The sequence below is a fragment of the Cydia pomonella genome, chromosome 6 (assembly GCF_033807575.1).
Source record: "Cydia pomonella isolate Wapato2018A chromosome 6, ilCydPomo1, whole genome shotgun sequence".
Taxonomy (NCBI): Eukaryota; Metazoa; Arthropoda; class Insecta; order Lepidoptera; family Tortricidae; genus Cydia; species Cydia pomonella.
In genome coordinates, this window is record NC_084708.1 from 2,575,732 (window position 1) to 2,719,910 (window position 144,179).

The following is a 144,179-nucleotide window of genomic DNA, read 5'->3' on the forward strand; positions in this document are numbered from 1 at the left end:
GGTTTTATTAGTGAGATTTTAAGGCTATCTGGGAATATTCCTGAGGAAAATGACTGATTTATCAGGTCTGTAAGAGGATTTGTTAACTCGGTGGCACATAATTTGACAAGTGAAGGAGGAATTTCATCAATCCCGTAGCTGTTTTTATTCTTTAAATGTTGAATACATTTAAATGTCTCGCAGGGTTGTACCGGCGACAAAAAAAATGTGTTGGTGGTTTGGTTAATGACGGGGCGGCCGCGCGGTGTACTATTTGCAGTAGTTGATCCTACGGAAGCAAAAAAATTATTAAACGTATTCGTCACTAGATGCGGATCGTTTATAATACCACCGTTTATATTTAGACTCATATTTTCGGTTTTCTTTATTTTGGCTTTATTGGTTTGTTCGCCAATAATTTGCCACATTGTTTTTATCTTGTTTTTGGATTTGTTAATTTTATTAATATTGTTAATTTTTTTTATATATATACTGCTCGTTTTAGAATTTTATCATATGTTTTAAAATGCTGTTTTAAAACTGGGTCGCCTCCTTGGTGCATTAATATTTTTAGTTGGCGTTTGTGTTCTGATGAAACTTTCAATCCCCGGGTTAACCATTGCCTTTTTGGTATGAGTTTTGGTTTGAAAGGTTTTTTTGGAATGCATTGATCAAGTAGGTTTTTAATTTCATCATGGAATCGGTCAAAATTTTCGTTTATGAAATATGAAATATTGTAATACCATAATTGAATTCGGCATCCCCGATTTATACGAAAACGATACCAAACTTGGCCTTTTTTTTATACTACGTCGGTGGTAAACAAGCATACGGCCTGCCTGATGGTAAGCAGTCTCCGTAGCCTATGTACGCCTGCAACTCCAGAGGAGTCACATGCGCGTTGCCGACCCTAGCATTCCCCTCCTCGTTGAGCTCTGGCAACCTTACTCACCGGCAGGAACACAACACTATGAGTAGGGTCTAGTGTTATTTGGCTGCGGTTTTCTGTAAGGTGGAGGTACTTCCCCAGTTGGGCTCTGCTCTAGATCTGGAATGATATAAAGATATCAAGATAGAGTGTTTTTAATTTTGTTGCATTGCGTAGAACATAACATACCTACGCATTGACATATAACAAGTCAATTAACATATGCAATCACGGGCGCACGCTTGTTTCATCTATATCTCTTGTATCCCAAATCCACTCCCAAACCCTTTCTCAAGCAACTTAAAGTTTTCAGGAGCTGTGATCTGCTTGTTAACGCCATCTATCGAAAAGTTTTGAATTCATTTTTATACAGATGTCATTAAAGGTCGACATCGACACTGATATAGAAATAAGTTAATAAAAAATATATTATACATAAAAAATTAACTGTAATACGTCTCAATCACTTCAAATAATTTATATTTGATTGTTTATTTCATATTTATGCAGTAAGACATAGATAACCTTACTCAATTCTGCCATAGATTATAGAAAGAAAGCCGTCAATGTCAAAATTGACGTCCAATGAAATCCGACCGCGCAAATTACGGATTTCGTATCGATTTTCACTGCCGTAAATATTAAAACTTGACCTGTTACAGCATTCCAAGTTCCTTTACTACCCTCGTCTCAATGTCAACACAATCGAAAACAAAAGCCATGCCTCTATTAGACTTGAAAATGTACGTGCGAGTAGTGGCGGCAGTGTTCTCTGTAAGTTTAACTGTATTTATTTTTGTATATTTACTGTTTATTTTGTCTGAGTTTGCACAAGGTTGTTGACTTACGAATGAAGAACATAATTAGCTTAAACGGTGGCTGTGATTATGTTCCTCGAAGCGAGAACAAGGGTCGCTTTGATTCGGTATGTTTATTTAATTTATTTGATTGCAGATTTCGTCTTCGACCGCGTTTGTGATGGCTCTGCTTCGTTTATTGAAGCCGGAATTATTCTATTTGGAGCCATTATTCAGTAGCGATTTGGGTTCGTATCCTCCGTTTAAAATAGCTTATAATCCGTATTGAAAGTAGTGTAAAGCCTTATACTGGCGCTATTGTAATGAAAACTCCTCGCTAATTACTTGTTTAGGTCACAAAATGCTTACTTGGTTGGTCTTGGTGTTTTGAGGATGCCTAGCATCTTGGCTTCGGATGAAATATTAACAATCAAGGAAAAAATTGACAAACGGTGTTGCAAAAAGGTGCAAGTTTGAGTCTTGCCCAAAGCGGTGTTTTTTTTCTATTTTTCCTCAACCCTTCTCCAGGCATAATATGATTATCAACCAAATAGGTGCCAATAGAATTTCAACTTAAGCATTTCGATTTAAGGTTCAAATTAGATTTTACTTTCGGGAAATGTAACTTGTCTTCAAATGAATCATCAAAGCTGGGTTTGTTGTAATATATTTGATTTTTTTGGGAAAACCTTGTAGATTGGTGTGGCCTGGAAAATGGTTAAATATAAAAATTTGTAGTGACACTTGCTGACATATCTACTTTCAAAAATTTATTACCTAGCATTAAAAAAAGTATTGAAACTGCAGCGTATAAAGAAATACTCTTAAAGAAAGCTCCTCTTACAAAATATTTCTAACAAATATTATTTTCAGGAGTTCACTATTTCATCTCCGGTCTAATGATCGTGACCAGCGCCATAGGCTTCCTGAACAGCTGTATTGTCATGAACCGGAGCACAGCCCTGAATACCGGTCGGAACATTACAACATGGTTGCTGCTTGATTCACTGTTTGAGACTAGCCGGGTGGTGTATGTTTTTGTGTCCGAGGTGGTGCTGAAAGGGAAGGGCCCGATACAGTTGTATGATTTGCTGATCAGCGCTGCACAATATTGTAAGTACCTATATTTATTAATAAATAGGAAGAAACAGGTTTTTATTGCTTTGAATTTGACACTTTGTTCTCGTAAAAACCGGTTTAAAAATAACGGTTTTTCGAACGAAGCCGAAATGAAAAGGTTTTGCGCCAAGTACATGATAATGGTTTAGAAATGTAACCGATTTTCGAGCCTTGGTTGTGGTGTTAAGTTGAATAGGTTATGGTATTCACTAACATATCTTCTTTTCAGTGTTGGATAGCTTCCTCTACTGCCAAATGATACTCAGACACTAGTACACGTGGAAAACTCGTAGTTTTAAATTATTAAATATATAGCACTATATAGATCCAAGATTTATAGCATTTAGTGAAAATCTTCCAAAGAATATTCTAGGCTATACATAGTTTATTATTTTCTCAAAATTATGATCTTGATAATGTAAAATATGTATTTTTCTAGAAGGAAAGATACTTACTTGATATTTAAGGAAAGTTGTGGTTGAGAAATTTGATTTGTGAGCCATTGAAAAGACATGTCAAAAAAGTTTGTTTATACAGTAAGACCAAACTTTGCATGGCATTTGCAAAAAACAAGTGTGGCAATGTCATCATTGATGTCAGATTTATATTGAAATATGACATTTGTGACACTCTCACACTTTGTTCTGCTGTTCAATTATTTTTTTATACAGGATGCTTTTGTTACCACTGCTGATTAAACTGAGGGGTGAATATGTAGGTCAATCGCGAAAAAAATCAGCTGATAGAAAACATTGATTCTGATTCACCGAAATGTATGAGACGGCAGATTTTTATCCGCCATTTCGGGGTTGTTATAGTAAAAGTTGTTCAGTATGACCAAAGATATATATAAGTCCGTATAAGATAAATAAAGTCTAAGAAAAAAACGTGCCTCGAAAAATCGAGAAAAAAATATGCACGAATAGATAGACCTTTGGCCTATACTCAAGTAGATGGCGACACCGTTTGATATATAACACATATCAGCGAAAGAACATGGGTCAAATATGCCATTCTAAGTGTTTTAGTCCTGAGGCGAAAGATGGCAGTAAAGGGTCTAGCAGGCTAAGCGAACAAGAAGTGCCCCCAACGACGGATTTTGTCGATATTTCTGGTAGTGTACTGTTAGATCCTAAGGACCCTCCATGCTTAACATCAGACCTCGATTCTCTTTTGTTTGCGAGTTATTCAGGATAACGTAAAATAATTAGGGTATCATTAAGTATTAAGTATTAAGGGGTAGTATTAAGTAGTCACTGGCATTATATGTACAGATAGAAGTACATGAACGATGACGTGTCAGCTTTAATAACATCTGACACATAATATTATCTGCATTTGTTTTTTGCATTTTGTAGTGGAAAATGGAAAACATTAAATGCAAGTCTTGTAAAAAAACATTAAAAAATATCCGTGGGAAACAAAAATGCATAGAAACAGAGCAAGAGGCTGATTTATATAGCAAATGCAGTAATATATTAATTTGCATAAATTATTTATTGTGTGGTAAGTGTCGACTTTTAGTGTATAAACATAAAGCAGTAGGTTGCAAACGCAGAGCCAGCATCGCCAATTGTATTTTAAGTGTAAGTCTCTGGACTTTTATAGTGCTACCTGCAGTGTGCTACTATTAATTATTGTAACAAAAAAGTCTTAGTCCAATTAGTTATTATTTTTGTTTGTTTTGTATAACTTGCGATGCTCACTGATTTACTTTTGATTTAGTATATATTCTCATTAAGTGAAATGTAAAATTTCTTTTGAGAAATAAAGTTCTTTAAACAATTGTTGTGCATGTACTCGCAGAAGTTGATGCTACTGCTTTATGTTTATACACTAAAAGCCGACACTTACCACACAATAAATCATTTATGCAAATTAACATATTAGTGCATTTGCTATATAAATCAGCCTCTTGCTCTGTTTCTATGCATTTTTGTTTCCCACGTATATTTTTTAATGTTTTTTTACAAGACTTGCACTTAATGTTTTCCATTTTCCACTACAAAATGCAAAAAACAAATGCAGATAATATTATGTGTCAGATGTTATCAAAGCTGACACGTCATCGTTGATGTACTTCTATCTGTACATATAATGCCAGTGACTACTTATTGGAGAATCGTTTTTTTTTGACATGAAGCACAAACATTTGTGCAAATATTTTTATATGTGTATGTAGTGGGAATTAGTGGCTACTTATGCATTTTTTTTTGGAGGTGTACCTCCGCGAAAAGTAAAAAAAAAATGGAAGGAAAAAAATATTTTTATTTTTTGCAATGAAGTTTAAGGACAGGATGCTGGTAAAAAATATGCATTTTGTAGTTTTTTTTATTGTTATCAAATATAATTTTGTTTGGTTCACGTAACTTGAATCGTTTATAAAATATGACACTTTCAATGATACCCTAATTATTTTACGTTATCCTGAATAACTCGCAAACAAAAGAGAATCGAGGTCTGATGTTAAGCATGGAGGGTCCTTAGGACCTAATAGTACACTACCAGAAATATCGACAAAATCCGTCGTTGGGGGCACTTCTTGTTCGCTTAGCCTGCTAGACCCTTTAGTAGACTACAAAATTTACTTTGACAATACGCCTTTATACTAAATTCCCTTTGGTATGCCTACATATTCACAAAAGCATCCTGTAGATACCAGGATTTGAGAATTTCTGTGTTGTGTACCTGTATAAGGGATTTGCCACACTGGATGCGTTCTGCGGTCTGCGGTCATGTTACATAAATTTCAATTTACTGACCTGACCGCAGACTGCAGAACGTATCCAGTGTGGCAAATCCTTTAGGCTGCTTCTCCAATGAGGCGGAAATGATAGACGTGCGCAAAATCAACCAATAGCATTGATTGTAACCAAGCAGAGCAGAGAATCTTTCTTCTCCGCATCAGTGGAAAGTCAGCCTTATTGTGTCGTAATGATATATAATCAAATTTCCTGTATTGCTTTAATTTTGAGCTTATTATGGTCAATATTGAGATTAATTTAGAGGTGCTGTGATTTTGAACATATTGAAAGCAGGGTTTGAGAGCAAATTTGTGTTTACTATGGCTTCGCGATGCTATTTTAACTAAATACGTGATAAGTAAAACGAAAAAACTTCTAGGTACTAGTATAGGTACAGTCAGCCAAGAAAGTGGTTTACCACTTTTCGACTCTATTACTTGACAAATAGAGTCGAAAAGTGGTAAACCACTCTCTTGGCTGACTGTACCACTCCTTTGCGTCGCGCAGTTGAGTCAGTAACTTACGCCTGTCCACACCGGATGCGTGTGTGTAGACGTGCGCGAGTAATGTCGTATAATCCTTATAAGTTAGAGGCATGGCACACTGCATCCGATTCTCACGTCGCTCCGAAGTTTGAGCGAGACAACGCTATGCGCGTATTAGAGCGACATCCCGCTCGCACGTTGGAGCGACTTGCGAATCGGATGCAGTGTGCCATCCCTCGTAAGGTACACCGCTTGCGTGACGTGTGCGTACACGGCTCCAACATTCTAGCGCACACGCACATGCACTTCTTCGCACACGCAGCCTGTATGTTCTCGCGATTTATTGATTTCTTTCGAATAAAGGCACTGAATGTAAAATTGTCCATATATATCACTCAGCGGGGCAGCCGGCCGCGGCCTAGCCAGACAATCGCTATCGCTTCGACAACGAAACGCTTTGTCTCTCTATCACTCTTCCATATTAGTGCGACAGTGACAGTTGCGTTTCGATCGCTACGGAGCGTAAACGATTTGCACGTTGGCTACGCGGCCAGGAAAGACAATTTAAACAGGACTGATTCTGAGAACATACTGAATCTGATTATAAACGAGGCCTGCGCACACCGGATGTGCGCGCTGTAGTATACAGATATTTATGAGAGATGGCACACTGCTTGCGTGAAGAGTGCGTGCATGGCTCTAACAATTTGGCAACACGCAGCCGTGCTCTGGGCTTTAATCATATTGTATTGGTAACTTTAGTATGTTTTTTATTAATATAATAATGTAAGTATAAATTTTATGAGCTAGGCGCAGAAAAGGAGCGTCCAAATATGATATCTTAGTGTAAGGTCTGAGTGGATGCTCGAGTTGGGCGTGCGGCGTGCATGTTAAAAATGCAAACGTATAGGAGCGGCCTTAGTGCACGCTGCTCACATCACTTTTGTGAGCCCGACGCCACGCTGCACGCCCCGCCGAACGCTCCGCTTCGAGCGTCCACACAGGCCTTACACTCATTATGTTTTATTTTTTAACAAAAATATAGCCAATACTCATAATTGTAAGCCTGAAAAAAAAACAAAACATTCCAAGTGTAGATAAATTCATTTGTAGATTATTTTAGAATTTGATTGCCTGGATATAAGAGTAAATATCACAATTTAAAAAAAACCTTTTATGTAAAATATCTTATAATGCTTAAAACTTTTACGCTATCATCTATTTTTTCATAGAGAACTTAGCAAAAAGATGTATACCTACTATGAGTATTATTGTACTAGTTATATAAGTAACTGATGTAGTGAGAGTGAGATCGACTGTTGAATTTTATCCACTACATAAAGTAAATCTGTGTAATAAGGAATATTACGCAAAACTCTGCGTAGGGGGCGCCACTACCACAATCCATCACAGTCTCGGGGCCAAACAAACCGCCATATTTTATTATCTGTGAAAACTGGTCAAAAAAACAGTTTAAGGCACAGTATAAGTTACTCTATGGTTAGATAGGTGCTAGTGCTGCACTCTGGCGGCAGAACATTGCAGTAATACTCCCTATTGCAACTAAGAGCCCCTAAAGCTACAGTTGTCGAGGGAGTTAGGAGTCCCCGGCATGTTTGGCCGAATTTCACCTTCCTTCAAACGGAGTTTCGTTCTCACTCTAAAACTACGTGTTGGATTGTAATGAAACTTTGCACATACAATGACATGAGGTATATCTAGCAGGGATCGGAACCGGTTTTTAGCAAAAACATCGAAATAACCATATATTTCGGTTTATTTTATACTCTAAATGTAGGACTTAGTTGTGTTTTCAGATAACGACTTCGTATTATTAGACTGCCTAATTAGAAATGAAGTAATTAACAAAGAACGAAAAAATACCGTTTCCGTTCCCATACAAAAAATACCGGTTTCCGATCCCTGATATCTAGTCCTGTGATTAGTTTATATAGCTTCAGTTTATAAAACAAATTTGAACAAAAAAAAGTTTTGTATGAAAAACTTAATTCGCTGTATTTTTTAACTATGGTATCTGAAGCTACATAAACTAATTACAGCCTATACCTTATCCTGTTGTAAGTACAAATTTTCAGAGCAATCTAGCTAGTCGTTCTAAATGAGAGCGTAACTACGTTTGTATGGAGAACGGAGCTAGCTGGGGACCCTTAAGCCTTATTGTTAAGAGTAGCCAATTGCTGTGTAGTGGGCAATAACTATAGCAGTCACCTTATGCCTGGTGGTTAAATGGCGGCAACGCTCTTACAACCGCTCTGTTGCAGGTGTCCAAAGGCGATGGTAACTGCTTAACATTAGGCAATTTGTCTGTTCGTTTGCCTTGGACATCAATAAAATCAGAGGGCTTACCGCGAACCATGTTCGATGTGTTGTCCCGGTCACACTTACGTACGAATTTACAAGTGCGACAGAGAGGCAACACGTCGAACGTGGTTCGCGGGCCCTGTGATGGGTGCAGCGCATCCACAATGGATATAGATCGTGTCATTCACGAAGACGCGTGCCTTAACTCGTAACGTCATGTTATTAAAGGTTAGATTTGACAAATCTGCGCGTCACCGTGGATGACACGAATATGCACCCCACTTTTATATCTAGAAGTAGGCGCATTTGTTCCGTACTTGAAAATGCAATAACTGGGTGTCTAGCCAAGATGCCAATCGTAGCGAACGATACGCTATAATGTTGTTCCGTCGCATTAATATGGAATAGTGATAGAGAGAGATTACCGTTTCGTTCGGTACGGCGCAAACGATTGGCATCTTGGCTAGGCCCTGTGATCTAATACATTCAACAATTTTAAAGGTGCATTTACTTCAAAGTCATAGACAGAGTTGGTTTCATTTTTACTTTAATTTTCCCCAAAGTAGACGACATAGGTGCATCAAAAATTTGGCCGTTATAATCAGGACTAAAGAAGGTATTAATCTCGAGCCCTTTTCATAAACAGATGAGACTTGTTATTTCTTCCCACCGATATCACAAAGTTTAATTATTCGTCATACAATCTTATAAATCTTGTCAAAATTCTAGTCAAAATTGTTTGGTGCTCTAGATTCAGTGTCCATTCGATTGTTAAATTGTTTTAAGCGTGTCCTAATTGCCTGTACATTTGTAACGGCGAAGGCAGGTTGTTACTGAGAAACAATAAACGTTATAGATCTTACTGGTGTTTTTATTTATTTATTTTATTTTATGAATAGGTACTCCATCATAGCAAAACCCGAAAACGTACAAATTATTTGTTTACTTTTATTCAGTGGCGTAGCGTGCCTTGGCGGGGCCCCGTATAAAAATTTGTTTGGGGTAAGGGCCCCCAGGAAGGAAAGATTTCTCACAAGAACGCACGTTGGGGGCCTCCGTGGCCCGAGGGCCCCGTATAATTGATACGGCAGATACGCCCCTGCTTTTATTTAATACCTAAAGATACAGTTATATTTTAAAACGCTGGTTTACTTCCAAATTACAAAAATACAAAAAGTGGCAAAGTGAATAGACGTTGGGGATTCGGATATATGACAACAGTAAATTTATGAAAGCTCTAAGAACCGTCAGTTTTGAATATAAAATTGCCACAGGTAAATTTGAACATAGAGATTTGAATTATGATTAGATTTATACATATCGTTGAATATTTTAATTAAAAATATGTAATTTGAATAGAATTAATAATGCAAATATTTGATTACATGAAATTAAAAATATATAAAAAATTACAAATGATGATTTTTTATTACTGACATTTAATATTGACCTACAGAAAAAAACAAAAATGAATCCATTTTTGAACGTTTCTGAACATCGTCTACCATACAAATCCACTAATCTGGCAGTTCCAACAATCCGGCAAAGGGAAAAAATCATGTGCCGGATTACCGAGCACTGTATTATGAAAAGGCATTTTCATACATTTAGTCTGATTAGGTACATGTAGGGCTTGCAATCCGGATCCGAAATGTATGAAATTATCTGGATCCGGATACCCGGATCTTCCCCTGCATTTCAGATCACCCTAGGTGCATATATGTCAGCTTTAGCCACAATGCACACGACAAGTCGGCAACCATAGGCGTGGTGTATTCCCATTTGTCCTGGGCATAGAATATGTGCATTCATATACTTCCCATCTGTCTCCTCATACGGTGGCGGTCACGAAGGGCTGGAGCAAATGGGAATACACACAGTACACATTGTTTAACACAATCACCGCTGGGCGGTCGTTGTCGATAACATGCGTGTCCCGGTATGTAGCGGAAATGTTTCGTAGAGGTAAAACGACGTGTCACATGATTACCGCAGTACGGCTAAGACGGTCGGCTCTTTATCATTTGTCACCATGCCTGGCACGTTCTAGTAAGTATGTAAGCGCGAAAGTAACGGGCATAGTGACAAGTGATAAAGATGGAACCATGTTGCCACCGAATGAATGGGTTAATGGGTTTTAGTGACGTCACAATAAAACAACAGAAATATCATCATATATTTGTAATCAGTGAATCTGTCCAAAAATATAACGCGTACAGCTAGCGACGCCTAGACAAGTGCACTTCCTAACAACTGTACAGCACCGGGGCTTCGCGTTTGCAACCATCAGACCCGTCTCACCAATGTGACGATATTCTCACCGAGCTAGGTATGTATATAATGGCTCAGTTTCATTGGTCGATAGGGCCCGCGTGCGGGGTTCAGGAAATTTCCATAGAGCCCGCATTCGGGGAACTGGTTTCATTGGTCGATAGGGCCCGTATGCGGGAGAATTTCAGAACGCATGCCATTATGAGTTTCACTAGTCGTTAAACCACCTCACCGCCTGGGGGTAATCACCCGCATGCTGTATATCGACCGAGCTATCGACTTATGAGTTTCACTAATAGTTATACCGCCTGCTGGGAGTCACCCGCATGCTGTATATCGACTTATGAGTTTTACTAGTCGCTATAACGCCTGCGGGTAGTCCCCGCACGCTTTATATCGACTGACTTATCGACTAATGAAACTGAGCTATCATACAACTTTAAAACAATTTAACAACAGATTCATAAAACTAGTGACATCGCTTTATGGTTACACTATTAGAAAAAGGTATAAATTTCACTTCAGATTCCAAAATTGGAAAATTTCATCGGAATTTCTCAATTTCGGAATGTAGCGGAACTTTGCCGTTACAATACATTTGTTTAAATTTTGAATATTTTAATAGTTGCAAACGCGAATCATTATCCCTACCAAAGAGAATTTGAAATAGAAGTAGATTGTCAAATTAAATTTTGTAGCCACAGTAAATTTACTGCTATTTTAATCATGTGTCGAAATATGGCAGTAAATTTACTGTGGCTAAAAAATTCACTTTGACAATCCACCTCTATTTCAAATTCTCTTTGTCCCTACCTATATTAGTTACAGCACCTATCAATGTGTGGTTTTCGTCAAATAGCCATCAGATAATATCAGAGCGGACAAAGCGTGCAAAAATATCTGAACATGGACATTAATGCCTTGATAAGAGAGACTGCTCCGGCCGCGTAGCCAACGTGCCTATCGTTCACGCTCCGTGGCGAACGAAACGCAACTGTCACAGTCGCACTAATTAAGAAGAGTGATAGAGAGGGATGACTACGCCACGCTACGGAGCGTTAACCCTTGTAACGTTGGCTACGCGACCAGATATTTGTGAACACCTTGGATGCCCCGATATATCTGATGGCGACAGTACAAAATAACACATTGACAAATAGGTACCAAATCTCTTATTGTCAGTTGCTCAAACATTTTTCTGGCCTTAAGTTTTAGGTTTTGAAAATGTCGTTATTACTAATAAATGCTTGCACAACTGAATGTAAGCTTAAAGCACATTACAGCGATATTTGTTAATTAATTTTTCGTTTTTCGAAATAAAAATAACTCGGAGCAAAAGTAGTTTACAGTTTTTACAAACCGGCCGTCGATGCCACAGTCAAAGATCCTCAAAAACGTATGGAAACCTATCGACTTTAAAATAATTTTTCATATCAGCTCTGTCGGATTCGGAAAGGAGTTTTTATCCCTGCGAGGAGGGATCAGAGTGGCACTTTTCTTCCCTTCTAGAAGGGATCAAAGTGGCACTTTTCTGTTCTAAGACAATATTTTTTCTTTTTTGCATACAATTTCTTTGGCTTAAATAATGTCATGAAACATGATAATTTTCTCATAGGTGATGTGAAAAGCTGTATGTGTCTCATGGTAGCAAAATTATTTCCACCTTGGCGCCCTTGGGCGTTAACACTTGAATAGAATGCCTCGCTACATTCGGGACTCTATTGTAGAATCCTTCGCTTCGTTCAGGATTCACACTTATATTGATGAATTTTTTTTTTTTTAATCCAGATTGTATTGTAATGTGCTAAAACCTTACTTGAACTTTCATATGCATTCCGTCTCAACAATAAACATTTCATGAACAACGAAACGCCTAAGCTACTTGTTCGACATTAGACCTTACGATCACAATGATAAGATGCATTTTGGTATGAACCCTATGTTCTAGTTACGTTATGTTGGTAATACAAGACTTGGAACTGATATTTCATACATTATCAAGACATATTTACACTGATCCGAATAAGTCTTAAATTATTAAAAAAAAAACTGATAAAAGACTAGTGTAAACCTGCCTTTACATTATATAGTCGTTTCAAGTATTGACAGCTGTAAATGCACTATAACTAGTCCAACATACTGAAAAGGTCTCTTAAATCAAAAATCTTTGAAAACTACTAAATTACATCTGACATTGCAACCATTGCTTCAGCAGAACCACTTACTAGTAGAATTCGTGAGGCTTTGCTAGCGTAACGCACATTGTGTGCTTGGCTCTAGTAGTTCTGCTATAGAATGTGCGTTACTCTAGCAGGTCCTTATTATAAAATGTTTTTTACTGAAAAAGTGGTCTATCACACGTGTTTCTATACTAACCAACAAACCAACTTGTCAAAAGCGGCTCCATTGCTCAAGCAAACGTCAAAACAAAAACATACATATTATATTACTACGCTTACCCTGTATAATTACAAAAAGAAATAGGCCAAATTTCTCAATACAATAAATTGTAGCAAAGATTAAAATATGATTTTAGTTTTAGATGACAATTTCGTTAAAACCTTAAGAAAATATATTTACTGTATTCTTCTGGAGTTCTTTTTTTAATGGCACGAAATAAACTATCTTTGGGCTCGCATCCAACGGTGAAAAAGGAGAAGAAATGACATTTATATAAATATATAAGGTATACAATGAAATATTCAGACCATCTTCACAAAATTCAAGGTTCAAACTTAAAATTTTCTGCAAAAGAAACATTTCAGCAAAGATAATTAATTGATTATTATAGGAAGCGTGCATGAACTGTAGGAGGCAGCACAGGAGCCGTCAGATTTTTGGCGCGAGGCGTAATGTGATGTTTACTGTTCCGATGTAGCCCACAAGATGACAGAACCTACTATGCACAAGAAAACACGTGACATGTAAATGTACATGTTTATGGTTCCGATTCAGGCCACAAGATGGCAGACCCTCCAACGCGCACGGTCCCTATAATGCAGAGGTAAAGTCTAAGAAAAAAATGTGCCCCTTGACATCCAAAACAGATGGCGCTATACTGCGCCATATGTTTCGCGGTCACTGAATTGTCAAACGTCAACTGTTGACAATCGGAGTTACCGCAAAATGTATGGAGCTGTACAGCGCCATCTCGTTTCATTCGAAGAACGAAATTGTCTTAGATGTACCTTTGATTTTAGGAATGGTCCCAAGCCGGAGGTCAAATGTTAACAGAACTCGAGTTGTAGACGTAGGTGCCAAGCTTAAGTGGGACTGGGACATGTCTGCCGCATGCACCCTGAACGGTGGTCCAAAATGGTTACCGAATGGGACCCACGGGACACCATAGATGGTGCAGGCAGATCGAAACCGAGGAACTGCACAACCTTATTCCTCCGTCCCCATTTCACCATCGGACTACCAGACAATCGGCACTCCGGCATCGCTTCATGGTAGGTATTCCACAAATACACACGAAGCGTTTTGCTTCAACATTTCTTATGCGAACTGCCAAGCAGTGGAATGCCCTGCCCGAGTCTGTGTTTCCGCATGAGTACAATCTGGGTCTCTTCAAGGCTAGAGTAAATAGGTATCTCATAGGTAAGCGTGCTCGACCGTAGACCGCATCATCACTTACCATCAGGTGAGATCGTGGTCAAACGCCTGCCTATCGTTATAAAAAAACAAAAAAGATGGCGGGATGACTTGGATGCATTCTCCCCGGATGGCGGGATTGTACATTCCCGGTGCTGTGCATGACAGTGGAAGAAGCGAGGCCTTTGCCCAGCAGTAGAACACTAAATTAGGCTAATAAAAAATAATAAATAGAAAGAAGAAAAATAGTTTTTCTCATCTTCTCTCCTTTTCCAACCGTACTTTCTCTTAAATAACCAAATAGTGTACCTAATATCTTACAACTATTGCCGAAGTACGAAAATACTATGATTATAATATTTGTAATGGCACTTTTAAACTTTTGTAATTCACAAACGAAGGTTTTGAACATTATGAGTGCATCAGATTCGAGAATTTTCAAAACGTGGTATTAATTTCACTTGTAAAATCGATTTGGTCAATCACAGCGCACGCTGTGGCGTAAATTGATTAAATTGGGATGCCCGGTTGACAGATCAACAAAAAAAGTCAAAGGCGCCAGGCAGCGTAATGAGGGCTACCGTTTTTGTGGTCACCAGATGGCGCCACTGTAGATGTAGGTCCAGGAAAACAGATATCAAAATTCGCCTATGCTTACTTTTTTTTAATCAATACGTCCTAATATACACACAGGTATTTTAAGATCTAAATTTGCCGTTTTTTTTTTCAACCTTATAAATTTAGCGTGTATTTTGGTTGGCACTTTTAAAAACCACTAACATTTATTTAACTATATCTAATGTTTACCTTAATTGATCGAAGATTGATAAATATTTACCAAAATTATGAATAAAGAGTGAGAATTCGCGATAAAGAAGCTTGCGACCACCAAAAATTTTATGCATTTGACGTTTTGAAAGACCTCCGTCTACACTAGCGCCCCTAGCGGTAAAATTAAACGCGGTAGCCCTCATTGTCATGAACAGCCGCCGTCAAGCTTTAATACAACAATCGTTGAATAATATCCAACCATAGTCTGGCAAACCCAATTTGTCAGTAAGTAAGAAAAACTATATTCATCCCTTTTCAGTGCTAGTACTAGCGTAAGACAAAGACAGTATGATTCTCTTTATCTATGCTTGAAATGAGACAGTCACTGACTGCTTAAACTATACAGTGTGGAAAAAAATTATGGGTCCTGAAGGGGAAGTGCGTTATAACCTTAAGTTAGCTAATTTTACTTAAAGGAAACATTTTTTTTATGTTTAAAAATACGACCGGTTTGGCCTAGTGGGTAGTGACCCTGCCTACGAAGCTGATGGTCCCGGGTTCAAATCCTGGTAAGGGCATTTATTCGTGTGATGAGCATGGATATTTGTTCCTGAGTCATGGGTGTTTTCTATGTATTTAAGTATTTATAAATATTTATATATTATATATATCGTTGTCTAGGTACCCTCAACACAAGCCTTATTGAGCTTACTGTGGGACTTAGTCAATTTGTGTAATAATGTTCTATAATATTTATTTATTTATTTAAACATAACTGCTACAGGCTGCCGGTTTTTAAGTCTCGCAGTCTCGCCCGGGAATCGAACTGACTAAAAATTCCAAAAAATAAACACTTGCTATTTTATTCCGCTAGTCGATAAAGGTAATGTAAAAAATTCTCCAATATTTAGCACACAAGAATATTTTTAAACAAACAAATTAAAAAAAAAACTTTGTTTGGTTTCTTTAAAATAATAAAAGAGTGTTTCCTTTAAGTAAAATGAGCGAGCTTAAAGTTTAAAGGCACTTTCCCTCCAGGGCCCACATTTTTTTCCACCCTGTATATTTACGTATAACAATACCAAATTATGCCACTAGAATATGCAAGGAAAGAAATATCACGTTTTAAACAAATTATTTAAATAAATTTCGTCACTTGACAAAAGCTACACATTAAAAATGTTTCATTTTGAGGCTTTTACTTCGAGCAACACGGGCTTCCGACACGTCGGAAGGGATATCTTACCGTACAAATCGTTATGCAATTTTTAGCACACAATCGCACTTCTAACTCACTACATACAAAATCCAATCTGTAACATAAATCTAGTATTTAGTATGGATTGGGCATGAGCATAACTGACAGAACGGGATAGTCTTATGTACCTTTCAGTAGTAGTAGCAGAGAAAGCGATATTATTGTTTATCCTTGTCACAGTTTTTTATTCCCCACCGTAAATTGTACGGTTTGTAACAAATAACCCGACCAAATTACGTAGGTTACTTTTGGTATGTTGTCAGGAATGTTAAACCGTGTTTTTTTATTTTGTCGCATTGCATATGTTATGTCCCTCACGGGCGCACATTTGTACAGTCAGCATCAAAAGTAGCGGATGAAACAACGCGCCAAAATTATCTGATATTCCGAATAACTTTTCTAAATGTAGGTAAATCTGTAAAATTCAAATCCATAAGTATATATTTTAGAGTCTAAATCGTTCTAAATATAGAACCATCACTTTTTGTTAAGCTGTTACCGAATGGTAGACACTTTTGAAGCGTTGTTTGATCCGCTACTTTTGATGCTGACTGTACGCTCATACAAATACATAGAAAATGACACACGTAAAAAAAAAAAACAAATCTTGCACACCTCTGAAACACAGCAATATGCCCAGTTGGGCATGTACTTCGGCAGAGGGGAAATAGTGCGAATGCCGACTCCCTTCCCGGTGTTGCTCGAAGGGATTTACGACAAATCTTGACAAGATTAGTTTTAATCCGAGTAATAATAAATTAAATTCTCGAAACTGTTAGTAAATTCATGAAACTCACAACCAACTACTGAAAACTGTACACGTGAATATAATCTAATATTTAATATACAATTGCGAGACAATCATCGTTTGAGATCTAAATTTATAAAGGAACTTAAATAAAGAAAACTTTAAATTATTCTAATTTTTCAATGATACAAACAAATATTTATACTAGTTCTTAAGATATTTTAACATACTTTAATTAAATTAGTAGTTTTAATAATAACAAAATGAAAAATGCAAAAATGCGAGTACATCGTAATGTTTATATTATAAATAATAATAAAAAATAATATAAGTTAGACCGAAAGAAAAAGTTATCAACAGAATTAATGTGACCGCGGCCAGCAAAACGTCCCACTTTGTCGCTTGCCATAAGGACGAGATTTGCTTGTATATTTATACGAATAACCTGACGTGGCGTCCGTATGGCAAGCGACAAAGTGGGACGTTTTTCGGCCGCGGTCACAAATATTGTCATAACTATAGACTATTACAGTGATTCTCACACGCAAGTTGTGAGAAAGCGAGACAGAAATAGTCAATTATTTCATACTTTAGCGCCGTTTCATAATAAATAAGCATAAGATTGTGACATAAAAATCTTCACTGTTTTTAAAGCATTTATGAACTGAAAATATGAAATGTTTCAAAACAGGTTTTTATTTAAGAGCAGTTAAGAGTTCGCAGCAAGTCGGCCGAATTTCACCTTCCCATACAAACGGAGTTTCATTTTAAAACTACGTGTTGGATTGTAATGAAACTTTGCACATACAATGATATGAGGTATATCTATGCCTGTAATTAGTTTATATAGCTACAGCTTGTAAAATAAACGAAATAGTGCAAAAAAAAGTTTTGTATGAAAAACTTAAATTCGCTGTATTTTTTTAAATATGCTATCTGAAGCTACATAAACTAATTACAGGCGTAGATATACCTTATCATATTGTAAGTACAAAGTTTCAGAGCAATCTAGCCAGTCGTGTTAACATGAGATCGTAACTACGTTTGTAAGGAGAACCGAGTTTGGGGGGCGTCCATTAATCGCGTCGTATTGTATGGGGGGGGGATGGGGTCAGCAAAAAATCACCAATGATCACCACAGGGGACGGGGGGGGTATGGACACGTATCACGTGTATTTTTTTTTTCATCTGTGCTATACTGTATTATAGTCAATAAAATAAAAATAATAGTTAGGTTCATTTGTTAGAAAACTGTTCTTTAGTTATCGAAAAAAATACACGTCATATTGGATGGGGGGGGGGTCCTGAAAATATCACCAAAGATCACCATGGGGGAGGGGGGGGGGGGGCTCTAAAACAAGCCAAAAACGTATGACGCGATTAATGGACGCCCCCTTGCTGCAGACTCGAAGTTTTTATTTGTGAAGGCAAAATATTATGCCCATAATACATCGTTAATTCATTGAACTCGTATTTTTATTCATAATTACAACCCAAAAAACACCTGAAACTTGTAAGAACTGTAAAATGTCAAAGATATGTCTCTGTAAATCTGTAAATTTTCTTTTTTATAATACAAGTATTAAGAAAGTCACGTCTAATAATATAGATCTATATTTGTTCGTATCTATACGAACAAATATTACGGTACCTTATAGCCCATATTACGGTAGTGTATACATATTTTTGGTACTTTGTTCGTATCGATATTTTCAGACGAGACCGTACCTACTCCGTTCACTGTGACGAATGGTTAGGTATATAAATAGTAGCGGTTAAATAAAAAAATAATATTTTGCGAAAACTAAACAAATAATTCATTCATTAATTTTTCAACAATCGACCACACAAGTTACTGAATATTTTTACTGCAAATTATTAATTGGAGAAGAGTACAAAACATATTCATTCAAAAATATAACACTAATTGCGATAATTTCAATACGAGTAAGTGTGGCGAGTATGCCAGTAAACTTACCAGTAGGTAAGTGTAGCCAAAGAGAATTTGGAATAGAGGTGGATTGTCAAAGAAAACTTTGTAGCCACGGTAAATTTACTACCATCTTTCGACACACGATTAAAACTTATAGAACTCCATTTGACTTTGATCCTGGTATGTGCTAAATTTAAATATCAAAAAGGACCGCCATCATCTAATAGATCAAAGGCTAAAGTTATGGCGGCATCGGTTCGAGCAATGGCGTCATAACCTTTAGCCGATGTTCGGTAAGATGGCGCCACTTTTTGATATTTAACAAATTTAATACATATCAGTGAAAGAATAAGGATCAAAGTCAAATGGCGTTCTAAAGGTTTTAATCATGTGACGAAAGATGTCAGTAAATTTACCGCGGCTACAAAATTTTCTTTGAAAATCCACCTCTATTTCAAATTCTCTTTGGTGTAGCTGGCCATCAGATTAGGATCTATTACACATTATTAGTGTATATAGCGAGTTCATACATTTTCTTCTCGCGTTTATTGACAAATATATAAACTCGCATCAAGAACCAATCAATGTGTAAACAAACCCCAATGTGAAGCGTAGACACACTTATGCCGCAGCCACACTTACCCGTATTTACCGTCTTGCAGTATTAAAAATAAATAAATGCAAAATAAACAATAGTTAATTTCAGAATCCTGGTATCGGCACCACATTGTAAACAATACATTGGAAACAGATTTCAAAACTGTTTTCAACTGATTATAGGTTATAATTTCAACGAGGCCATGACCACTCTGTGCCTTACGAGAACAAATTGCGATCTAGTCTTTACTCCTTTCAACAAATCAACAATTATACACATTATTTCAACAACACTGCCTCGACACACGTATTGCTGCATAGTCTAGAAGTTGAAGCTTTTCCGCTCAACATTTAAATATGATGAATTTTTAGGTAATGTACTAGTAAGTAAAGCTGGCCGTCACATTGGACCTGTTTACACATTCATTAATGTTTATGTATCGGGTCAGAGGTGTAGGGTTAGAGCTGGCGTAGTTTTATTTGACGTTATAAGCACATTGTAAATATGTGTACTTGGAAAATAAACTATCTTTATTGTTCATAATTTTAATAACAAAAGTCAAAAGTACCGTGATTAAATATGTTAAAACGGGTCACTCACGTATTTTAAGTCAAAAACGCTCGACTTCTTTCTCTTCCGAGTAGTATCGTCAGGAGCTTGCGTTGACGGACTGGCGTTTTCGACTTAAAATACGCGAGTGACCCGTTTTAACATATTTAATATGTTCATGTTTATACATTTGCCATAGCAAGTAAACAAAGTATGAACTCACGATAGACACTGATCAATGTGTAAACAGGCCCCAATGTGAAGGCCAAACTTACCCGTACTGATCTTAACATTTTTTCTCAACACCTCAACACTCAACGATCACTTCAAAAATACCCCCTTCGTATAGGGAGCGTGCATGAACTGTAGGAGGCAGCACAGGAGCCGTCAAATTTTTGGCGCGAGGCGTAAATGTGACGTTTATTGTTCCGATGTAGCCCACAAGATGGCAGAACCTACTATGCACAAGAAAACACGTGACGTGTAAATGTACATGTTTATGGTTCCGATTCAGGCCACAAGATGGCAGACCCTCCAACGCGCACGGTCCCTACTGACTCATATCGCTTACTTGGCAGTCTAGAAGTTCCGGAACCACTTATGCTTCAAGTCGATAGCGTCGAGAATCGGTTGTCCGTTGTTGTTTCTCGGTCTTCACTTACACACATGTTTTAACGAGCCCTCAAGACAAAATGAGTTATAAAGTAGAGTACGTGAGGCGGCTGAGGTATCTGGAACCAAAGGAATTCAAAAGGCTACCCATAAGCTCCATCATCCGACACATGGAAATGGTCAAAAAGGCTCTTGAGTAGCTAATGGGTCTTTCCTTAGGGGGCAACTACACAAAAGATCCCTATGGGTCGAAGTGTATCCGCAAGGGCCCCCGGTAATTAGAAGATAAGATAAGATAAGATAAGACGCTCGGCGGGTCGGAGTACCTAGAAGTTCTGCTGGCGCTTCCGCTTGAGGTCGATGGCGTCGAGGATGGGCTGCCGCTTGTGGTGGTAGCGCGCGCGCAGCTGCTCGATCTCCGCCTCCATCTCCGAGTCCAGCCGCGCCATGCGCGCCTCCAGCTCCGACACCGACAGGAACGTCAGCTGTTCCACGTAATACTACATTACGGTACAAGTGCCAAAAATAGGAAATTCGAATTTACAGTACATATGGCCCTTTTAATCTTCGACACAGTAACGTAATATGCTAATTTTCACACTAGTGCGGTAAAGTAGCACCATATGTACTGTAATAGTTATTTACGATACAAGTGCGAAAAATAGGAAATTCGAATTTACAGTACATTATGGCCCTTTTAATGTTCGACACAGTAACGTAATATGCTAATTTTCACACTAGTGCGGTAAAGTAGCACCATATGTACTGTAATAGTTATTTACGATACAAGTGCGAAAAATAGGAAATTCGTAACGAGTAGCGGTAAATTAAAACACGACCGAAGGGAGTGTTTTAAATCGACACGAGTTGCGAATTACCTATTCGCACGTGTATCGTACAACGTTTTTCAGTACATATGGCCGTTTAAACTTTCGACATAGTTACATAATGTGCTAATTTACGCACTAGTGCGGAAAAGTAGCACCATATGTACTGAAAACGTTTTTATTAGTAACACGACTGGGGTTATATTTGTTGTGAAGAGTTAATAGTCGCGCGTTTATGTCTTTTGTACTAATATTTTGTCTCAGTAAAAACTGACCAATTTTCATTAATTATTTAGGTTTTATAGTGAAAAAAAAAGTATTAAGCGCTAGTAGCCTAGCGGTAAGAGCGTGCGACTTGCAATCCAGAGATCGCAGGTTCAAACCCCGGCTCGTACCAACGAGTTTTTCGGAACTTATGTACGAAATATTATTTGATATTTACCAGTCGCTTTTCAGTGAAGGAAAGCATCGTGAGGAAACCGGTCTAATCCCAATAAGGTAAATATCAAATGATATTTCGTACATAAGTTCCGAATAACTCATTGGTACGATTCGAGGTTTGAACCCGCGACCTTCGGATTGCAAGTCGCACGCTCTTACCGCTAGGCCACCAGCGCTTTATTGGTGCAATAAGCAGTAAAGAAATAAATAATAAAATGATCCGGTAACTATATACCTAGTAACAGAAATACAGGTAACTAAAACCACGAGAGTTAATAGCCATAGCAAAATACAATATGTAAATCATGGTATGTATTAGTTATTATTTATATTAATGTCAGAAATCCATTATTATTAGTTCATAAATGTTATTCACTCAGCAGGGTAATTAATTCTGCTGTTGTCAACTACCAATGATTGGCATATATTCTACTATCAAACGTTTTAGAAATTTTATTAACTAAAATTCTTTAAGATTAATATCAGCATTGCTTATAAGAATACACTACCCAAACACCACCCGATGCGCTACGCAAGCCTGGACTTACGCAACTTGATACCGGTATTGAAACCAGTTACCGGTAATACCGGTCAGTGAGTGGCGTCGAGCGGTAGCAGGTTGGCAACATGAAGTTGACATACGAATTCCATGTTTCTTTTGATTTTTATGTTTTTTTTAATATCAAACAAAAGTAAAAAAAGCATTCTAATAATAGGTTAGTTGACAAGTTTTTATTAATGGTATCAGTCGATCAGGTTTGTTTTGAGGAATAAATATCTACATGGGACCCATAAAACGATACAAAAGTCACAAATGACAGTCAGTCTGACAATAGCACTTTACTGATGAAACGCTCCTAATAAAATGGCAATACACAGTGATGATACCATGTCATAGAAGCCGTTACGATGTATGGAAAATTGCGAAATTGTCGGTGAAGTATTGCGTTTATGTATATAGTAGCTTACAAGATTATTTCTAAATAAAATGTAAGGAATCAAATGGTAGGTGCCATTATTTTTTTCTTTTTAGATGTTTAAGAAAAACTTACATTTTGAAACTTTGAACTGTAGTACTTTTTAAATATTGCACATTATTTATTAAGTTTCCAATTCATTGTGATAATTTGATCATTTTTATATCTAAGAGTATTTATTTAGTTAATTAAACATGCGTCAACAACCCTATTATAGGTAATCGTGAAGAATCACAGTTAGTCATGTTATTCACTCAGTGGGATAGAATATGCTTTTGTTAGCCTTACTAATGATGGTAAAAAAATTACTTTCAATTCTTTTGAAACTTTTTTGTTTAACTGACACTAAAAAGGTCAAAAACAGAGTAGACTACCCAACCACCACTCCATGCGAACGCTACGCAAGCCTGGACTTACGCAACTTGATACCGGTAATTGAAACCGGTACTGGTACCGGTATCACCGGTCAGTGAGTGGTGTCGAGCGGTAGCAGGCTGACGACGTGTAGTTGACTTACGAATTCCATGTTGCCGTCTTCGACCAGCGCGCGTTGGAAGGCTAGAGCGCCGGCATCGCCTGCTATGCCTTCCGCTCTGAAAAAAAAAATATAATGAAATAACTTTAAGAAGCGTAATACTGTTATAGTAGATGTTGAGCTAGGCGCCTCCCTAAGGCGCATATGATGGAAATATTCGCTGACCTCGGGTGAAATCTCGGAAGCTCAGTTGGCAGAGCGATAGTGATCTGTTTCCTACCGAGACAGCCACATTTCTTAAGAAGCGCGTCGATGTTGTTTGATTTAACCAGTATGTGTTGCATAATAAATATTATAGTTCACTATAACGTGGCATAATGAGCATTATAGTTCTCTAAATCCTAGAATCACAGAATTTAAATACCTCACGGTGTCGTCTCCTGGTAACCTTAGAGGGCCGGTGAGCGTGCCATTAGCCGTGCCTATGTTGAGATGGTTCACTTCTTTTTTCTCGAAATGCTCGAGGAACAGCGGACGATATTTCGGTCGGTTGGTGTCCATTGGATCTGTGTCGTGGCCTGTAAGAATAACGGAAAAATATGATAGTGCCTGAACTACGGAAGGTGGAGGTAAGGAAATAAATCTCCATGTACCAAAAAGTGTCATCAAAAAACCTTAAATAGGTGGCGCTACAATACCTAGAATACTTGAACAAAAAAATCAAATCATAGACAGCGCACTTCACTCCGTCAATAGCGCCTAGGTTCTTAGCTACTCTAGCGCTACTCTGGAGAGATTTGGAACTATTATTTATAGCTGCCAGCTGGACACTTTTGCAACAGTTCTACCATAAGAGATGTCACTCCTCTTAATTACACACTCCATAGCCTGAACAATGAATTTTGGCAATAGGGAGTATTACTGCAATGTTCTGCCATCAGAGTGCAGCACTAGCACGTATCTTAAACCATAGAGTTACTTATACATACTGTGCCTTAAACTGTTGACAAGTTTTCACAGATAATAAAATGTGATATATTGATGCATCAAGGCGGTTTGTTTACAAAGGCCCTACCGGGAAACGCAAAAATCGGCATTTATTTATCTACCTCTTTATCGCTACATAAACTACATACATTTCCCATGAGCCGTGGCAATATGCCGGGACAACGCTAGGAAGAAGAAAAAAATAAAAAATACATAAAGTTGATATCATATCGTAATGTAAATGCATTGTTCCATATTGGCAACAATCTTATAAGACAATTTTACATAGATCAGCCTAGCGCCTCAGTGAGCTCATTAAGGCATGTGTTGTTTGCTATAGACGATGATATATTATAGTTATATTATTTTAAAACGTCGGTGGCAAACAAGCATACGGCCCGCCTGATGGTAAGCAGTCTCCGTAGCCTATATACGCCTGCAGCTCCAGAGGATTTACATGCGCGTTGCCGACCCTAACACTCCGCATCCTTGTTGAGCTATAGGTATATAGTTATATACATAGAAAACATCCATAACTCAGGAACATATATATTTGAAAACACATAAATAAATAAAAAACCCGGAAACTCCTGTAGGCAGTGTTACTACCGACTAGGCTAGGCAGCAGTCATTCTTACACGTTCGCCATTAGACACATATCTGAACACGCCTCTGTTGTCAAGGCGTTAGTGCTTGTTCAGATATTTTGAGCACCTTAGTCGCTACGATGTATCTGATCGCGACTGTACCGATTGCTGCCCCTACCTACAAGTTTACGTCGCTCGTTGACCAAAATACCCAGGTGTGGGCACGTGAGGACCCATACACTTGTACCGTTTTATTCTGTGCGTACTTACGTTTCATGGTGGCGAGGTCTGCGTCGGGCTCGTTGATGACCATAGTGCCCAGGTCGTGGGTCAGCTCGGTGCCGTCTCGCGTGGGCACTAGAGTGCCCTCGTCCCGTTTCTTCATTGTTGCGTCATCGTAGCCCTCGCCCTGGTCACAAAAAAGTAAATGAGTTATTTTGCAAGCATGTTTAAAGCAAGATATACACCAACTGAACTATGGTTGTGCGAGATCCACGATGTGACTTTACTTCAGTACCAAAAAGTGGTGGAATGTCTATACTCTGTATCTTTGGGTATTTAAATAAAAGTAAACAAAGTCTACCCTCAAATGCCTTAAGCCAGTTGAGGGTAGATGAAAACATTACATGATCAAATAATGTCGGTTAAAGTCAGGTCGTTCAGAGACAGATCCAGGCGGTTTTGTATTTGGTTGGTTAACCAATAAATGTTATAACTACCCGAAAATGTACAAATTGTTTGTTTACTTTTATTTAAATACCTAAAGATACAGAACCTTAATTATAAAGGTCTAATGTAAGAATACTAAGAATCAAATTAATGATAAAATATTTATTAGCTACACCTTTTACTCTTCAAAAACTGATGAGAAATCTACATTTTATCCACATGAGTGGCAATCATATGTATATTATTTTTAGTTGCTTTCTCATGTTCTATTTTCTCTTATTTAGTTTTAGCAATATAAATATATGTAGCACTATTATAGCAGCTTCATTGTTACGCTGCATAGCTTAAACCTTCTGTAAGGTTTGACACATCGAGTTAAATTAATTGACTTGAAGAATATTCTGGTGAAATACCTAAAAAAAATACATTATATATGACAGTGGTTACATACAGCGCCCGCAATGATCTTGCCGTCCGGGGTGACAGTGGGTTGTTGCCTGAAGGCCTGTGTTTCTCGTATTTCTCTCGCCTCGGCTATCATACTGCTTAGTATTGACGGGTGTTTCGCGTTACCTGCAATCACATTAATATTGTAGTAAAACACACTACGGGTAAGACATACAAGACCACGAGGATAGTGGAGTGCCATGCTGGGATGAATAGTAAAATTATATAACTACACAAGAAGAAGACGACCGGTCTGGCCTCGTGGGTAGTGACCCTGCCTATGAAGCCGATGGTCCCGGGTTCAAATCCTGGTAAAGGCATTTATTCGTGTGATGAGCATGGATATTTGTTCCTGAGTCATGGGTGTTTTCTATGTATTTAAGTATTTATAAATATTTATATATTATATATATCGTTGTCTAAGTACCCTCAACACAAGCCTTATTGAGCTTACTGTGGGACTTAGTCAATTTGTGTAATAATGTCCTATAATATATATTTATTTATTTACACATATAAAACTATATATCATATACGCAACTTTGGGTAAAAATCAAATTATTTTTAACAAATTGGTTTGTGTTTTTTAAGTAGTCACACTAAGTAAAGTCTATTTTTTATCCCGTAGACTAAAATGACATTTCATGTGTTGCTGGTTTTTAACGTCTTATAAATAGTGATGAACTACAACCGGTTCTAACCGAAAATAAACTATTAGGAGTTACTTATATAGGCATGTAACACCATTTTGAGGCATTTAGAAAGTTTGTATCCAGGTCTAAACACGATATTTCTAATATTTAAAAGCGATTTTATTGTAAGATTAACAGTCACCTCGAAGCTCATAATGCAATTTTTAAATGTTTGAGTGGATTAGTAGTGAGTAGATTTTATTTATTATTTACTTCCTATCATGTAGTGAATAGATTTCATTAATTGTTTATTTTGGATCTAAAATTAATTTAATATTTATCGGTTATTCACAAACCGAAATCAAAGATCAGCACTATTTGTTTTAAGCTGGTCACATTATTTCTGCGTTTGACATTTGTGGTTGTCATTTTAGTCTACGGAATAAAAGAACAGACTATACTATAATTTTGTCATATATTCAAGAAAAAGTGACGAAGCCTCTAGTGGCGAAGCAATAGGGAGCGTGCATGAACTCTAGGAGGCAGCACAGGAGCCGTCAGATTATTAGCGCGAGGCGTAAAATCTTATGTTTATTGTTCCGATGTAGCCCACAAGATGGCAGAACCTACTATGCACAAGAAAACACGTGACGTGTAAATGTACATGTTTATGGTTCCGATTCAGGCCACAAGATGGCAGACCCTCCAACGCGCACGGTCCCTATAGGGCCGATATAATCTAATAACTCAATATAAACATTTTTCGGGGAAACAAATAGCAACAAATTAAGTTAATATCTTCCAACAATAAGTTTCAGAGTAAAATGTCTATGCCATATGGACAGACAGACGGAATTTAGCAAATTATAAGGCGTCCGTTTTTGCCATGTTGACTACTGAAGCCTAAACCACAAACAAAAAAATAAAGGAATGATATTATTTACCAATAAACTCGTGTGTTAGCAGGTACTCCGCAGTGGCTCTTTCTTCCGGGTTCTTTATAAGGCACTGCGTGACGAAGTCGATAAATTCTGTCGACCATTGGTCTGGTTCTCTGAAAAGACAACTCCAATCAGCAAATGTTGATCACCACCCTATATAGGTTAGTCCCACTGCTGGACACAGAAATCCTAACATTGGACGGGCTCTAATCCCCACCCTAGCTCAAAACAGAGGACGTCATTCCACTCACACCTTTGAGTTTATTGCCAGATATAGGTTTACATAAAACAGACAAAACAAACCAAAAATAAAAATGTTTTGTACAAAAGCGAACTTATTCACATTATAACTACATAAGTCTATATAATACCGAAAAAAAATGTCATTTAAAATCTAACAGATATCTTTGCATTTTAAACTCTAGACATATTATTCTTCTTCTTCAACCTAGCGTTTTCCCGGCCTAGCGCCAGGGTCCGCTTTCCTACTTAATATTCTCCACTTTGCCCGGTCTTGGGCATCCTCAGATGTGAGATTGTTTTCTTCCATGTCCGCTCTCACGATCTCCAGCCAGCGCTTCTTAGGCCTACCGCGGCCGCGTGATCTAGGGCCTTGAACAGTGAGGTTGAGGCATCTATTTCCGACGTAGTCTACTGGTCTGCGGCTTATATGGCCATACCATCGGAGGCGACTTTCCTGCAGCTTATCCGCTACGTCACGAATTCTGAGGTTGCCACGGATGTGTTCGTTACGTATGCGATCTAATCGCGTAACGCCACACATCCATCGCAACATCTTCGTTTCGGTGACGTGAAGCTGCTGGACATGTCTTCCGAGGACAGGCCAGGTCTCGCTACCATATAGCATTATTATTACAACAAAAAACCTGAGATAGTATTTTATACAAGCCTTATTGAGCTTACTGTGGGACTTAGTCAATTTGTGTAATAATGTCCTATAATATTTATTTTATTTATTTTATACAATCGTAATAAAATAGAGAGCTTTTCAGTCGAGTACCGTGTTCAGGCAACGAAGCTTGCTGAGTTGCCTAAGTAAGGTACGAGATTGAAATACTTTTTTTTTTACTATAAAACCTAAATAATAAATGAAAATTGGTATCTCAGTAGACAAAATTGTAGACATACACAAGCGACTCCCGCCCCGCGCCCGTTTGTTTTTTTCTAGTTGACTACAGCGTCGAAATTAATCTTATAGTGGAGTAGGAGCCCATACATGAAAAGTACGCAATTATAGTTTGGTATACGAAATTTTAATTCAACCATTACGGTCGACGAGTAGAAGAAGACACGCACTTAAAACTACCTACGCGCTGCATGGCGATGGAGACCTGTCGGAGCAGCCCGGACCCGCAGCGGGGCTCGCGCCGCCGGCCCAGCTCCTCGCTGCGCCAGGGTCCTACCGTTTCGTACAACCGTAAGTAACCACATACATAAGCATCTGGTAAATACCATGAAATTTCACATTGGTACAGTCAGCAGCACATAGCTCAACCCCTTGCATAGAATTATTTGTCAGGGGGGGGGCAATCTCCATAGACTATATAAGTCTCATGAACGCATAGAAGCGCCATCTTAAGCGGTTAAGGTGCTAACATATTTCTGATTCGAACACATCCTCAATTTTCTTTTACCAAAAACTATTTGGTCTCGAAAGAGACCTTAAAGGAGAAGAGATTAAATTGTGCAGATGCACTGGTCCATAAATATAAAGTATAATGAATAGTTCTTCAGGATACCTGAAGGAGGGCGGCGGCTTGGTCGGGATCATGAAGATGGCCCGCATGGGGTGTATGTCGCCGTAGGGCGGCTTGCCCTCCGCCATCTCCAGCGCCGTGATGCCGAGCGAGCAGATGTATCACTCCACCCTAGTCGCGCATACAGTGACGAGTGAGACAGATATAGTTGTAGCTATGTTCACCTGAAGGAGGGCGTCGGCTTGGTCGGGATCATGAAGATGGCCCGCATGGGGTGTATGTCTCCGTACGGCGGCTTGCCCTCCGCCATCTCCAGAGCCGTGATGCCGAGCGACTAGATGTATCACACCACCCTAGTCGCGCATACAGTGACGAGTGAGACAGATATAGTTGTAGCTATGTTCACCTGAAGGAGGGCGGCGGTTTGGTCGGGATCATGAAGATGGCCCGCATGGGGTGTATGTCTCCGTACGGCGGCTTGCCCTCCGCCATCTCCAGCGCCGTGATGCCGAGCGACCAGATGTCGGCCACGCAGTCGTAGCCGATCTCCTGGATCACTTCCGGCGCCATCCAGAACGGTGTGCCGATTACTGTGTTGCGTTTGGCCATTGTGTCCTGAAAGAAAATATTGGGGAAATTATCTTGTGTCATTTAATTGACGCAGGAACCCCTTCTCATTGACATCAATTTAAGCCCTTTGGAATGAAATTAAACATGCGGATTTTCAACGGTAGGTGCATACAGATGTATTGCATAATTATTTTCCATCGTATTTTCACGGAAACGTACGAGCGTGTCTTGCTATTTCAGTCAGTTTCGGTACAAAAAGTACTGACGTTGACTGAAGCGGCATGACAAATACGAGCGTTTCCGAGAAAATACGATGAAAAACAATTATGCACTACATCTGTACGTGCGGAAGAGAATGCATGGCTACAATCAAAGCAATATACCTAAGTATATATCTGTCATAAGCTTAAGATAAGTTGTGAAGAATAACGTTGATAACATATGTAAAAATTAAGAAAAAATATTTGTAAACTTGTGTTTCTCAAGGATCATTTACTTGTGTTCATTTACCTTTTTATATCTCAGAAGCTATTATTGAACAATAAATACTGCTGTTATTGTTGTAGCTCTGGCAGTGTACAAGTTTGCCACTTCTAGTGTACCGTATTTTACGTAAAGGTAGATTTTTAGGACAGCTAACTCTGTGTAATACAAAGCTACACTTAAAATGCTACAAACAGATGTTTTTCAGCAAAGGAGCGATGAATAGTTACTACTACATCTTCGAAGATTATTCTTGCTGCGGATTATAATGCTCGTAAAGATATTGGTGCACCAATACTAAACCACAACACTTACTGTAAGTTGTCCAGCGACTCAAAAGTCAGTCAGTTTGGCGTGACCCTCAGTATTGAGCAAGATATTCCCCGCCTTGATGTCGCGGTGGATCCTTCGTCTTGTGAACACCCTTTGATGTTCCTAGAGACATTATTGGACCGATACTAAAGGACTGTACTTACTGTAAGTTGTCCAGCGACTCCAAAGTCAGCCAGTTTGGCGTGACCCTCGGTGTTGAGGAGTATGTTCCCCGCCTTGATGTCGCGGTGGATCTTGCGTCGCCGGTGCAGATACTCCAGGCCCTTGAGCGTGTCACAAAGTATGGTCGCTATTTCATCCTCGGAGAGGGTCTTCTTGCGGAGCCTCATGATGTCGGAGACTGAGCCTGCGCCGCAGTATTCCATTACGATCTGGAAAAAGTTACACATATCTACTTATTATAGGAATGGCTAAATTGTGTTGATTCTTCCCAATTTCAATCAAATATTGTCTTATTTAAGAGAAGAAGCAGATTAGGCCGTTAGGCCTATAACTTAGGATAATTACCCAGAGGTCGGTATTCTTGAAGTAGCTGCCATAGTATTTGACGACGTATGGACTGTCACACTGCTGCATGATGCTGATCTCCTTGATGATCTCCTGCAGGTCCGTGTCCACTGGCACTTGCTTGATGGCGAGGACCTGCCCGCTTTCTTTGTGGAGGGCCTGGAATCATTGCATCATGGAAGTACCTACATCTCTTTTCTTGCTAGCTAAAACCATTACCTGCATCGGAAGGTCTGAGTTCTGCAGGTAACGAATTAGTACCTAGTTTAAAAAACTTACAAATCAAGTAGATATAACGTTCTAGAATAAGTAGCTCACGGAAATACGATTCAATTGACACATTGACTTGTCCTACTGTGTCCTGTCCTTGGCCTACTTCAACTTTCCATCAACATCGGTAGATATACTTGAAATATTATTCCTTTCTGCCCTATCGATGGGCATGTGTACCCATATATCACAAAATTGTGTCACAAGGGAGCAAAATGACATATTTAGGGCGAGGGCGTACATTGAATCCTAAACGAAGCGAATATAAAGATAAAGATAGTTTATTTTCCAAGTAGGCATATATTACAGTGCGCTTATCCCTTGGAGTGATGGTGGGCCGTCGACTCCCGACCGATTATGTCATTCAAATTTCAAATTTGAATAATTGAAATACAATCAAAATTCCAATAACTCAAAAACGACATATGCCACTTGAAAAGTTATGAACGTCAAATAATGCTACGCCGGCTCTAACCCTACACCTCTGACCCGAGAAAATTTATTCCTCCTAAATTGTAGAAGGGTATCCGAATATGGGACCGGCAAAAAACTCAGAAGGATACTATAATAGATTCTAAAATAGAATCCTGAACGTAGTGAGGGATTCAAGTGTGTTACGCCCAAGATGGAAATAATTTTGCTACCATGTGACACGTACTGCTTTTCACGTCACCTCCTATGAACAAATTATGTATAAAAATATTATTTTAGCAAAAAAATTGTATGCAAAAAATATAAAAATAGGGTCCTAGATCAGGAAAGTGTTACTTTGATCCCTCCTAGCAGGGAAGAAAAAGCTCTTTTCCGAGTGATGTGAAAAGGAATATTCAACCTATCGTTACTTAGCAGTACCAAGGTCAGACAGAAATTTCCACTAATTCTTATTAGTTTTCCCTCGTTAGATTTTTTTTTAAATTTTATTTGTGTTAGGAAATTAGAGGCTGGTGCATTTAGTACAAGATGCTAACACTAAGGTACCTTATAAACGCTTCCATAGGACCCCTCTCCAAGCTTGCAGATGATGTCGAACACCTCCTCCGGCTGCCGAGTGAGACTCTCCTCCGAGAGCTTCTTCAACTCACTGCAACAAACAAACACAAGCTTGTACACAAATTGAAAGAAAGAGACAAGATATCGACTATTTTCTCGCGCGAGAAACGTGAAAATATAAATCCTATGGGAATAAAAGAGACAAATATTAATCGTTGGTCGCTGACAGTTAAATCTGCTATTGCTAATAATGTTCTCTCATTGCTATGATTCACAGCGTCAGCGGTTTAGTTGGAAAGGTGCTGACTTCTGAAAAATGTTTCGGGTATAACTTCTGCCTCACAAAGGATGAGATTTCCAAGTAAACATGTTTATATGTAAATGTAATCTTATGGTATACGAAAAGACGAAAGAAAAATTTGTCTGCATGTGAAGCATGGATTCCTAAGTACTTTAACATATAATTTCAACCCTCAATTCCAAACCAACATACTTGTAAAATATTCCATATTTTAGCAAACAGGGATATGTTTTATTGTAAACATTTACTTTATGATAACTTTTTATCAGTAAGACCAACTTATGCAATGCAAGTTTAGAGTTTAAAATAGTGCTATCTATCTGACTTTCAGAAGTCCGAGTTTCGGAGATGATAACAAAGCTTGACCTTAGTTAAGCACTTTAGCATAGCATCTAGTGCGCATTCTGCCTTTGAAGAAGACAGTCATCAACGTCAACAAGAAAAGAAAAGATTTAAGGATCCCGAGTCCAGCGATGAAGTTCTTAATAGGAGTGGCGCTGCTATATGCAGTGTTTACTGCCGCAAATGCCACCGGCTGCACCGTCTGTCTCAACGGCCACTGTCACGCCTCGTCCAGTTTCTACGACGGCATCAACAAGCTCTCCAGCAGTCACATGGCTATCGACTTCAACTCCAACATCCTCTACATCTACAACGAAGGCATCAAAGCCATCAACTTGGACACCAATACAATGACACCTATCCCGATGCAAGGTAAAGGAAACTACTTAGGCGTAGACCAAGACACTGGAGATTTGTATTATTACAAGATCGCTAATTTCAACAACACCATCTACAAATATCATCCTAAAACTGGACAAACTGAAGTTATCAACGTCCCGATTCCAGAAAATAGTCCGCCTCCACTAAACGTTCTAGTACACAATGGTTCTCTGTATTTCAACACGCATCGTGAATCTGGATATGATGTGGCAAGTGGATTGAATATCTTAAGAGGATCTGTGATTGAAAGAATACCCGCTTTAGAAAACTTCACTGTTAACAACATAGTGATTGACAAAAATGGAATTATGTACATCAAGTCCGGTCCAGAGATCTACACACTGAAGCCAAACGCGAATGAAGCTGTTTTGTTAGTACAAGCAAAATACTTGATAAGTGGAGATAGGAATGGTGAAGTATATTTCTTTGACCCGACAAATAGGTACATCTACAAAGTGAATGCAGATGGCGATGACTTGATCAACATCGGAGCATACGACGCTTCCAGGGATGGTCGCAAGCGACCAAATCTAAAGGAGTTCATCTTTGACAAGAACGGAAATCTGATTTTCAAAGACAAATGGTCGACTTTGTACTATAAATCCGATACGGCAAAGTGCACTTTCACCTTTGAGGGAAACACAAGTCGTACTAGAATAACTAAATTGAAAAACGGTGAATAAAATGTATGAAACTTGAAACAGATATCAAAAATATATCTAATACTTAGGTTTAAACATAATTTCAAACTAAGTGTGGCCCGCTCGAACTGGCGGAAGGCCGTCGCTAAACATAAAATCAAAGTAAGGCAACTGTGATTAGGGTGTCCCGGTGTGTTGCCGGTAACTAGGTACAGGATTTCTTTACGAAATCAACCCCGGAATCGGAAATTTCGGTTCTTGCTATACAAATTCAGTACCGGAAGCATTCCCTGGCTGTGATGTTATAAATATGGCGGGCGATTTTTTGTTGCAGATCTTTATTTATCTTTTATGTATAGAGCTATTCTTTAAGGTGCAGTAGGTTTAGAAAACGGATTCTATAAAAGTTAAGGCGCTTTTTTAGATCGGCTGCCATAAATTGAATTAGCAATCTTGGGGCCTTTCACTAGGGACTTCAGCGATTCGAATCCTGAGTTTTTATGTTTCGCTCGATAGAAAAAAATCACGAACATAGGTTTAAAATACACTTCAAAAACTTATACTTAAATCTTGCAATATTATGCTTGAGGAGAACTCAGCGATAACTTATTTATTTTTAAAACACGCAAAAAATTTAAATTATACAACCTTATATCCACGCTCCCGGGCACGCACGTCGATCTCGCCCTCGCTTACACTCAGTGTGTGTGTGTGAGAGAGAGAGAGAGAGAGAGAGAGAGAGAGAGAAAGAGAGAGCAGAACACGAACTTACTTCACCTTAAGGTGGCGCATTTGTATTATAAAGTATAACACAATTCCCGTTCAAGTTGTATGTTTCCTGACGCGTTTCAATTTAAACCAATTATGACGCAAAAAAATTCACAGGTTTCTATAATCTTTTATAATCTATTAAGAGCTTAAGCTGTAGGATGAATAATCCAATCCAATAATACAATAACTTTTTTAACTGCTTACAAAAATATCAAATAGCAAACATACTGTACAGCTACTTGTCGGTTTCTATCATACAACAAATAAATTAGATGATGTATTTTTTGTACTTTTTTTAAATATACTACGTCGGTGGCAAACAAGCATACGGCCCGCCTGATGGTAAGCAGTATCCGTAGCCTATGTACGCCTGCAACTCTAGAGGAGTTACATGCGCGGGGCAGATCCTAACACTCGGCACCCTCTTTGAGCTCTGGCAACCTTACTCTCCAGCAGGAATACGACACTACGAATATGAGTAGGGTCTAGTGTTATTTGGCTGCGGTTTTCTTCTTAAGGTGGAGTACTTCCCCAGTTGGGTTCTGCTCTAGATCTGGATAGTCATCCGCTGTGCTGTGCCCTACCACACAAAGCGAGATGACATTCACAATGCCCATACCTCTCTCTTGGACGATATGGAATTTTATCAGACCCGAGAAAAAATATATAAATCGACCCGCCTACCATAATATTTAACGTTAAAGCTCACATGAATTTGTTTTACCATTTTACTTGTCATTAATTACTTAACAATAACATAATTCCGCAAGCTTTCCTGATTTATAACAAAACAACATTGCGGGTTCATTGGCCAAATCCCAATATCATAACACAGAAAAATAACTAACCCAAACTCTTACCTCACGCAACATAACTAACCTATAAACAACTTTAAATTCTACCCATAAAGTTCAAACTACAAAAACTATGGCACTATTTGTAAGATTTTGTGACGGCTAGCAGCCGGTCGATTCTTTTATCAGCGTCATTTTTAAAATGCACTCTATGTCTAACAAATCAAGGTTCAAACTAGAATTGTGTAAGATACGACGTTCAGAGAATAACTTACGTGTAGGCATAATTTTTCAGTGTCAACGACCAGCTATCACGAAGGGTCGGTCATTTTTCAAACTATTACAGTTTGTGTTACGGGGGTTACGTGATTTCATATTTATGTCGACGGAGATTATTCAGTAGTGCACATAGCACACTATCACCCGTCTCTCACACACTTTGAATCGGAAAAAGAGATGAGTAATTATATCGTCAGTAATTAGGGGTTAACGTTTTGAATTGCGCTAGAAATTTTGCTGGGAGAAATGTGCAGATATTTTTTGTTTGCGTGATGGATCCTCTACACGGCGGGCCATCATACTGGTCCACTAAGATGGGCCAGCTTGTAGAGGGATAGTGGTATCGGATGGCTTATGGTGCGGCGGGATGGCGATGGGATGGCCACGGTGTCGGTTTTTCGTCCGCACATCAAACGTGGGCGGCGATGGTCCGTATATACGCATCTACACGTGGTCCAATTCATAGTGCTTGCTCTCGACCATCACATGGCCATCTCGCTGGCCCAGCGCTGGGCCATCGTGTAGAGGAGCCACTATAAAAGTACTAAGAGTCAGACCAAGATAAATTGGCAGCCTGTGAAGTTGTCAAGTGAACGTTATAATTTCATAGAATTTGACGTTTAAAATAATGCTTGCACTGTCGGGGCTGTCAAAATCACTGCAATCTTATCTTGGTATGACTCTACATCTACAACGTCTTGATAAATGCACCTTGGCAGGCGAGTGCGTGAGAAAGAAGAATGCATCAGAAAATAATACTTTTAACGACGTAATTAAAATTAACGATCTATCAAATCTTGATTTATCCGAAGAATTTATAGCTGAGTACATGGAAATTTATTGGTTTCTTTCCAAAAATAGTAAACTTAATGTCATAACGTAATATTTAAAAGTAAAAGCTCTGTTTCGAGGGTAAGTAATGATTTTTTGAAGAGAGACTTGTCAACAAATGAAGCACGTTCCGTATGGAAACTTTGCCTATTTAAAATCAATTAAATATCATCTGGCTGGCTGGCCACTATTTCGTACAGCGCATAAGTATCGCCATACAGCGAAGAAATACGGCCAGCCTACTAGGCACCTTGCCCATTGACGGCAATTTGGGCCAAATGTTTTACCTTTAGTTTAAGTACTTAGTAAGTTTTATTATGTTTGTTTATTTATTTGTTTTTCTGTTATTAAAAAAAAATATCATGTCTAAATATTTCAACAGTTCCGCTATTTAGAAATGATAAACAGCGTACAGCCTAAATTAACTCCTAAGAGGCAAAGGGTGAAAATGGAGTTAAAGTTTTCAAAGACGCGGAAGTCGCGGGCGAAGCTTGTTATATTCGTAAATATCATTCATTGAAAATATTTGATCATAATTAAACAAAGGCAAGATATCAATTGTTTTAATCTTTTGTTCTATTGTTTGGATTTCCTCATGAGCCCGCCCGAGCGGATAAAAATAGCCAGAATTTCGCACACAATTGTAGCAGTTTTATATTTTTTGGTTTCCTATCATCCTCCTAGAGAACAATTTTTTTAACTATATGTATGCCCGTCTCCTAGGCCATCCTTTCCTCCTTTCATTTTTTCCATCCTTTTTACTATTGAGGGCTGGCGGCATATTTTTTTTATTTTATTAGCCTATATGTGTGTCCCACTGCTGGGCAAAGGCCTCCCCTCTAGCTTTCCAATCCTCCCTGTGCTTAGCAAGATCCCGCCAGTCCCGCTGAAACGCATCCAAGTCGTCCCGCCATCTCTTTCTAGGTCTGCCTCTGCCACGACTACACTGGGGATGACAGCTAGTGGCTATATTAGCCCATCTGTCATCATTCATTCGGCAGACATGTCCAGCCCAGTCCCACTTTAGCCTGGCGGTCTTCATCCCAACATCGACGACACGAGTTTTGGAGCATAATAATAATATTATTGTTGATAATTTTAAGAAACGTTTGGATTTGTTTATCAATTTTAAATGAGAATATTTTGAAGATATACGAGAGAATACGTTTTGTTTTAGTTAAGTGATTGTAAGTAGTTTTGATTTATATTTTAAGTAATTTTAATGACCTTTTGTAAAAGATTTGACTGTAGTTCATTAAAGTGTAACTAAGAAAAATATTCCTGAAATTTTGTCAACGAATTATTGGCCCACCCTAAGTATGTTGTTAAATGAGAAGGTAAAACTAAGTGCATTAATCCAGGTGGAGATGAGACTAAATATAAATAAATAGTTATTGAAGGAAGTACTCCCCTCACTCGTATTTTAATAAATATATCGTATGTATTCTATCCACAGAGCTCTGGAATGCTATACATTGACGAATATAACAGACTTTGAGGAAAACGTTCCAGTTTTATATGATTATGTATCCAATACGAGGAAGCTGATTCACTGTACTACGCGCGTGTTTACGTAAGTATTTAGAAAAATACTGTTTTAATAGTATTTTATGCAACAGTTGTATAAGAAGGGTCAAAAAAGGCGAGTGGCGTGAGTTACAATGTGAGCCGGAGCCGAAGGCGTAGGCGAACATTGTAAAGGAATACGCCACGAGCATTTTTTGACCTACTTATACAACGTTGCATACAATATTTTTCCTACGAGTCAACAAAAATAAATATTAATTTAGGTAATTTAGGTATTTAGGTTTAGGTATATAGCCAAGACGCGCGAGCATACCTTGTTACGCGCCCGGCCCGCCACGGGCCGCGGCCGGCCGGTCCGCGACACCTCGTAACTCATGCGGCCCTGGTACTTGCTACTTGCTAAATTAAATTTTTGGACAGTTTTTTCTCAATTTTGGCCACCGTAGCCTACAGAGACTAAAAAGGAACGCTAAGCGGTCTTCGTAGTCTATGGGTGTTGCTATATTACGGGTGTCACATGCGTGTTTCTGACTTATGAAGTAATTGTTTTTACTATGAAACCAAATGAATATTTTGTAAGTTGGCAGCAATGCACTTAGTTTAAAACTGTATTTGTTTTGGTTTTGTTAGGTTGGTAGCCATTAATCGTAGTAACGTTATAGCGATTAAAAGCACAAGAGCTTTTATGAGGAATAGACAATATAGACTTTTCTTGAAACCTTTTATGTATGTTCTTATATTCGTGTTAATGAATGCATAAATGACAGATAACAGTAGAGGAGTAGGAAAAATAAATAAACAAAACACATATGGCGACCCATGTCGATATTAAAACATTTAGGCCACAGTGGCGTGCATAGAACACGTTAATGTGTACGCAGGCGGAGTCACAGGCTAATGATAATATTAAAACACAAAACAACCACCTTATATTAGCGGCCGATCGTAAGATCAGGCAGATCGTAATGTTCCTGAGTAATGTTTTGACGGTAGTCACGTTAAACCAATAGATAGGTAGGAGAGGTTCGTTAGGTTGCTTCAGATGCCCGAAGGCCAAATACACAAATAGCCCCAGCTCCGTTAACTCAGGGAACTAGACAAAGATTTTCCCGTTTGATATGTCTAGGAATTTCACGATCTGCCTGATCCTACGATCGGCCGCCGACATATAGATAGTATAGATATGATAGACAATGCACATCATAACTGACTATGATATTCGGCGCATATTCCTCAATTGTTGTAGACATTCATATATAAAGGTTTTAACCCCCGACGCAATAATAGCAAAAATAGGGGAGTTACAGTAGACTTTCGTTAATTCAAACAAGGGATATTTCGAACCTCTCTATAATTCGAAGTTATCACGAGTTCCCTAGAACATCTCTTTATATTTCGAAAAAATTCAATACATTTTAAGCACTTTGTAATTCGAACAGAAAAATCATCGCTACGTAACAAAACAACGCGTTAATTTGAACTCATATAGGTGTCAAACACTCGACAATTCAAAGTTGACTGTATAAGTTTGACGCCAATATCTGTCTCACTATTTGTGGCACCGTAGCTCTCAAACGGATGAACCGATTTCGATGGGGCTTTTTTTACGTGAAAGCGAGTTTCCTTGCGGTGGTTTTATGCTATGTTTGATAAAAATCGATCCAGTATTTTGAAGAGTATCAGCTCTTTTCCAAAATTATATTTTTGCAGTCTTCGATAGATATTGCAAGATATTATTAAAATATATTCCTAACCTGAATTCCGGTCCTGAAGTTGAATAGACGATTTGTTAGATGAGTTTCCCAAACGCAGTTATTCCTTGCAGCTAATTTTCTTTTCGCATTTTTTCCCGAAAGCGATTATCCTAAACACTTTTTTTCTCTGCAGCTTATTTTTACAGTCGCTTTGCTTCTGATTCCGATTTTTTTTTGTCTGAATTTTAACCTGCAGTTAATTTTTCCTCTGCAGCTTATTTTTACAGTCGCTTTGCTTCTGTTTCTGATATTTTTTTGTCTGAATTTTAACCTGCAGTTAATTTTTCCTCTGCAGCTTATTTTTACAGTCGCTTTGCTTCTGTTTCTGATATTTTTTTGTCTGAATTTTAACCTGCAGTTAATTTTTCCTCTGCAGCTTATTTTTACAGTCGCTTTGCTTCTGTTTCTGATATTTTTTTTGTCTGACTTTTAACCTGCAGTTAATTTATAAATAATTTTTGTTTCGTTTTGTGTTTTTTTTCTGTTTTTTCACCCGTAGCCATATTTCCTAATAGTTTTCTCACTGTTCCGTTTTTTCGTCTTGTCGTGTTATTTTAATGTCCGCGGCCAGCTACCAGAGGGGTGAAGGGGGGGGGGGGGATATAGGGTAAAGGCACCAGTAGTCAGCCTTATAACGCATTTTTAAAGTTTGTACTCTCGACTTTTCTACAGGATTAGTCGGATAAATAAACGCATAACATGGTTAGATCAATTGTTTATTATAGTTTTAAAACAAAGTATGTCAAAAAATAACAATCCTCTTTATAATATCTATAATTAAGATTAAACAAAAAATGGCACTTTTCTCCAGTAGTCAGCCTCTAAAATCCAGTAAGCAGCCTTTGTGTACCCAGTACTCAGCCTTTATAAACTATTAATAACAATGAAATAAAAAACACTATTATTTGTATAAAGTTAACGATATTATAATATTTATCATTCCTAGGTAGGAAGCTAGAGTATAGGTAGGTACCTATACTCTTATAAGTACAATTCTCATGCCACGAAATTTGTAGGCCATAGGTGCTTAAAATTATTCTTGCAAACTAATAAACACTGTATTTATCTTCTTATTTTTTATTAATGTATCTGTTTATTTAATAGAATTCATTATTTTTAAAATCGGATATTGAATTAATCGGATATGAAATTAGATATTGGAATATTTCTCAACACAAGTATGTATACACTTTTGAACCTTATTTAAATGAGTTAAAGTTCATAATATTTGGCAGCGACGTACCAAGGAAGATAATGGCTGAGTACTGGATCCGTGAAACCCAGTGGTCAGCCGCATTAAAACGTTATTTCAAATGCGGCTGACTACTGGGTTTTACTTTAAATTGACTGAGACATGCCTAACTAAATTTGAAAATGTAAATGTAACGGTCCTAACGGTCGTATTGGATCGAAAATAAAAAAAATAACTAATAACCCAAAGGTCAGCCGCGGGAGGCTGGGCACTGGATTTTTTGTAAAAAAGTGGTATCCAGTGGTCAACCTCCTCAATTTATAAGTTAAATATTGATATTTCTATTTAAATATAACGCAATTTAATAGATAAACTAACCAATAAACCCATCATTAACAAAAAACAGTAACTTTTTATATTAAAACATATTTTTTCTCACGCGTTAAAAGAACACCACGTGCAGTAAAAAATATGGCGGACATGACATTCTAGCTCTCGTCAACAAACATCACCTTTATGAACGAGTATATTTCCTCTCCCCGATACCTCACCGCACCTGCCGCGTTAACGAATAAGGAATCAGAGCTCCTATTTGACTACTCGCGATTTGTTTAATCGAATATACCAGATATTTATGACCAATAAACGACTTAAAAGGCTGACTACTGGTCCCTGGCTGGCCACTGGTGCTGTTACCCTATTATATATAATTTGAAAAAAGTCGAATTTGTATTTATGTAAAAATAATCATAATATTTAAAAAAAATTGTGTAGCACCCATATTAATCTTTTAATGTAAGGTACACTCGGCTAATTCCGAAAATCGGGATATTCCGAAAATTACTAATATCACTAATATTCTACTAAACGCGGCTACATTATTTGCTCAGATTAGTGAGCGAGTGAAAAATTCCCGCTTTTTTGACATATCTTATTTATCTGCAATATACAGGGCGTCCCACGGCGATGCCACATGGAGGGAAAGTACCTTAAATATCATAGATAGCATATTTTGCTGAAAGAAGACTTCATTTTATTTTTAAAACTTAGTTAAATTGCATTCATACTTTTTTAATTTTTTTTGAAAAAAAAATGTATGGAAAAAAAATATCGCGTCATTGGAGGAAAAGTACCTTAATTTTTGTAAATGAACATCTTACTGAAAGAAGACATTATTTCGATTTAAAAAAACAAGTTGAATTGCATTTTAAATAATTTCATGGTTAAACCGGGAATCGAACCCGCTACACGAGAAAAAAAAATACCTTGTAGCTTTGTCATACCGATCGAAAGGCTTCAATGTGAGAATTATTTTTTTGCCAATTAACATAGTGTTGGAAACAAAAGGAAGACCATTATTTTTTTCATTTGATGTGAAATTTTGATTAGAATAATGACATTCCCGTATGGGCATACAACTAATCTTTCATTTTAAAGTACCTATTACTAATGAATCAGGACCCACTTGAGAAGTACGCATCATTTCCTTATTATAATTGTAGTGCATGATAAAATGATAAAGAGATAAGTAATAAGTAGGAACGTACCTGTTTGTATGCAATCAATTGAGTTTGTGTGCATAATGTTCTGCCGTATGCGTAAACGACAACGAGCGTATTTTAATTCTTGCTTAATGTGTTTAAATTCCGTGTTTCGTGTCATTAAATTAAATAAATCTGTTAAAATAAGTGTCAATTATTGTTTAAACATGTTTTAAAATTACTGACTAGGCAGAAAAACAAGTATCTTAAACTATGATCAGGTGTTGAAAGTAAAAAAAAAAAAGTTTAAAAAGTTTGTTGGCGGGAATTGACTATTTTATTTAGTTATTTCGCTTTACGAGGATTTTGTTACGACGGTATTGTATTAAATAACCATGGCGTATCAAAATAATGTTGATTTAATGGAAGCATACTTTTTGAACCACAAAAACATAACATTAGCCTTAAATTGGCACCGTGAAAGATATCCTGATAGAAATACACCATCTCGATTTATTATGAAACGGTTGGTGGATAATTTGACAAATTTGGGACGTTTCGATCATCTATTACCACAACCACGGCACCAAATGTTAAACACTGACGATGAGCTCGACATTTTGATATACTTTGAGGCAAATCCTAAATGTTCAGTGCAGGGCCCCGACAACCCTTTCCGCGATAAAAGCCTTTCAATGGGCGTCCCAAAAACATGGCTAACACATTGAAAGACTGTCCAGTTTGAACTGCAAGCCCATATATTTGACTAGCCCTTACCGAAAAACTTAGCAAAAAATAAAGCTAGCCCTTTGCAATTGCTTACTGCTATCCTATATGCCTTGCAATCCCTTAATAAGGGTTACCCTTATCATTAAGCGCTTTTTATAAAGCTTTCCCTTTAGTAATGTCGTAGTTGAGCGTTGCGTGAAAGAGGCAGAATTAGTATATATCTACGCTAGTGTATGAAAAGGAAAGAAAATACGTTCCTAGGGAAGGGTTTTTTAAATAATTTTGTTCGCTTACCATCTACTATATACTAGTACGAATACAATTACTAGTATAGTAGCCGTTGCCGTGCATCGTATTAGCTGAGTCCGATTGCACTTACGAAACTAGGCGACTTTTTAAACATAATTGTACCTACTGGCTGACAAGTGTGAACTGATTAAAATAAAACAAGGTCTACAAGTCATATATATTTTATTAAATATGACTTTTCTCTAAAGTTTAACAGAATAGTACACAAGTAAGTCCGACTCACGCTTGACTGCATATTTCTAATAGGTAGTAGCAACGGCGTAAACAACAATAATAACAATTAGGGTCACTTCTGTCCGAGTAAGAAAACTCGGAAACGGTTTAAAAGATACCGGTTAAAACCGGTTTATTTCGGTTTTACTCCGAAATTTCAGAAGAACGCGAACATTTTAAGAACTTTATTGTAACCTTAATAAACCGTTTTATTGGGGGAGCGATGAGACGGCCGTGTGCTGCATAGGGCATAGCATTCTCTCGTTTCGTGCCGATTTGGTGTCCGAGCCCGAATCAAGTTAATAACATTACTATTTTATACAAGTGGTTATTTTTTTAAAGTATGATTACGTAAAAATTAAAATTTGATAAACTAAACCATATAACTTAAATAAAAAAACAAGTAAAAATTCATTTTCCTCCTACCTAAAATAGCTTGGCATTGAGTAGGTTATTAAAAAAACTACTATTTGTGAATAAGTGCATTTTTATAAAGAAGTGCATAATTTATATTATATTAGAACACAGCAAGCCCAGTTACAGTAAAATTATCCTAGAGAGAACGCAGATTTTAATTTTATCACATGAACAACTTCATTTTCCGTCTGAAAAATTGTGACTTATACCAAGTCTAAACGCACAATTGTTTAAGAATAGGTATTTTCTTTTTCACCGCCTTAGATCCTCAGCAGTCTCAGCACACGGAGCGTAAGCGTCGCGTAAACGTATCGTAAAAACGTTACGAGTACGAGACGCGTAAGCGTAATCGTTTAATAAGTGGAATCTAGCTGAAATCATGGTGTCGCTGGCGTCAGATGTCTTCGGCGGATGTATCAACGATCTTACTTTCTCGTCAGATGAAGAAGATTTTTTATTGTTTGATAAGGCTGAAGTTTTGTTTTTTGCGCCCATATTACGCTACGTCTGTCATAATGACGACAGAAAAGACTTGTTTGAAGTTGTTCGCGCTCGCAGCGCTCTCGTTCTACGCGCGTATTACGATACGCTTACGCGTTTCTTATGCTTACGCTCCGTATGCTGAGAGCCTAAGTATCTGTAAAACGTCAATGAAGAAGGTTTCGCGCTCATGGTACGGCACGGCAAAATAAATTTTTCTTCATCGGAAATCCACTTTGTCACGGTTAAGTACTCATAGATATATGGTCATAAGAGGGCCATTGCCAGGGCTAAATACGATTTCGTCAACAGAATTGGTGAGAAACTAGCGAGCTACCCCACTGGGAGTCGCGCGTTCTGGTCGCTTGCCAAAGCTGCCGAGGGAAATTTTTGTCAGTCGTCCTTACCACCACTGCGAAAAGCTGATGGTCATCTGGCCCACAGTGCAAAGGAGAAAGCCAATCTTCTTGGTTTGCTACTATTTTTGCCTCAAGCTCGACCCTAACCGACGACGGTTGCGCCGTGCCGCCCACCATCCCACGGTGCGTATATTCCATGCCAGAGATCTCATTCACGCAGAGAGATATTCGGCGGGAGTTGCTATCGCCGACGCTCATTAGTCGAGCGGGCCAGACGGCATACCAGCGATTGTGCTTAAGCAATGTGCTCCTGAGTTGTGTCCCGTGATGGCGCGCCTTTTCACACTCTCTAGCAAGAAACGGCATGTTCCATCTTCGTGGAAGACGGCCCTTGTGCACCCTGTGCTTAAAAAGGGCGACAGATCGGACCCATCGAGATACAGGCCTATCGCTATTACCTTTCTTCTCTCAAAGGTCATGGTGCGTATAATTAACGCAAAGCTGCTGAGATACCTGGAAGAACACGACCTGATCAGCGACCGCCAGTATGGTTTCCGTCACGGTCGCTCGACTGGTGATCTTCTATTGTATCTCACACACCGCTGAGTTTAGGCCATTGAGAGTCAAGGTGAGGTATTGGCAGTTAGCCTAGATATAGCGAATGCGTTCGATAGGGTCTGGCGTAGGGGTCTCCTATCGAAGTTACCATCTTATGGACTGCTGCAGGGACTATGCAAATGGATCGCTAGCTTTTTTTTCCGGCAGACGCATACGAGCCGTAGTAGACGGAAGCTGCTCCGATAGCATGGACATTAACGCTGGCGTTCCGCAAGGTTCTGTGCTATCCCCAACGCTGTTTTTGCTGCACATCAATGGCATATGTTGTCTAACGACGACATTCATTGCTATGCAATGCAGACGACAGTAGGGAATGCCTATTACACAGGCCGTGCCAACATCCCTCGTTCTGTGGTGCTGGAGAGTCGTGAAAAGCTTGTGTCGGACATTGAAAGCACTCTATCCAGTTTCAGTGTAGGGTTGGGACAATCTAGTCCGATTTAACCCCACCAAGACACAAGTTTGCGCGTTTACCGCTAAGAAAACCCCATTTACTGTGGTCCCACAGTTCCAAGGCTCAGCCCTTACCATGTCAGGGAGTATTGGGATCCTCGGTGTCGACATTTCCAGTGATGTCCAATTCCGTAGCCACCTGGCATCCAAAAAACTCGGTGTGCTCAATAAAGCGAGACGATACTTTACAACTGCTGCTATATAAATTGCAGTCCCCATATGGAGTATTGCTGTCACCTTTGGGCAGGAGTACCTGCATGCTAGCTTGGACCATTCGACTCAGTCCAAAGGCGCGCTGAACGTACGAATCGTCGACGATCCCAAACTCAGAGGCGGTACTGAACCTTTAAGTCTAAGGAGAGACTTTGCCTCCTTGTGTGTGTTCTACCAATGGCCGCTTTCTATCACCGCACCGCTCGCTCGCAGGGTGTTCATCCTCACACCCTAGAACCTAATTGGTCGCGTACTGTGCGGTTTAAGAGGAATTTCCTGCCGCGAACGCTTCGGCTGTGAAATGAGCTTCCTGCTGAGGTTTTCCCCAGGGGCTACAGTATGGGGCTCTTCAAAGAGGAGTGTACAGGTTTTTAAAGGGCCGGCAACGCGCATCTAATACCGCTGGTGTTGCATGCGTCCATAGGCTACGGTGACTGCTTACCATCAGGCGGGCCGCATGCTTGTTTGCCACCGTCGTGGTATTAAAAAAAAGGTAGTAATATAGTGATATGATACTATCTAATGCAAATAAATCACATGTAGTATACACCGTGTTTTTATTGAATTGCGTTAACTCCGGGGTTTCGGTAAGTACGTTTAAGGAAACTAAATGGCATAGTTAATTTTCAAAAAAAATATTTTTTTTTGTTTTTTTTTTTTACTATTTTTATTTTTATAAAAAGTAACTAAATGTTGCATATAGCGTTGTTGTAACACGGGCATTACATTTAACTCAACCAAACAATTGAAAACTGTGACATATCAATGTCATTTCTAACATCGATCGTCCGAGATAGTACGTACGTTTAGTAGCAAATGTATGAACTCGCACTAAACACTAACTAATAAGTAAACAGGTCCTAAAGCAAGTGTACACGCTCGTAAGGGCCTTATAATATAAAAAATTATGATTGATTATCTCCGAAATGGAGTTAGTTAGAATATCGGTATCTTTGAGAAAGTTACTTAATTTAAGCTCAGGAATGCACCCTCGAAATTAACGCAAATCAAAAAAAACACGGTGTATATTGGGTAGGTATATCTTTATTCGTTTCACTTGATTGCCTTCTAGCTAGATAGATGGTGGAAAAAAAATCTTTGAAACTTCATTCCATTCCAATCCGTTTCTGCCCATTCCTTCCAATATTTTCAGTTTGAAAGAAAAGATAAATATCTTATTAGAAAATGGGTTTTTATGTAAAATAATAATAATAGATACATAGGTAGTTTAGATCTTAATGGCAAATATTGGACACAAATATATTTTATATTTGAGAGAATAATTGAATAAAGCTTAAATAATAAACGAAAAGTCAGCTACCACTGCCAAAGCCACTAGGTCAAAGGCTGAACTTCAGTGAAGCAATTCTCGGACAAAAATCAATGCCCAAGTATCGTAAAAATCGAGGCCGAAAACCCGGAGCTTCTGATCTGAGAATTAGAACTTGGTCGAACGGATCCCCACTGTTTTTGTTACACCTCGTATTTACAAACGTCGATATACTCCCTTGTTTGTGTCTTGGTTTAATTCAAGTAGTTTATGGTTCCATATTTTAAAATATCATCCCTTTAATTTCTATCCAATAAAGTTCATTTAATCTAATTTCATTCCCTTTCATACATGATTTATTACCTTCCCTCGGTTTTACATTAGGCGGACCGTTTGTGTGTTTGTCGCCGCCATAGTATTAAAAAAAACAATACATATATAATGAATAAACACATATTTATAAGCACATAATGAATAAATACATAAATATCAAAATAAACACAAATAACTTTAGAGGACAAAAAACGTTCTACGAAAAAAAACAATAAATCGGTACGAAACTAGAGATCGGCTCGTAAACAAAGACACCGCGCATGGAATAAACTGGATTTTATTGTTCTTAACCGGTTAATCTGACAATAACTTTATGAAAATGTTCTCTAAATAACCGGTTTAAAAGTAACGGTTTTTCGAACCAAACTGAAATTTTAAGGTTTCGCGCCAAGTAAATGATAATGGTTTGTAAATTTAACCGGTTTCGGAGCCTTGCGAGTAAGTATATTATTTGCAACGGGAGCTAATGATAACACTGGCACGTGTCTAAGACTGAAGAAAATAGCGCCGTGACGATGCGCTCGATCCGCGCAAAGTAACAGATAATCACAACTCTTTGCCATTGAAAATTGAACCGTATTTAATCTACAGCGGCTTCGATCATTCGGAAGCGCGCGAACATCAAAGAACACCGCCGCCAACAACGATCGCTTACTATTGGATTTACAGTAATGTGTGCTTTATGAACAAGGTAGATGATTTAAATTAGCACGCTTATATGCTGAAAGGGAAGCCCTTTATAAGGCTAACCCTTATAAGCGATATGCAAGGTATTGGTGAGCGGATGATAAGGGTTTTGTAAGGGTATTAGGATACCGATACCTCAAAAGGGTTAGCTTTAATATAAGGGCTTTAAAAGCAAAATGAAAGGGTTTCGCCGGGCAAAGGGTATGGTGAGTTAAGCCTTATGCAAAACCCTTACAAAACCCCTTATAAGGGATAGCGGGCCGGTCCCTGGTTCAGTGAGGGAAGGTGAAGCAGAAACCGGATTTTCGAAAAGCAAAATACACCGTGTACTGAAAAAATACAAATTTAAAAGTTACGTTGAAGGGCGATTAGTACAAAAATTGCAACCGGGTGATCCTGGTAGACGATTGATTTTCTGCCGAGAAATCGAGAGGCTCATTCTAGAGAATCAAGATTTTCTTAATAATATTATCTGGTCTGACGAAACAAACTTCAGCAATAATGGTATGTACAACAGACATAATAACCGCATCTGGTGCAGGGAGAATCCCTTACGTATCCGCGAGACTAACAATCAAGTGCGTTTTTCCTTCAACTGTTGGTGTGGTATTGTAAACAACCGGGTCCTCTTAGTACATTTTTACGAAGGGCATCTAAATACGGATAGGTATTTAGAAATACTTGAGATTTTAAGAATTGAGATAAATAATCTTCCGTTGGCAGAACGACAAAACATTATTTTTCAGCAAGATGGGGCTCCGGCTCATAACAGTCACAGAACAAGGGATTATCTCAATGAACACTTTACTTCCTGGATCGGAACAAATGGAGAAACTAGATGGCCGCCGAGATCCCCAGATCTAACCCCGTTAGATTTTTTTTATGGGGTTATGTAAAAAATGTAGTTTACAAGAACCAGTATGAAAATGTCCACGAGCTACAAGCAGAACTTAGACGTATTATTTTAAATATCCACCACACCATAATTAAAAAATCGACAGGGAGTGAAATAATGAAAAGAGTGAGACTTTGTATTGAACAGGATGGAAAACATTTTGAGCATTTGATAAATTGATTTAATTTTGTATTAAAAATATTAAAATGCATGGCATTTTTATTTCGTTATTTAGCAAAAAAGTAATTCTCACATTGAAGCCTTTCGATCGATATGACAAAGCTACAGGGTATTTTTTTTTCTCGTGTAGAGGGTTCGATTCCCGGTTTAACCATGAAATTATTTAAAATGCAATTCAACTTGTTTTTTTAAATCGAAATAATGTCTTCTTTCAGTAAGATGTTCATTTACAAAAATTAAGGTACTTTTCCTCCAATGACGCGATATTTTTTTTCCATACATTTTTTTTTCAAAAAAAATTAAAAAAGTATGAATGCAATTTAACTAAGTTTTAAAAATAAAATGAAGTCTTCTTTCAGCAAAATATGCTATCTATGATATTTAAGGTACTTTCCCTCCATGTGGCATCGCCGTGGGACGCCCTGTATATAATAGATTTATCTTTATTTTTTATGAAATCTGTTTTTTGCTCCTAATTATTACAATAATAAAATAAAACCGGCCAAGAGCATGTCGGGCCATGCTCAGTGTAGGGTTCCGTAGTTACTCTTCCGTCACAATAAGCTAAACTGGAGCTTAAAGTATAGTAAATTGTTAACCAAGGGATGAAACGGTACCTTTCACCCGAGTTAAACAAATAGGCAAATTTGCATAATCAGTACCTAATGAAAGAAAGTCTTTTTACTATGAAGGGGAAACTTTTTGCGATAACTCAAAAACAGCTAAACTGATCATATCCGCTATAGTTTTCATTTAATGTCTTTTTTAAGCTCTACTTCCAAGATTTTTTTCATATTTTTTGGACCTATGGTTCAAATTTAGAGGGGGGGGGACACATTTTTTTTTTCTTTAGGAGCAATTATCTCCGAATATATTCACTTTATCAGGAAATGTTTGTTGAAGACCCCTATTAGTTTTGAAAGACCTTTCCAACGATATCCCACACTGTAGGGTTGAAGCAAAAAAAAAAGTTCATCCCCACCCTAAGTATAGGGGAGGTACCCTAAAAAAAAAAATTTTAGATTTTATTGTACGACTTTGTCGGCTTTATTGATTTATATATCCATGCCAAATTTCAGCTTTCTAGCACTAACGACCACGGAGCAAAGCCTCGGACAGACAGACAGACAGACAGACAGACAGACAGACAGACAGACAGACGGACATGGCGAAACTATGAGGGTTCCTAGTTGACTACGGAACCCTAAAAACGCGTTTGTAAACAAATTCGAGCATGTTAAAAATTGTTTTAGGGAAATATTGCGAGCAACAAATATACTACAGAGTAATAAAACGAATGTAAAAAAACGCGTTTGTAAACAAATTCAAGCATGTAAAAAATTCGTTTTGGAAAATATTGCGAGCAAAAAACTATACTACAGAGTAATAAAACGAAAGTGAAAAAATGCGTTTGTGAACAAATGCGATCATAAAAGTCGCTACCGAGAAATAGTAAGACAGGGAAATTAAAAAGTGGGAAAATTTGCGACTGTGAATAACGGCGAAAAGAAAATTAGCTGCAAGGAATAACTGCGTTTGGGAAACTCATCTAACAAATCGAATAGACGCATATTGACTTCTAAAAGGCTCTTAAACACTTTATTCTTATATTATTATTCAAGTAGGCATATTACAATGCGCTTATGAACATCAAATAAAGCTACGCCAGCTCTAACCCTACACCTCTGACCCGAGAAGATTTAAATCCCCCCTCAATTTGAGGAGTGTATCCCAATATGGGACCGGCAAGAAACTCGGCGGGACAACCTATTCAAAACATTACATCTTATAATTAACATGCATTAAATTTCAATCGATTCAATTCACGATTTCGAAGGTAATTAAGTCATTTGTTAGTTTGAATCCTATCCTCTTCAGTCAGAGAATCCGGCCGCTTGAAGGATGCAAGTTTTATAAGATATTATTGCGACTGTATTATAACATATAACCTGAATTCCGGTCCTGAAGTTCAATAGACGCAAGGATATTGACTGCTGTAAGGCTCTTAGACACCGCTATTCATACGAGACACCGGACACCATTGTTAGATACTTTATAGTCGGAGAGCTAGTCCCAAGAAAATGGTTCACGATTTCGAAGGCAATTAAGTCATTTGTTACTTTGAATCCTATCCTTATTGATGTTACCAGACGTATGGAAGATGTTCATCGGTGGAGGTCAGAGATTCAGGCCACTTGAAGAATGCAAGTTTTGCGAGATATTATTGTAAATGACAGTATTATAACATATAACCTGAATTCCGGTCCTGAAGTTCAATAGACGCAAGGATATTGACTGCTGTAAGGCTCTTAGACACCGCTATTCATACGAGACACCTGACACTATTGTTAGATACTTTATAGACGGAGAGCAAGTCCCCAAAAATGGTTCACGTTAAGAAGAGCATTTAAAAAATCATTGAAAATGGAGAAGTGGAAGTCCACTATCCTCTTAACTAACTGTTGTTTGCTATATTGCCAGAGCTTCTACACGTGCAGCCTGTGGGTAAGATACACGCAGAGTACAATAATGCGTTTAGGGTACTCTTGGGACTGCCGCGCTACTGCAGTGCATCAGGTATGTTCGCGGAGGCTCGAACCGATGGCTTTCCGGCCATAATGCGTAAGCGCAGTGCCTCACTGATGCGGCGGTTGCGCGGGAGCTCCAACAGTCTACTACGTGTGCTAGCCGAGAGGTTGGACTGCCCATTCCAGCACCATTGGATGCTATTGCACGTGCAGCGGTAGTCTTATTCGAATTATGAAAAAAAAATGTATTTTTATTTGAATCTGTTTTTTACTAATATTAGCATATTAAGATTAATTTTATTGTATTACTAACAAATGATATGGTCTTATTATGACTAAAATAAATGATTGAATTGAATATACTATAACCAAAGATAAACATAACTCCGTATTAATATAAAGTCTAAGAAAAAACGTGCGACGAAAAAATGTATACTCGAATAGATGGCGATATACCTTTGCCTATACTTGAATAGATGACGACAACGTTTGACATTTAACACATATACAAGTGAAAGAACACGAATTCAATAGCCATATGTCATTTGAAGAGTTTTAGTCCTGTGTCGAAAGATGGCAGTAAATTTAGTTGACTACCAAAATTTACTTTGACAATACGCCTCTATACTCAATTTTCTTTGCTAGAACAGACGTCACGTGGCGTTCGTTTTCCCCCACCAGGAACCCCTTAACACTAAGTAAGTACCAGAACTCTAAAACTTTCATTCATCAAGTGGCCTGCATTCTCTGACCTCAGCCAATGAGCAGTTGCCAAACGCCCGGATTTAGTAATAAGGGTAGCGTAGCAAAAATACTAGTTGCTCGTTGCTTTTCGTCAATCATGTACCGATTTTTCGGGGCTAGCTCTTTATATTAGAGGATTCTTCACTTATTAACTCATTGTTATGCTATTGTGTAGTAAAACGCGAGCCAGTTCAAACAACGTAAACATGTACAGTGAGCTGCGAAATTGCATGGAGAAATTATGAATGAATGAATACGGGACCGTCAAAAAACTCGGCGGGACACATTTTTTCAAAACATCACATCTTATAACTCACATGCATTACATTAAAAAATACAATTTAAATTAATATGGAATAAAAAAAACATTTTAAGAAATGTTTTGAAAAGATGTGTCCTGCCGAGTTTCTTGCCGGTCCCATATTGGGATACCCTCCTACAATTTAGGAGGGATTTAAATCTTCTCGGGTCAGAGGTGTAGGGTTAAAGCCGGTGTAGCTTTATTTGATGATGTAGCTTTTTAAAGTCGCCATGCACTTTTAAAGCTGATGGTGCCTTACACAGAGTGTATTAGCGGCTGATATAAGGCCTCAGTAAGGAGAATAAATCCACGGCCTAGCCTAGTAGGTAGTGCCCTGCTTACGAAGCTGGAGGTTCCGGGTTTGAATTCCGGTAAGGGCATTTATTTGTGTGTTCACAGTTATTTCTTCCTGTGTTATGGATGTTTCTAACAATTAGGCTACAGAGGCCAGAGGGCCTACCGCGAACCACGTTCGACGTGTTGCCTCTCTGTGTCGCACTTGTATATTCGTACGTAAGTGCGACAGGGAGGCAACACGTCGAACGTGGTACGCGGTAGGCCCTCTGATTAGATCGTTCAAAAGCAGGATGGTTTCTGAGGGCCTACCGCGAACCACGTTCGACGTGTTACCTCCCAATCACGCTTACGTACGAATTTACAAGTGCGACAGAGAGGCAACACGTCGAACGTGGTTCGCGGTAGGCCTCCCGATTAGCACGTCGGGATGTCGCTATAATACGCGTATAGCGTTGTCTCACTCAAACTTCGGAGCGACATGCGAACCGGCCAAAGTGTTGACGATTGATCAGTATGTTTATACAAAACAAACGTTGTTGGTGTTGAGAAATGAACTCTATTTCTACGTACACTAAGTGTTTATTGGAAGTTCACTGATGTGTGAAGTTAATCTAGGTAAGAAGGCTGGGTAGTGGGTACCTATACCTGGCACTGGAAATAGTGATATCATACGATCAATATCTCAATATCAACTAATAGCTCAGCTACTCTCTCCTCGTATCAGGTTCACATATTAGCAAAATATCAGTGGAAACATGAAAGCATTACCAAAAGGACATTATGACCGTCCAGAACGAGGAGAGAAAAAAAATAGTCAAGTAAAAAAGGCAGTGAAATATTTTGTTTAAGTTTGTCAGTTGCAAAAAATGGAGCCTTCTCCAGAAAGAACTCCTAATTTCTAAAATAAGTATAAAATAATTACTACAACGAGTGACTCTGAGTTGTAGACCTCGCGATAAGCTTAAAAAAATGTACTTCGTTGAGTATCACAGCAAACTCACAAAACTTCAGCACCATAGACCATACTGGCGCTTAAGACCTTTATGCCAATTTCCGCCATTTTGAACATTATTCAAAAAACTAAACGAAAGAAAATTTTTATCTAACAATCGAACCTGCTCACAAAATTTCTTTAGAATCGGTTGAGAAATGCGACCTGCAGAGGAGAACATACACACACACGAAAGCATTTTTGCCCAAGCTGAAACGTAGACCTTCGCTAACACTCTGTTAATAATAAAACCGGCCAAGAGCATGTCGGGCCACGCTCAGTGTAGGGTTCCGTAGTTACTCTTCCGTCACAATAAGCTAAACTGGAGCTTAAAGTATAGTAAATTGTTAACCAAGGGATGAAACGGTACCTTTCACGCGAGTTAAACAAATAGGCAAATTTTCATAATCAGTACCTAATTAAAGTAAGTCTTTTTACTATGGGAGAAACTTTTTGCGATAACTCAAAAACAGCTAAACTGATCAAGTCCGCTATAGTTTTCATTTAATGTCTTTCTTAAGCTCTAATTCCACGATTTTTTTCATATTTTTTGGACCTATGGTTCAAAAGTTAGAGGGGGGGGACACATTTTTTTTCTCTTTCGGAGCGATTATATCCGAATATATTCACTTTATCAAAAAATGTTATTTGAAAACCCCTATTAGTTTTGAAAGACCTTTCCAATGATACCCCACACTCTAGGGTTGAAGCGAAAAAAAAATTTCACCCCCACTTTACGTGTAGGGGAGGTACCCTAAAAAAAAAAAATTTTTAGATTTTATTGTACGACTTTCTCGGCTTTATTGATTTATATATCCATGCCAAATTTCAGCTTTCTAGCACTAACGACCACGGAGCAAAGCCTCGGACAGACAGACAGACAGACAGACAGACAGACAGACGGACATGGCGAAACTATAAGGGTTCCGTTTTATGCCATTTGGCTACGGAACCCTAAAAAAGAGAGTCGAGTTCTAAATATGAGGATAATTAGTGGCTCTGTGGGCTGTAGACCTCGCGATAAGCTTAGAAAATGTAAAGTATATACTTAGTTCGTCGAGTTCATTATCACAGAGAACTCACAATGCTCTTAAGCGCCATAGACACTATTGACGCTTAAGTCCTTTATGCCAATTTCCGCATTTTGAAAAACATCCAAAAACTGGATCGACAAAAAATCTACAATTCAATTTCACGAGAATCTGTTAAGAATTGTGACCTATAGAGAATAACATCTGGACATACCAAAGCAAAATGCCCGAATTAAAACAGGGACCTTTCGCTAACGATACGGTCAGTAAACTATTAGATTTACCAAGAGAACGTTTGTCACGGATTAAAGTTCAGACTATTTTAAGCAAATGCTTACCCCGGAGGCCGCTCATTAGCGCTCATTCTATCAGCTCTTCGTTTCTTGCAGGTGTTGCAGTTCAACGTGGGAGCTCCCCCCTCCCACACCCCTCCCTTCCAGAACACGAGGCGGCCGTCACTGTCCATGGGTGCCCATAGCTGCCCATGAGGCAAAGGTTGAGGTAGTAGGTCGTACTTTTGAGGGAAGACTTTTCAAATCATGAGAGTCTTTTGAAAGAGCGAGAACTTTTGTAGGTATACAGGGGTCGATAAATTGCGGCTCGAGAGCCACATACGGCTCAGTTACGGGTCTTTAAGTCACCGAAAAAAATAATACTTCTGGAAAACAACCGCAATTCTTAAATCTAGTTTGGTCTTAAAAGTTTTCCGATCTCTGGTATAGTATATTAGAATTCACAATTTCACTTCCACACATCCGTAAAACGTACACAATATTGGCAAGTTCATTGAAACCCAGAAATAAACTGTATCCGTTCGAAGAAGGATAATGTGAACTTTAAACAAAAACTTTTCACTACATTCACTGAACACTATTTTATTCAGGTCACATTGCATTAAAAATAAACGTTCATAAACTTATGACACATGTGGCGCATTTATGTAACCAAGGCATCCAAAAGCGATTAACAAAACTTCACTCCCGAAATATCCTTTAAGAGTTTACATAACGGGCATGGACGTCCGCTCTCTTCCCGCGTTGGATACAGACTGCCTTTGATGTTAAAATACATTCAAACTTGGAACTGGCCATCTAGATCTGGACCGTTCAGAAATCCCATTCCATTCTCGTTCTAAATTTAAAATGTCCCAGGAGATTCCACCTTGTTTATGAGACGAGAGAAATATATTGACAGACCGTGGGTGGTATTTACGTATATCCATGACGAATATGGGAACGTTAGGTTCTTTATCGGTGTGAGAATTGATATATTTCCAGTAAAAGCTTTTTGCTATATCTGATAACGACGATAACCCAATTCTGGATTACAAGCCACTTCCATCTACCTAGCTTTTGCATACTTTGAGTAAACTTGTTTGATTTTACATCGACCTTTTTTGTTAACGTTTTTAAGCACAAGAAAGTTACATACAAGAGTGTTACGTTTAAAATACATAAAATAAATAGACGTTTTTAGCATAAATTACCGTCACCCATATCACGGCTATGGGGAAGCTCATTTTCCTTCCTTAATCGCGCATGAAGTTGCGTTTAGCGTTTCTTTCAACTATGAATTCTTTAATTATTTATATTAATTTACCGTGTCGAGCAGTTGCATCACATCACAAGTAAATATAAACATAACATTTCAGAATATAACTTTGTGTCGCCTGCCAAAGTACGCCGGCTTCAAGGCATTTAAAATATGTGCAATAATTTTTCATAATATTTTATCGTTGCCCGTTAATTCTAGATAAAAAGAGCTAATTCCACATTTAAACTCAAGGACAATTCCATTTAAACTCAAAAGTTGTTGATGTCATACAGGGTTAGAAAGGATAATTATCAATGATAGTTATCGTGATGTTTATGTCTGATAATTATCGATATGATAATAACCTAAAATGTATAAAATGCGGTATACAATATGCGGTAAATAAATATACTCGAAGCACCATCCATACCTAGGATATTAATCAGATAATTATCATTTTATTTATTTGCATTAAACATGATACAATGGTTCTTACACTATTGTTATTGGGTAACACATGATTAACTACATAGTAGCAAATTTACACCTTAAACTCTAGGAGATACAAAACAAAATAGACTGATATATAATTCAAATGTCAATACTAAAATATATCTCGATAAATATCGCGATAATTATCAAAGACTATAATTATCTGGATAATTTCGAACCCTTTTGTGATATTATTTTAAGTGTGTAATAAATTATGCTTTCTTTCAATTCTGAATAGGTATGCCAGTACGTATAGGTATCATAAACTTCAGTACCCCTAGTGTAAATTTTATCGACATCATAACGTGACGAACGCGTTTGCGTTAAGTCTCATTTTGTATAGGATTTTGAGTTTCCAAAACGTCCCGCTTGGCGCGCTCTTTCTAAATCCAATACAAAATGAGACTAAACGCAAACGCGTACGTCACGTTTCAAAATCGAATTTATTTACACTAGGGGTACTGAATTGCTACAAAATTTTAATTACTATACTACTATACTATACTCTTTTGTTTCTCGTCAACGAAAAGTTAAAATCCAACGATGCTTTCTATTCTCGACTTTCGATACACAATTGCTAAATAGTTTGTATTTATTATGATTTGCTACACTTAAATCACAGGCGTATTCTAATTTTAATTATAGGATATGAATTCGATTATTTATGGCTCGGATCTGTCAGTGTCAAAAGTGAAATTTCGTCAACTTTAAACGTCAGTTAACATTGACAGATCCGATCAGTATCTAATCCAGATCGAATTCATATCCTATAATTAATATAAGAATACGCCTGTCAGTCAATGTGTACGCTTGGCACCAGCCCGGCTGCCGGGAGTTGTTCTCTATAAATATATACAGAGATCCTTCTTTTATTTATTTAGATGCCGTTAGGTCATTAGCGGTCTTAGAAATCCCCGTAGTATTTTGTGGTTTGGAGAGTCTAGGGGGGTCTGGGTGATTAATATGGTCTGTGGAGCTATTTACGTCAGTTGTGTTAATACTGAAGTTAGATTCAATATTATATACCGAGTGAGTAGAAATGGTAGTAAATGTTCGTACATAGTACTATAAAGTTATGATATTGATACAGAAATATATGCGTATTACGCGTAGGTAAAATGGTGTACTTAGCAAAAGAAAACCTTTGTCTACCTAGAAAAATTGTGACAGCATACTCTTAGTGAGTACCGATAATGATAACATTAGATTAGGTATTCCTAGGTTTTTTATGATTTATACTTAACTACGAAACCAATAACAGTTTTAAATGATTCACAGTTAGTTTCACTAGACTTAAATCTACCGGGATATGAACAGTGATTAATATTTTATAATGTTATTAAGTTCCCGAAATTTCCCCGCAGATGCATCTTGTTCACGGGTAACTGGAATCTGGAGTGCGTCGAAATATCGGGAACTCAAAAAAAATATAAAAGATAATCACTAGGGCCCGTACATATGCAACACCAGACTGGTTGCAAATGCGTTAGCTTGCTTTAAGATGGGCGATTAATTACTCTCCGGGGGATCCTACTAGATCTAACACTAACATCAAAAAACCGGCCAAGAGCATGTCGGGCCACGCTCAGTGTAGGGTTCCGTAGTTACTCTTCCGTCACAATAAGCTAAACTGGAGCTTAAAGTATAGTAAATTGTTAACCAAGGGATGAAACGGTACTTTTCACCCGAGTTAAACAAATAGGCAAATTTGCATAATCAGTACCTAATTAAAGTAAAGTCTTTTTACTATGAAGGGAAAACTTTTTGCGATAACTCAAAAACAGCTAAACTGATCATGTCCGCTATAGTTTTCATTTAATGTCTTTCTTAAGCTCTACTTCCACGATTTTTTTTCATATTTTTTGGACCTATGGTTCAAAAGTTAGAGGGGGGGGGACACATTTTTTTTTTCTTTCTGAGCGATTATCTACGAATATATTCACTTTATCAAAAAATGTTTGTTGAAGACCCCTATTAGTTTTGAAAGACCTTTCCAACGATACCCCACACTGTAGGGTTGAAGCAAAAAAATAAATTCACCCCCACTTTACGTGTAGGGGAGGTACCCTCAAAAAAATTAAATTTTTAGATTTTATTGTACGACTTTGTCGGCTTTATTGATTTATATATCAATGCCGAATTTCAACTTTCTAGCACTAACAACCACGGAGCAAAGCCTCGGACAGACAGACAGACAGACGGACATGGCGAAACTATAAGGGTTCCTAGTTGACTACGGAACCCTAAAAAGGATCACGCTGAATATAGCTTCTAAAAGCGTGACATGTCTAATAAGACATGTTTGCCAATATTATTTACCTGGACGATCTAATATTGCCCCCAAAATGACTAATTTGTCCACGCAGATGCTTTTATTCAATATTTTAAGATTAGGATACGTCTAATATAGGTACAAATATATGCGCGGTATTTTAGTGACTAGGGCAATGAACTTCGCTCTGCCTACGATTTACGCCAAATGACGTGTGCCGTCCGAACAATTCTTTGACAAACGTATGCTTTATTTATTTTAAACTTTATTGCACAAATACAGGAATAACGTACAATAGGCGGACTTAATGCCTTCAGGCATTCTCTACCAGTCAACCACTGGGCCACCTAAGGTGGGTGCAGTGTGAAAAGAAAATGTTCCAAAATTAAATACTAAGTCTAATACTAATAGGCCTATATACAAACTAATAGGTAATATACAGGGCGTCCCAAGACTATGGGACATCAAGGGAAAGTACTTTAAATATCGTAGATAGGATATTTTGCTGAAAAAAGACTTTGTCATTTTTAAAAGTAAGTAATGCTTTGTATGGTTTCGAATCCCGGTAAGGGATTTTATTCCTGTGATGAGCACAGATATTTGTTCCTGAGTCATGGATGTTTTCTATATTTTAAGTATTTTATTTGTATATTATACATATATATACATATTTTAGGCACTTCGTGTCGATGTTTTCAGACGTGACTGTACGGCGGCTAGTCAAGAGTCTTAAGTAATGTAATGTATACCTAATCATTCCTACGTCTAACAAAGTAACCATCAAATTGGCACGAAGCTAACGCATCTATCGGCACGGGCTGTATCTGGGTCGGTCTGTGACCCGCCGCGCGTTCTTCTTCAGTCTTGCTCGTTTTGATGACTTATTAAGAGGCTGTCAATACCTAAAGCGCGCACACTGTCTATTTGTATCGGAGTAAATGAGATAGCACTGTCGCATGTTACTGGGCCTGGCCAGGGGAATAATAAGAAAAATATTTTAACAAAAAAAAGTGGATTATTAGTGTAATATTTTACTCAACAGCGGTTTAGATATAAATGTTTTGAAATTGTGATTTTAATTGCAGACCCATAAGTCAAAACAATAAAGACATAGAACCGTTTAATTGTGATTTTAAGACCAATCTTTGCAATTATTTTCTATCGAGCCGATTTCGTTCAATCGTGTATCGAGTACAACCACGGTCTTTGAAATATAATTAATATGAACATATATTTTTCTTACTTGACTAAAACAAATAGTCCTTCTTAAAAAACTGTTTAAGTAACATCAATTTCAAGGACATTGGGTGTTGACAGCCTCTTAACAGGTCACTTTGTAGGGAAATTCATGCAATCGTTTTATTGAACTTGATTGTAAAAGCTGTCTTATGATTTTTGACGTGTCACATACAAAGCATACTTTTGCTGATAAAGTTAGTTCGTGTCATCCACGATGACGCGCAGATTTGTCGAATCTTACCTTTAATAACCTGATAATACAAGTTAAGGCATGCGTCTTCGTGAATGACACGATCTATATTGATATAATAAAAGTCACTTAGTAACTCCAGAGACAAATATCTTGTCTTTTTCGCTGTATTAGAAACACCGGAATACGAGCAGGCTGTTTCTCTTAAATATACTTGTACATATATATTGGAACGTCTAAGTAGTTCAGAAGCCAGGAGCTGTTTATAATATGGGCTTGTACACAAATCACGCGAGGTTGGATGGGGGGGGGGGGGGGGATCACGACAGATCACGTTGGGGAGGGGGGGGGGGGTATAGGTAAGAAAACCTCACGTGTATTTTCTATGGTGAACGAAACTAAGAAAAAATATCTACCACATAGTTTTTCCCAGTTTTGTTAAACATAAATCTTCACTTGGCACTTCAAAATACTCTATACAATACTAATAAGGTCGAATGAAAAATAAAATAAAAATACACGTGAGGTTATGTGGGAGGGGGTTCGCCAAGAACCTCAGGGGGCGTCCACAAATTAGGTAACGCAAATTGGAGGGAGGGGGGGGGGGGGGGTCAGGCCAAGCGTTACGGTCCTGTTACGTTGGGGGGGGGGGGGGGGGGTCAAGGTTTGCGTTACGTCACGCACGATTTTATAGTAAAGTCCCAGATAAGCGTGACGGTCCTGTTACATGAGGGGAGGGGGGGTGGGGGTCAAAAAATTAGGAATTTTGCGTTACGTAATTTGTGGACGGCCCCTCACCAAATATCACCAAGAGGGGGGGGGGGGGGTCAAAAAATAGCCGAAAAAACCTCGCGTGATTTGTGCACAAGCCCTATCATCTGAAAATGTTCAGTATATGTAAAATGATACGTAATATGTATTACTAAGCAACAGTTTTTATTGAGCCTATTCATGCGGTTCTTAATTAAGTACACAATGCTCATATTCACTCGACGGTTCAAGAAAATCAAGAACTTGCATACGACTTTCGTTACATTGCGGTATTTTGTCGATAGACTGTATTCATTGTTTTTGAACCGTCTAAATGGGGCTTTAATATGTTTATGTGGTCATCTAAAAACACCACCTCAAATCCAATACATGAATTTCCAATTTGAAATCTCATTATTCTCACCTTTCATTCCTCAAACCAATAACGCAAAACATTTCTCAATGATTTCCAAAGGGCCCATAAAATCGCGGGCCCTTTTATGTCCTCCATAAGCGAGCGCAATGATTTACATTACACTGCACTTTCTTGAGTCATTCGTTGAGTCATCGTGTTGTCGTGCAGCAACACTTATCTGATCTTCGATGAACCTTATGCCTTTGCAATAAGGATTAAAAGTTAGCAGTTAATAATTGTGTAGGTTAAGACTCGTTGAGTCTTCTGCTTTAAGACGACTAAATTTTTTAGACTTATAACTGAGCCGAAATTCGAGTTCTTTTCAACCTATTATGGCTCCTCTACACGATGGCCCAGCGTAGGCCAATCTAAGGGACGCAGCTATGTGATGGAATGAGATAGCTAGATCACTTACTACCTCTAACGCATAAATGCGTCCCTTGGACTAGCCTGCGCTGGGTGCGCTGGGTGGGCTGGGTGGGTGTAGAGGAGCCATTACAAAACAGAGTCTTTAGTAGACTTGAATCCTCTTAAGATAACTCGACTTTATTGCATTTTTTCAAAACGCATTGTCTTTAAATCGGTGGTTAGGTACACCCATTGACATATATATGTAAGGACGGGCCTTGCGGACAATAAGAATGGGGCCAGTACAGCGGTGTCACGCACACGAATTCGAGCCAATCGTGCAGTCTAACGCCGCAACGCGATTGGTTGATGATTTCGTACTACGCGCGCGATTGGTCGCAACTAGTTCCGTTAGACTGCACCGTTCCGTGTGACACCACTGAACTAGCGCCATTCTTAGTGCCCGTAAGGCCCGTCCTTAGATATATGTCAATGGGTACACCAATATAATTTGTTATTATAATAGCGCTCCTTTCCTTTACTATTATTTAGATAAAGCCTCCAAAATTGTTGACGGACCCTTTATTCGGAGGCTCAAGTCCATTTTGTCCTTAAAAAAGACTTAATAAAGGACTCGGCTTGGGGCTTAAAAGACTCGGATAATATTTAAGGGCCGAGTCTCGTAAAAACGAACCGAGTTCTTCTAATTCACTCTAAAGACTCGAATACCCACCAACACTAAGTTAACAATGTGGAGGATTGTATTGCAATGATCAGTATGCTTCACGATAATCTTGATCAGCAGACTGGTAAGAATCATCCCATTAGGTATCTCCAATCAAAATCTCCTAAATTAAATAAAAAAATATCATATATTTGCAGGCAACTAGGGCCCATAGTTACATACTTTACAAACTAACATACACACAAAAAATAATGTCCCTCAGTATACATCAAAATTAGACGTTTTCGTGTTTTTTTCTTTCGAGCCCGCTTTTAAGGTCTTGGCTGGAGTCTTGCAAACATTGTCTAGCTTCCATGTGTGTTTTTTTACCATATCATTCGCCCTTGATTAAAAATGTATACATTCAATAGAAAAACTACACTTTTGCGACCCCTCTTATATACTGGTAAAAACAATCTCCTTAGCGTCCTAGTCCTTACCTTCCCAAAGGTAAAACTAGATGGAATTCAAACAAAATACGCTGAACTAAAAGGTATTCGAGTAAAATCATAAAAGGACTAGAAGCCCTGCTTATTACCGGTGCCGGCCCGAAGATTACGGAATCGTCGGGTTAGTGCACCATATTCGGACCGAACGGTTACCACGAAGTGTGCCATGACTAACGACCTGACGATATACTTTCGAAGATTTAGATCGGAAGCGATCGAATTTTGCGGTCGTCTTTTGTGGCTATGTCCTTTTCACTGGCCTTTGTGGTGAGGAAATCTGATGCGATAAAGTAAATGGAGCATTCCTTCAGTGTTATAAACGCTACTGACACTTGGTCTGTTGTTAATTTATAGGTAGCATAATTAGCGTAGTGTCAACCCTAAAGCAGAGAACAGGGTCAAAATTTGTACCTCTGCTTTGTTGACCTTGAGAAGGCATTTGACAGTGTTCCCCGTGAAGCCCTGTGGATGATGTTGGCAAAGTTAGGATGCACAGATAAATTCATACGCCTCGTGAGACTCTTGCATGATGACATGGAATGCTGCGTCGCTGTAGGTGTCGATGAGTCGAGCTTTTTCCCCGTTACTTGTGGGGTAAAGCAGGGGTGCGTGCTGGCACCTACACTTTTCGCCCTATACTTCGCAGTAGTTGTCCGTGAAGTTTTGCAAAGTCAAAATGCACCGAGAGGAATTCGCATCCGCTTTCGCACCGACGGCAGCCTCTTCAACCTAGCTAGGTTTAAGGCACGCACTAAAGTCTCGTACGCTGTGGTCTCCGAGATCATGTATGCGGACGACTTATGCTTTCTTTCGGAGTCCCCAGGTGACCTTCAGCAGCTTGTCACTGACTTTCATCAATCTTGCTGCAAGTTTGGCCTAAAGGTCAGTGTGAAGAAGACAGAAGTTATGTCTCTGGACATTCATGGTCGGGAAACACTGACAGTCACACTTGGCGAAGATTTGTTGAAGCAGGTAACCAAGTTCCGTTACCTGGGGAGCACGGTAACATCTTCGTGCGACCTTGATGCGGAGATCAACAGCAGGATCGGAGCTGCTGCTGCAGTATTCGGTAAGCTGGATGCCAAGGTCTTCCGCTCGCATGACCTAAAGCTAGCTACAAAGATCTCCATATACATGGCGGTGGTGTTGCCCAACATACTATACTCCTCTGAAACGTGGACCGTATATCGTCGTCACATCCGCACACTAGACCGATTCCATCTTAAATGCCTCCGTAAGATCCTAAAGATCAGCTGGTCCGACCGAGTGCGGAACACCGAAGTCCTACGGAGAGCCGGCGTGGGTGGAATCGAAGTCTACCTCATGCGACGACAGTTACGTTGGAGCGGCCACGTTTCAAGAATGGTGGAGGGTCGAGTGGCTAAGCGCGTCTTTTATTCCGAGTTGGAGGAAGGCAAGCGAAAGCAAGGCGGACAACTCCTCAGGTACAAGGACGTGCTTAAACGCCATATGAAGAACTGCGACATTGAGCCCCTACAGTGGGAAAAGCAGGCCGCCAACCGCCCTGGGTGGAGATCTTTGATTAAAAAACATACGGATATTTTTGAATCCCGTCGTCAAACAGATCTGGACGACAAGAGGGATGAGCTGAAAGCCCGACCACCAGCGGTGATCAGCTATAATTATATTGATGGTGTCCTCTCGTGCCCGTTGTGCGCACGGGTCTTTGCCAACAAGATCGGCTACGTCAGCCACACGAGAGCACATGAACGCCAAAAAAGGAGTTGAAGCAGTCGCCGTGGCCGAAAACGGTCGGGAGCATATATATATAACCCTAAAATCTAGCTAGCTTGAATATCGGGAAAAGCTAAAGGGGCATTTGTGAAATGCTCGTAAGAGACATTAGTGTATTGTTTCAAAAAATGTTTTTGAACACTGGGCGGTGTGAGTGCCGATTATTGTCATATATCTCCCGTCCTTACGGGCAATAAGAATGGGGCCAGTACAGCGGTGTCACGCACACGAATTCGAGCCAATCGTACAGTCTAAAGCCACAATGCGATTCGTTGATTTGTTCGCATCACGCGCGCGATTGGTCACAACTCGCAACTATTAGTTGCGTTAGACTGCACAATTGGCTAAAATTCATGAGTGACACCACTAAACTAGCACCATTCTTAGTGCTCGTAAGGCATCCTTAAGTATATTCAATGGTGCCGATAGATAGGTACTTAGCTGCGCGCCAATTTGATGGGCACTTAACACTTTAGTTAGACGAATTCATTGATCTGAATCTAAATAAATCTGGCGAGCCAATTGTGAAATTTGAAAGCAACTGTGAAATTTAAAATCAAGGTATACTTACTATGTATTCATATGTATCTGAGAGTAAGATGAAGAGGATACGGGAGCTGAGATTTAAATATTTTAGGTGAATATATCCGTCTCGTTAACGGAAGCGACTCCTAAAACTAGTGCGATAAGGACAACGCCAGGTTAGGCGAAATTCCTGCTTAAAAATCTCAAAAAACGATGTTTCCTACTGGACTGTTTCCTCCTCCAAAACTAAACTAAATGTAACAAAATATTGAGATCTAAATGGTAATGAAATTATCTGTGTCGGAATGTTTTGCTTTTTAAGCTAATTGATGTCAGTTTCGAATACCATGCTTCTCTTTGCGGCCTGGTAAATTAGGCCGTTTTTGCGAATATTTGAAGTGCACTAGCGCCTTAAGAAACAAAAATATCGAAAAAAGCAAAACACAGATATTAATAATATAATCTATGTTTAAGAAATTATTGTTCTATTTTCAAAAACCACAAAGGAAACAGTCGAGTACGTTTGTATGGAGAAATGACCACTCCCGTTGCCTCTTAACAAGTCACAGGATTTTCCTTTTATTTATTCTAAACAATAATATTGAGTCGAACAGTTCCAGGCATTTATCTTATATCTTTAAACGAGCAATTCTTGTATATATATATATATATATATATATATATATATATATATATATTTTCTGTGATCTCGGAAACGGCTCTAACGATTTCGCTGAAATTTGGTATATGGGGGTTTTTGGGGGTATACAATCTATCTAGATTAGTCTCGTTGTACTAATCTATAGTCTTATGTTTGGGAAAACGCGTGTTTTCGAGTTTTCATGCGTTTTTCTTTCGACGCAGAATGTGGTCGCTAATTTCGTATTACCGGCCACTGTCCGTCTTGTCCAGCGGGTTAAGACGCGGACTGCTAAACGAGTGCTACGGGTTCGAATCTCGCCCGGTGATTAACTTTTGTTTTTTTTTATATGTTCAAGTTTATATATAATTTTTTAATTTTTATTGTTTTAGACAAGTTTAATTTAGTAAAAAAATGTAGTTAAGATTATCACCTATAGACCACCATATTACAATAAATAGTTATAACCGAGCAAAGCTCGGTCGCCCAGGTACTAGTTTTATGAAACAGGGATGTTTGGTTCCACAGCTGTTGGACCAGTGTGCGGGGTCATCGACCTACTGATTGTGAGTCATAAAGCTCAGGTATAAAACTTGGTATTTGCTGGTGTTTCTACGTACTCGCGATTGGTTGGCGGGGTCATTTGTTATTATCGAAGATATACACCGTGGGCCAATTAAACCCGACAGATTTCAAAGGTGTATTCTTGACCGCATTTAGAGACTAAAATGTCATACAATGTTTTCTGAAATCGGTCTTGTTTTAGAGATAATGACAATTTCTGTGAAAATTTGTTTCTTTTATAACTTAGTCAAAATCGCCTTTTTAGCTGTGACGCTGCGCTGCCACTATGTGACTTGGTTTAGACATACCTACTGACAGATATTAAAGTTTTAAAGTAAACTCGCAATTTTCGTCTGTAAATAGAAAAAAAAACTTTACTTATTCGTTGTAATGATTTTTTTTTCACCAAGGTGTAACAATAAATAACGTGTCGCGTGCAGAAAACGCAAAAGGAATTTTTTTGTTCGGCAAAAAAAAATTTTTTTTGGCGAATTTGGCCAAAACTCATATAACATTTTTTTGCTGCTTATGACCTCAGGAATGCGTGGTTAAAATCTGTCGGGTTTAATTGGCCCACGGTGTATATAGCTCCGTATAAGATAAGTAAAGCCTCAGCAAAAAACGTCCCTCGTAAAATCAAGAAAAATGTATGCTCGAATAGATAGCGATATAAAGACGATACCGTTTGATATTTAACACATATCAGTAAAATAACATGGGTCTAATAGTCTATTCAATAGAGTTTTAGTCCTCTGACGAAAGATGGCAGTAAGTTTACTTGACTACAACTACTCAATTCTCTTTGGTTATTATAAACTTACGGGCGGGCCGTATGCTTGTTTGCCACCGTCGTGGTATTAAAAAAAAACTGATAAAACTAAGAAACATATATGATGTACATTACCATGCAAACTTACACCGAAAATTGGTTTGAACGAGATCTAGTAAGTAGTTTTTTTTAATACGTCATAAAATAAAAAATAATAAGTAATTTTCATCAAACCCATACGCGTGGGGTATCTACGGATAGGTCTTCAAAAATGATATTGAGGTTTCTAATATCATTTTTTTCTAAACTGAATAGTTTGCGTGAGAGACACTTCCAAAATGGGACAATGTGTGCGTCCCCCCTTCCCCCCCTGTAACTTCTAAAATAAGAGAATGATACAACTAAAAAAATATATGATGTACATTACCATGCAAACTTCCACCGAAAATTGGTTTGAACGAGATCTGGTAAGTAGTTTTTTTTTAATGCGTCATAAATGGTACGGAACCCTTCATGGGCGAGTCCGACTCGCACTTGTCCGCTTTTTTTTATCAGAGGGTGTAATTGTCATAAAATTCAGTTACCGTGTAGGTAGGCACAATTTTTTAGATTCTATTTTCTTTCTTATTTTACTTTTCTGTCCCTGAAACCGGATGTTGGGGAAACATTTTTGACAGGCCCGGGACACGGTGTTGAAAGTTGGATACCTAGGTTATGCGACAAGCAGAAATTAGACACCCGTATCCTTTTTGTGTCCACCAACGCAACTTTTTGTTTATACGAGTATATGACCCAACAATCCCTTTTTAATAGAAACGTCTAAATTCAAGGACATGTGATTTGTGATATTATATTATGATGGAAAAACACATATCTTTAATATATTTAGTGAAGAAACTGGGAATCTTTGCAGAAATACCCCGTGGTAACCAGACCGAAGAAAGTATGTGTGACGTGGAAACTGGTACGGTGGGAGGAATGTTCCGCAAATGTCAATATGCAGAGCGGTACAAGTAATCTGCTTTATTATAAAACGGTCACATTATATTAATTTAAACTTTAGCCATACTCTGCGAGCTGAAAAAGTGCAAAGGTCTGTACTAAAATACTTTAGTACTTATGCAAGCAACCCTGAAATCCTGATAAACAAATTAGACATCTGATATGGCTAGTTTTAATCATGCTTTATCAAAAAAACCATATCCTCGTTAATCTACATAGTATTCACTTAGTAAAGTACCCAATGTACCCATGACTAAACGCTGAAAACCGCAATGTATTTTCGTCGGCAAGCCAACACAACACTCATAATTCACAAGTCGTTCCTAGTTTCCCATTTAAGTTTTTTTTTTTTTTTTACCGAAGGGCGTCCGCTGGCGTGAGCGGGTGCACGGAACGGGCGCGGGTGCCATTGTAGGTAAAATCCGTCGCACTCGTCCGCGCCAGTTAGCAACGCTCATACCATTTTTCGTTAAACCGCAGCACCTGCGGTTGCACCGCGCCAGCTAGCGGACGCCCTAAACATTTCATTCCACCGCATTGCGACCAGTACTACGAACTATTTAGATACAAATATTTACAACCTAAAGATGTAACGATACAACGAAGATGGAAAAACAACCGATGTTTTGGTGGCTATACCATTCAGTACTTACTCCTTTCAAAACACCGTGACCTCCCAACCTGACCCCACTACTGTTTGTGTAGCCGAATGGGGTTAAAGGTCACATGTCTAACATGTCTCCGAAACTAATGAAAGTTCTCCGGGCTTTTCAATTCCGGAGAAACGTACGAAATAGGTTCAGGGTTCAAGAGGGTAAAATAGTGGCCTGGATTTTTTATGAACCTACGAAAATTTTAAATAGTTTAGTTTAGTCTACAGTATGGGGTTTTACAGTTCATATGACCTTTAAATTTTCGACATACGCACGTATAGTGCTAGTTACCGCACTAGGGCGGTAAATTAGCGCCATATGTACTGTAAAAAACATAACCTATATCTTAATTTCAGGCTGTAAAAAAGAGACAACAAGAGACGTTCTCATACACTCTCAAAACATTTGTTTTGCCAAAATAACTGCTCATCAATACGCTAAATTGAAATGACTAAAGTTCTAATCAAACGGATGTCCGTCCGCGAGATATGCCCACTATGCCCAGCTGACATTATCGGTTTTTTCAACGACGGACGCTTTGGTACCTTGTCGCAGTTAGTGACATGAGACCTTTGAAACATTTAGCTTTAATACGTTAGTTAGACATGGTACCAAAATATTTAGCTGTGAGTTTTAATGTAGGTGGGTTAAGTACTTGCATAGATTATAACAGAGTAGAGGATTTGACTCTAGAAATTTTTAACGGCGTGATTATTATTTCCCCAGAATGCCTTCAAGGCTTGTTAGAAACACAGGACAATTGTTAGGAATACAGGACAATAAGAAAGTGAAACTCACGGGTGAAGTGTTATTATTTCATCATTCGTTCGATTCGAAGTCACATTTTTATGAAGAAAGCAGTATTTATGTTTCACAGGCATTTCCTTTTCCAGTTATCTGGCAATTCATAACCTCTACCAAATAACCCGAAATGCCATCAAAATCTAAATCCAACCTGTCAAAAACTATTTTTTACCGTATTTTTACCGTAAAATTAATTTAATTTATTAGTATAACAGTATGACTTACAAGATCAATTAGATTATTTCAATATACTTAGTTGAGTAGCCATCAGAAATCTCGGTGCAGCCAAGGTACTCAAAAATATCTAAACATCTTGGTAATAGGGACCTTGCTCAGTATCATATTCGTAACTGCTTTGATGTATCCGTTGACAAATGTACCTATTCATATCAATCTAAACATATTATCCCCACGCCTTTTATTCTACTTTAACACCATTATAAAAAAAATGTTAAGTACTTAACACCCATCTGCTTTAAGTAACACAGTGTTAAAAACTGGCGCGGACGCGTGCGACGGATTTAACCTACAATGGCACCCGCGTGCCCGCTCCGTGCACCCGCGCCAGCTATCGGACACCCAAAGACAGCCGATTTGAAACAAAATGGAAAAGACTGAGAAAGAATAACGAAAAGGAGGGAAGAGTGAAATTATCAAGCTGTTTTAATCTGTGGCCATCATTTAAATTAAATCATACCCTCGGAATTCAAGTATTACGTCACGAGTATTGTCTGTTAAATAATGGGGGACATTCAAAACACATATGGCGCAGTTCATTATAATATAAGATATCCTAATCAATCAATAGTATAAATAATTCACTCTCTTTATCCTTGCTTTGTAGTTTAATATTATACAAGGTTTTTATGTAGTTTAAGTCATATGTTCAGTCAAGTGTGAAAATATGGGTGTACACATCTTACTCAAAAATATGTCCCATAGCATCTTATACCAGTGTAATAAGAGCATAGTACCATATTTATGAGACGATTCTCTTGATACATATTTTTACAGCTGACTGTTCAAGAGTCTATACTCTTAACCTTTAACCGCTTAGAATTTTTCACCGAGCGTGCTTGTGTCACCGTCGGTACGAAGGTACACGAAGTTTTGTCTTATTTATCAGTACCTCTAGTGTAAATTTAATTGACATCATAACGTGACGAACGCGTTTGCGTTAAGTCTCATTTTGTATAGGATTTTGAGTTTCCAAAACGTCCCGCTTGGCGCGCTCTTTCTAAATCACATACAAAATGAGACTAAACGCAAACGCGTAAGTCACGTTTCGAAATCGAATTTATTTACACTAGGGGTACAGATTGCGGCGGTCAAAAGGCTAATATAGACACAATTTTTAAGATCTTGGGTTATACACCGATTTCAAAATAAAATAAGTTGCCACTCCTATGAATTATAGCTTGTCTGCATAGCTATAAGCAATGATTATACGACAGGAGTACCCATTTATTCTTTGACCGCCAAAGTCAACTGAAGCGTGTGGCTACAGACCAATATCAACTTTTGTGCGTTCCGATAAGGTTCAAGGTGCTATCCACCTTGGGTGGTTGTTTTTCAACTAACTATTTCGATAACAAAATGAATCTTGGCCTCTGAAACGGAAGTGTCCCACCTGTCCCGACCCTGCGCAACTTCCTGCTAGTTACAGCGATACCTGGACCTACCCACCAGATGGCTACCAGTCAGTAGTCCCAAGAACGCTCTTGACAGCCCGATCCTCTGACACATCTGAGTAGGTGATCAAACCAGCGAAGTCTGTGGGCTTTATGAGTAGTGTTCAAAGTTTAAGCAACTCAATAAAAATGAATCACCCCATGATTGGTGATTAGCTTTGGCTCTGAATTAATATTATTTATACTAATTAGTGGTAAGCGCTCTGGGTCACACATATTGTAAACAATATAGGGAGCGTGCATGAACTGTAGGAGGCAGCACAGGAGCCGTCAGATTTTTGGCGCGAGGCGTAAATGTGATGTTTTTTGTTCCGATGTAGGCCATAAGATGGCAGAACCTACTATGTACAAGAAAACACGTTACGAGTATATGTGCATGTCTATGGTTCCGATTTAGGCCACAAGATGGCAGTCCCTCCAACGCGCACGGTCCCTATAGTAATTCGTTTTGTAAGTATTACTTGTAGTGGCTGTTTATTTACCCAAATAAAGAGAAAAAAAATTTATACAAAAAGCATGCATGAAGTTGTGTCCGCATAATCATTTAGAAACAACTAACCAGAGATCAGAAACTAATCTGTGTTGATTGCACTTATTATGTTATTCAATCACATGTAATTTGATAGAGTGGCTTGAAATGTTACCAATATATCAGGTTCAGCGAGAGTATGTTACAAACTGTGTATGTTTTACACTTTGTTTATAAATAAATATTAATATTTGGGGATTAATATTTTGCTATCTCACTTATCCCGTTCAGAACTACAACCATGAAAATATAATGTCGTAAATTTCGAGCAACTATCTCCTATAATTAATTAGACCTTTATTGGAGTAAAAGAGAAACATCATCTTACTCAAGTTGTTCGGCATTTCGCCACGGCTGCTTGGAAACTAATCTCTCTGCATCGTTCATTATTTGACATGGTCTTTCAGTCAAAGACATAAGAATCATGTACAAATTATAGCTTAGTGTGGGATTAGGTCAATTTGTGTACGATTTACGCACAGGACACCCAAGTGAAGTCTTTTATGATTAAACTCATTTATGATCCTAAATAAAATAAATAGACATCAAATCTCCTCAGTGATAAGTACTGTTACTGTTAAACGATTAACTCTAGTTAATATTTATGATATAGTACTTACTTAAGTCTAAAATTAGGTTATAGTAAAAAGGACGCATAACTCCATTTAGTCATAGCCTTATCCCTAAAAAAATAATTAAAAAAAAATACTGGTATATGTTGTCATTAAGACAATGTCATTTTAGATGTTTGATTTAATGGGTTATTTTAATATACTTGTATTTTCTTTTTTATATCGTTTATTTTAATATGTGTAACAAGATTTTTTGAATTGTGTACCGCCGTGAACTATTTACCCACAATTGAGGGTTAGTAGGTACCGTTATTGGGGTTAGGTTGTCCGCATTACCAGTCAAAATTAACGTTTCCATCCATGAAATTACTGGTCCTGCTAAGTGAGTGTTTGTGGTTGGTTATTATAATTTAATAATGATTTTAAATACATTCTATTCTTACCTCTTTGATGACATTTCCGCCGTCATTTTTGATGGAGCACTTTTTCAGTCACTATAATGAAATAAACAAACTTAAGTCCATTATCTCTTACATTAACACTTAAAAATATAAAAATTTGTTTCACTGTTCATCGAAAAATGCTGTATTATTTTGGGAAAACCAAAAATATCGAGACCTCTATGCACTTTGTGCATCGCATGGAATCTGTCAAATCGACACAGTGAAAGATTCGTTATACGATACAATGTTTTAATAGAAACGTATCGTTTTGGTATAATTTTATTATTGTTGTAATATGACATGTTTTACTCTAATTAAGAGTGTTTAATCTTGTGATAACTACACTTTATATTTCACTTTAATTTTTTCACAACTGCTTAATATTTACGTGATTAATATATTTTATATGTTTATTATAAACGTTAAATTTGTGAAACGGAACGTTGCATCTTCCTTCAGTCGTTGCTACGGCAACTCCGTATTGATAACAACTCATGGCCAATGGCCGTGTCCAAAATTTCTGTGTTTACTGTCATTGTGTCAACTTGTAATGTGTCCGGGAAACAAATCGCTTTATCGATCAAACTTTTGTAGTTAACAGTGCCCTAAATAAGAAGTTGCAGTAGCCGCTGCAGAGATGTTCAAAAACACATTTCAGTCCGGTTTCCTCTCGATTCTTTACAGTATTGGCAGCAAACCGCTGCAGATATGGGACAAGAAGGTTCGAAATGGTCACATAAAGAGGATTACGGACAACGACATTCAAAGTCTGGTGCTAGAAATTGTCGGGACCAACGTTAGCACCACGTACATAACATGTCCTGCAGACCCGAAGAAGACGCTCGGCATCAAGCTACCATTCTTAGTTATGATCATTAAGAACCTGAAGAAGTACTTCACATTCGAAGTCCAGGTGAGATTAACACAGTACTAGTCGAATACCACCCTGCCAACAGTCTTTACAAGGAAAAGTTAGGTTATATGCTTTATAATTTTGTACCCAAATAATTTTAAGGTTAGTTTTTACCGCCATTTTTGTTATTTCTTGTTGTTACAGGTTTTGGACGACAAAAATGTACGACGAAGGTTCAGAGCAAGTAACTATCAATCAACTACTCGTGTGAAACCATTCATTTGCACCATGCCAATGCGACTTGATGAGGGCTGGAACCAAATCCAATTTAACTTGGCTGATTTCACCCGGAGAGCTTATGGAACTAATTATGTAGAAACCCTCAGGGTCCAGATACATGCAAACTGTAGGATAAGGAGAGTTTACTTCTCCGATAGATTGTACTCTGAGGATGAGCTGCCAGCAGAATTCAAACTATTCCTTCCCATACAGAATAAAGCAAAAGCAACAGTAGCTACCTAATCAACATATTAAATAAAAACTAATGTATATGATCATTACTGTAGTAAAATCTACCTTTAAGTTTATTTTGTTTGTATAATGATGCTAACGGACAGTGCACCACTTATTTGATATGCAACATTTTGTTGTAACTGTGTGAGAAATAGAAAAGCACTTTAAAATTTGGTATTTTATTTAGTCCCAAATAAATTGTACTGGATGTAAATGCCCATTTAAACCGGGTAACGAAGAAGTCTACAAGTACTTAGAGTGGGGGTCTACTTAAACGTAAGTAACATAATAGACCTACTCAAACAACCCGCCGCCGGCGCGTGACGTGACAACAAATGAGTAAATGACAGTTCCGACAACAGATAAGAAAATGCTCAATGGTATGGAAATCATAAGATTACCATGTTGGCAGCATGATAAAATTATTGCCCCTGGAACATATCTCTAAAGGGCCCTCCACACTCTATCGTGCGCGAATCGAGGCGAGAAGCCGCGAACGCGAGTGTCGAGGGCCCTCGCGTCGATTTCGCAGATTGTTCACGCCTTCGCGCCTTATTCCCCATTTTTTGTCGGTATTTGGCCCGCGTCAAAGGAGACGAGAAGCGCAAACTTGTAAGACTCCACACTCGCGATCGCTTCGCGCCGCGATTCGCTCACGAGTCGGTTAATCTGAACTGTCATAACCTTCTATGGCGGCTACTTGGTTATATTGGGTGCGAACTTGATCAACCAAAAATCAATATGACAGTTCCCAGTTTGAATCAGTGCCTTGCCGCAAACTAAATCCGATCAGCTGACGCTTCGGCGCCATCTTGCCGCGAACCAAACTGCGAAATCGCCGAGAAGAGATTATATGCAAAGAGCATATAATCACTACGTTCTGTTCGCTCCGCGAAGTCGCGCCGCGATTCACGCGCATAGTCTGGAGGGGGCTTTAGAGGGCCAAACCTGATTTCGTGCTTCATTATCGTTTTCGTTTCACGGAGTATCAGCACATCGTTAACAATAGTTGAAATGTAAAAAAAAAGGTTCATATGCAAAAATATAAAACATTGAACAATTTTGGTAATAGGGTTGTTTCTATCTACAAATCTTAGGGCAGAATTGTATCCCAATAAATTCTTTTGGATTATAAGAACATGTTAAACTACTTTTAGGGGACCTGTAATGACCATATTTTTGTAAATATTGAATTTAAAATATCTTTTGGCACACGTCACGTGACCAAACTCGAAACCTCTTTGAAGATTCTGATGACGTCACAACTCTCAGCATGACACTGTTGACAGTTAGGCGATAAACAACAAATGACAAGTGTCAGTTGACAGTTCGTATCTTCTACGTGTGTATGTAGTTATTTGTCAAACCGTAAACTGTGACGTCACACAATTTTCAAATAGCGTTTTGGGCGCGAAAGCATCTGTCAAAATATATTTTGTCAATTGAACATATTTAAAGCAGTTTTTAGTATAAAAGTTTAATTTTAGGGCAACTTTTAGTTAATATAGAACGTAATACAAGCGTTTCAAAAAAATGGAAACAACCCTATTAGAGACCTAGTATTTTTTACATTTCAAATATTATTAAGGATGTGAAAGGCACAATGGTTGTCGATTCGCGGAAAATGTCCAGCATAACTTACTAAGGATGTGAAACGGAAAACGATTATCAGGCCCGACATCGGGACTGATTTTGGGCCCGATATCGGCAAGGGTAGATGTAATTGGCACTTATATTATTTGATTCACACATACAATTACGTTTTTGAATGGTTTTTAATAATCAGATTTTATTACTGTGAGAATGAAATACGGGTAGCCAACCGCAGGAATCGCAGTCATGACGTGTTTTTTTTTTTTATGTTGATGCGTCATTAGGTTTCTTATCAGCTTACGCTTGTCTGTGATATATAAGCGAAAATGGGAACTTTTCTAGGTTTAAGAATTATTTCCTTAATTTATTTAATACCTTCAGTCGTAAAATGTTACGGTAACGACATATTAGGATGTGGTGGATTTGTAAAAAGTCATGTTAATTTGGATTTTTCTAAAATCGAAATCGGATTGTAAGTTAACCTCACTCACTCTGTTTTTTTAATTTATTAATCTAATTAGACATTTAAAAACGATAATAAGCAACAACTTAATGCATGTAAAGTATACTTAAATTGATTACAGTTTATGCAGGTTATATCCATTCATAAATCGTAATGACACTCGTTATTTTTTAGGTATACCAAAGAAGGAAGCCTCAAAGAGAAAACAGAATGCGCCCCAAACAACGGATACTACTTTCTCCCGCTCTACGAAAAGGGCGAATACGTGTTAAAAGTCCACCCTCCTCCAGGCTGGAGCTTTGAGCCCTCAGAAGTCAACTTAAACATTGATGGTGTTACGGACCAGTGTTCTACCGGCCAGGATGTGAACTTCTCGTTTAACGGTTTTGGTATCACTGGTCTGGTGATCACGGCGGGGCAGAAGCAAGGGCCTGCGGGTATAGCGGTGCAGCTAGTTAATGATAAAGGAGAAGTGAGGAACACGGTGACCTCCGCTGGTGGGGATTTCCATTTTACTCCGGTGATTCCAGGGAAATATACTGTGAAGGCATCTCATCCAAGGTAAGCACTTGAAATTTTAATCATGTATTTTAAAAGAGTGTTTTATGGTCCCGTACCAATATGCTAGAGGCCCATAAAACCAACTGAAAATTACTTTATTGAAAGATCATGACCATGTTATATGTATGACAAGTAAATAAATAAAAAATCTTTAAACTGTATATTTGAGGACAATCTTACACAGGTCAGGTCGACCTAGCCCCAAACTAAACAAAGCTTGTACTATGGTTACTAAGCAACAATATAAATACTTATAATTATAGATAAATACATACTTATATACATAGAAAACACCCATGGATCAGGAACAAATATCTGTGTTCATCACACAAATAAATGCCCAAACCTAGGACCATCGGCTTCTTAGGCAGGGCCAGACGGTTGTCACTATATGTAGCTAATTGGATGTGCATGGTAGGCAATATATATAGACAAAGAAATTGGTATCTAGACTTTTTGGGACATTCACAGTAGTTTTTACAACAAGGTTGTCTTATTTAACTAAACTGGTATTCTCTAACTTCTAGATGGAAGCTAGAACCATCTTCAGCAGTAGTCCAAGTGAAGGAAGGCAACACAGCCCTCCCAACAGGAGTGCTGGCCGTCAAAGGTTATGATGTCAAAGGTTCCGTCACTTCTAATGGCAATCCTATTGCTGGGCTGTATGTGCTACTGTATTCTAAAGAGGTTTGTAAGCACAGAACTGAAAACACATTTGTATGAGGTATTTGGATGTCATCTTGGTAACAATGAGACTTGTGATTGCACACATTTTTTTATTTTACTTTTTATTATTTAATAAGCAGGCATGTAGTTATGCCAACTGATATGGCCTGTATCCAGTAATCATAAAGATAGTTTTCATGAATGACTTGTAGATATAATCACATTTTGTGCTGAAACCGTGTCTTCTGGAAGTTTATAATCTTAAGCGAGTTGTAGCCTAGCAAGATCTTCCATGCAATTTATGTTACATTTCCGACTGCTAAGATAAACTGTTTCAAAAGTTTGATCAGAGACCACAATCTAATGAAAATTGCATGCAAGATGTTGCTAGTCTAAACATTGCTTTAAAAAAGTTTCGTAAATCTAAAATTATATCAGACATCTTATTTTCGTAATGAGGTATAGGATGAACTTATTTTAGGATTCTTATAGGATTAACTTACAACCATAACAAATGGAGAGCACAATATTTATTTGTTCTTCAGCACTAAATAATTATAAACATAGGTACAATATTCACATCATCATCCACACAATTATTGCTTAATTAACATTGAAAATTATAACTCTAAATTCTTACTGTAATAACAATATTTTAATCACCAGGAAAGCCCCAAACTCCGCGTAGAAGGCTGCAAAACGGCACTCCTCCAGGGTGTCCCTGACTCCCCAATCTGCTACTCCACCACCGACAACAATGGGGAGTTCACATTCGGCCTGGTGCCAGCGGGCGAGTACAAGTTACTGGCGCTGGCCAAGAGTCCAGGGCAAGCAACTGTCAGCTATAATGTGAAGCCGGAGAGTGTGCCATTTGCTGTATTACATGATAGCCTGTATATTAAGAATGCTTTTGAGGTTAGTTTTTTTTTGTGATATTGCACATTTTTCTTTAAAAATTAGAAAGTGTTTTAATTGCTTTTTCAACTTTGCCATCTCATTTTAATAAGGATATTTAGTATGGTGCTATGTCCAATGGTAAACCACTAGTCTTTACCCTTATAATAAAATTCTGTTCCAAACCAATACAAATAAATATAAATATTAAAATAAATATTATAGGACATTATTACACAAATTGACTAAGTTCCACAGTAAGCTCAATAAGGCTTGTGTTGAGGGTACTTAGACAACGATATATATAATATATAAATATTTATAAATACTTAAATACATAGAAAACACCCATGACTCAGGAACAAATATCCATGCTCATCACACGAATAAATGCCCTTACCAGGATTTGAACCCGGGACCATCAGCTTCGTAGGCAGGATCACTACCCACTAGGCCAAACCGGTCGTCAAAGATGATTAACAATACAGTGTTCGGGGTAGGCCCTCTGAAGTTGGGGTATCGCCCACGCTGGCAGATACAATTGTACGCGTCGCAAAGTCGTAGCCGGTCCGTTAGACGAATGTCGTGGTCTGTCCGTTAGATCAATGTCGTGGCCGGGCAATGTAGGGTGCCTTTTGTCACCATTTGGGTACAGAGACTTAAAATCGGATCTATGCATACTCAATATTCACATTCTACTTTTTTCAGGTGACGGGTTTCACGGTAATGTCGTCAGTGGTATCCACCGCTGGTGCAGGCTTACCCAACGCACGCGTGTCGTTGGACGGCCGGGCAGTCGGTAAAACAGATAGTGCGGGCAAATATACCCTGCCATCTTTGCAGAGTGGGACCTATACCATTAGTGTGGAACACGGTAAGTTATTATTTGTTATCAAACACACAAGTTGATAGCCATAATATTACTTAAATAAGGTTGATTTTTGTTTAATATTTTTTTATTAATTAGTGATTTTTGCTTATGACCTGACGAATTATTGTCGTTAAGTTCGGGAAAGTAGTAGATTGCGAAACCCCATAATGAGGTTGTATTGAGACGAGCCGGTAATGGACCGGAACGTAGTCCCTGGCCGCGCCGCCTCAGGTGACAGGTGCTATGTACTCGGAGGATTTAACAACGGATTCGCCTTTTTTTTTTATATACTACATCGGTGGCAAACAAGCGTACGGCCTGCCTGATGTTAAGCAGTCTCCGTAGCCTATGTACACCTGCAACTCCAGAGCCTTTAAGAGCTTACCCCTCTGTCGAAAACTCGTCCAATGGTCTAATGTATTGTATGGACTGACGTTTATGTATCTGACATGGCTATTTAACGTGACACTCCCCCGCAAAAGTTGCAGACTGTTTTGTACAGAAAAAAAATAAAATTATTATTTTTATAATAAAAACACGTTTTTTCAAATATAACAAAATATTATTTGTGGTAATAAACTTTTCGTGTTTATTGTTAGATAAGATAATTGAAATCTTTTATGAAACCCTCGGTGCGCGAGTTCGGACTCGGACTTGGCCGGTTTACCCCAAAGTTTACCCTATTACTAAGACTTAGCTGTCCGTCCGTCTGTCTATCTGACCGTCTGTCACCAGGCTGTATCTCATGAACCGTGATAGTTAGGCCTTTGAAATTTTCACAGATGATGTATTTCTGTTGCCGCTAAAACAACAAATATTAAAAAACAGAATAAAACAAATATTTAAGGGGGCTCCCATACAGTCAGCGTTAAATACTTTGTAGCAAACAAAGTAGTACCAAAACACCATACTAAATATATGGTGTACCGAACTATTTGGCAACTTTGACTGCTATAAAGTATTTGACGCTGACTGTACAACAAACGTGATTGTTATGCCGTTTTTAGGGTTCCGTAGTCAACTATTATAGTTTCGCCATGTCCGTCTGTCTGTCTGTTTGTCCGAGGCTTTGTTCCGTGGTCGTTAGTGCTAGACAGCTGAAATTTGGCATGGATATATAAATCGATAAAACCGACATGGTCGTACAATAAAATCTAAAAAAATGTATTTAAAGATTTTCCTTCATAGTAAAAAGACTTAAGTACTTTAAGTAGGTACTGATTATGCAAATTTGCCTATTTGTCTAACTCAATTTACTACTATACTTTAAGCTCCAGTTTAGCTTATTGTGACGGAAGAGTAACTACGGAACCCTACACTGAGCGTGGCCCGACATGCTCTTGGCCGGTTTATTATAGATAATGGTACGGAACCCTTCTTGCGCGAGTCCGACTCTCATTTGGCCGGTTTTTTTTCGAATGTACATTTTATCGTCAGACCAAGCCCAGTTCGACGACGTCCAGCTGAGCATCACGGCCACGGGCGCGGTGCTCGTGCCCGAGGCGCGCGCGTCGCGCTGGCGCGTGTGCGGCGCCGTGTCGCCGCCCGCCGCCCGCCGCGTCCTCGTGCGCGACGGCCGCGTGCCCGTCGACGACCAAGGTATATTAAATTTATATTATTAGTTTTCTACTCGTCTACTGTAATCATTTTCAGTCTCGTACCTTACTTAGGCAACTCAGCAAGCTTCGTTGTCTAAACAAGGTCCTCGACTGAAAAACTCTTTTATATCACGGCTCCTTACTAAATTCAATTTTTAGACTTTTTCCTCGATTTTGGCCACCGTAGCCTATGGAGACTAGCAATGGTAAGCGGTTTTCGTAGTCTATGGGTGTCACATATGCGTTTATGACTTATGAAGCAATTGTTTCTACTATACAACCTAAAATAAATAATTAATTTGAGCTATCGTTTTGTTTCGTCCTCTTGATCGCGGCGAGCTGTGATTGGTCAATTTCATTATAGTTGACTAAACCGTTTCGAAATGAATATTATAGTTGAGTTGGGAGCCCATACATGAAAAGTACCCAATTACAGTTTGGTATACGAAATCTTAATTCAACTATTACAGTCGACGAGTAGAGAAAATCTAAAATGTGTTAAACAAGTAATAAGTATTACTATAATTAAACATTATATGTATATGCTGATTTCTTATATTATTGTTTATTAGGCAAATGGTGCACGTTCCTGCCCCCTGGCGTGTACACGGCAAGAGTCGACGTTTCCGAGCAGGAACAACGGGATGGATTGCAGTAAGTGTGCAAATTATTTGTACAGTACCTAACTACCTAAGCTTCAGAGATAACTGACCCCCCTGCAAACAAATTTCTATGCAGGGGGCCAGTTATGTGCTAATTACATGCTTTAGTACAGTAAGCTAAAGAGCAGCAAGCTGTACAGATTTAAGGTTACTTTGATTCGCCCACATGGACAAAATTAATGGCCCGGTAAAATATAAAGAATAATAAATAAATAAATATTATAGGACATTATTACACAAATTGACTAAGTCCCACAGTAAGCTCAATAAGGCTTGTGTTGAGGGTACTTAGACAATGATATATATAATATATAAATATATATAAATACTTAAATACATAGAAAACACCCATGACTCAGGAACAAATATCCATGCTTATCACACAAATACATGCCCTTACCAGGATTTGAACCTGGGACCATCAGCTTCGTAGGCAGGGTCACTACCCACTAGGCCAGGGGTTCCCAATCTTTTTCAACATGCGGCGCAGTTACAAGTTGAGTATTTTGCAACGGCGCCCTTGTAAATTTAAAATCACGGTCGAAAAAGAGTGACACGACGCTATATTATTTACCGATGCGAGCGCTCAAATAGGTACCCGCGAATATTTGTGGTTTCGGATAATGATAGAACTCACGGCGCCCCTCTTTACTTTCTACGGCGCACCAGGGCGCCGCGGCGCACACTTTGGGAACCCCTGCACTAGGCCAAACCGGTCGTCAAAGACCCAATTTATGCATATTCCAACACTCAACAACATTCTTTTATATTTATTACAAGAATTTTAAACCTATTTACCAATCTTCTACTTACAATTCAAATAATTTCAATAACACATTAATTTTTTTTTTTTTTTTAATTTCTGCCCTATTACATTAAACGTAAGAGTTCATGTGATATTTAGATACTGATTTTGCTCTGAAGACTTCTTCTTCTTCCTAGCTTTATCCCATTTACTTGGGGTCTGCTCTCCTTATATGGCGTCGCCAGGCATATCTGTCCTGGGTCGTCTGGGGTGTTAGTTGCGCTTCTTTGAGGTTATTTTGGACAAGCCCTATCCATGTTGTAGATTTTGCTCTGAAGACTGATAAATATAATTTAAGTATGGCTTTCTGCTGTTAGTATGTATGTTAACATTATGTACTTAATAATGAACCTCCAGGTCTATGATTCTTAAGTATGTTAAGTACACTACATTGTACTTCAAATCCATTTGTATATGTGACTGTTTGTGTTCTAAAAAAAATATTTGTGAAATTATGGCATTGACGTCACATTCTTAACCCTTGACCGCATACGAAGCCATATATGACGGATATGATTTTCAAATCTATTGACAACTATTAAAGTTCAAATTTCAACAACAATTTTTTATTACATGGGGTAGGAGGTTAAGGTCGTTTGATCTCTGCTTTTGCTTTGAAACATCAAAAACTCATCTGAAACACATTTGGCACAACTTATTTCAGATACTACCCCCTCTCGCACAAAATCACCGTATCCCACTCGTCCGTATCCGACATCACGTTCTCGCAACTGAAGGCGCTGGTGTCCGGCGCGGTCCGGTGCCGGACCGGCGCCCCGGACCTGCCCGTGACGCTCCGGACGCTAGCGCCGGACGGCAGCGTTGTGGGCAATCCTCTTACCACCACTGCTAAAGGTTTGTTATTAAATACTGTATCTCTAGGTATTTAAATAAAAATATACAAAATCTGCCCTCAAATGGATCCTTAAGCCAATTGAGGGTAGATGAAAACATTACATGATCAAATAATGTAGGTTAAAATCAGGTCGTTCAGTCACAGATCCAGGCGGTTTCGTATTTGGTTGGTTAACCAATAAATATTATATTTACCCGAAAATGTACAAATTGTTTGTTTACTTTTATACCTAAAGATATAGAGTTATAATAAACATGAATGAAATTTTGACTCTTTGTCTACTGATTGAGCGCGCGATGTGTTATCTCAAAGGCCGGCAACGCACTTACAACCCCTCTGGTGTTGCAGGTGTCCATGGGCGGCGGTAATCGCTTACCATCAGGTGATCCGTCTGCTCGTTTGCCTCCTCAACCATAAAAAAAAAAACGAGTGTTCGTTTATAGTTAAAATAATAATGAAATCTTTAGTAATACAAGTAATATAACTAAAGAAAAGTTCATAATACAAACAAAGACAAGACTTAAATGAGTAATTAACAACAGGTGAACTTATAGCTAATGGAGCATTCACGGGCTGTCCCGTACGGAAGCATTTTATTTCCTGTGTTGCTACTTTTTTTTCGGCGTTTATTTTTGTACTTGTATGTACCTGCAAATCAGTAACAGGTAACGGTAGACAATTTCATGGAATGCTCGTAATATGACTGTTAATATTGAGTAGCTGGGTCCACACAGAGCGAGCATACGCACGAGGCAATTTCCTTACGCACAAACCGGCCTAGGCACGTCTACACTGGCCGGTTTGTGCGTGAGGCAATTTCCTCGCGCGTATTCTCGCTCTGTGTGGACCCGGCTAGTCACGAGCGGATTCATTCAAAGTAACCATGATTTATTTTGTTTCAGATGGCAAATACACCTTCAAAGACGTACTCCCCGGCAGCGTGGAGCTCTCAGTACCATCCGACAGACTTTGCTGGGCTGAGAGTGTCCACAACATCGTGGTAACGCAGGAGACAGCTACCGTACCGGACTTTGTTCAGACTGGACATGTTTTGAGGGCTACTAGTTCTCATAAAATTGAGGTATCTGATACTTTTAAATATTTGTATAGGTATAGTCAGATATACCATGCGTAAAGAACGTCCACGACATGGTTGTCACGCAGGAGATAGCTACCGTACCGGACATCGTTGAGGACAGCCGACTGACGAAACGGCCAAACATATTTTAACTAAGGTGTGGAGTTTGTGAAGTTAGGGCTTGCAGAGTTAGACGCTTGGCTCGACATGAGACCGATAAGTTTTTGACAGTGTGAGCTTTATGGTTTCATCTTGGCTACATTTTACATGAAAATGTTTTTTGGGTGGGTAATTTTATTTGTAGATGGTCTTTACTTTAGATATATGTCATTTAAATTATAGACCATCTACGAAAAATGATTAAGGTACAGTCAGTATAAAAATAGCGGATCAAACAACGCGTCAAAAGTATCATTCTGTAACAGCTCAACAAAAAGTGATGGTTCTATAATTAGAACAATTAAAACTGTAAAAGATATACTTTTGAACGTGTATTTTTGAGATTTATCCATATTTAGAGATATCCGGGATGGCAAATAATTTAGGCGCGTTGTTTTATACCCTATAAAATACATAATATTGATGCTGATAAAATAAACTTTTGATTACACTTCTCGAAAAAGATCTTGTTTCATGCAGGTGTACTGAAGGACAAAGGCCTATTTTGTTCCCGCGGAAGTTGTGGATTGTGAAAAAAAAATCTAAAACTCCCTAGGGAGTTTCAGTTTTTTTTTAAATTGTTTCTTATTCATACAAACCAAATTGCAGAAAAAGCTAAAACTCCTAAGGAGTTTTAGCTTTTTTTAAAATTATGTCACCTATTCATACAAACTAAGTTGCACAGATGAGTTTTACCAACCTCGTATCCAAAATGTCACTTACCCCCCCTCGTTGCACAATGTACTATATCGGGAGTTCTAGCATTTTTTAAATTATGTCACTTATTCATACAAACCAAGTTGCATAGATGAGTTTTAACACCCTCGTATCCAAAATGTCACTTATCCCCCTCGTTACACAATGTACTATATCGGACAAGTTTAACAATAGGTTTACTTTCCAGGTGGATTACATCAGCGACGACGGGTCAGAAAAGGGCACTTTAACCCTCCCAGCGGGCGCGAGCACGCACTGCGTGGGGCGCGGCTCGCCCCGCGTGTACACACTCACCCCGCGCGGCTGCCACCAAGTTAACCCGCCCACTGCCCGCGCCGACACCGGCGCTGAACATCCTCAGGTACCTATATCATTTTACGTATGGCATGCGAACTTATCTTTCACGCCGCCGGTGGAATATCTGTCCTAATCAAAATACTTTTATGTAAAATCACCAGATTTTTTTCATACTGGTGTGGGCTTTGTTCATGAATTAGCAGTAATCGTGGAAATGTAATATACATTTTTGTTCACAGCCAATAAACTTTATCGCCGTAGCCCACTCTGTAGTCCTCCGTGTGACCTCCCCTGAACCTGTCAAAGATCTGGTGCTGAAGATAGGAGCCGACGGCCACGGAGCCCGCGCCGTGGGACCGCTGAAGCCGCAACCCAGAGTTGGGGGTGGATATGTATTCGAGCACGAGCTGTTCATGAAAGAGGTAAGTAAAGACAGTCAGACATACATTTACATGATCCTTTTAGTAGAGTGGATCTGGCTCGAAATATGACGCATATGGATTGCCCATAGCGACTTCGCTCGGAATCGCGCAACTTCTTATGCATTTACGAAAGCACATCGTTAGCGCGATGTAAGATTAGCGTCAATAGAAACAGCGCCATCTAGTGACATTTCGCATCGAGATTTCCTAAGGCGTCGTGTCGAAGCGGTGCCATCTAGGAGAAAATAATTAACACCATTTTTAAGAATTACATTGGCATGTAAATGTATTTTAGTTGACTATATTTTTTTTTTATGGAGTTGCATGCGTCCATTTGAGCTTAGCGAAGCTAATGTTTATTTGCGACGGTGTATAAAAAAACCTTTTTTTATAGGGCGAAGTAGCAGTAGTATCAGCAGAGTCCTCGACACTCCTCTTTAATCCCTCGGAGCCTCAGCAAGTGATCGGTTCTTCCGACTGTCAACCACAGGCGTTGACCATCCGCGCCGTCAAGGGCCTGTCCTTGGCTGGTCGTATCATACCCCCTGTAGCTGGAGTCACTGTTACTTTGACCTCAGGTTAGTATTCTTTAAACCTCAACAATTAGTTCTTCTGAATTACACACACATTACTACCACCACGTGACCTTTCATGCAATCTACGATAACACACCGTTAGCGCGATGTAGAATTAGCGTGAGTAGGAACAGCGCCATCTAGTGACGTTTTCACTTCCTAGTCTAGCAAGCGAGCATTTGGGAGGGACAGCGTGATTCGCGAGTTTCCTCTGTCAAACAGTTTTTGTTAGATAATTTTGTACGCAGTGATAAGTAATTAAATAAATTTTCTATTTATATCTCATACTTAATCCTTATTTTTAGACGACCTCGAGTTAACCCAGACCACAACAACCGCGGGCACGTACAGCTTCGGGCCGCTGGACGCGAGCAAGCAGTACGCCATCGCGTGCGCCAAGGAGTCGTACGTGTTCCGCGGGCCCGACGCCGCCGGCCACGTGCGCGCGCACAAGCTGGCCGAGATCATAGTGGAGCTGCTCGACGACGCCGACGGGAAGCCTTTGCAGGTGTGTTGGGCTTTACAGTGATTGCAGGTGTAGGGTGTTCATCCTCGCACCCTAGAACCTAAGTGGTCGCGCACTGTCCGGTTTATGAGAAGGGAGCTGATCGATGATGCTGATGGGAAGTCTTTGCAGGTATGTTGGGCTTTACAGTGATTGCAGGTGTAGGGTGTTCACCCTCATCTGATCATGGAGACAGGAGGTGGCCATGGGTACGTGATAAAACAACATACACTATTTGTGTTTTAGGGTTGTTAGGTATTAGTTGCCGTGGAAAGAAAAATACAGTCAGCGATAAAATACCTTCTTCAGTTTATAAACAATTGTGATAAAACTCTGATACTCTTACTTTTTTATAGCTCTGTAAACTCTGTAGTAACTTTATTTATTAAACAAGTTTTACAAGATGGTTTATTTTCATTAAGGAAACTGAAAGTCTAGTTTTCAGGTAAATTGCCAGTGTTATATAGGTATAACTATAAAAGTCTGTTTGTTTTTTAAATAAATAAAAGCTTGTACCAAAAATGGAATTTTTGCTAAAAACGTATTTAATGTTGAATACACTATGATACTTCTGACTAAACTGAAATATCCATTACACAACGATTTAAACAACTATAATATCCATTATGCAACTACTTACTAAACTATAATATTTCAGGGCGCCCTAGTCTCTGTAAGCGGCGGCTCGTACCGCCGTAACCTGGTGTCTGGTCCCTCGGGCTCGCTTCGCTTCAGCTCGCTGGCTCCGGCGGAGTACTACGCCAAGCCGCTGATGAAGGAATACAAGTTCAGCCCGCCGCATGAGATACTTACTGTGCAGGAGGGTCGGGAACACAAGTTGACACTCAGGTAATATTTATTACAAGCTTTTATTTACTTTCACCTGACCATTGTCTGTTTGTAATCAAATCTTCCAAGTTAAATTTGACCCACTTCACGGTTTCCGATGAAGCTGTCGTACATATGTAAGTCGGGTGACAATGCAATATTATGGTACCATCGAGATGATCTGATGATGGAGACAGGTGGTGGCCATAGGAACTCTGTGATAAAACAACGTAACCTAATTGTGTTTGGGGTTTTTAGAATTGTCTCGATGAATATTAGTTACTTGTGGAAAGAAAAGTACAGACAGCGATAAAAGCTTGTACCAAAAATGATTTTTTTGCAAAAAACTTATTATAGTTTAACAACAATTTCCGTCGTAGAAAAAGGCGACAAATTTTAAAAATGTAGGCGAGAAGGGTTGTCCACTCATTAGGGTGACCAGATGTCCCGTATTTCGGGCACGAATTTTTCATTGTCTAGTAATTTGGCGGTGAAGCGGTGGTGGCCGAGTGGATATGACGTTCGACTTTCAATCCGGAGGTCGCGGGTTCAAATCCTGGCTCGTACCAATGAGTTTTTCAGAACTTATGTACGAAATATCATTTGATATTTACCACCAGCTTTTCGGTGAAGGCATCGTGAGGAAACCTGCATACATCTGCGAAGAAATTCAAAGGTGTATGTGAGTCCCCAATCCGCATTGGGCTAGTGTGAGGACTATAGCCCGAGCCCTCTCGCGCATGAGAGGAGGCCTGTGCCCAGCAGTGAGACGTATATAGGCTGAATTATTATTATTATTATATATTAGTAATTTGGCGAAACCAATACGGGACAGTGCATTGTCCTGTAATTTTATGCCTAATTAAATACCTTATCAAACAATATTTCTTTTGTCTCACACAGTGTTTTATTAATTGTATAGATTATTAATTGATTATGCCAAAGTTTAAAAGCAGGGTCCGTACATTTCATGCCGTTGACGGAAAAATTACGTCACGCTACGTATAGTATGATTCCAATTAGTATTTTCGTAATGATTAATCATTAAAATTATCAACCTTTAGTCAACTGATATACTTAGATACTAGACAATCAGTACGGACACGTCTAACTGACTTTCATCTTATTGTCACTCAACTAAATAATAGATTATTAGTTTATTAAATTATAGGTACATATTTTTGATTTTTAACCGTGTATTTTACGTAACAAGTATTTAATTTTCTGCGCGTCAATAGGTAAGTTATCTAAATTTGTAGTGTTGTAAAAAAACTCCCTGTATGTTAAATTACGTCATATTTGCGTCAGCGGCATAAAATGTACGGGCCCGGTTAAAAAGTAATATGTTTTTTTTTTTACCTCGAATCCCGTATTTTTAATTCTCCCGTAAAACCGAAAATCAGATCTGGTCACCTTACCACCCATGGAAAATTGACAATGACAATTTGTACAATTGTACTGATTTAATGTCCAGAGGTGTTCGCGTGGCGTGGTCGTGCGTCGGGCATCTCGTGTCGCTCGGCGGCGTGGGCTGGGCCGGCGCCAGCGTGGTCGCGCGCGCCGCCGGCAAGTGCGCCAGCGAGGAGGCCACTACTGAAGCCGGCGGGGCTTTCAGGTAACTGCTTTTTAGGGTTCCGTAGTCAACTAGGAACCCTTATAGTTTCGCCATGTCCGTCTGTCTGTCTGTCTGTCTGTCTGTCTGTCCGAGGCTTGGTCGTTAGTGCTAGAAAGCTGAAATTTGGCATGGATATATAAATCAATAAAGCCGACAAAGTCGTACAATAAAATCAAAAAATTTAATTTTTTTTAGGGTACCTCCCCTACACGTAAAGTGGGGGTGAAATTTTTTTTTCGCTTCAACCCTAGAGTGTGGGGTATCGTTGGAAAGGTCTTTCAAAACTAATAAAGGTTTTCAAGAAACATTTTTTGATAAAGTGAATATATTCGGAGATAATCGCTCCGAACGAAAAAAAAAATGTGTCCCCCCCCTCTAACTCAAAAAAATATGAAAAAAATCGTGAAAGTAGAGCTTAAGAAAGACATTAAATGAAAACTATAGCGGTCATGATCAGTTTAGCTGTTTTTGAGTTATCGCAAAAAGTTTTCCCTTCATAGTAAAAAGACTTACTTTAATTAGGTACTGATTATGCAAATTTGCCTATTTGTTTAACTCGGGTGAAAAGTACCGTTTCATCACTTGGTTAACAATTTACTATACTTTAAGCTCCAGTTTAGCTTATTGTGACGGAAGAGTAACTACGGAACCCTTCACTGAGCGTGGCCCGACATGCTCTTGGCCGGTTTTTTTATGGAGGATAGGCAGGCGTCTGACCACGATCACACCTGATGGTAAGTGATGATGCGGTCTACGGTGGAGCACGCTTACCTATGAGATACCTATTTACCCTTGCCTTGAAGAGACCCAGATTGTACTCATGCGGAAACACAGACTCGGGCAGGGCATTCCACTGCTTGGCAGTTCGCATAAGGAATGTTGAAGCAAAACGCTTCGTGCGTATTTGTGTAATACCTACCATGAAGCGGTGCCGGAGTGCCGATTGTCTGGTAGTCCGATGGTGAAATGGGGACGGAGGAATAAGGTTGTGCAGTTCCTCGGCACACTCTCCGAAATGTATCCTATAAAAGACCGTTAGGCAGGCAACCTTGCGACGATGCTCCAAACCTTGAAGTCTAGCATGGTGGTGACAACAAGACCCCCACCCCACCTGGGTGCGAGGCTAATCCAGCAGTTCAAATATAGGCTTAAAAAGTTGTTGATGAATCATCAAAAGGAATTCCAGGATATACACGTTACCAGCCCGGTGAGGGATGCGTTCATAAAGTTCTTAAAGTTTTGGGTGTGGTCTAAAACTAATTTCTCTACGCATGTGGGGTGTCACTAGAGTTTTTATTCTAACCACCTTTGTTTTTCTATATGAGCACAGATTTTAGAGATCCGCCCTTTCTTATTTCTTTACAATATGTTTCAATTTAGCTAAGAATATTTTTATCCATTACAAACATATTTCATTTAAATTTATGATGACATAAAGTTCGAGCTGATATTTTAAACCAACACTTGAACTAATGGTTCCAGTATATTGTTTGGACAAAGTTTTATAATGCAAAAGCTTTATGTCGTTGAAATAAAGTTCAAATTATTTTATAAACAAGTATCTTATTACATTGGTTTACTATTCATCACTAAGCCCTCCAAATTAGCGTTGAATATTTCAGACGATATGACCTGCTTCAGATATGAAAGAGATTTATTACCGTGAGACCCAAATAAGGAATTTTATTTAACTGACTTAAAAGTAGATAAATATTATGTTCTTATATGTAACAGGCAAGGGGAGATACTGGCATGTTACAGTGACCCTGCCCATGAAGCCGAGGATCCTAGGTTTAAATCCCGGTAAAGGCATTTATTTGTGTGATGAACGCAGATATTGGCTCCTGCGTCATGGGTGTTCTCTATGTACATAAGTATTTATTTATCTATATACGTATGTATATCGTCTCCTAGGGCCCATAGTAAGCTTAGTTTGGGGCTAGGTCGACCAGTGTAAGATGGTCCCTAAATATTTATATTTATTTATGTTTGTACGGGCCAAATCTTGCAAGTTAAAGGAGAATGGGCAATTTGTCCCATGGATGTATACTGTTGAGACATATCTCGTTTGAAAGGGTTTACTCTTAGCATTATTTTATTGTATGACACCAACTTTGGATAACGTGCAGGGACTGAGCAATTTAAAAAAAAGAGTGGCGAATATAAACTGTTGTTTTACAAAGTACTTGTTACGTAGCCGGTTGTTAGGTGTTTTGTATGAAAGAATATGAGAAATTCTAGATTTCTGTTTACCACTACTTACGTTTAAGTACGTACAGGGCTGGAATTAGTTGATATAACATATGCTTGAATTAAAAATACTGCTATTAAACACTGAAACTTGCTTGTATACTCAAGCCATATATATCATTTAAAAGACATTTTTATAAGGTATTTTAATATATATATACTTGCACTCAAATGCTTGCAGGGGCGGTAATAAAACGAGTTTTTTCGTTAATTAATTGTGGTAAATGCCGCTTTGTTTGTTCTACCTGGCACTAGATGGAGCCTTGGTAGCAGTTTGGGTAATTTTTACTATTGGTATATACAATTGAGTCATATCCTATTTGGAAGGTCTTCAATTAAGCATTAATTACTTATATGACACCAAAGACCGAAAGTGTCCAGGGAAGATGATATTAATAATTTTGATCATGCGCTGCGGCGTAAACTGGAACTAAAAAATGTCATTCATATAGAGTTACTTTTGTAACCATTTACATCACTTTGCATGCCTGAAATATAATGAAAAAGTAATTTATATATTTTTTTTAATTATTACTGCTCAATAAATGGCACTAAACTACTTAATTATGATTTTTCAAATCCTCTCTAGTACTGACATCTTGCGTGCAATAGGAGAACCGAATGAGCGGCAAATGCTGGATCCGTATAGTCGCTTATAAACGCTAAAAATGTTACCGAAGAATAAGTTTGTTTAATTCGGAACTTTGACAATAAAACGAGTGGTTACCTTGAACTAGTAAGTTTCGTCTATTTATCTCTCTTGCTCTTACATATTCGAGTGATAAAGGTAGAAAAAGCATTACATTTTTTAAAGTTCGCGTTATGTCCCGCTAGAAACGTTATATAAACTTATTATTAAACATGAAATAAGATTCCTAAGCAATAAGTAGGTAAGTAAATGTATTTATGGAGTAGTTGGAGTACCATAATTAGCAGCAAGAAAATAAATCTAAGTTTATATGTTACGATAAAATAAATCGTAAAAAGGTACTATGTACATACTTGTTTTGTCTCTCTGCAGGAAAATTGTGTAAAAGTGAAACATTTGAGATTGCGTCGCGGTTCAAAGCAACGTTTCCTTCGTTTGCCATATGAAGCAGGATTAAATTGTGTAGTTTTAAGTTCTCATGTAAGTGAATTGTCAAATTCTTAGTGAGAATAAAGAATCTTAAACCTAAAATTAACGCAGTGAATACAATAAAAGCATCAGCGACTCTTAACTGCTTGCCAAGCTAAGATAGTAGCTGTATTTCGTTCCATTATATATACATATGAAATAAAAACTTTTGAATACATTTAACACCTTTATTTCATATAAATTGAAAAATAACTGACGGCATACATTTTCTTCACGGTCGCACAAATATTAGCAGGATGAGTCGACAAGTTAATTTAAAGCAAGCATTGGTGAATAGGTGCATCCAGATCCAGATAAGAGAATGCATGGTTATTGCGCCAATCTCGGACCATTTGCGATTGGTTTGCTAAGGGCACCGCTAGCTGGTGCGGATGCACAGAGCACTTATACATACCTACTTTATTAAATAAAAACTTTTGAATACATTTAACATCTTTATTTCATATAAATTGAAAAATAAGTGACGGCATAGATTTTCTTCACGGTCGCACAAATATTATCAGGACGAGTCGACAAGTTCCTTTAAAGCAAGCATTGGTGAATAGGTGCATCCAGATCCAGATAAGGGAATGCATGGTTATTGCGCCAATCTCGGACCATTTGCGATTAGTTTGCTAGCTGAAGCGGGTTAACGAAAAACAGTAACTGGCGACGCTAGCTGGCGCGGACGCGTGCGACGAATTTTACCTACAAAGGCACCCGCGCACGTGCACCCGCTCCGTGCACTCGCGCCAGCTAGCAAACGCCCTTAACCTTTTGAACGCCAAGAATACCTTAAGGCGTCGTAACTAGCTATGCTCAAAGCGTCATAAATACATTATAGCTGATATAGCCGCTGTCAGAGTAACCTTCACACTTTCAAGTAAGGTTTAGGGCATAGGGCGTCCGCAACGTCGCGCGTGTGCATGGAGCGGGCGTGCGGCTTAGAGCTCGTTCCCACTATGTCGGATGTCGTGGCGATTTTTAATCGTGTGTCGTTGCCGCTGTTCTCACTATGTCGGATGTCGGATCCGGATTTCAATCGGGTGTTGGCGGTACTGTTCCCACTAGTCGTCTGTCGTGCACGATCGCAGCTGGCGTGTATTTTTCGAGTGGGTAGCGAGGCTTAGTACAAGATGAACGTCGACGAAATGTTTGTGGTTTTGTATTATTTGCGAAAGAAACGATTAGAGGCAGTTAAAAAAAGGAGATATTGGGTACACCCAATTCTCAGGGAAAGATTTACCTTATGAATATTTCAGAATTTGATAGCTGAATTAAGAAGCGATCGCAACGACGCGGCAGCGACGCGCGGGTGTGTGAGGGGGTGCCGCGAGGGCGGCGCGGGCGAAATCGTTCCGACATCCGACAAAATGTGAACAGCGCTATATTCACTCGTACGCGAGCGAGACACGACACGATTTTTTTCCGGGCTGGGAGGGCTGGCAAAACGCACGACATTTTTTGTCGTATCCGACACAAAATCGTTGTCGGACGAGTGTGAACAGCTTCATATAAAATGTTCTGCCAGTGGAACGTACGATTAAAAATCGCCACGACATCCGACATAGTGGGAACGAGCTCTTACAGTATGAGCAACGCTAACTGGCGCGGACGCGTGCGACTGATTTTACTTACAAAGGCACCTGCGCGTGTTTGCCCGCTCCGTGCACTAGCGCCAGCTAGCAAACGCCCTTAACCTTTTGTATTTTGTAACTAATGTAAAGCACCTAATGAGGTGGCTTTACATTAGCTAGATGCCGGCCCACACGCCGATCCGGTGTGCAGGCTAAGGAAATCGCTATGTAGGCCAATTCGAAAGTGCAACTGACATTAAACCAATTTTAGAATAATATTGGAATGATACCAGTTAGCTGTCATTCGTGTGTTCATTTCGCACTTATACGCATGTATTTGTGCGAGCGAGACGCCCGCAACTAACTGATATGATTCCAATATTACTCTAATATCGGTGTGCACGCCCCTTTTTATTCATAAGCAAGGTAAGATTGAACCATTATAGAAGGCAGCGAAGAGGCCGGCAATGGAACTGGTAGCGTTTGATGGAGTCAGTTTTCTGTCAAATGCAAGTTCAAATTGGCCTGACTGTCTCACTCGCACACCGGAGTAGCGTTTCATATAAGCGTACTTTGTTATATCCAATCGACCCGCTCTATTCAGTAGGTTTCATTATCTCGATCCATCAGTTAAGTAACAATCTCTTCAATCTGGTGGATCGAGATGGTGGATCCTACTGGACAGATGGAACCTATGGATAGGAAAACGTTATGCTCAACAATTTGGTAGCAGAAGCGATGTGATTTTTTAAAATCGCGACTGTGTCGTTGACATAATATATCTGAGGACGGGCCTTACGGGCAATAAGAATGGGGCCAGTACAGCGGTGTTACGCACACGAGTTTGAGCCAATCGTGCAGTCTAACGCCACAAGTAACACAACGTGATTGGTTGATGAGTTCGCATTATGCACGCGATTGATCGCATCTAGTTGCGTTAGACAGCACGATTGGCTCGAATTTGTGAATGACACAGCTGAACTAGCACTATCGTTATTGCCCCTAAGGTCGGTCCTTAGATATATGGTAAGCGTCAGGATGGCGGTGGACCTCAGCGAATTTCAAAGAAATATTTATAAACATATTGTACCTTCTGTGTACCTCAGTGTACCTTTAATATAAACCAGTGTACCTTTCCCCAAAACGAGATATTTTACAAAACGGTCCACCCGCCAACCTGACGTCAGGATGGCGGGTGGACCTATGAAATCTTGCATTATACCGCACTAAAAGTATGCAGTTATATTGTGCATGAGCTTAGCCTAGCTTGTTTTGGGGAGAGGTACACCGGTTTCTATTTCTATTTACAGAGGTACACTGAAGGTACAGTCACCATCATATATATCGGAGCGGCCAAGGTACCCACGAATATCTGAACATGCCTCTACTGTCAAGAGGTTAGAGTGCGTGTTTAGAGATCTTTGAGCACCTCGGCCACTCCGATATATCTGATGGCGACTGTACCATATAACTGCATACTTTTAGTGCGGTATAATGCAAGATTTCATAGGTCCAACCGCAATCCTGACGTCAGAATGGCGGGTGGACTTTTTCTTAAATATCTCGTTTTGGGTTAGGTACACAGAAGGTACAGTATGTTTATAAATACTTACTTACTGCTATGGCGCAGCGACCCGAAGTGGATCTTGGCCTCCGACACCAAAGACCGCCATGCTTCTCTGTCCAAAACCGTTTCCATCTAGTCGACGGCGCCGAGTTCGCTAAGGTCTTTTTGCATTTCATCTCTCCAGCGGTACCTACCTAGGACGTCTAGACGGTCTTCGGCCATTTGGAACTTCAGAGTACGCCCTCCAGGCTGCACGATCCTCACCCATCTGGACTACGTGCCTGAGTCATCGGAGTCTGGCAGCGCGAAAAATCCTAGGACTCACACGTGGAGAGGATGGAACCTGGAGACTCCACAGGAATCAGGAGATTGAAGATCTGGTGTCCGAGCCGGACGTCATTGGATGTTTATAAATATTTCTTTGAAATTCGCTGAGGTCCACCCGCCATCTATACGCCAGATGTCAATGCCGAGTGCGACCGCCCTTAAAGCGGTGTATTATCTCTAGTCTCTCCAATATGTTCTCCTGGTGGGTCCACGGGGTTTATTTAGCGGGTCTACGTGTACCTAATTATTTTTACCATGGGCCGACCATGAACACGATTCTATTTTGAAAACGTTTCCCGCGTAGCTACTTCAGTCTTAGGCGGTATATACTCTACACCACGTTCACAAAAGATTGATATTTTAGGTAAAAACTCACATTTCGCTATATTTGTCCATAGTAAATACTAATTCAAAAACTACTGTAGGGCCTAAAATCTTCTGTGATAGTAATGTAGAAATAAATACTGTTGACAGGCGGTCAACGGTATTTAGTACAATAATTACACTGAAACAATTCGTATAGAATACAGAACCTATGAATAATATATATCTAGAGAATCTAACTTTAATGCAATACTATAATTGAACAAAAGAAATACATTAGTACGAGTAGTACGATCAACCTATATGTCTATTTTTAATAGTCTTAATGTTCGTGTATCGGTTCTGTATTCTATGGCCATTAATTATGCTTTATTTTTCAACTTTCTTTGACTACACACAAGTACACATTATATACACACAGTACGCTTTTTTCTTGAACTTTATCTTGCCCATGTTCGATTCTTCTTATGTCGATGCATCCTCATTATTTCCGTATGGTTTCTGAAAATACAATAACAGTTTTTGTATTGTTTTCTAATACCTATGTTTGAAGTCGGTTTCCTATTTTTAAGAGAATTTTTTTTTTCATGTATGTACCGTCAAGTGGGGTAAATTAGAGCAGATGGGATACCTATCGACAATTATGTCAATAAACAGTTTTACGTTCCATCAAGAATTGAGAGGTTGCCTCAATTCCTCATGGAACCCATGATGTAAGCTAGACCTTTACACAAATATTCCTTAAACCTCGTTAAGCAAGTAGCTTCTTTACAAACATAACAAAGAAGACAAATCGTCTAGCGTGAAATACGTATCGTTAAAGAGTTATTTGCTGGTCCTGATCAGAAGTTCCACTTCTTCAAATAGCACTTTTTTGAATGGCAATGCCTGGTCTGTTGATGAAACTAAAAAACGCCTATAAGATTTGGGGAGTTCCCTTAATTCCTCGTGGTTTTGTCAAAAATAGGACCATCTTGGAACTATATACCCACTTTCAAACGATAACTAATTTTCAACATTGGTTCAGAAAGTTTTTGAAGTCGGTTAAAAAGTAGTATCTTTACAATACTTTCCTTTTACTAAGAAGGGATGACTACTACAATTTGCTTACTAAGTAAGTACTTACTTACTATTAGTATCAGATTGGAGTCGGCTCGAGAGTCGATAAAATGGGCGTCGCTACCCTTTCCGGGTGGGGGGGGATTTCACCGCATGAAAAAGAGACACATATAGTGAGTTCTTACTGTTCTACCAAACTACATATATAAAGGTCGTACTTTTTGAGTCAAATTAGTTTAATTCTAAAGGTGCGACGTAATGGCCTGAAGCCCGCTCTTAGCATACCTAGTTATACTATTTGATGGATATTGGTGTCAATTTATAATACGTTTAATTATTCATTGTCTTTACCTAATTATCTTTACCTTTTGCCGACCGGTTTGGCCTAGTGGGTAGTGACCCTGCCTATGAAGTATGAAGCCGATGGTCCCGAGTTTGAATCGCGTAAGGGCATTTCTTTGTGTGATGAATACAGATATTTGTTCCTAAGGCATGCGTGTTTTCTATGTATATACGTAAATATATATTTATCTAAATAAGTATGTTTAACGTCGCCTAGTACCCATAGTACAAGCTTTGATTAGTTTGGGGCCAATCTGTGTAAGATTGTCCCTACCTATTTATTTATTTATTACCTAACGTAACCTACATTAGGTAATGAAAGCATTTTATTTTTGTAAGGGTAACAGTTTTGTTGGGATATAAAATGGTTAATGATAAAAACTAATACTTTTACCAGCATTTTAACTTTATATTCATGTATTCGAAACCTATACATTTATGACAATAACTTTTGCAAGACGATAAGATTTTTTATTCACAATAACTTGTCCGTATTCGAACTGTCTGGCTACCCGGCTGGCCGTGGCTGTGTACCCGGATTTTATACTCTGAAACTGGAACTAGTGACAGATAAGAGTCGATTGATGTTTTTTTTAAAGACACTTATACTTAAATAGAATTACTTACCTATGTTTAATTAAAAGAAAGACTACTTATACATAATAATCCTTACAGTTTTAACCTATTTAACCTACCTACCTACCTACTTTTAATAGTATCAGTTCGGTTCACTTAGTAGAAATACCTGTTCTAATAATGAAAAAGAAAGAAGAGTAATAAAAATAAAGAATCTGGAAGTCGTTGAGGTGTTCCGTTCTTCATCAGCAATTCTACTTCAACAAATGTCACTTTATTGAGTAAAAATGCTTGTAATATTGATGAAAATCCTAAAATGACTATATGTATCCTTATACAATATGAGAAGCTCCTTCGGTTTCTCGTAGAACCTATCATCAGAACTGGACCTTGACACAAATGTTCCTTAAAAGCCTTACATGCTATAAACGAAATAAAATAAAAAACACGCCTAAGGTAAAATACTTGTCGTTGAAGAGTTCCATTTTGCTCAATATCAGCAGTTTCACTTCATCAAATGTCACTTGTTCAAATAAAAAAAACTTGATATGTTGACGAAAATCCTCAATTCCTCCCAATTGTGAATTCAAATCGATTTAAAATCCTCAATTCCTCATTGAATCCATCATCATAACTGGACCTTGACACAAATGTTTCCTAAGAACCTAGCTTGCTACAAACTTAACAAAGAATAAGAATCGCGCGCGTTGAAGAGTTCCGTTCTGGTCAATATCACTAACTTGTTTAAATAAAAATGCTTGATATGTTGACGAGAATCCAAACATTACTGTATGTATTGTATGCCTATAAGATTTGAGGAATTTTTTCGATTTCTCATGGAACCCATCCTCAGAACTAGACCTTATGACACAAATGTCTTCAAGAACTTTACTTGCTACAAAATAAACAAATAAAACATATCGCGCGCGAATTGGCGAGTTCCATTTTGGCCAGCATCAGCTGTTGCATTTCGTCAAATGTCACTTTTTAATAAAAATGCTTGATTTGTAAATAAAAATCCAGAAATTATAAGATGTCAGGAATTCCCTCGATTATTTATGAAACCCATCATCAGAACTGAACATTGATATAAATACACCTTAAGAAAGTTACACGCTACAAGCTTAATAAAGAATACAAAACGCGTGCGTTAAAAAGTTCCGTTCTGGACAACATCAGCAGTTCCACTTGATCAAATATAACTTTTTTTAAATAAAACACCTAGAGATATTGATGAAAAAAAAACTATATGTATTACTATAAGGTTTGAGGTGTCCATCATCAGACCTAGACACTAGACACTGGTGTCTAGCACAGATATTTCTTAAGAACCTTACTTTCTACAAACTTAAAAGTTCCGAGGAATTGTTCAGATTAATCTCTGCCGCCTCTTTCCGTCACCGCTTTACGCTACATCATTTATATCTTCACCACTTAGATGGTTGGCAATCCTCAACTGTGAATTTCTCTAGAAACTTCCTGCCTCATACAGCTAAACTATGAAATGATCTGTCGCATGCGGTATTTCCGGCCCAATACGATCTTTCAAACTTTAAGGAGAGAGCGTGTTCCTATCTTAAATGCCGGCACCGCACTTACAATCCCTATGGTGTAACAGATGTCCATGGCCAGCGGTAATTGCTTACCATCAGTTGATTCGTCTGCTAGTTTGCCTCTTATATCACAACAAACAAAAAAAGAAAAAATCTCACGCGTTGAAGAGTTCCGTTTTAGTCAACATCACTAGTTCCACTTCATCAAATGCCACTAATGTGAATAAAAAAAGCTAAAGATATTGATGAAAATCCAAAATGACTATATGCCTATAAGAATTGAGGAGAATGAGGAGTTCCCTCGCTTTCTCATGAAACACATCATCAGATCTGTACTTCGACAAAAATGTTTCTTGAGAACCTTACTCGCTAGAAACTTAACAACGAAGAAAAATTGCGCGCGTTGGAGTTCCGTTTTGGTCAACATCAGTAGTTCCACATCATCAAATGTCACTTTTGTGAATAAGACTTGATAATATGTTGATGAAAATCCAATAAGTACTATATAATATATATATATACCTATAACATTTAAGAAATTCCCTCGATTCTTCATGGGACCCATCATCAGACCTTTACCTTGACACGAATGTTCCTAAAAACCTTAGTACTTAAAACTTACTTGCTACAAACTTAACTAATAAAACAAATCGCGCGCGAGTTGGCGAGTTCCATTCTGGTCAACATCAGCTGTTACACTTAGTGAAATGACAATTTTTTAATAAAAATGCTTGATATGTAAATAAAATCCCAGAAATTATTACATGTATGCCTATAAGATTTTAGGAATTCCCTCGATTCTTCATGAAACCCATCATCAGAACTGTACTTTGACAAAAATGTTTCTTAAGAACCTTACTTGCTACAAACTTAACGAAGAAAAATTGCACGCGTTGGAGTTCCGTTCTGGTCAACATCAGCTGTTACACTTAGTGAAATGACAATTTTTTAATAAAAATGCTTGATATGTAAATAAAATCCCAGAAATTATTACATGTATGCCTATAAGATTTTAGGAATTCCCTCGATTCTTCATGAAACCCATCATCAGAACTGTACTTTGACAAAAATGTTTCTTAAGAACCTTACTTGCTACAAACTTAACGAAGAAAAATTGCACGCGTTGGAGTTCCGTTCTGGTCAACATCAGTAGTTCCACATCATCATATGTCACTTTTGTGAATAAAAGTTGATAATATGTTGATGAAAATCCAATAAGTACTACATATATGCCTATAGCATTTAAGAAATTCCCTCGATTCTTCATGGGACCCATCATCAGACCTTTACCTTGACACAAATGTTCCTAGAAACCTTAATACTTAAAACTTACTTGCTACAAACTTAACTAATAAAACAAATCGCGCGCGAGTTGGTGAGTTCCATTCTGGTCAACATCAGCTGTTACTTTTAGTCAAATGACACTTTTTTAATAATAATGCTTGATATGTAAATAAAATCCCAGAAATTATTACATGTATGCCTAAAAGATTTTAGGAATTCCCTCGATTCTTCATGAAACCCATCATCAGAACTGGACATTGATGTATTAAGTACACCTTAAGAACCTTACTCACTACAAGCTTAATAAAGAATACAAAACGTGTGCGTTGAAAAGTTCCGTTCTGTTATTTATATTATATCAGCAGTTCCACTTGATTAAATGTAGCTTTTTTTTAATAAAACGCCCAAAGATATTGATGTAAATCCAAAAAAAACTATATGTATTTCTATAAGGATTGAGGTATCTATCAGACCTGGATCTAGACACAGATGTTTCTTAACAACCTTACTTTCTACAAACTTATCAGGACAAATCTATTACGGCGAGTGTTCCATCGAATTGCTCGGATTTATCCTTGCCGCCTCTTTTCGTCATCGCTCTACGCTACAACATTTTTATTTTCACCACTTAGATGGTTGGCAGTCCTCAACTGTGCATTTCTCTAGAAACTTCCTGCCTCATACAGCTAAACTATGAAATGATCTGTTGCCTGCGGTATTTCCGGACCAATACGACATTTAAAACCTTAAGAAAACAGCGTATTCCAATCTTAAAGGCCAGCACCGAACTTACAACCCCTATGGTTTAGCAGGTGTCCATGGGCGGCGGTAATCGCTTACCATCAGGTGTGACGTCTGCTCGTTTGCCTCTTATATCATAAAAAAAACAAAGAAGAAAAATCTCGCGCGTTCAAGAGTTCCGTTTTGGTCAACATCAGTAGTTCCACTTCATTAAATGCCACTAGTGGGAATGAAAAAGCTTAAGGTATTGATGAAAATCCAAAATGACTATATGCCTATAAGATTTGAGGTGTTCCCTCGCTTCCTCATGGAACCCATCGTCAGACCTTTACCTTGACACAAGGTTCCTAAAAACCTTGGTACTTGAAACTTACTCGCTACAAACTTAACAAAGAAGACAAATCACGCGCGTGGAAGAGTTCCGTTTCTGATCAACATCAGCAGTTCCACTTCACCAAATGTACTTACTTACCACCCATTTATTTGAAACAGTACCTAGGTACTCCATTTTGATGCCGCCAGCATGAAACTTCAATGGCCTCAGTGTCCGATGAACAACTTAAAAATGCTGAAAGTAATAACAATTATAATAAGTTGGGGAGTAGCGACCTTACACACCCGAGTGCTCCTGGGGAGTTCTGTTACCGGACATACAATAATAATAACAATAAATAAATATTATAGGGACATTCTTACACAAATTAACTGAGTCCCACGGCAAGCCGAGAAGGCTTGTTTTGTGGGTACTCATACGACATAATAATATATAATATACAAATACTTAAATACATAGAAAACATCCATGACTCAGGAACAAATATATGTGCTCATCACACAAATAAATGCCCTTACCGGGATTCAAACCCAGGATCATCGACTTACTAGGCCAAACCGGTCGTGAAAAAGGAGCAAAAAAAAAGAAAAATATATCAAAAGAAAATGCGATTTGGAAACGTTATTCGCCACTTAATATATATCTGGTTCACAGCATTTATTTGGTGCTGATATAATGCCTGCAATATTACCTACCCGAGTACATTAAAATATGAATAAATTATCATAAATTCAAAAGATGGTCCCTATAACAGTTCATTTTTACATGGAAAAATGGCTTTCATATAAAATGTTTGTCAGACATATTTTTGGAAGTATAGTACAATCATTAACTTAGAAATATAGGTAACATTTCACGAATAAAAATACGGTAACACATATTTTTAATTATTTTTTTAACTTATCCTACGCAAAATAGAATTGGAGAAACTGACATAGGGACTATCATTCGACACGACACGTATAGTAAAGTATGAATCCGCTCTAAGTCCCCTTACATAGACAGTGGGAAGTAAAATAATTCTTGTTCTGAAAACAATAAAATGTAAAATGATTAGGTAGGACAATCCAAACTTCTAAGGTCGCGTAGATCAGAAGTAGATATGAATTTGTTCGACAATACGATAGGAAACTTTTCAGCATTTACATTGGCGCATTTTTTTCTGGAATACTATCTAAATTGCACTTTGTATATATGCTACATTTTTTATATAATTTGGAGCCTTTATTTTCCATGGAGTCGAACGCTATATAGCAGCTATACGAGAAAAAATAATACTTTGATCTTACCTACCCCATGAATAGTGAAGATCATCAAGGAGCATACTCTCTGAGATCAATGGAATGGAGTGCCTTTCGATTGGAGAAAATTATAGCGTATTAGAAATATACTATTTTGTAATTACAATGTTGAATATTTTAAATTGCGTGTTTTGACAATTATTGTTGACAATATTACATTCAGAGTCATCTTGACATAACTTTAGAAATCCATAAACTAGTCTATACTTTTTAAAATGATGGAGTAAGACTGACGAGATTACCGCGATGTATAAATGTTTTACGTCAAGTAGAATTTTGCTTTAGAGCGACATCTGGCGTTGAGTAGAAAAGTTAAGGCGTAATTAACTACAATTAATTAACTCATTAAATGGTTTTATTTTGGTCCCTGCAACGATTTGACCCCAGTTATATTATACGAAAAATAGCTTATAAAAATACTTTTCACATGATATACATGGCATTTGTATACACTCTTATTTCGCTGTGTATCAAGTAATTTTTAGAATGACGATTTTTTAAAACTGTTCATTTTGTCCCTTTAAATACTTTATCATTGGTGTTGATACAAAAAACATAAAGCATTTTTTATATTCTTTCGAATAAAATACGCTAAAACTTTTTATATCCCGCGTATAAGGAAATATAACTGCTTATATGCGCAACTTCTTTTTTTATATAGCTCGGTCCCTGCAAGTGGTCCAAGGTTGGTGCCATACAATAAAATAATACTACGATTAAAAGCTTTAAAACGACATATGTCTCAACAGTATACATCCATGGGACACTCCCCATACAAAAGTGCCCATTGTCCTTTGACCCGCTTCCCGACCTCCGATGAAGCTGAAAATTTGCATACATTCCATATATAGGAAGTCGGGTAACGATGCAATATTATGGTACAGTCAGCGTCAAATACTTTGTAGCAGTCATCGTGTCCAAATAGTTCGGTACACCATACTAAATATATGGTGTACCGAACTATTTGGCTACTTTGGTTGCTACAAAATATTTGACGCTGACTGTACCATCAAGCTGATCTGATGATGGAGACAGGAGGTGACCATGAGTTCCTATGGTCACCTCCTGTCTCCATCCTGTGATAAAACAACGCAACCTAATTGTATTTAAAATATAAAATAAATATAAAAATATTATTTGGAATTGTCTCGAAGAGTATTAGTTGCCTGTGGAAAGAAAAGTACAGTCAGTGATGAAAGCTTGTACCAACAAACAAATTTTTGCCAAAAACTTAAAACATTGCAAAGGCTTTCTTTGTTGTTATAATGGTATAATAGATTCCTTTACCTATACTATCTTTATGTATTTAAATAAAAGTAAACAAACAATTTGTACATTTTCGGGTAATTATAACATTTATTGGTTTACCAACTAAATACAAAACCGCCTGGATCTGTCACTGAACGACCTAACTTTAACCTACATTATCATTATTATGATCATTTAATCTTTTCATCTACCCTCAAGTGGCTTAAGGAGCCATTAGAGGGTAGGTTTTGTTTACTTTTATTTAAATACCTAAATATACAGAGTATAATTGTATGTATTTTGTACAGAATACGCGGCCTCCTGCCCGGCTGTGTATACTCGCTACAACTCAAAGACTCGACCACGCCAGAGCTGGCTGGACTGAAGCTCGTCAAGGCACCGTCATCCATACAAGTTAGTATCTTATTGTCTAAGTTATAAGATTCTAATTCGCTCGGTGACATCGCAGGCAGACGTCCGAATGCTCATCACTGACCCAGCACATGTCATCTATGGAGTGTATAGGAAGGAGCAAAATCTCTTAAAGTACTTAATGGCGCAGCGACCCAAAATGAATGTTGGCCTCCGACACGAGAACACGCCACTTGTCTCGACCCGGCGCCACCAGCTGCCGGCTCGGAGGCCGCGAGTCCGCTCCAACGGATCCGATATGCTCCGCCCTCCCGGCCGTCCCAGGTACGCCCTTTTGTCCACGTATGCTGGCCGAGCCAGTGGAGACGGTCAGCTTTTGTCTCGCCGACAATATTGGATGTAGCCACAAGACCTTCAATCTCGACGTTTTTGCGGAGTTCGAAACTGCCATCTTCTCTTCTCACAGGGCCTAGGATCTTTCTAAGTATTCTCCTTTCTGCCACCAGGAGCTTATTTTCTTCTTTAAATGTTGGTATTCAAGTCTCGCATCCGTACTCAGGAGTTTGGACACTAACACTTTATGAAGGGGGGCACTACATCACGAGACGTCTGAACCCGGATGTCTACTTCCTCCTCACGAGTGACGGTGCAGCCTAAGTATCTAAACTTGTCCACCCCTTTATATATGGTATCTCCAACATGAAGAGCTTCTCTTCTGACGCGCGTGTTTTTATAGCGTTTTATGTGAAGATACTCTGACTTTTTATGGCTGATACTTACCCCCCTATAGTTTACCCTCCATAGTTTTTACTTTATTGTATGTGCAAAGTCTAAAACAAATTCGTGCTATAGATATGACAGCTCGTCGATTAGCACCATTTAGTTAGGCTGTCAGTCTGTGGGGCACGATTTTTTCTAAAATTATACACTTTTTGACATACAACAGAATACAGTAAAACTGCTTGTAGGGTGTATGTAGTAACCGTGATCGTAATAAGCGGCAAAGGCGTCGCCAGCCGATGGGCTAGTAAAGTTACGATGCCGCTAATAATCGTTTGTCCCTTTCAGATTTATTGATATGATGGAAAGGGACAAACGATTATTAGCGGCACCATAACTTTAGTAGACGTTTATGAATAAGGGGGTTAGTTACAAATTGTATCCTCTAGGGGGAGTCAGCTGATCCCCCTGTCAGCCCCTGGCGACGCCCTTGATAAGCGGGTACTGTACACAATGTACACCAAAGATACTAACGCAATTTTTAAAGTTGTTTTATTTATTTTTCGTTTATTCTTCTACTAACTCCATTTATTCCAGGTGAAAAATAACCAGGACATCACCGACGTACAACTGATCGCTATCCAACCACAACAGATAACGGACACCAATGTTCTGGTCTACACTCCCAACATAGACCATTATAAGACCCTTCGTCTTACTTTAGCACTGGAATCTACCCCGGACACTCCTATATACTCCACCAAACTGGACAGTGCCGGATACAGCCAGACTTTAAACCCAGGTATGGAGACTTTTCATCATTATCATAGGTTAATATATATTAGACTCTGGTATTCAACACATTTACCAAATAATTCCAATAGACTAGTCTTAACTTCCAACATAGACCATTATAAGACCCTACGTCTTACTTTAGTACTGGAATCTACCACTCCTATATACTCCACCAAACTTGATAGTGTCGGATATAGTCAAACTTTGGATCCAGGTATTTATTTCATTTCTATTGGAGACTCTTCATCACTGTCATAAGTTATAGTATATCATATGTCTTAGTCAGTATACTTACAATACTATCTGGATATATATACATAGACGACCAGTTTGGCCAAGTGGGTAGTGACCCTGCCTACGAAGCCGATGGTCCCGGGTTCAAATCCTGGTAAGGGCATTTATTCGTGTGATGAGCATGGATATTTGTTCCTGAGTCATGGGTGTTTTCTATGTATTTAAGTATTTATAAATATTTATATATTATATATATCGTTGTGTACGTACCCTCAACACAAGCCTTATTGAGCTTACTGTGGGACTTAGTCAATTTGTGTACTAATGTCCTATAATATTTATTTATTTATTTATATATTTATGAAGCAACGGACATCAATATACTACTCTGGACTCACAATATAGACCATTATAAGAGTCCACCCCGGACACCCACCCGTTCCACCAAACTTGATAGTGTTGAATACAGTTAGACTTGAAATCTAGCTTTTTTTTATCGGAGCCACCCTTGCCAGCCTTGTGTTTGTAAACGACCTTGATTCGCTCGTACGTTTAAAACGCACGCGTGGCAATTTATTTACGCAAAGAATACAAAAAATAATATAACATTGAGTTGTTTAAGATATGTTTATGTAGAGAGATTAAAAGTATCTTAAATGATTTAAGAGGCCCACTGATTATCAGTTCGCCGGACGATATTGCCCTGTCAGTTATTCGCGATTGTCAGGTTTTACGAATAACTGACAGCCCGATATTGTCCGGCGAACTGGTCTGTGGGCCCCTTTATAAAAACGTCTTATATTCGATTCTATTTTGAATCAAATTAGATTTCTGGGCGGCTAGGTAAAAAATATTTTGTGCAAGTTATTACAACATACTATGTTTTTACTCCTAGGTCTGATGTATGTGTTGCCGCGCTTGCCAGCCGATAATAAGACTTATATCGTGCAGTTAGAGTCCACTTTGTCTAAAGCGACGCACAGCTACGAGGAGGTGGTTAGTTATTTCAACTCTGATGGCCAGTTCAAGTATTTCAATTTGGAGTTTTTGCCTAAGGTAAGTGACATGTTTTATATTTCTATGTAGCAATAAGACATACCCTCGTGCCGCCCACTATACATAATTATACCTGAAACTAGTTGTATTTTTAATTTTTGTTCAAAATTTTACTAGACAATAGAAATGCTACTTTGTTTATTTAAATGAAGGTTGATATTTTATTAGGCGGGTCCACACAGAACGAGCCGCCTCGCGAGGCAATTGCCGCGCGAGACAGCTAGTCTCGAAGCGTACGCGTGCCTCGGCCGCATTGCCTCGGGCGAGACACGTCTCCGCCGACTGAGCAGCTTCGCGAGGCAATTTCCTCCCGAGGCGGCTCGTTCTGTGTGAGACCGCCTATTGAAATATTATTAATGCATTAGAGATGCAGCAGTTATGTATAATTCAACCAAATTAGTACATTTTTTATTTTCTACAAAAATACGAAAGAATTTATTCATCAGACTCTATCGATCCAAGAATAGAACGAAAACATCGAGAGAAAACCAGACTTAGACAGAAGCTTAGTGCTCCCTCTGGGTTAGACGGTCTGTGGCTTTCGTAAAAATTAGTGCTTGTGCCGATTTTTTAAATAAAAGTGCCGAGTCGATCCTAAGCTCCCTAAGTTGGCTGTGACAAATAGCACTAGAAATATTTCTAATTATTTCATTCTTCTTTCAGGTAAAATCCTCGGAACAAGAACTCCGCCAAACCTCCCTCCTAGTCGTCCCGCTGTTCCTCCTGCTGGCGCTCGCCTACCACCAGCGCGCCAGTCTACTGGCGCACGTCACTGCGCTGGCGAGCCAGCGGCCCGCGCCTACTCGCCCTACTCGGGCGAGACCCGATGTTCTTGATCATGCCAGTATAGATCAGATTGTGAGTAGTGTTAATGCTGCCGGAAAGAAAAAGAAACAGTGAGAATTTTATTTATGTATTTTTTTTTTCTATTGTGAAATTTTCCCCTTTCATTTTTCCCCTATTATCCATTTCCTGACTGTTGTAATGGAGTAATGGCGTAGGTTATGTGATAGCTCATTAGGTGAGGCAATTTCGCGCCGTCTCGGCCGAGGCACGTCTACACTGGCCGTTTTGCGCGCGAGGAAATTGCCTCGCGCGTATACTCGCTGTGTGGACCCGCCTATTCTGTTGTTTCATCTATTTTTCGTATTTTGCGCTTCTTTACATGACGAGTTTTTTTTTAACTACGTCATCATTTCTAGTAGTATACGTTAAGTCAAAGTTTGTCGGTTTAAGTTCTCTGTGAAATATATTAGAAAACATAACAGTTAACTCTTGTATGTACCCTGGCGAGGCAACGGCCCGCGTCTTTTCGGCCTACTAGAGCGAGGCCCGATATACTTGATCATGTTTTAGTATAGATCAGATTTTAGTTTAAAGAGGGAAAAAATTTTAGTCTATGAAATTCTATTTCGGGAGAAAACGGTTTCCACTAACTAAATCTTAACAAATCACTTTGATTTTGATGTCCATCGTTTCAGCATAATATATTCTAGGTTAAAAGATATCGCTTAAAAAAAATGTTTTGTTTGTTTAGCAAATTTTGAAAAAAAGAAAAACCTATAAACTTAGTTCATCATTGTGTCTATAACATACAAAAACTCACTGAGAATGGAAAATATTTAGAAGTAGGAAAACGTTTTGTCTTATTGTATGGACTACCACGTTCTTCCCTCTTAACGCTGCTGGGAAAAAGAAGAGACAGAGCGTTTTGACGTATCTCATGAAAATCTCCCCTCTTTCTTTCTTGAAGATAAGTTCAACTACAGTAGAAAATATATCGATTTCAATCTGTCGTAAGTAAAACTTAAATTTGTCTGTTAGCGCGGCGTGTGACGGTACAGACACGTCTGAAAACATCGTCACGATCGAAGTGCCAAAAATATGTATACACGACTTTATGGGCCTTATATTAGGGTAGTGTATACATATTTTTGACACTTTGTCCGTATCGATATTTTCAGAAGTGACCGTACATATTTTGCGTTCTAAATAAATTATTTATATGTTATGGAAAACTAAAGCATTCCTCTTTATAGAAATGATGTCGTTGCATGAAATCACTCAATATAATATGATTTTTTTCCGTTACCAAAATAACATGTGGTATTAGGATTTTATAACTTATAAATATAAGCAAAGAGAATTTAAAATGGAGGTGTATTGTCAAATAAAACTTTGTAGCGACGTAAATTTACTGCCGTCTTTCGACATATCATTAAAACTTAGAACGCCATTTGACTTTGATCCTTATTCTTTCAGTGATATGTGTTAAATTTGTTAAATATCAAAAAGTGGCGCCATCTAATAGATCAAAGGCCAAAGGTATATCAGCATCGTTTCGAGAGATGGCGCCATAATCTTTAGGTAGTACCCGGTAAGATGGCGCCACTTTTTGATATTTAACAAATTGAATACATATCAGTGAAAGTATACGGATCAAAGTCAAATGGCGTTCTAAAAGATTTAATTATGTGTCGAAAGATGACAGTAAATTGATGTCGCTATAAAGTTATCTTTGGCAATCCTCTACTTATTTGAAATTCTCTTTGATATAAGCTAGTATTAAAATAGCATGGAAAGACTTGAACGTTTTACAATGTACTTTCTCAAATATTAATTAATTTAAATTTCTTTAAAATGGTGAATGAATGAATTCAACAATTTTTAACGTTATAATGTTGTTTTAATTTATGTAGATGCATTTATGTTCTTGTTCTGGTTGTGTGTTGTTTATAATATATGTCAAATAAAATGGACAGTTGAGGTAATAAACGAAGTTTTATTTCGTAATCTACCAATAAATAACGTACTAATATACAGTCACTTCTGAAAATATCGATACGAACAAAGTTCCAAAATTATGTATACACGAGCTTATTGCCCATATATTAAAGGTGTATACATATTTTTTCAGACGTGGCCGTACAATGTAACTTTTACTCTTAATCTGTATTAGATTTATTAACAATGTATTTCAAATTCATTCTCACTACCCAGAGGCCTAAAAATGAGTCCTCCGTTCTATGACATTTCAAATATTTTCAGACAAATTTGGCTTGGTAAATATTGATATTTGGGCAGATAGGGGACTGACTACCTATATGTATAGACCGCGGGCCAGGAGCATATGGCGTCAGTCATCTCATCGCCTCCCGGCTGATACTTCGTCAGATGATGGTTTAGACGGTTTTAAATATAAAAAAACCGTCAGCCGGTATCGCGTATCGCGGTGGAAAGACCGTCAGCTGTAAAATGAACATGTAAAAAAAACGCGCTCACTTTATGTTCGCAAAGTATGCGTCATGTGTAAATTGCGTAATCCGTTTATGGCGTTTCAGGTGTTTCTCCTGATGAAATGCTGCATGCCGTTTCAATATTTGTTATTGCTATCATAAGGTAAAGAGCTTATTTTTTACATGTTAATGTGACCAGCTGACGTTCGTCCCACCGCGATATAAACGGCTGACGATTTTTTAAATTAACAATACCATCTGAACTATCATGACAAAGTATCAAACGGGAGGCGATGAAAATAGTTGTACGTGTTTCGGTGGCTGCGTTTCCTCAATCCACCAACGGAGCGGCAGCTGACGTCCACGAGGGTCCATCATACATAGCCGTTAACCACTATCGTCCGGGAGGCGATTGGTCATGGAAACCTGAGGGCCTACCGCGAACCACACACTTACGTACGAATTTACAAGTGCGACAGAGAGGCAACACGTCGAACGTGGTTCGCGGTAGCCCCTGTGTTCTCGCGGTGTAATAGTACTAGTTTTTCTTATTCGTAATCATCATTAAACTCCCTATAGTTATCGTAGTATGGTCTGCTGTCTCTGAATTGTCTTTGTTGTGGCTGTTGGGGCTGCGAGCCGCCGAAGCAGTGCGCGAACCGGCGGTCGCAGTCGGCCGCCGTGTACGTCTGGTGGTCCCAGAGCCGGGCGTTCTCTTTGCTGGAAAAGAGTAATAGATAGTTAGAAAGAATACTCTTTATTGGCACACCTTAGTAAAAATATACAAGAAAAATAAACAATTGATTAAATTTAGAGGCAGACAACGGTCTTATCGTTAAAAAGCGATCTCTTCCAGACAACCTTTGGGTAGCGGAAATAGAGAAGTTAATCGAAAAAGGTGTTGCTAAACTGTTATGAAGCCTACATTCACACACACAATTACAGTGAATAAACATACACATATAAGGAATACAAATAGACATACATATAAATATATATAAAATTAACCGAAACATAGCTAAATATGACAGCAGCATGTCAGCCATAGAGTAAAAATAACTTTGTACTATATAAACACTAAGGGAGAGATAAATAATGTTCTTTGAGTGATTTTTTAAACACATTTTTTTTAAATAAACGCTTCTATTCTATTCTATTGTTATACGCTGTATACAGTCGCCATCAGATATATCGGAGCGAGCAAGGTGCTCACAAATATCTGAACACGCCTCTATTATCAAGGCGTTAGAGTGCGTGCTCCGATGTTTTTGTGTGTGTATAAAATGTGTAATTAACTCTTTGGGTTCGGTTTTGTCAACTTACTGTCGTGGTTAGGGATTTAATCAAATTCCTAAACAAATCTAGTGAAATGAAAAAGCGTGTCGCGTTTAGTGGCCGATTTTGTCTTTTCAGAACAGAGTTAGTGATTTGGTCAATTGACTGAATTTTTCTAGGGAAATGGTGATATGGATTCGCCAATTTAACATCCTGCGTGATTTGATCATATCCCTTAGAAGTTCAAATCTCTGTTTTAATCATTTCCCTGCGAAATATATACTTTGACAAACTAGTTGTAATGAGGTAAATTAATTGTAGAAAAGGTGTTAAGTTTAAGAGAAATTGTGCTTCGAATAGATAGCTTCTGTACTTAGACAAATTCAGAAGGTAAATTTAATTTGTTAGGTACCACAAAGCATAGCACGTTTTTTTAAACACTAATAACCGTTTAGTAATAGTGAACATGTATTTAAACTCACTTGACGAAGTAAAGCTCGAACGCCGATAAGAAGTTTCTAGAAGATCTCGCGTGCAGTCTGCACAGTTCCAATTTCTCGCAGTCCTCTGCTACGCTGTAAATAAAGTAAACTTTAACTAGTAAGTAATAGACTAAAAAAGTAAGTAATAAATGGTCTTGTTATCGTTGTTATCTGTATCTATCAGCACGCGTACGACATGGCCTCTTTTCTCATCATGACGTCTCGCCGTCAGACTAGATGGCGTTGATCGCCGCCCTTTCGCCGCCGCAAAGCCGCGTTCAGTTTTATGTTTACGCCGTGTCGTACAGCTGCGTTCGTGACCCACAAATGGTCTCGCCGGAAGATCAGCGCTGACTTTTGGGTTAGCATTAATACTGAGGCGGGACCATTTCGTGGTAAACTATTTATTTATTCTATGTTTCTTCCTTTTGTTATGTTGTAATACTTTTGTATGTCATAGTTTATCACGAATAAATGCTATGATTTCTGATTTCTGATTTAAAGTCGAAATAGATAATAGTTGCCCCGATTTTTTTTGGTCTCAGGCGTTACTTTGGTTGAGGCTAAATACAACTCGAGAGCAAAAGTTCCGGGTCATTAGCATTTACTTCAATATCTTGAAAACGAATAAAGCTAGCGTATTGAAATAAATTGATCCTTATAGAGAATTTAATAATCCTTAATTACACGTATTAAAACTTATTGATTGACGTAAAGTAATGGCATGAGAAAAAACAATCATTTTTTTTTTACTGTTTGTATTTGGTTTGTTTGTCAGATGTTTATTGTGTTTTGTATTTGAATTCTAAATTCGTTGAAAAATGTACCTCTTTTTAGGGTTCCGTAGCCAAAAACGGAACCCTTATAGATTCGTCATGTCCGTCTGTCTGTCCGATTCTGTCACAGCCACTTTTTTCCGAAACTATAAGAGCCATACTGTTCAAACTTAGTAAGTGGATGTATTCTATGAACCGCATTAAGATGTTCACACAAAAATAGAAAAAAAACAATAAATTTTGGGGGTTCCCCATACTTAGAACTGAAACTCAAAAAATCTTTTTTCATCAAACCCATACGTGTGGGGTATCTATGGATAGGTCTTCAAAAATGATATTGAGGTTTCTAATATCATTTTTTTCTAAAATGAATAGTTTGCGCGAAAGACACTTCCAAAGTGGTAAAATGTGTCCCCCCCCCCCCGTAACTTCTAAAATAACAGAATGAAAAAACTAAAAAAAATATATGATATACATTGTCATGCAAACTTCCACCGAAAATTGGTTTGAACGAGATCTAGTAAGTAGTTTTTTTTTAATACGACATAAAATTTAAAAAAAAAAATTTTTTCATCAAACCCATACGTGTGGGGTATCTATGAATAGGTCTTCAAAAATGATATTTAGGTTCCTAATATCATTTTTTTCTAAACTGAATAGTTTGCGCGAGAGACACTTCCAAAGTGTAAAATGTTGAACAAGATCTAGCAAGTAGATTTTTTTTAATACATCTCAAATGGTACGGAACCCTTCATGCGCGAGTCCGACTCGCACTTGGCCGCTTTTTTACATTTACCGTGTAAGTGACTTGGTTTTGTAATGTAAACTTATATATGTGGAATAAACGACATTGAAATTGAAATAAAGCGAGACTGAATATCTTAAAATATTATAATAATAGACTAACTTTCTCCGGGTTCTAATCCTGGAAAGGCCGTTGTTGTAGAAGCCCGATGCTAGACCCTGGTTGATATATCTCTTCCCCAGCCGGTGAACTTTCTGTTCTGTAACAAGTATAACTGTCATTAGAACGCATATCATTTACGTGCTGAAAATTATCTTATAATCTCAACATGAACTTTAAGTCTTTAATGATCATGAAGGACTCAATCTCCGGAAGCTGAGAATCTTCACTGATGGGTCCAAAACAGACAGCGGGTCGGGCTCCGAAACCTTCACAGAAGACCTGAACATGTCAATTACCACACCGCTAGGAGCCCATAACTCGGTATTCCAAGCTGAGTGCATGGACATCATAAACTTATACACGAATGCCACGAACGACTAACGGAGATTTGTCATAATAATAATAATAAGATCACTTTACAATGGATCAAGGGACACAGTGGATCCCGGGGTAACGATGCTGCGGACGAGCTCGCCAGGCAAGGATCGAGTGCGGGGGCGATTGGCCCGGAACCAATTCTCCCGATACCGTTTAGCAAGGTACGTGGTACGCTCAAGGCTGCTGGCACGCACAGGGAAACTACACACAGAACTCTGGAGAAACCAGACTGGTTGCAGACAGGCCAAACAAGCCACGCCTGGCACCAACGAAAAACTCACAAGGGCGCTCCTTCAACTAGGGAAGGTCCGACTGAGTATGGTAACCAGTGTCATAACAGGTCATGGACTATTTAACAAACATCTTTTCATAACAGGTCTCACAGACAGTCCCCTACGCCGAGGATGTATGGAGACAGAAGAAACAGCCTCTCACGTGGTGTTGGAATGCAGCGGAGTAGCCCCAAAACATCTCGGATCCCCGAGAGACCTCCCTGAGGTCCTACTCAACATCAAAGGTTTGATAGGATTGCTCGAGGAGTTGGGTTGGCAAGAGTAGCCAACCCCCCACCCTCTCTGTCACGCAAAATTGGGAGCGTGCACGACTGTCACGCAACCAAGTGTCAGCAAGTCTAGGGGAAAACGTCAATTCACTACATCTTATAAAACTACTCCAAAACTAAAAACTACTGAACGGATTTTCATACGTCTTTCATCTATCAATAGAGTGATTCTTGAGGAAGGCTTAAGTATATAACTTGTTAAGGTTTTGTGTAAATTGTTTGAAATATAACGATGTTGTCGGAAAAAATCACGCTGGCTAGGGGCTTTAATCGAAAACGCTGCCTAATCCGTTTGAGCTATAACAACACAATGTATGGTGGGGTTGTTTCTCATTCATAGGTCTACAAAAAAGTCCGCGATGTTAAATGGCTATCTTTTAAGGATAACTTACTATATCCATTCTTAACTTCTAGAAAAAGATCACGTAATATGTGGCATTTGCAAAGCTATTTACATGGATACATTATTAACAATTATCAAAATAAATACGTTAGTTATATTAAGCATTTCATACAAATTACAATGGTCCCTTACACCATTCAATTTAAATGAATATTTCAGGAGTAATCGTAAATCAAAGTTTCATTTCGAGCCATATAATTGTACGAAATGTTAAAGACGCTATCCGCAGTTAGTTCAAATTTTTACCACCTTATGCGCTGGGATCGCTTTACTTACCCCCACCATGCACTTCGCACGATCCCAATAGGCGCCAGTCGTCGAGTTGCGGAAAATCGCCCGTATTAAAATTACAAGTCTTCAATGTCTTGAACTTGATAATTTTATCAACTTTGTCAACAGAGCGGCCAAGTTTTTTTTATTTTTTATTAATAAAACTTAAATCTATCATTACAGGTTTAGCCTAATGCGATAGATAAGCGACAAACCAATAATCAGAGTAATTGAATATATAATTATAAACTTAACCTAATGTTATCATTGCAGCCTTTGTGAGATCATCAAAAATACAAAACTCTGTACCTGTTTTTTAATGTATTATTTTAATCGAAAGAGTAGTTAATTTTCAAATTTCTTATTTAAATATTTTCGATATTCGACTTAAAAAGGTAAAATCTTTAAACGAAAAATTCTTTATTAAAAGCTTTTATTTAACTTTCAATGTAACTATGTATGTTGTAGGGATCAAATCTTGCAAGTTAAATTTGACCCACTTCCCTGTTTCCGATGAAGCTGAAAATTTGCATATATATGTAAGTCGGGTGACAATATAATATTATGGTACCATCGAGCTGATCTGATGATGGATACAGGAGGTAGCCATAGGAACTCTGTGATAAAACAAAGCAACCTACATGTTTTGGAGTTTTTTTAAATTATCTCTATGAGTATTAGTTGCCTGTGGATAGAAAAGTACAGTCGGCGATAAAAGCTTGTACCCAAAATGATTTTTTTGCAAAAAAACATTTACTTACCCAAATCCATTGTCTCTTCCAAAGGTTTGCTTAAAACAACACCAAAAATGGCTACAGCCAAAACAACAGCTAATAATCTCACCATTTTCTGTATTTTTATAAAATGTAGGCAAGAAAAAGCGCCGTAAAATATACGGATGCTCTGACTAGGTAGTTCACAATGACATTCAAAAAGTTGTTCCGTAATTTATACTACCGTTCTGACGCGAATAAGTTCGTAGATTGAAAGTATAAACATTGTATTATTAGCTTGGTTAACGCTTAATATATTATTAGGTTAAACAATTGTGTTTGACCAGTGGATTTCAGGGTTCGGTTAACGGAAAATTTGTCTGTGAAGTTTGCTAAAGTGTATTTTTGTAAAAATGCGCAGTTGTTTGTTTGCAGAAGTCACAGAATGTTTTTTAACCTTGGTTCTTGAAATATAAATAAAGTAGAGTACCTACCTCAGAATACCTAATACCTACTCGTAAGTACTCGTACCTAAATTGAATTTTGAGGGCATGTAAGCTGCTTTTATTACATAAGACTACCATGTTATGGTATGAGCACTTAATGTTTTTTATATATAAACATTTTTTCACATCAGATCGTAAAGGCTCTCTTGCTTGTTCGAAAACTGATGAGAAAGTTGCATTTTATCCACAAGCGTGGCAAAGTAACTTGGTGCAAATTTTGAGTACCTTACGTTGGCTGCTAGAATTGACTTTTAAATGATGATTTTGTATGATAAATATTTAATAAAGTTCACTCAAGATTCCATTTTCGGACCAGTCGCTATGCTCGTGGTTCAATTTTAGGATCTTTCGCTTGCTCGAGTATCAATATTAGCACGATGGGTTAAACAACAACTTTGCCCCCTTGTAAAACAAATAATTATTTCCAAATAAAGTAAATATGCTGAGAAGTATAGAAAAATATATATAAAAATACATATAAATAGAGTCGGACCGACCTAACTCTGCATGGCTTTTGCAATGACGAAGTGGTGTCATTATATCATTTAGGCCCCGTATACACCGTGTTTTTTTTGATTTGCGTTAATTTCGAGGGTGCATTCCTGAGCTTAAATTAAGTAATTTTCTCAAAGACACCGATATTCTAATTAACTCCATTTCGGAGATAATCAATCATACATTTTTATATTATAAGGCCCTTACGAGCGTGTACACTTGCCTTAGGGCCTGTTTACTTATTGATTAGTGTTTAGTGCGAGTACATACATTTGCTACTAAACGTACGTACTATCTCGGACGATCGATGTTAGAAATGACATTGATATATCACAGTTTTCAATTGTTTGGTTGAGTTAAATGTAATGCCCATGTTACAAAAACGCTATATGCAACATTTAGTTACTTTTTATAAATATAAAAATTGTAAAAAAAAAACAAAAAAATTATTTTTTTTGAAAATTAACTGTGCCATTTAGTTTCCTTAAACGTACTTACCGAAACCCCGGAGTTAACGCAATTCAATAAAAACACGGTGTATATATATCTAATTTATTATATTTTAAAGTGCATTTTAGACCATGTTCGTGATTTTTTCTATCAGGTGAAAAAACTCAAGGCTCGAATCGATACAGTCCCTCAAAATTGCTAATTTTTATGGCAGCCGCATTGTGATCCAAATAAACGGACCTCAGGCAGACGGACATGACGAATCTATAAGTCATGTCCAGTGATCGGAACTATGGGAGTAAAACTTTAACAAAACTTATCAAGCGGACGTAAAAAGAGTGCTTATAGTATTAAACATATTCGAATATCTATGAATGTAAATATTTTTATTGCTGTAAGTACTATACTATTCCTATCCCTATGGACATGAATATTTTTAGGGCTGAATGCACTATTTTATGTCCGCTTAACAAGTTTTGTTAAAGTTTTACTGCCATAGTTCCGATCACTGGTCATGTCCGTCTGTCGTTTGTTTTCTTTCTTTTCTTTTATTTTCTTTTCTATGTGTAAAAGTGTGATGTTTATTATGACATTCTCTCATTTTGTTCTGTTTCAATCGATGCAGTAGTTATTTGTCTCCCAAGGGAGGAAAAGTAGGACATTGCGTGCCGCTTGTCAAATTGTCAAACACGCGGGATGGAATTGTCCTAAGATTCCTCCCGTGGTGCGCATAATATTTTTCCGCCCGGAGGGCAGAAAAGTATATATCTGTTTCGTTTTATCAGAAAGGCTCCAAGGAAAAGTAATAAGCCCTTTACGGGTCCACATTCTAAAATCTAAGGCTCCAACTTGTAGACCCGACCCTTACTCGCGCCAGCACAAACCGCTTCGTGAGCTGCTGACGATCGAACAAACAATCTTAGTCTACGTACTAATTTTCAGAACGTCAATGGGATATTAATAGAAAATGGACACGTTCACGTGAATCAGTATACTTTAGGTTTAACTATTCCAAAACCCTTGCTTCTATACAAAATACAAAAAAATACAAAATACAAAATTTTTTATTTCATAAAAGCGTACATAGTTATGTTGTAGGGGATGGGGGCACCCAGTAAGCAAAGGAATGCTTGTGTTAGGAGTTAGGAGGCACCGCACTTGTGACGTAAACTTTTCTGGATTTCGCCTAGTTTCAGAGATAATACATATTCCCAACAACTCCAAACACAATTAGTTTGCGTTGTTTTATCACCGATTTCCCATAGCCACCTCCTTACTCCATCATCAGATCAGCTGCGCGTCATCACAATATTATATTATCATCAGATTTACATGTGTATGCACAATTTCAGCTCAGTCGGAAATAGGGAAGTGGGTCAAATTTAGCTTTTAAGATTTGACCCACACTAACATGGTACATATGTATTTACATAGTAAACAGGGCAAGTTATGTATTTATATAAGTTTTTGGTAAAATTTAATTTAGGTACAAGCTTTAATCGCTGACTGTACTTTTCTTACTACGGGCAACTAATACATCGAGACAATTCTAAAAACCCCAAACAGTATCTTCCTCGCGTTGTCCCGGCATTTTGCCACGGCTCTTGGTAGCCTGAGTCCGCTTGACAACTAATCCCAAGATTTGGCGTAGGCACTAGTTTTTACGAAAGCGACTGCCAATCTGACCTTCCAACCCAGACAAACTAGGCCTTGTTAGGATTAGTCCGGTTTCCTCACGATGTTTTCCATCACCGAAAAGCTACTGGTAAATATCAAAGGATATTTCGTAGGTACATACGTACGTTAGAAATATCGTAAATAGATCTTAATCGAAATAAACGACAATTTTGACATATCGTTTGGTTATCGATCTCTTCAATCTCTTTCCAAGATCTTAAGCATCTCTTAATCATTCTTCGAATCGGGCCCGCTCTTTATTTTATTTATGAATCCACTTTCCAGTCTTTCTATGTAATTTCAAGTGTTTCATTCTTCAATTTATTGAAAGTGCAAACCATTCGATCGAATCAGAAGAAATGGTTCCATTATTTTGATGATTGTACAGCTTGCTGTAATTTTAATAGGTACCTATAGTAAACACCCCTATGATGGAACAGGCACCAGTAATGGGATGGTATAGAATCCTGTAAAACAAGTATTTACCATCAGTTTCTAAATGCTGGCAACATTTTACCATGAACAAGAGTCAAAGAGATGCTTAAGTTTAATTTTTCATTGATATTTGTTAGTTAAATTAATGGCGCCATACATCCCATGACTGGAGAAAAAAAACATTGTTTTAATTTGTTAATTATATTGAAACTAATTGCAGTAGCTTTCATCAAATACATTGAAAACATAAAGGACCAATAAGACATTCAACTTTTAACGTATAAAGCGGTAGAAATTTTACAGGTGTCGGTGAAATATCAAAAATACTCCAAATCAGTGGCGTAGCGAGGGGGGGGGGCTAGGGGGGCCATGGCCCCGGGCGGCACATGAGAGGGGGCGGCAAACACGGCATTTAAAATTATAAAATTATGAAATCCAAATTTTTCAAATCGCGTCACGAAACGCGCCAACGCACCGCGGGAGCCAACGGCGCGAGGCGAGGCGGCGGTGCAGGGCGTCTACCGCGAAAACCCAAATTCGTGAATTGCGTGGATCTTTCTATTTTACTCTCACTAAGACGTAATTAGAGTGACAGAGAAAAGTGACCGCAATTGACGAACTTCGATTTTCGTAGTTATAGGCCCAGGGGCGGTCCATCGCTGCCGGAATGCGGTGTTCGGAGCCACCGCCGATCTTACACGATTGTCCGCTGGTTATATGTTAAATAACGTCACATCAAATTAAACACAGCGCCTTTTGCCGGGTGCCATCGGCGCCTTCATACTAAAAATCTGGACATAGCCCGACGTACGTGGCGCGCCGCGCGCGTTCGGATGCCGGGCGCCCTCAGTGCCCTCATGCCAAAATAGTCATGGCGCGCTGCACGCCATCGAATCACGATCACAGAATAAGTAATAGTATTTGTCACAATCATGTTAAAAGCATCGGGCGTAGCCTGACGTAGGTATTGGGCGCTTTGCATGCGCTGCTGTACTAAAGGCGCCTTCGCACAAAAATAAAAAGTAAAAGTAAAATGAATTTAAATAATGAATCACAAAATGATAACCCTAAAATGAATTAAATAAAAAATTTGTTCAAAAACTAAAACCAGACTACTGAAATTCGCGCTCTAAAACGTATGAAGCAAGAAAAAAATCTAATCAGAAATAATACTTTACTTTTACCTTAAAGTTTATGACCGCAGCATACGACCACGGCTGTCCTTTAAATATGTTTGTGAATATTGAATATACCTACACCGTGGGAACGAGGAACCTGACAGATATTAAAGGAGTATTCTTGACCGCATTTAGCGTATTTAGTGGAATCAGTATAAAAAGCAAATTGTATAAAAGTTGGTCCCAGATACGTATTTCAGGATTTTTATACTAAATCACCCCCAACCCTTTAAATTAAAAACAACATACCCACACTTTTTTTTTGCCAAATTTAACCAAAACTCATGCAACATTTTTTGCTCCTTATGACCAGGAGTGCGAGGTTAAAATCTGTCGGGTTACTTACTTGTTCCCACATTGTGTACAAAATTTATTAAGTAAATTATGTTTTGTTTTGTTTCTTTATATAAAACATGATAAATATAAAGTATTTTCTGTTTTCTTTCGTATTTAAGATGAGATTTTTTTTCTTTTTTCATAATTTTTAGAGCCCTATTTTCAATAGTCGAGTTTCAGTTTTTGAACTTATTTGTTGTATTTTACCATTTTTTTTTTTTTTTTTTTTTTTTAATAGCCTATTTGTGTGTCCCACTGCTGGGCAAAGGCCTCCCCTCTAGCTTTCCAATCCTCCCTGTGCTGAGCAAGGTCCCGCCAGTCCCGCTGAAACGCATCCAAGTCGTCCCGCCATCTCTTTCTCGGTCTGCCTCTGCCACGACTACACCGGGGATGCCAGCTAGTGGCAATTTTAGCCCATCTGTCATCATTCATCCGGCAGACATGTCCAGCCCAGTCCCACTTAAGCCTGGCGGTCTTCATCCCAACATCGACGACACGGGTTTTGGAGCGAAGCTCTGTGTTCCTCACCCTGTCTGATCTTCGGATACCCAGGATACTCCGCTCCATTGCTCTTTGACAAACCTTGAGCCGTGATTTTTGCGCCTCAGTTAATGACCAGGTTTGGGCACCATAGGTGAGGATGGGTAAGATGCACATGTCGACGAGCTTGCGCTTTAGTGCAATTGGGAGTTTACCTTTCATGAGTTCCTTCATAGACCAAAAGCTCCGCCAGGCGTTTTCGATCCTTCTATCAATCTCCTTGTCCTGGCGATCTGTGAAGGAGACTATCTGGCCTAGATAAGTATACTCGTCGACATATTGCAAAATGTTCCCATCCACCGTCACCCCGTGCTTCTTGCTGTTGGTCATTAACTGGGTTTTAGATTGGTTCATCGTCAGACCAACCTCAAGGCTTGCGTCGCTAAGTTCTTGTAGCATACTCTGCAGTTCAATTGCCGATGTTGAGAAGAGTACGATGTCGTCCGCGAATCGAAGGTTTGTCAACCTCCTATCACCGACCTCGATACCCTTTGTCTCCCAAGAGGCCGCCAGTTTTTTGAAAACTTCCTCCAAGCAGCTGGTGAACAATTTAGGAGAGAGCGGGTCACCCTGCTTTACTCCCTTAAGGATTTTAAATTTAGGACCTGGTGCGTGCAGCTTGATGCTGGCCGTACTATTCTTGTATATCCGTCCAACGAGTTCAACATACGTTTGGTTTATTTGTTGACTACTCAGTGCCGATAAGATGGCTCCATGTGTGACACTATCGAAGGCTTTATTATAGTCAACAAACGCCAAATACAACGGTTGTTTGAACTCGTTGGATTTCTCTACAATTTGATTTAGGGAGTGAAGGTGGTCGATTGTAGAAAAGGAGGGACGGAAACCGGCTTGCTCAGGTGGTTGTTTTTGGTCTAGTAGCGGAGCGATTCTGTTCTGAATGACCTTTATGAATAACTTGTAGATGTGGGATACTAGACTTATTGGTCTATAATTATTTATGTCTGCTTTGTCACCTTTTTTATGTAACAGAATGATATTGGAATGGCAAAAATTATTGGGTATTATTCCTGTGAAAAGTATACTATTGAAAAAATTTGTGATATGCGGCAGAAGAACATGTCGTCCCAGTCTCAATGCTTCCGTCGTAACGCCATCTTCACCGGGGCTTTTTTGGTAAATCATACTTTTTAAGGCATAATTTACTTCATAGCCTGATATTGGAGGTATATCAGAGCAGGAGTATTCTATATTGTAGTCTTCAAGAGATGAGTCAGAGTATAAGGCTTTATAGAAGCATGTGCAGATTTCTGTGACCTTCTGTCTGTTGCTCTGCCTAACTCCGTTCTTACCATTTTTAGTCAACTTTTTTTATCTGATAATTAATATTGATCATAAACGGGGCGGCAAATTTCTGATGGGCCCCGGGCGGCAAAAACACACGCTACGCCGCTGCTCCAAATTTTCTCTTAAATGTCCCATGATTGGTGCCGTTAACATATGTAAGTACATACCATTTACCTACCCTAGTTCAGTTGTTAAACTAAAGGGCATGTTTTTTTCTTTTCGCGTGAAGTGTATTGCAAATAAATAATTTCATACAACTAAATTTGAAAAGAAAACAGTGATGTTATATATGCCACCTATTTATAAATTATTGTAAAAAATACAAAATATTGCATCAGCATTTCCAAGCATTTCATAGTGATTTCACAGTGTTTCACAATATGTTTAAAATATTACAAACATCCATTAGAAAGTTCTCTTTATCGACAAATACAAGCAGCAAGAACTGCTTGATAAGGATCTGAATTTATTTTATTACAAAATGAAGGCCAAAAGCTTAAGCTTCCAAGTTATTTTAAAAGGAGAGTCGGTGAACTCCACATTTCTAGGGACGTCTAGTAATTTCTTTAGTACTATTTACCACTAGAGGTCTCTAGACGTCAGTTCTTGCTCTTTTCTGGAATTGCACTTAGTTCGACTATTCATCAATAGATGGCAAATCATGCGTATATAAATTTGACGCAAAATATCAAATGTTGAAATGATGTCCGAGTTCAGAGTTTTATAATATAATTAAAAAAAAACAGAAATTTATCATTAATTACTATTTGAAAATAAATTACCTATAAAAATGTGGACATTGCTTGTAGCCACCTTGATTATGTCATAGTTTGGCTACCCGTCAATAGGTGGCGCTGTTATCAAATCTGCACTGACTTGCTAGAATATTCGTGAACTTTCTCCAAACTTCTCAACAACAGATAGCGCTGCGCCGTCGACTATATAAAAGCCGGCGCGCGCGGGAACACAACAGTTGAAAATCAGAATACGAACGAGTAACCAAGCGACGAGGAAAACAATTCATATTCAAAATGTCACTTATGCCATATTGGGCGCGCCATTTAAGGAATCTGGCCCTTCGTGATCCTATCGCAAGGGCATTTGAGGATCCTTTCGCTGTCTTCGCTCGCGATCCGTTCTTCCGCGACCCGATAAAGTTCATCAAGGAAGCAACAGCGCCGCTTCAGCATGGGATCGAGGGAGTATACTCCGACGCAGAAGTTAAAGTCGACGGGAAGAAAGTTGAAGTGCATTTAGATGTGCAGAATTTCACTCCAGATCAGATCCAGGTGAAGACAGTCGGGAACGAAATCATGGTTGAAGGAAAAAAGGAGGTGAAACGCGAGGATGGTTGGACCAGGAGCCATTTTGAGAGGAGATTCCTGCTTCCTGAAGGTTTTCCTCCGGAAAGAGTTGAGTGCCATCTGGATAAGGGGAAGCTGCTGCTAGTCGCCTTCAGATCTGAGCCTCTAGAAGAGAGGACCATCAAGATCAACACCAAGGAACAGAAGGAGCCGGAGAAGATTGAGAAGTAGACTGATTAGGTATTTAGGTTTCTAATTATAGTTCTTAAACATGATTTTTGTGATATTACTTGTAATAAAACTGGCTTTCGTTTAAAACTTGTTTGCATTTTTATTTTTAACTCCGATGTTTTTGCAGCATTCCTATGGTGCATAAATTGTATCTATAAATAACTGTTTATTTACGTATTGGAATTTAGAAAACAGCACAAAATAGGAAAGATTTGATTGCAATATTCGCAACTAGGTATATAAATAGGGGAATATGAGAATTGCTTAGAACCTGCGAACTATAAGAAATAAAACCAAATCGGTAGTATGGAGAAACAAACAGTAGTTCGCACATATTATAATTGAGTACCTATGTACATTATAAAAAGTTATAAATTACAGCAAACTGATAAAGTGATAAAATATAGGATTTTTTTTTTAATTTTTAGGGTTTCGTAGTCACGTAGAGACCCTTATAGTTTCGCCATGTCCGTCTGTCTGTCCGAGGCTTTATTACTCCGTGATCGTTAGTGCTAGAAAAGTGCTAGAAAATTTGGCATGGATGAATGCATTGCGATAGTACGGTAAAATAAAAAGCATAACTTTTTTACGGTACGTCCCATACAAAAATGATTTTTTTAATATTATTTGTTGCTTTGACCCAGTAGTGTGGGGTATCGTTGGATAGGTCTTTCAAAACGAATAAGAGTCCCTGAAATCTATTTTTGATAAAGTTAATATTTTCAGAAATAATCGCTCTGAATGAAAAAAAAATGCGTGAAAAAATCGTGAAATAAAAGCTTCATAAATACTTTTAATGAAAACTATAGCGAACATAATCGGTAGAGTCGTTTTTGAGTTATTACAAAAAATCTATTTTGACAGAATGGTAACTACGAAACCCTACATTGAGCACAAAGGCACCTATTGTTTTCATTCTTTAGACTATAGAATACAATGATTATAGCGCCTATTGTATTATCATAAGCAAAGTTGTTATTTCGATGGATCTAATCCAGCAAAGGCGCTATCAATTACTGACGAGACAAATGTTACAACTTACAATGCCACTCCTCTTTGGGCCCTGCCTGTGACTCCTCTGTGTTGGACTCGTTAACCCGTTAACAAGCAGGGGTGTCAGATGTTGTGCAAAATTTTATTCTATCACTTTTCAAATTTCAATATCATAGTGGGAAATTTATTCCCTCTGTAGACTTATAAGGGCTCCAATTATGTATGTACCAGTATGAGATTTAAATTGTTTTATTACTTCTTAATAGGTAATATCTCTAATATTTTTTCTAAATAAATATTAATCTCTACAGTTCACGCTTAAAAGTATAAATATCAACAGTCTGTATACGTAAATATTTTTATTATATCAATTACTAGTGAAAATATGTTAATGTTAATTTTATATATTTCAATGAAATAACCATCGTAAAAATTTTAGCTTCTAAGGTACTTAATACGTCAAATGTTAACAAAATCTGTCATATCATATTTGTTTACATTTGCATTTTTATTGTACTCCATTTAATATATTATTATCTATAATTATAATTTAATAATATCTACCTACCTAAAAAGTATACCTAATTACCCATACAAACTCAAGTATACGGTGTGTACTTTTGATATAACCACGTAGGTTTTAGTGTTACAAAACAATTCAAAATGTTTTTTTTAGTCTTCAACTCTTCACTACCAGAGCATAATAAAAAAAAGCATTTAAATAATACATTTAAATTTTTTTTAAGAGCGACAATGTATTTCGCAATGTTGGCCAAACGTTAATTAGAATTGAAAATATTGAAAATTAACCATTACAAATTGAATCGAAAACCGTAACGAACGGTTACAGTTTACGGTTCAATTTGTAATAATTAATTTCCAATATTTTCAATTTTAATTAACGTTCGGCCAACACTGGTATTTCGTACTTCATGATCACTTGTGACACCCGCTGAATTATTTTATATGGAAAAATAAAAGCCGTCCATTTTTTATAAAACCTATGAAAGTGTGTTCATACAGCGTAAACGAACTACCCTTTGATTATGTGGTCGTATCAAAAATACCCGCTGTATATTCTGATACAAACACAGGTTGTTCTTTGACATGTATTTCTGTCCCAAATACTGTTTATAAATAATTCAGAAGCTGTCAACGTCTTAGCCATATTTTGTCCAAATTGGGACTGGCTTTGCCCTTTACTTATTGCTCGTACAATTTGGTGTCAGACGAGACGTGACTACGTGCCCTGTCATACATTAATTCTGGGTTACAAATTGTTGCTACAAATATTCTGATGAGTTTATTTATACGCATGTGAAGTTTTTTGTTTGTATAGCTTTTGACGATAGTTCTGTACATTACATTGTGTACATTTTTTCGATAGCGAAACGTGACGTATGCGTTAGCGTTTAGTATGGGATTTTGAGTATCCAAAACGTTCCGCTTGGCGCGCTGTTTCTAAATCCCATATAAAATGAGACTTAACGCAAACGCGTACGTCATGTTTCACTATCGAATACATTTACACTAGGGGCTCTGTTGTAACAATCATAAATGAGTTTCCCTATAATATTTATTATATGTTCAAATTTCAATATATTACTTTTAATTCAATACATAAGTAATATTATATTAACTATAGGAATTAATAGGATAACAAAAAGATAAGGCACAGAATAACTAATAGTACTACCGGATAAGGTCTACGTTGGCAGCATGGCTGCATTTTTATCACTAGTCACTATGCCTGTCACTTTCGCACTTACTTAATTGTTAGAACGTGACAGACATGGTGACAGTGGATAAAAATGTGGCCGAGCTACAGCCGTACAAATACCTACGTATGTAATCAGTACGAGCAATAATCTGTTCTTTATCACTCATCTCAAACAAGGTGAAACCTGGAAACTTCAAGTGCAATCTTTCATTCTCTGCTTTTAACAGAGGGGTATAAGAATAACATAGAGTGAGATAATAACAAAGAAGTACCATTACTGTTATAGAGATGTATTTTAAAGTAGGCAGAGACCTAGATCGCCGTTAATTTTTGACACGTTTTTTAATTATAAGTGGATTAATCATCATTAAAGTTAAATTTCTATGAAAATATGTGATATTTGACGACCGGTTTGGCCTAGTGGGTAGTGACCCTGCCTACGAAGCTGATGGTCCCGGGTTCAAATCCTGGTAAGGGCATGTATTTGTGTGATGAGCATGGATATTTGTTCCTGAGTCATGGGTGTTTTCTATGTATTTAAGTATTTATAAATATTTATATATTATATATATCGTGGTCTTAGTACCCTCAACACAAGCCTTATTGAGCTTACTGTGGGACTTAGTCAATTTGTGTAATAATGTCCTATAATATTTATTTATAAATCAATAGGGGAGTATTTCTTGCATGGTTGCCAGACCTGAAGCCTCGATCTGAAGCAGCAACGATAACATGTGTAAAACCACTGGACATCCAGTTTCACGGGATAGTTAATCAAACCACCGTTTTCGCTTTAACAACTGTACCCCTAGTGTAAATAAATTCGATTTCGAAACGTGACGTACGCGTTTGCGTTTAGTCTCATTTTGTATGTGATTTAGAAAGAGCGCGCCAAGCGGGACGTTTTGGAAACTCAAAATCCTATACAAAATGAGACTTAACGCAAACGCGTTCGTCACGTTATGATGTCGATTAAATTTACACTAGGGGTACTGGATTATATTTAAATGCACTTGCTCACACTTTGCAATCCAAAAACAGAATGGCGCTTGGACCTGGTATCGGTTACCGGCAAAACTCGTCCCTCCTACTTCGTTTTAATAAAAAGAGCGCGAACGGGAAACGGTAACTAACTCCAAGTTAATTACAGTACTTTATTTTCATTCAAGCTATTAAATCGTTTTATTCGTACATATAATAGTTATAAATTGATTTAACTATAATTATGATAACATGAATGTCCTATTTGACACAATTATAAACTATAATGTCTATAACTAACCGTTGGACAACATTTTAGTACCATATTTGAACACTAGAGGATTTCACTCATGTTAAATTAGTCAAAATATGACTATTAATATAAAGAAGCTTACATATGGTCGCATTTTTATTGCCTGTCGCCATGCTTGTCACGTTAAAAGTATACGTAAATGCGAAAATGAAGCGACTGGTGATAAAGCGCCGATACAACTACAGCCGCAGAGGTTCCCATTGAAACTGCTTCGGAAAACTCCTGCTCTAAAACGTATAAAAGTCTTCCGTGTAAGTAGTTATCATGGCGAAGACGGACAGACAAGCGGTCTAAATATAAGGCGTTATTGTAATGTTTATTACGCGAAACTATTTAGCCGCGAGGCCGGGTGTGGGTGGGCATTGCCCATTTTTTTAGGGATCAGTGGAAGAATGGGATTGGGGAGTTTTCTATGATCGCCGCAACGAAAATTGTCTAGAACCGACTTCAGTTTCTCGGGTTATACTCAACAACACACGTTTAATTACGTATCTCCCGATCCCGTGATTTTTAGATCCACGTGGGTAGGTATGAACTTGAAATAAATGAATTAAATTAAATTAAATTTAGTTACTTGTAAAAACTCCGTAAGAGTACCAAACTAAGAATCTATAAAACCGTCATTCGGCCTATTCTTATGTACGGCTGTGAGGCCTAGACACTAACTCAAAAAGAGGAAAGTCAGCTCCTGATAGCGGAAAGAAAAGTGCTCAGGAAGATCCTGGGACCTGTCCGATGTGACGACGGCTCCTGGAGGATCCGGAAAAATGCCGAGATCGAGGAGTTGGTGGCTGAGCTCAATATCATCGGCGTAACTAAATCCCACAGACTTCGCTGGCTCGGTCATCTACTCAGAATGGGGGAGGATCGCGTAGTCAAGGAAACGTACTTGGGGCGACCAACCGGCCGTCGACCGATCGGGCGCCCCAGGTACCGCTGGTGTGATGTCGTAGAGGCGGACCTGCGTCGGCTGAATGCCAATTCATGGCAGGAAACCGCGCTGGATCGGGTCAGGTGGCGTTCTCTCGTTTCGGAGGCCAAGATTCTTTTTGGATCGCTGAGCCAAAGCAGTTAGTTAGTTTGTTTTTACTTGTAAAAACTGTGTAATGTCCACCACTACTACCACCAGTTCGGCACTGACATAAACGCTATCGAGAACGTAACTTACTTTCTATGCATCTGCTCGTACTCGCATATAAGTGCGAGCGAGATGTATAGAAAGTCAATTACGTTCGATAGCGTATATGTCAGTTTTGACACTGTCAGTGACTCATGGTACGAGTACAGTACCCCTAGTGTAACTAAATTCGATTTCCAAACGTGACGTACGCGTTTGCGTTTAGTCTCATTTTGTATTGGATTTCGAAAGAGCGCGCCAAGCGGGACGTTTTGGAACCTCAAAATCCTATACAAAATGAGACTTAACGCAAACGCGTTCGTCACGTTATGATGTCGATCAAAGTTACACTAGGGGTACAGATCCTGATTTGACTAAAGTATAAACATTTAAGTTGGTATTCCTTTTGTATTGACCGTTAACAGTAGAGACAAGTATATTTTAAAGTATACGTATCATACGTAGGATTTTAGTCTTCTTTAATAAAATTGAAAATAAATCTCAATAAATAAAAAAAACTTGTCCAATAATAACATCAACTTCAGAATTTCAGCAAATCTGACAAGACTATTATTTTGAACTCTAAATTAAAAGGAATAAAACTTAGCCAAAATTCTAAAAGAAGAAGAATATATGTATATTTTTTAACAGTTTATATCAAATTCACTAATAAAACCTAACTAATTCAGTTAAAACCACGGCTTACGCTTGACCGTTATTCCGAAGTTTCAGAACCAATCAACCGTCCAATATATTTGCTACATTAAGACCACCGACTCGGCTACACAAATACTTGCATTAGATCGGGAAACAGTAAAAACATGGCGAGGAATTATTGGCTATCGAGCGCAGAAAAAACAATGGTTGCATTGAGAAATCAAAGATAAACGCATAATAAGGACTGTTCATGTCTAATGTCATGTTTAATATTAGTAATTAAATCTTCAGTTCAGTTCAAATATACTTTATTCATGTAGGCCTAGCAACAAGCACTTATGAATAGTAAGACAGTATTACATATTATTATCTTAAGCTAATTATCAGAGCAATTGATTGATGTAAATATTATTCCATATATAATACATAGTCTTTACAGTTCACAGTTACGAATATTACACAAGGTGTCCCGAAAATGAATTGTATTTACCTATTTATATATTTTAAACTTGCAATAAAGTATCGAATATGAAAAAGGTATCGAAAACGGACTTAATGCCTCATGACATTTTCTACAAGCCAATTATAGGGCTCTGAAAAAATGAAACTTAGATAACCGGTTAAATACGTGCTTTTAATTTATATAAAACTATGAATATCACGCTTATTATGTCACCCCATACTTTATTACGTCAGTCAAGGTATTAAATATAGACCCGGACAAAGTGTCATAAATATGTACACACTACCTTAATGTATAGGTAATAAGGACGTGTAGACATATTTTTGGCACTTTGTTCGTGTCGATATTTAATATTTTGACTGTACATAGTTAGCTTAGATGGACTCAACCTTTCCCTTGAACACGAAGGGTGTAATAAAAAAAAGGTCAAGCATTATTTTACTGTTATCTAGATGAATGTCATTGCCATTACCATGATTTACTCGAAAAATATTTTTTTTGTATAAATCTAAGAACTATTTAATATTTGGATATGCTTTTTCTGAGTTTATGTTGAAAGTGCAAAAAATATATAAATTATTTGTAAAATACTCAGTTTTACTTTTATACAAGGTGTTTATTTAGTCACCTGTAATAATTTACATGGTGAATATATATTTATTCTTATTATGTTTGGATTTAATTTGATTTAACGTACTTACTAACCCCTAGCTATAACAATGGTACTAACAATGTTTTATGGAATTCTTAAGGTTCTGAAATAAAAATATTTTTTGTTTATAGGTCATACTGAGCAACTTTTACTATGGAACCAACTCCAAAAACGCGAAAAAGAAATTTAATCTCCCATAGAAAATGTCATTCAGTCATTCAGTCATTTATTGCCTTCATAGGTACATATTAAGATGATACATAAGAATTCTGATCAGCTATGAACCCTGTAAGGGCACTGCAAAACGTAACTTACGTACTAGTAATAAGTAGCTATCAATCACTATTAAAGGTTACATTACATAAAATATTTAATTAAACATTACAATTAAATAGACACTCAAAAAAGACAAGGTCAGACAGCCAAAATGTATGAAACAGATAAAAAAAATTCGGGGTTGGTCCCATAGTAAAAGTTGCTCAGTATGACCTATATATTCACCCCGTAAATTATTGCAGGTAACTAAATAAACACCCTGTATATCAAATATGTGACACGCTCTTATGGCTCTACAAATCAGATCGTGTCGGATATTTTTGCGGCCTTCATTGTGTAACATATTATTGCAGGTGACTGTGCCCAGTGTTGGCCGAACGTTACTTAGAATTGACCAATAACCATTACAAATTGAACCGTAAACAGGAACGGACGGTTTACGGTTCAATTTGTAATAGGTCTATTCTAATTCAATCCGGAGGTCGCGGGTTCATATCCTGGCTCGTACCAATGAGTTTCTCGGAACTTATGTACGAAATATCATTTGATATTTACTACTAGCTTTTCGGTGAAGGAAAACATTGTGAGGAAACCTGCATACATCTGCGAGGAAATACAAAGGTGTATGTGAAGTCCCCAATCCGCATTGGGCTAGCGTGGGGACTATAACCCGAGCCCTCTCGCACATGAGAGGAGGCCTGTGCCCAGCAGTGGGACTTATATAGGCTGAATTATTATTATTATTATTTTTAATGTCCCTGGCCTTTCTCCCATTCTGGGCAGGCCTGCTTTCTTAGCATTTCGTTCGCCCCCAAATTTGGGCTTGACAACACAAAACGTTACGTCATCGTCATCTTCAACCGTGTAGTACATACCGTCCTCACTCTTCAAATTCTCTTCGCTTGGTGTGCCAGGAGTGCGCAAATGTAAAATAATGAATAGTGAATAAATTTTTCATCGCAAGTGGCGCACCAATGTGGCAAACATGTTTTATCAAGCAATCACTTTTCTGAGTCATGCCAGACATACACACATGGCTGTAGTTATCTAACGACACATAACACCCAGACAACACGGTAAGGGTCATACACAATCGCATCTTTCCTGTAGATATCGCAAAGTTAATCATCAAAGACTAATTTTTAAGCAACAGACATATAGGCGATAAAAAAGACGTAAATGAGGTGATATATAATATGTCGTTAAGTCCCTCCCCCCAGTCGTTAACTTTTATTGTATTGTCCACGGAAGAGACCTTTTGCTAAAATGTGTTTCAACAAACCCCCTATTGTGGTCTGATGCACCTATTGCATCAACCTGTTTGTCACCGTTAAAATGTTCGCTTTTAATGCAAAAAATCATAGTTTACTACTGGTTGCCGTTGATCAGTCCTTCAGTTGGTGGGTACAAGAGGCCATACGTGAATTGGTTTTCCAGTATTAAAAACTAGAAAAACCAAGTTAACATTCAATTCAAAGTGACCACGCAAACCCATCGCAAACGGCAAGTGAAATCGCGGCGTCTGCATTATATAGACCGCGGGCCAGGAGCATATTTCGTCAGTCATGGTCTCCCGGCTGATACTTGGTCAGATGATAGTTTAGATGCTGTTTTAAATTAAAAAAATCATCAGCCGGTTGTATCGCGGTGGAAAGACCGTCAGCTGTAAAATGAACATGTAAAAAATATGCGTCTTACCACTTTACGTGCGGCAAAGTATGCTTAATCTGTGAATTGCGGAATCTGTTGATGGCGTTTCAGGCGTTACGCCTGATGAAATGCTATATGCAAAGTTGAATGATTTGTTATTGCTACCGTAAAAAGGTATACCGCTTATTAAATAAATAAATAAATAATATCACTTTAATTCAGACAAAAGTCCATAATAATAGAATAAGGTAAAAATAAGAACTAAAATACAATAAAATTAAAACTTATACTAATAGTTGCTTCAGTCGATAGGATTATTTTTTACATGTTCATGCGACCAGCCGATGTTCTTACCACTGCTATATAACCGCCTGATGATTTTTTTTAAACGAACAATATCATCTGAACTATCATCTGACAAAGTATCAAACGGGAGGCGACGACAATTTTCAAGTTTTGTTTTACGTGTTTCAGTGGCTGCCATTCCTCAACCCACCAACGGAGTCCTGACGTCCACGACGGATCAACATACCTAGCCGTTAAACACTAAGTATACGAGTTTTCGGCCGGGAGGCGATTGGTCATGGAAATCTGTTCCTGGCTCGCGGTCTAATACTTCTGTGTACATTGTCAGTCACACCGCGACACCGGCGTCCGCGAGTCGTGTCCGATAACGTTGTTCTAAATTTGAATAACGTTTGCAAATTCGAATAACGTTGAAAACAAATGAACATCGGATTTTGTTAGTGTTGTGTCTGTATGGTTGTGGAATGCGTGTGAATTTAAATAATTAATGATAGTTTATGTTTTAAACGTGTGAAGGTCATGCCTTTGCATTGTTGGATTCGTTGATAATGATTGTTTACCACTTGAGTTTAATTGTGCCTGATGAGTTTTAGGTTAGCTTAGGTTACTTAGTAAAATTCACGGAGTATAGCTGTAATTTCTTGGTTTAAAAACACCCTAATAGAATTACTAATACTATATAAAAAAAGTATCTGTGAGACGTTTTCAGTCTAAAAGTATTAAAAAAAAGTTAATTTCGTCGAAGTAAATTAAATTCTCCAATAATTAAACCACCAGTAATTTCCACTGACATACGTTTTATTGAAACTTGATTGCATCAATTCCGTGTATAATCATCGTTTCATTTACTCATTTCGCTCTCAAAAATGCTGTTAAATGGACAAACAGGTCCTGCGTTGTCATCAGGGTCACCAGATAGTCTGCCGTGAAAAACGAAAACGCAATTTTCTTTATCTGACAGTCCAATAAAGAAATTTAGGTTTTCGTTTTTCGCGGCAGAGCCTCAGATGAAATTAAAATTTTCATTTGAATTACAATTCGTGATTTGGAGATTTATAATTGATAAGATAAGGGGCATTTTAACCAATGGAAAATCGTTCAAAATTATAACAATATCAAACGTAGTGTTCCATTTTTACATATTTTTGGCCTTAATTACGGCAATATCCAATATGGACCAAATTCCATGGCAAATAATTAGTAAGAAAAAAAAACCGACTTCAATGAGGGAGGGGTGAAAGAAAGATTGGTGATTTTGGATTTCATACAATGAAATTAACAAGGCAGTGCCCTACGCCTAATTATGTAGAAAAGGAGGTAAAAGGAGGTTTGTCACTGCACCCACCATGACTTGACACATTTCAGATTTGCTGGTTGACTGGTAAAATACCCGCAATAGGGTATTCAACTGTATTTAATATAAATTATTTCACACCATGCATGAAATAATAATAAAAATTGCTATAAGTTTGCTGAAAAGAGTTGAGAATCCTCAATTCCTCATGGAATCCATCATCAGAACTCAAGCTTGACTAATATGTGCCTTGAAAACCTAACTGCTTCACAAACATGCGGAGAGAACAAATTGCCAAACGTGAACCATGCGGCGTTGAAGAGTTCCATTCTGCCTTTCATCACTTCTAACTTTTACCCCCTCCTTTTGAAATCTTGAAGTCGGTTAAAAATCGAGGCATACGGTCACCAAGTCTCGCAAACCAGTTAAATTTCCGAACCGTTATCATGTACTTGGCGCAAAACCTTTTTATTTCGGTTTCGCTTGAAAAACCGTAATTTTAAACCGGTTTTTATGAGAACAGTTCTTGTCAAATTAACCGATTTAGAACAATAAAAACCGGTTTTTACCTATGTCAGCGTCTATAGTTACGTGGCACACCACCAGGTCGACCAGCCGTTGTGTCACTCGTCAAATAAACCGTTTTTTTTTTAGGTTAAATAAAGTTCTTAAAACGTTCGCGTTCTTATAAAAGTTCGGAGGAAAACCAAAAGAAACCGGTATTTACGTGTATTTAAAAAGCCTTGACGGTCACATACTTTAATTGTTGATCTTTTTAGGGTTCAAACTAATTATTATTAAACGCTAAATGGCTCCTCAATTAAAGTTCGTGACTGTAGCTAAATATTCGAGATTTCTGGTCACCCTAGTTACCACTGACGTAATAAAAATAACAGTAACCGAATAATAACCTTGGCCTTCAATGTTAAGGCCATAGCAGTCAAATTCATTACATTAATTATAATTGAGATAATTATGTCAATTAAGATTGGAGTCACCTGCCACAAATCAGACTTATTTAAGTACCTAGTTTTTGTGCTTCGTTTTATACGTGATCTTAAATGGGTCGTTTCAAAGTGATATTAATACTAATTTAAAGAGGCTGTCAACACCCAATGTCCTTGAAATTGATGTTACTTAAACAGTTTTTTAAAAAAGACTATTTGTTTTAGTCAAGTAAGAAAAATATATGTTTATATTAATTATATTTCAAAGACCGTGGTTGTACTCGATACATGATTGAACGAAATCAGCTCGATAGAAAATAATTGCAAAGATTGGTCTTAAAATCACAATTAAACGGTTCTATGTCTTTATTGTTTTGACTTATGGGTCTGCAATTAAAATCACAATTTCAAAACATTTATATCTAAACCGTGGTCGAGTTAAATATTACACTAATAATCCACTTTTTTATTTAAATATTTTTCTTATTATTCCCTTGCCCAGGCCCAGTAATATGCGACAGTGCTATCTCATTTACTCCGATACAAATAGACAGTGTGCGCGCTTTAGGTATTGACAGCCTCTTAAACTTACGGCGTATTGTATGGCTGTATCACGACAACGATGGAAGGGGTCCTGTGAATGCGTATATAGCAATCATCTCTGCGTCTTCCGCCTCTGTTGTTACTCTTTGACGTGCTAATCGGGGACGGTCTTGTAGTGCTTCATCGTCGCCTCCTTCATATCTTTGCAACCATAAGTAAACTGTTTGTCTCTGAAAGTGAATTTCACAAAATCGTGATAGGAGTATGTAGTAATATAATATCATTAGTTAAATAATGAACGCCGAACCATCAACTTATCTTTTTCTATAAATGAATATATAATGATGTTATTTATTGAAATCAACTTACTTGCACTCCTGTTTCTCGAGCTAACTCGGCCACACGCATCCTAATCTCTTTCAGGGCTACTATTCTTGCTCTTTCCAACAGAGTTAGACGGGGAGCCATTTTTAAACGTGAATTAATCGTATCGCAATATCAGTCGGATATACAGGGTGGGGCCTGTAACTAAAGCAAAAAATTAAAACGTAGATTCTAGTCCTCAAACTAGACAACTTTTTAAAATCATAAAGTTTTTAGATTGTTCTTTTTTCAAACAAAGTAAATAGTATTTTCAATGTACTTAAAACTCCGTCTAATTGACATCGCCTGTCAGTCTAGTCACTCTACAGACATAATCAATTTCATAGTATCTACATTGCGTGTTCGAATTAACTTTAAGATGTAACAAAATTCAAACCGCAAGTTTTTTTTCAAAGTCGTCAAACAAACGTTGCGTAGTTTGAGGAGAAGAATGTACATTTTAATTTTTTGCTTTAGTTACAGGCCCCATCGTGTAAATCCACAAATTCAATATATGGCATTTAATGTCAATAATGACATTGTATCAAACACAAAAGAAAAAATACTGTTTCAAAACTCTTTTGAATAATAGCCCGCATAACTTACCTATAGCGTAGAACACACAAATATTATACGCATTCAAGTGCGACTCTCTTTCACGCAATATTTCCCATTTCTGAAGTGTATAGCTAGCTGTGTTTGTTTTGACCTATAGTGATTGTTGTTTGTACCTATAGAACTTTAAAATGTCTATATATAACATTAAAACAAGTAAATTAAGCTAAACAAATTCCTCTGCTTTATCTCAGGACATAATTATTAATAACATAAAGTGTAAAAGATACAAAACATAACAAATTAGTAATTGAAACGCAACAGATGTTTGAGATATGATGTCACTATTGTTACTCATTGTCAGTTAGTCTGGAATTTTAATGATTTACTAGTTCCGCTATTTTGAGAGAATTCCTAGAATTGTTATCTAACCACTCAAGATGTTTATCATCAATATTATACTTTGGTCACAATTGCTTGTATATATTGTATTTAAGTATTTATATATTATATATCGTTGTCTAAGTACCCTCAACACAAGCGTTATTGAGCTTACTGTGGGTCTTAGTCAATTTGTGTAATAATGTCCTATAATATTTATTTATTATTCTTTATTATATATCTCTGTTTGATGGTCCTATGATTGACGGGTAGAGCCCTGTGGCATTAAGTCAGCCATTTGCACAAAATATGTATCGAAAGAATCGTCTCATAAATATGGTACTACGCTCTTATTACACTGGAATAAGATGCTATGGGACATATTTTTGAGTAACCCATATTTTTACACTTGACTGTACCTATATATTTTGTGCAATAAAGTTGAGTTGAGTTGTTGTATGACGTCATATACGATATAGGAGTGAATGTTTATTTTTAATGAATTACATTACATACAATATAAATTTAATAAAAGGTCAATAATACCTAGGTTTCAAGTTTTTATTCATATTTATTTTATTTAGTATGAGCTTAGTATGTCTCACTCCCACTGCTGGGTACAGGCCTGCCTCTTCCCTTTCCACGTATCCCGGTCTTGACCTGTCTCCCTTACATTGTATATCTGGCTTGTAAATCTGTAGTACCTTACTTAATATGATTAATCGAGTATTAAATACCCACACCCATATCTACTGCGGGGTTACGTAATACATCGCAATTATAATGTGATGTGCAGTGTTTAGATTTAAAATATATTTTTATAATATATATGTAGCACAATCGGATTAGGACCAACCTCGAAATCTCGGGAACAGAATTGAAATTTGGTAAATTAAGAGCCCTTTTTTCATGCCCACACCATTTGACATGGAATCGCAGCCATCTTGGATAATGTGTACCATCCAGGAGAAATTCGCGTTTTACTCTAAATCTACGTTCTTTATGAAAATATCGTGTAAGGCAACATTGGAGCTTATTAAATTCTACACAAAAAGTCCTGGATATCTTTGAGGTAGGTAAGGTAAGGTAAGTACTATCGATTTACAAGGCAGATAAATACATTATAACTTGGTACATTGTGTCTATTTCATGTACAGTTAGAAGTGCGGCATGCACTTTTGAAGCCTAAGTATGAAGTTAACCTAGAGTTTAACATGTATTGTGAAGAAAAGAAATATCTAGGGCCAAATCCAGAGAGGAAAATGTCAAGGACGTATATATGGAAAAATTACCATTATATTTTTCCTCTTAAATTTTCATGTTCAGAATCTCGTTTTAAAATGAGAGCGTAGCGTAACACCAATTGTATAGCGGCGCCTAGGTTTCGGGTTATAGAATTTATATTTTCTCATAAGAAATTTACATTTCACTTAACGAGAACTTAGAGTAAATACATAGTTGTTTTCACCAGTAAGCATAATTATATATCTATTTAAATGCTAAATATAACATAATAAATGCTAATCATTTATACAGCAGGTATAGATGACTAAAAAAACGGGTAGAAGGATAATTTTACGCATTCCATGCTTGCAGCGTACGCTTGACAACACATTGACTCTAATCTTAACGTCTAGATATAGTATGGTGCCATGATCGTGTAACAAATTAATTTTGAGTATATATAACTAATTAAGTTAAAAGTGAAACTATGAAATAGTAGTAAAAACGATATAAAGTGAAATAGTTAACTGTATTCTGAACGACTGTGAAATAATCTCAACATGGCGACCGCGGCACATGTAGGTAAGTAACAACACTAACAACCTTATGGTTTATGAATAAGTAATATCATTATTTATTGATGACCGGTCTGGCCTAATGGGTGGCCCTGCCTATTAGGCCGATGGTTCTGGGTTCGATCCCGGTAAGGGCATTTATCCTAGATATTTATCCTCGGCCAAGTTCTTTAGGTCCCTGTAAGACATGACATTTGCTTTTCCTTTTAGTTGCTGCGTCTAACTTGCTCGTGGTTTTCCTCTTCCTCTTCTACCTTCGATCTTGCCTTCCAAAATAGTTTTAAAGAAAGTGTCGTGTCTTATCAAGTGACCTATCATTTTTCCACTAACTAAAATCTTGTATCAAACTTGAAAATTTTGTCAAAAATTCTATTTTGACTTCTATTACCATTTCAGGCACCAAAGGTCTCGAAGGCCTCCACAGCGTGACGATCAGGCAGAAGGTGACTGGTTTCTCAAACAACAAATACGTGGTGCTGGCACCAGATGGCGCTGTCATTCTGTACGCCAAGGAAAACTCCGGCGCACTCAACCGGCTGTTCGGTGGGAAGGACCGCGCTTTTGAGATTAACATCTATGACACACAGGATAAAGAAGTGAGTTTATAATTTAAGATATTTCTTTCCAACGTAATTTGTGAAACTGATGCCGCTCTACTCACCGACGGAGCTGCAGTTGCAGTTCACGAGGTTTCGTCATGCAGCTCACTGAAGCATTTTACCAATTATCGCAACGAAAATGTATTGCTACATAGCTCAGGATCTATGATGTTGACATTGTTGACACATAAGTACCTACATTTAAGATTTTTTTTTAAAGATCGCTACAGCGATCGCAATTGACGGGTTTCTGGAACAACAAGTACGTAAGTAGGTATTGCTCCTCGACCAGATGGCGCTGTCATTCTGTACGCCAAGGAAAATTCCTGCGCACTGAACCGGCTGTTGGGCGGGAAGGATCGCGCTTTTGAGATTAGAATCTATGACACACAGGATAAAGATTGGAGAAAGGATAAAGAAGTAAACATTCTAGGTCCATGGAAGTGAAGAGAAGATTTTTATTCCGAAGCCTGCCGAATCGGAAACGGAAACTTCGACTGGAAACTATCGAAAATACAGTTTTGGCAAGGCCGAAATTTCAAACATGCTGAAACCGAAATTACGATCCGACACTAATAACATAAAAAAAATGGGGATAATCTTACACAGATCGACATAGCCCCAAACTAAGCAATGTTTGTACAGTCAGCATCAAAAGTAGCGGATGAAACAACGCGCCAAAAGTATCTGATATTCCGGATAACTTTTCCAAAAATAGATAAATTTCTAAATTTTGTGTCCAAAAGTATATCTTTTAGTCTTAGTTGTTCTATATTAAAGACATCACTTTTTGTTAAGCTGTTACAGAATGTACTTAGTGTAATACTTATGAAGCGGTATTTGATCCGCTAGTTTTGATGCTAGCTAGTTTTGGGTCCTAGCCTCCTAGGCGGCGATATACATACGTACTTAGATAAATGCATACTTATGTACATAGAAAACACCCATGACTCAGGAACAAATATCTGTGTTCATCGCACAAATAAATGTCCTTAATACATAACAAATCTGTTTTAGAAAAATGCGTATAGAATTTATCACAGGTTTCGTCCGCTATGACCTCGGTTCAGAAGCCTATTTCTATAATACTGAAACGTTCCCTTTCAAAAAGGTTTGATGTTACAGCCCTTTTGCGTCGAATTTCATTGGCTTTTCCCGTTTTCTCGTAAGGTCGAGACACTAACAATTCTTTCTAGATAGCGTTGTCTTTATGGCTTGAGCCACAGATCGCTTAGGTAGATGCAGTATTAGAATCGCGGTCATCGCACAATGGCGCTCCCATACAAAAACGTGTGGAGCGTGTTCGCTTATTTTTAGTTCTGTCTATGTTTATGATCTTAAGAGGAAAGGGGACGGCTGCTTTTCCATACAAACGTAATCCTCATTTTCCTCCCTGGATATTAATTAACATTATAGTTAATATTTTATATGCAATTTGATGTATATTAACCATAGCTATGCTCTTTCTTTTGTTTTTTTTTCGATTTCAGGATTATTATAAGATTTAGGAGCGAAAAGCAAATTGCATATATTTTAA

General features: G+C 38.1%; 7 protein-coding genes across 15 annotated transcripts in view; 5 read left to right on the forward strand and 2 right to left on the reverse strand.

Annotated features, from left to right (window-relative positions):
• The first annotated feature begins 1,402 nt into the window (after nt 1-1,402).
• On the forward strand, nt 1,403-9,236 carry LOC133518692 (uncharacterized). The gene is made up of 4 exons (XM_061852368.1): nt 1,403-1,681; nt 1,862-1,952; nt 2,578-2,817; nt 3,053-9,236. The coding sequence occupies exons 1-4, from the start codon at nt 1,601-1,603 to the stop codon at nt 3,094-3,096; spliced, it is 456 nt and encodes a 151-aa protein (XP_061708352.1). The 5' UTR covers nt 1,403-1,600; the 3' UTR covers nt 3,097-9,236.
• Nucleotides 9,237-18,333: 9,097 nt separating this feature from the next.
• On the reverse strand, nt 18,334-74,600 carry LOC133518722 (serine/threonine-protein kinase hippo). 4 transcript variants are annotated; one of them, XM_061852400.1, is made up of 12 exons: nt 56,243-57,340; nt 32,551-32,653; nt 31,303-31,461; nt 30,939-31,166; nt 29,816-30,024; nt 27,695-27,804; nt 26,123-26,244; nt 25,273-25,411; nt 23,853-24,006; nt 23,471-23,546; nt 21,035-21,193; nt 18,334-20,827 (listed from the first exon to the last, which is right to left on the reverse strand). In XM_061852400.1, the coding sequence occupies exons 1-11, from the start codon at nt 56,368-56,370 to the stop codon at nt 21,035-21,037; spliced, it is 1,587 nt and encodes a 528-aa protein (XP_061708384.1). In that variant the 5' UTR covers nt 56,371-57,340; the 3' UTR covers nt 18,334-20,827. The 4 variants fall into 4 exon arrangements, with proteins under 4 accessions (XP_061708384.1, XP_061708385.1, XP_061708383.1 ...); XM_061852401.1 differs by lacking the exon at nt 56,243-57,340 and adding an exon at nt 74,264-74,600 and having other exon boundaries at nt 18,334-21,193; XM_061852399.1 differs by having other exon boundaries at nt 18,334-21,193.
• LOC133518728 (cilia- and flagella-associated protein 20) lies at nt 58,763-75,799 on the forward strand. Of its 3 annotated transcripts, none has more exons than XM_061852407.1 (3): nt 58,763-59,109; nt 74,948-75,176; nt 75,321-75,799. In XM_061852407.1, exons 1-3 carry the CDS (start codon nt 59,048-59,050, stop codon nt 75,636-75,638), a joined length of 609 nt encoding a protein of 202 aa, XP_061708391.1. In that variant the 5' UTR covers nt 58,763-59,047; the 3' UTR covers nt 75,639-75,799. The 3 variants fall into 3 exon arrangements, with proteins under 3 accessions (XP_061708391.1, XP_061708393.1, XP_061708392.1); XM_061852409.1 differs by lacking the exon at nt 58,763-59,109 and adding an exon at nt 74,127-74,215; XM_061852408.1 differs by lacking the exon at nt 58,763-59,109 and having other exon boundaries at nt 74,743-75,176.
• Nucleotides 75,800-77,493: 1,694 nt separating this feature from the next.
• LOC133518718 (BOS complex subunit NOMO3) lies at nt 77,494-112,346 on the forward strand. Its single transcript, XM_061852387.1, has 19 exons — nt 77,494-77,694; nt 77,860-78,246; nt 78,774-78,933; nt 79,579-79,827; nt 80,515-80,680; nt 82,115-82,276; nt 82,848-82,929; nt 84,407-84,597; nt 85,501-85,679; nt 86,740-86,913; nt 87,089-87,271; nt 87,666-87,849; nt 88,152-88,354; nt 89,010-89,200; nt 90,654-90,794; nt 106,703-106,808; nt 108,084-108,288; nt 109,411-109,571; nt 110,235-112,346. The coding sequence occupies exons 1-19, from the start codon at nt 77,549-77,551 to the stop codon at nt 110,469-110,471; spliced, it is 3,507 nt and encodes a 1,168-aa protein (XP_061708371.1). The 5' UTR covers nt 77,494-77,548; the 3' UTR covers nt 110,472-112,346.
• LOC133518732 (uncharacterized) lies at nt 112,334-119,099 on the reverse strand. Its single transcript, XM_061852416.1, has 4 exons — nt 118,622-119,099; nt 116,248-116,344; nt 114,565-114,657; nt 112,334-113,527 (listed from the first exon to the last, which is right to left on the reverse strand). Exons 1-4 carry the CDS (start codon nt 118,704-118,706, stop codon nt 113,356-113,358), a joined length of 447 nt encoding a protein of 148 aa, XP_061708400.1. The 5' UTR covers nt 118,707-119,099; the 3' UTR covers nt 112,334-113,355.
• A 7,359-nt stretch (nt 119,100-126,458) lies between these two features.
• LOC133518693 (heat shock protein Hsp-12.2-like) lies at nt 126,459-127,120 on the forward strand. Its single transcript, XM_061852369.1, has one exon. The coding sequence runs from the start codon at nt 126,530-126,532 to the stop codon at nt 127,031-127,033; it is 504 nt and encodes a 167-aa protein (XP_061708353.1). The 5' UTR covers nt 126,459-126,529; the 3' UTR covers nt 127,034-127,120.
• Nucleotides 127,121-136,481: 9,361 nt separating this feature from the next.
• Nucleotides 136,482-144,179, forward strand: part of LOC133518729 (phospholipid scramblase 3-like) — a 12,246-nt gene continuing 4,548 nt past the window's right edge. Inside the window, exons 1-3 of one of the 4 annotated variants that reach the window (XM_061852412.1) lie at nt 136,482-136,617; nt 141,882-142,050; nt 142,440-142,639. In XM_061852412.1, the coding sequence (XP_061708396.1) occupies nt 142,029-142,050; nt 142,440-142,639 (222 nt within the window). In that variant the 5' untranslated portion in view covers nt 136,482-136,617; nt 141,882-142,028. Of the gene's footprint in view, nt 136,618-141,840; nt 142,051-142,439; nt 142,640-144,179 lie in introns of those variants that run through there. The other 3 variants (XM_061852411.1, XM_061852413.1, XR_009799519.1) reach the window with 3 other exon arrangements.

Excerpts from the sequence above, each read along its gene's own strand:
- LOC133518692 (XM_061852368.1), top strand. The coding sequence starts at position 1,601 with ATGTCAACACAATCGAAAACAAAAGCCATGCCTCTATTAGACTTGAAA. Across the intron at positions 1,682-1,861 it reads TAGTGGCGGCAGTGTTCTCT|ATTTCGTCTTCGACCGCGTT; the intron begins GTAAGTTTAACT and ends ATTTGATTGCAG. Across the intron at positions 1,953-2,577 it reads ATTATTCAGTAGCGATTTGG|GAGTTCACTATTTCATCTCC; the intron begins GTTCGTATCCTC and ends TATTATTTTCAG.
- LOC133518718 (XM_061852387.1), top strand. The coding sequence starts at position 77,549 with ATGGGAACTTTTCTAGGTTTAAGAATTATTTCCTTAATTTATTTAATA. Across the intron at positions 86,914-87,088 it reads CCGGCGCTGAACATCCTCAG|CCAATAAACTTTATCGCCGT; the intron begins GTACCTATATCA and ends TTTTGTTCACAG. Across the intron at positions 90,795-106,702 it reads GAAGCCGGCGGGGCTTTCAG|AATACGCGGCCTCCTGCCCG; the intron begins GTAACTGCTTTT and ends TATTTTGTACAG.
- LOC133518722 (XM_061852400.1), bottom strand. The coding sequence starts at position 56,370 with ATGGACAGTGACGGCCGCCTCGTGTTCTGGAAGGGAGGGGTGTGGGAG. Across the intron at positions 32,654-56,242 it reads GCTAATGAGCGGCCTCCGGG|TGAGTTGAAGAAGCTCTCGG; the intron begins GTAAGCATTTGC and ends TGTTTGTTGCAG. Across the intron at positions 31,167-31,302 it reads TCAAGAATACCGACCTCTGG|ATCGTAATGGAATACTGCGG; the intron begins GTAATTATCCTA and ends AACTTTTTCCAG.
- LOC133518728 (XM_061852407.1), top strand. The coding sequence starts at position 59,048 with ATGGTGTACTTAGCAAAAGAAAACCTTTGTCTACCTAGAAAAATTGTG. Across the intron at positions 59,110-74,947 it reads ATTGTGACAGCATACTCTTA|TATTGGCAGCAAACCGCTGC; the intron begins GTGAGTACCGAT and ends GATTCTTTACAG. Across the intron at positions 75,177-75,320 it reads ACTTCACATTCGAAGTCCAG|GTTTTGGACGACAAAAATGT; the intron begins GTGAGATTAACA and ends TTGTTGTTACAG.
- LOC133518693 (XM_061852369.1), top strand. The coding sequence starts at position 126,530 with ATGTCACTTATGCCATATTGGGCGCGCCATTTAAGGAATCTGGCCCTT.
- LOC133518732 (XM_061852416.1), bottom strand. The coding sequence starts at position 118,706 with ATGGTGAGATTATTAGCTGTTGTTTTGGCTGTAGCCATTTTTGGTGTT. Across the intron at positions 116,345-118,621 it reads GGAAGAGACAATGGATTTGG|AACAGAAAGTTCACCGGCTG; the intron begins GTAAGTAAATGT and ends TACTTGTTACAG. Across the intron at positions 113,528-114,564 it reads TTCGAGCTTTACTTCGTCAA|CAAAGAGAACGCCCGGCTCT; the intron begins GTGAGTTTAAAT and ends ACTCTTTTCCAG.